The sequence below is a fragment of the Triticum aestivum genome, chromosome 2D, assembly GCF_018294505.1.
Source record: "Triticum aestivum cultivar Chinese Spring chromosome 2D, IWGSC CS RefSeq v2.1, whole genome shotgun sequence".
NCBI lineage: Eukaryota > Viridiplantae > Streptophyta > Magnoliopsida > Poales > Poaceae > Triticum > Triticum aestivum.
In genome coordinates this window covers 62,205,422-62,349,600 of record NC_057799.1, presented here as the reverse complement: position 1 = coordinate 62,349,600, position 144,179 = coordinate 62,205,422, and the positions used below count along the sequence as shown (strand labels likewise).

Genomic DNA, 144,179 nt, shown 5'->3' with positions numbered 1-144,179 from the left:
ACAGATATGCTGAAGTATGTAATCGATATGGGAGACAAGGAAATGCAACAGACGGAATGTTGTGTACTAGAAGAGTTTCCACCAAATCCCGAGCCAAAAGAACATATTATGCATGCGACAACCACAAAAGAGCATGAAGTTATTGATATATCCAGTAAACACAAAGAGGTTATGGATGTCAGCAGACACGTCGTCGCCCAAGAATCTTGCACAGACCACGAAGAAAAGGATCCACCAATAGAACCAGATCAACCACCACCAGACGACAAGATACCACACCATGCTGAAGAGCAAACGAACGAGCAAAATATCAACAGCAATACCCCGAGCACAGATCAACTTGAACAAACAGGCACTGATTTAAAAGAGGATGGCACAAGCAACGACGTACCAAATACACAAGAACAGGTTTCCGAGCAAAAGAAACAACATGTTCTTCTTCAAGAAGAAACAGGCTCGACAAGCAATCAGCAAGGCACCTCCAACACCATCTCTCTAGAGTTCCTAAAACCCAAAACAATGGAAAAGCACGATGAAGTTGATGAATTTCTTTCAAGCCTTAACCCGCTCCAACTAGAGGAATACAACGAGCATGTAAAGATGGGCGTTGAATTCGATGTAATCAAAACATGGCTGAATGACCATGAAAGCTATGAATTCAACAAAAATCCCACGCCGTATCTGACAATCTTGCAGCAAGAATCAGGAGAACATTCAATGCCTCAATCATCTGAGAACAGCTCAGACAAGAAAATCTCGGTCAAGAAGAGACCGGTAAAGCCTTCAAGAAGGCTACATGGAAAAATTCCTACTTTTGTCCCAGGAGATCTCAAATTTATGAACCAAGACAGAGCACTTCATGAATACCTATTCAGCAAGAAGGACATGACGAATGCGGAGAGTAAGTACTTTCTCTTGTCACAACAAAAAAACAAAGAAATGTTGCCCCTTTTTAAACCAACCTAACCAATGTATAAAAATTTTCTGCTTGCAGTCTAAACGTATATATTAGCTCGAAGCGACCCGATTGGATTACAGAAAAACAAATAATGGAACAGCTACGGAAAGGAGATCATGGACAAATGGAGGGATCCATCGCAAACGCATTGTTCGAAGAATGGACAGTGCAGCAACAATACAACACAATCGATAAAGCCATACTTCCCGCAGAATTTGCAAACGTATGAAGTCCTATTTGACAAAAACACTTGCATCATTTCAGTGATTACAAAGATTGTACTAAAAAGTAGAAAAAAATTTGGTCGCAGATCGTGCTCGGTGTTAAAATTGGAGGAAAAGGAGGACTAGCAGAATTCAATGAGGACGAAGCATTGAAACAGTTTGCACCCCTTGTAACAGGGGAGGAACTTTGAAAGAAAAAGCTGGTAAGTTAACAGAAATATAGAAACATAATTCATTTTTCCTACAGATTGCACATTTACATGTCATTTAATTCTCCTGACAAGAATGAACTTTAACTCACTCTGTCTCCAAACACCGCAGATTATGATACCTCACAACACAGCTAAACACTACACACTGTACGTACTCAACAAGTACACGAGCTCCATCGACATACTTGACTCACTGAATTACAGAGACGGAGACGGAAAGAATACATGGAAAACACACCATAAGGATCACCCAGAACTGGTACGTCAATTCAACCTTGTTTTCTAATTGGTTTTCCAATTCCTGCATTCCCTTGTTTAATGCCAAAACCCAACAATAACACCAAACCGTAATCACAGATTAAAAGGATGCACGCACTCATGAAGAAGCATTACGGCGAAGCGGAGCTACGAGCCAACGGCGAACCGAACTGGTCGAGGATAGCAGAAACACCTAACAGAGTTTGTGTGCCAAAACAGCAGGGTACCCAATGCGGACACTTCATGGTTCAATTTGCAAAATACTGGAATGGCATTGATCTCATAAAAGATGATGAGGATTTCGATGTAACTGAATAGTACGAGAGCAACAATTTTAATTTTTACAAGCAGCACTACTTGAATACTTCAATTATCTCATGAAAGAAAAATAAAAGAATATCCAATGACCTCCATGTAGCAAAGCGACTTAGATGCCGAGTGGAAACCAGAGTACCTTTTTAAAGCCATATTTGGTGAAACAAACCAAGTAAAGTGCGAGAAACTACCTGGAAGAATCAAAGAATTCAAACCAGAAACTTCTAAGTTATTTTCCATCAACAAAGGTAAGAAAATCATTTCTACTTATCTTTTTTTTTGTAATAACCTACCCATCCCACGGTTCACATAAGGTAGCTATTTATAGGATGCTCATGCCTCTTATAGTAATACAAGCACAATCACATAAGGTAGCATACCTCAGCCATCATGAACACATCCATTGCCTCGTTATACGTGTTCTTCTTGATAAGAACATTTGCTTTTTGATGAAGTATTAGAACCATCTTTTAAGCATTAGAGATAACACAAATAATGAGATAAATGTGATAAACTATATGAGAAAATCATTGGAGACAAGATTAAATATATTACATGATAACACTTGCAAATTTCAAAAAACATATATTTTTATGTCCACTTTCATCCTAGAGATCTAGGTTGGATATCTTCTACGTGGAAGGAACCATTTGAATGCTTTGAGATAATGCTTTTGCAGCATCACTACACAACCATAAATTTGATCATTGAGTTAAACATGTAAGTTCACAACCATAAATTTGATCATGCTTCAGTAGAAATATTCCCACACTCCTAATTTTCGTAATCAAACAATAACATCAGGACCCTAATTTTTGAATGCCAAGCGAACATCCTACTGATGGCATCTATTGTTTATCCACCGGGAGCAAGGAATGGAAGAAATTTCCAAATCCATACAACCCACAAGATTGAATCAAAAGGAGCGAAGCAATCCTTACTAAACCTTGATGATGAGCCTACTAACATAATCCTCCGTCGCGCAGCCACGACATCAGCCGAATCGTTTGCGGACGAAGATTGAGGCGGTGGGAATGGCCGACGAAAAAAAGAGACATGGGCGCCATGCCATCCATGCGATGGGCCAGGTCGTGGACTAATAGGAGCCCCCCTGCGATCTAAAGGAAACAACATCATTGACTAACAGTTGTTTGGATTATGTAAAAATAAACAGTTGTGTGGATGCAAGTCTGCGCTTGGGGAAGCATGTCATAGAGGGGTCACTCCTGGACTGCACTCGCGATAGCTCAGCTAAAGGACGGGATGCTCCTGTAGCCGGTATAATCCCATCTCGAGGCAGCACGAAGCACTTCACTCCTTGCATGAAGTTTGTTGATGAGCTAGTCAGGTCGTAACCGTTCCTACTGTTTTCACAATGGTACAGCTGTAAAAGAGCAATGAGTTTATACACAAGGTCAGTCGGGTGATTAAAGACAAGGCCTTCTTGTCAATGATAAGTTAACTTACTACTCAGCATTCCTCCCTTCAGTGGGAGATTGGGCACCTAAAACCCGGGACATCCCATAGACAACAGAAGATTCTTCACCGCATTCGGAGGAGGCATTTAATCAAATGACACATAGGGAATTAGGAAACACTCTGCATATATGGAACAAGGGCTTAAACATGTTGTAAACCGACATAGGACCGACTCCAATCCATGTATGCCCCATGCACCAACATGGAAACCTTCCATAAGTTGTGCTATATAAGGGGTACAGGGGAGCATAGTAGAGGGGTAACTTCTCGCACGCAATAGTTTAGCTGAGATTTCCTAGACCACCTAGAAGGATAACCGCGCTTAACACCCAAATATCCACCAATATATCTCATCAAGTCTCTCTGTCTTGTCGAGATCCTACCCTGGCACTGTAATCTCTTGTACTCTTCACATATATATAAGAAAAGGGGAAGGTGGAACTAGGGCTTTTACCCACATCGGGGGCATGAACCTTGGTAAATCGTGCGTACTTGTAATTTTTGTTCAAGAACATTTGGTCTCCTAACATGATGTCCCCTCGATTACAAATTCCACTTGCTCCCCCTTGTACCGATGTTGGGATCCATGAAAAGTCCCTCGGCACTACCATTAAGGCCTTATTTCAAGCATTCCATAAGGACCACCGAAGCCATTTTTCGCTCCTTTCCATAAGTCTCTTGGACAAGGTGATGGAAAATCGGTAAACCCTACAGGGTTCCAACTTCCAAGAGCAAACATGTGGTGTCTTTAATCACAATCCACACAAAACTTTGCCCCAATGCAACAGAACAATATGTGATTGCAATTCTCGTCGTGGACGCAACACACACGCGCGCGCGGGGCCCTGAGAACATGCCCTTTGAGGAATTGATACTTGCTCGGAATCCTATTCCTGGCTACCTGCCTGAGAAAGAATTTAATCTTTGTGAGGATCCTAGCTTTCCAAATACCTCTAATCTTGCACTGTTAATTGCCGACATGAAGATTTCTCTATAGAGGGAGCCCGTGGAGAGCTCACCTGAGGGCTCAAGTCTCCATGAAATAGTATCGTCCTCCTCAGACAGCCTCACACATGTGCCTCATCGGCAAGCTTCTAAAAGCCCTTCACGACCCTCGGCCCGATGACCACGGAAATCTAGGGGTCCAATCGTTCCCCACCAACATGTCCACCACTTTGGGCCTAGGGGTGACCAACAACCTCGAGAATCTATCATACAATGGTGCATCACCAAGCCACAAGTGCAGCTAGAAATTGGCCATACGCCCCTCAAATTTAAGCCCGCTCCGTTGTATGGAAGTGTTGAACCATACCACTTGCTTCTGCGAACTGGGATTTCTTAGAAAGCACCCCCCCCCCCCCCCCCCCCGCAGTTCACGTTGACCAGCGGCTCATCCTGATAAAGAAGATGTGGTTTCTTTGTTTTAAAACCCATGGAATGTGTTATGTTTGCAAAGAATTTGTACGCTCCCTTTCCTCCCGGCCGCTCGCGTGAGCGGCTCTGGAGAACGAAATCGTAGCCCAAAAAGAACTTCTCCTCGTAGTGCTCCCCTAAGAGCATCTCCACTAGTTCTGCCCCCCTGCGCATCCGGCGAATGTGTTTTCGCGTTTGCGCTTGCAGTTTTTTCGCCCTCGGGCGATCCAGTTGCCAGCTGCGCCCCCAGGTTTCGGCCCCCAGACGCCCATAAATTCAAAATTATCTTTTCCGTTGCCAAAAAATGCCACAAGTTCGGTGATCATCATGACACAGTTGGGCGATCACCATGCCATAGTTCGGCGACCAAACATACACGAAAATTCAGCGATCAAAAGGAAGGACGTGTAGACAAAGGAACGCATCAAACGGCGGGCTCCTCTGGCGTGGCATTGCCGGGGTCGGCGTGGACGCAGCCGTGCTCGGCATCGACGTGGCTTCTGTGCTCGGGCTGGTGGTCGGCGTCGGCACCGCTTCATCGCTCCGGCTGGGCGTCGGCGTTGTTGTCGGCGTGGGCGTTGGCCTGGGCATCTGGTTCAAGATAAGGCCGAGCTCCGCCAGGTACCATGCCTTGACCTGCTCGTCCATCATCGACATGTCTACCGCCATCAAGAACGCCAGGTCGGTGTTCCTATTCTTCGCGGCTACGTTGGTCCTGAGAAGGTCGAGCTTCACGTCGTGCTTCGTCATCAACACCGACCACCGAGCGTTGGATTTCTCCTTCCTCTTTGCGACACTGTTCTTGGCGTCGGCGATGCACTGCTCGATCGACGATTGCAGTCGTTCGGCAGCGGAGTTGTGTCCCTCGCTGTCTTTGCTCTTTTGTTGCCATCAGGGCGCCCATTCGCCGCCCCCGAGGCGGGCGCATCCGGCTTGTACGTCTCCTTGGCCTTGGCGAGGGTGAGTCAGACCTCCTTCCACTTCTCGCATGACTCGATCCAGGAGAACACGTGAAGGAACTTGAACTCTTGGTCGCTGCTATCCTGGCGATACATGTTGAACGTCTGAACCATATGCGCAGCCGAAGAACAAGTGTTGGCAATGTACACGGCGAAAGAAGTGAGCCGGCGGCTGGACATACCTGACCCTCGACGTTGGCGCCGCTTTCCGGGCGAGCCCCGATCACCTGGACGATCCCATGCCATGTGTTGCAAGCTGCCTGGATGATCACCCAATGGTTCGACATGGCCTTGTCGCCGTGCTCCATGTGGATGGTAGCGAAGTAGGGGTCGACCATCTTGCGATCATCGAACACCGACTTGATCCGTCTCCAGAGTAGGTGTCGACGTTCTGATTCGAGCCGGTGATCGGCTCGGTGCTGACGGTCTTCCATGCTTCGGCGAGGCACTCGTCTTCCTTGGACGTCGACTTGACGCGCGGCTCGCCCGGCCTGGCACTGGCCGACCGCCTCTTCTTTCTCCCTTCCTCGCCGGCGCCGGCTCCATCTTCTCCTCCGCCTCTTCTTCCTCCTCCCCCTCCTCGGCGTCGTCGAGCTCTTCATGCATGTCGACGGCGGTGTCCATTGTTTCGTCTTATGCGTGGAACCCGGGGTAGGAGGCGACGGCAACTGAGATGCTCCTGATGATCTCGCCCATGTCGGCGTCGGTCGCGTCAGGGTTGCCGAACTGTGGCGCCGAGGCGTGTGCGAAGAGTAGGGTGCCCCGGCGCAGAGGTGGCATCGGCGAGGTTGAGTACGTAGGCGGCGAGTAGTTGTACTGGGTGTGCAGGCCGGCGAACGTGGGGGAGGGAGTGCGCTGGTCGGGGTTCTAGCCGGAGGGAGAGGCACGCGGCGGCGCGCCATGCGGGAAGGTGATGTTGGGGTTGAAACCACCGTGCGCGTCACCGTCGGAGTAGCCAAGCGAGGGTGCTTACCCCAGGGCGGTGGCGGCGGCGAGAAATTGGCTGGCGACGCAATGCTCTGTTGGCTCCCCCACGTAGTTTGTGCGCAGTGGCCGGGCGGGTTGATCATCCCCGCGTGAGACGCGTCTGCCTACTTCGCCGCCGCCGTTGCCGCGTCCCTGACCTTCTTGGGGATGAACCTGTTCCGCCGGTCGGTGGTGTCAGCCTCCCGGCGCTGAACCTCCGCCCTCCACTCGGCGTTGGACACGCCCGGTGGTCTTGCCATCTGCGCCCTCGGCTTCCTCTACTTCGGCTGGGTGGAAACGACAGCGGCAGCGGGGCGAGGGGCCGGATACTTCTTCGGCAGCATGGCGGTCGGATGGCAGGGAGCGGGAGGAGAATGGCGGGAGCGGTGGGGCAGAAGGGGGAAGCAATGAGGAAATGGAGGAAAAGGAGGGACGGCGGGAATAGGCCTGTCTGTCGCCGACAAAGCGGGCCCACACGCCTTTTGGCGTTGGACGGCCCCAGGCACCCCCGGGGGCTGGGTTCGGGTCAGGTTCGCCGGCTGTTATTTCGGCCCATATATACTGGCAATAAACAAGGACCTGGGGGCACGACTGAGCCGAGTTTTCACCGCCGGCGAGGGGGCCTGTTGGAGGAGCGAGTGGAGATGCTCTAACCGCTTAGCTGGCGAGCATGGTCAGTGCGCCCGGACTGGCTTCCTCATGAACTTCCCTCACGCGGAGGTGAGACATCCGGTGGGTGCGGATGGGGTTCTTTTGATGTGGCGGCATATGACGGGGAACACAGAGGAGTGGCGGAGCTCGGCAGGGGGGTCGCGGCGGAGGTCTGTGGCGCACAGGTGTGGGCTCATGATGAGCCTACGAGGGATTCGGTGGCAGCGGCGCGGCTGGGCGATGGTGGTCATGGCGCTGTTAGCTCAACTAGGTGATGGCACTGCACAAGCAGCGGTCGGGTGTACGTGGTGCCTATAGTGTGGTGTTGTCCTTTGCTGGGACCGGCGCACGTGATCGAGGTGGTGGCGCGCGTCTGGATTTCTAGGCTGTCCGATGCGTGGCAGTCCACCTAGAGTTTGGTGGCTAGCGGCTGCATGCGGTGCCGGCGGACCATGGCCATGCTGGAAATGTTGGAAGGTCCAAAATTGCGTTTTTTTCTCGGTCGAGTGGGAGGTGGGAGTTGGGCTGCGTACCCTCAGCTATGCAGTGTTGGTGTGCTGCGATGTTAATGGTCACAAGGACGAGGTGAAGCTGCGGCAGCGAAGTTGCCCATCATGGACAGTGTGCATCAATCCACTGGGGAGAATTAGAGATGTGCGACATAGATGAAAATCATGTCCTTCTTCTGTCGGTACTGACGGCGACGACCCCTGTGGGTGTCACTTCCCTCCTTGGAGGCGTAGCTAAGGTATGTGGGCATCTCCCCCTTTTAGTTTGGGTTTCTGTCCCCGGCAAAAGCGTAGGTCTTTCGGACCGGCGTTGGTGGTGTCTTGGTGTCGTTCCTCTGTTGGGAGTATCGTATGGGGAGACATGACCTGGAGGTTCTATATTGAGATTCTTCGGTGCTCGCCTATGGTCCGAGTATATCTTGTTCGGTGCAATGCACGGTTATGTCCGCGATTCAAAATGATGGCTTTCTCGGGGACCGAGTCCTGCCACCCACTCGCCATCTCCTTTTAGGCATTTAAGGGTGGTTGGTGTGCGTAGGCAAGTGAAGTCTGGTTGAAGTTGTTGCTCTCCGAGGTGACCGGTGTTTGTCAGAGACGTGACTTTGATGTTCTTTGCATTGTGTTTGTAATGTGTGCGGATGGCGCCTTATCTTCGGATCAACTCGGGTGTGGAGTTGACTACACTTGATGTTCGCAATGAAAGGTAATCTCTTATAATTGTCTTCTTCCTCCTAAAAATATGGTACATCATTGTAGTACTCTTGAAAAAACATATTCCGCGACAACGTGCGGGGTATCATGAGAATTTACATACAATAACAAAACACCACAAATCTTTTTTTAGTTTCAGTTCTCGTATTATACTCTACATATTCATGTTTCATACAACCATTTCTCACTGAATACATTGCAAAATATTCCCGCAACAACGTGCGGGGTATCATCTTGTTAAAACAATGACCATGCCCACACTAACCATCTGATGACACCACAAGGACGACGAAGTTCTTCAGGAAGGGAGCGACACTTAAGCGTTGTCGTCACCTGATCCAACCACCAATGGCTAGATTCTAGGTTTTCACCCTGAAGAACCAATCCAAACATATCCAAGCAATGCTTTCAACAAGATAATAACGCAAAAACATCGTCATTGCCAGGTATAATCATTTTCGGTTAGACCTAGATTTAAAACATGAAGCTCGAGACCGGGTGCACGAATAGCACCACCATCGAAGTCAATCATATGTTGTCGCCGCCACTTGCTCATGATCCCAGCAACTACATGCAATGTGCAGCCATACGCTCTGCACGAAGCCGTTGCCCATAAGTTGCATCTCACGGCCGAAGGGAAACACCGGATCTGCAGCGAGGAACCCTAACAAAGACCTTTCGGTGGTCGCTGCAATCCATAGCGAGGCAGTTGCCATACGTAGGCTGAAGTAGGCATCGCATGGCTCAACAAAAATGTGAAGCACACTACCTCCGATTGCTCGCTCACCGGAGAGAGCTCTATAGAATCCCGTCGACCCTAGGGCCAATATGGCCAGATCCAGGAGCACAAAAGGAAGATCAGTCTGGCGGCCAAGAACCAATGCGCCACAACCGTCCTGGCTGCAATTCCCACAGCTCCAGGCCCACCATTTCGTCGACTCCAACAAGGGAAGCTGCAGCCTCCAGCCACAACTCCTGAGCGGAGCCACCTTGTATGATCTCATGTGGGCGCTCGCACACAAGCATGATAGGACAATGCTGAGAGGGGGGAGGGGTGTGGACCTCGCTACCTGTGCAGCCACGGCCAACTGCTTGAACTATCGCCGCCGCTCGCCGGTAGGGCCACCACCTAAGGTCAATGCCATGATTTTGGAGCCCCCCGTGAGAGGACGGGGCAACCAGATCCTCACTGGCCACACGGCAAGCCGGCGGCCACCTCTTGTATAAATGAGGGAGAGGGGAAGCGGGCTAGAGGGCCAGCATGGGCCAAGGTTGTCGTTGTCTGAGTCACTCCTGTGGGAGCGACGTGGGGGGCGATCCTATTGTTTGGCCGGAAGGTGTCCTCCCCGGCGGTTTCATTTGCCAAAAAGGCTTTTGCCCCTCTTTATATATAAAGCAAACCATCACAAGGACAACCAAGTCACATCAAGGTACCAACACACACACACACACACACACCAAAGTACAGAAACAGGGAGTACTACATAGGGGGTTCTACTAAGGGCACTGGTCCTAAAAAGAAAAGAAAACATGGTAACAGATGGAGCCAAGGAGCTAGTCAGGCTCCGACGGTGGCGGGGGGAGGGGCGGCACCACCGGAGAGCCAAGGTCCTAAACCCCGAAGTGAGAGCATCAATGGCGCTACGCTCTGGTCCACAGCTAAGCGGCTTCCACGTAGTCTGTAAATAGCATCAGCAGGGCACCGCATGGTAGTACACTCGATAACTGGCTTGTTGTGAATTGTCCACACGAGAACCCCAATCCCCAACCACCTACTGTGGCGGGATCCCATAATGCAAGGTTGCAATTCCTCAAAGAGGTCGGGGAAGTTCATGTGGCACCACCTACAAGTTCCGTGAAGCAAATCCAAAGGAATTGAGCCGTATCATAACAGAGAAACTGTTGTTAGAGTCCTTGTCCGTGTCGCACAGGGGAGCAAATACCATCCCCGGGGCCATTCCGTTTGAGTACCTTCACCCCTGAAGGGTCTCTTCCAAAAATCCATTGACATAAGAAGATTCTAATCTTCAAAGGAAGCCTAACCTTCCAAAGTCGGGAGAGGTGTTCTGGCCCAGGCAGGGCGGTAGTGGCCTGGTAGAGCGACTTAGTCCCCAACAGATTTAGTTAGTTAGTACTAAGATGCTCTAACTTTTTTCTGGATCGGATCTATATAGACGCATTTTAGTCTATTTGTTCATATTGAAATATCCTAAAACATCTTATACTAGTGCACGGAGGGAGTAGGTAGTATCCATATTAGAACAACCAATCATGTGGTAGTAAAAATGTTTTTTTTCTTTACTCGAGGCACACATCTCAAATTTTATGTATCCTCTATTCTGTTGTCTCAGATAGGTGCGGCCTTGTTCGTGTTTTACACATCATGGCCGAGGACATCGGCTGATAAAAAATTGTCAGCAGCAGCACTATTTCTCTTCTCCATTGGGGGCCTACGATATGTGCTAAAGGTCCAGTCTCTCAGGAGCGCCAGCTTTGGTACCATGTCCAACAGCTCTAATAAAGCAAAGAAGAGTCCAGATAAAGATAGGGAAGAAGATACCAGGGAATACATTAAACGTGCAAATGAAATTGTCATGAACAGTCGTGTCAAAACAGTAAGCCAGAAAGTTCGAGACAAGCACCAACTTAAACTTAGCGAAGTGGTCGACAAGCTATTTGTTGACGTCTATGTATATCCCTATTCTGAGCGCCTTGCTCGCCTCAAATGTTTTTGGGAACTTAAGGAGGAAGAGGCTTATAAGGTACTGAAACACGGGCTCTGTGATATTTTTGATATTCTCTACACAAGAAGTGCTGTTAGCCCCAGGAATACACTGTTCATGAAGCAAAAAAAAAAAAACCTTTTGCTTTTGTATTTAACATGGGCATTAGGTACAACACTGTTAATTTTGGCCTTCATTTGGTTCCGCAAAAGCCAGAGAGGAGGATACAACCATCTTGATGTCGTGCTTACATTTATGTTGTTGTCCATCATATTTGTGCAAGATTTTATTGCCTACCTGAGTTGTTATCAATTTGAGCTCTGGCCTGAAACAGTTGCACAACACAGCATCATAGGAGACTTGGCCATGAACAAAAAGGGTACCAGCACCATCAGGAGATGCATGGAGTATCTTTACAAGTACTGCTTCTTGGACTATTGCCGCTCGTCAAAGGATATTATAGGGTTGGTCCGGGAACACATCAAAGCTGGGTGAAATAGATACATAAGTGATGCTGAGAGTTACAGGGTATTCAATGATATGAGGGGCCAGTTCACACTACTTCAACTTCAGGGATGTCCTGATTACGAATACATTCGCCGGAGCTTAGAGAGGCCATTCGACGAGAGCATCGTTCTCTGGCACCTAGCCACGGATTTCTATGAAGCGCAACAGAGCGGTTGGCCCGGACGGCTTTCCTGCCGAGTTCTTTCAATTTTTCTGGAACCTCATTTGTAACGATCTCCTTAGGCTTTTTCATGACTTTTATGAGGGCAAGATTAACATTTCAAGGCTTAACTACGGTGTAGTCACTTTGCTTGCTAAGGGGCAGGGGGCTGATAGGATTCAAATGTACCGCCCCATTTGCATGCTGAATGTACCTTTTAAATTTTTTACAAAAGTTCTTAACAATAGAGCCATGAAAATTGCTGATAAAACAATTTCTAAAGCGCAATCTGCGTTTATAAAGGGTCGCTACATCCTGGACAATGTGCTTATGCTTCATGAAGCTATCCACTCTTTACATAGAAATAAATGTTCTGCTGTGCTTTTTAAGGTTGATTTCGAAAAAGCTTACGATAAAATTAACTGGAGTTTCATGCTTGATGTCCTAAAAATGAAAGGCTTCCCTGATCGTTTTGTCCGGTGGACAAAAGATGTCGTTAGTAATGGTAAGGTTGCCATCACTATTAATGATGTTATTGGCCCGTATTTTGTTACCGGGAAGGGTTTGAGGCAAGGGGATCCGTTTTCCCCCTTGCTTTTCAATTTGGCGGCTGATGTTCTTGCTACCCTGGTGCAAAGGGCGCAAGAACAAGGATTTATCAAGGGAGTGTTGCCTAGGTTGTATTCAGGAGGTCTAAATATTTTGCAATATGCGGACGATATTATTTTCTGTTTTGAAGATGACCTTGAGGGGGCTAGGAACCTCAAAATAATTCTATGTGTTTTTGAGCATTTGACCAGTCTGAAGATTAATTTTTTTAAAAGTGAAATTTTCTGTTTCGGTAAAGCTTTGGAGAAACAAGTTGGTTACGCTAGCATTTTTACTTGTGCTATTGGGGGCTTCCCTTTTAAGTATTTAGGTCTTCCCCTGCATTATAAAAAGCTTTGTAATGCTGACTGGAATCCAGCGGAAGAAAAAGTAGAGAAAGGAGCTGCACCGTGGGAAGATGCTTGGAACCACAACAAGCCTCTGTGTCAACTTTTTTCTCGCTTGTACAAACTTACTTTCCATCAAAACATTACGGTTGCTAAAGCATTTGAACAAGATTTTAACTGCATTAGATTTAGGAGATGTTTATATGGGGGTCTTACGGTTGGAGGTCTTACGGCGACCACAGAGTCGCGGGCGGCAACGGTGAGGATGTCGGCGCAGGAGACGGTCTACTTGCACATGGTCTCGAGCTTCGCCTGGATGCTCTCGATGACTTCGAAGCCTCGCAGCGACTGCACGTTGGGGAGAGCGTTTTGTTCCATGCCAGACAGCAGAACAGACGCGTCACAACCCTGCACATGTAGTTAAGCATCATGGTTAACTATGGACCCTGGTGTTTACCACACAACACTGCAATGAAAACAGGTGCGTGCCGGCGATCAGGCTATGTACTAGTATTTGAAGAGCTTACTTGGACGAAGCAGTCGTGGAAGTGCAGCCGAGCAGCGACGCGCCCATGCGGGGGTCGCTGCTCACGGCGGCCTTGATGGTGGCCAGAGCGTTCGGGCACGTCGTTTGGTAGAACGTCGGCGACAGCTGCGCCGACACGGCCACGGCCAGGCACAAGAGCAACACGGCTGATAGAGACCAAATACAGGCCATGGTTTCTTGCTAGCCAACGTCTAGTGAGGGACACTAGCTTAACCGTGATAGGAAGATACACTTGTACTCGATGATGCAATGCCCTGCATTCCATGCAGATATATATAGCCGCTTGCAGGCTTGGCAATTATCGCACATGGCGATTGTAGTGGCCGCTGTTAAACATTGTATCCACGGTGTGTGTATAAACCGTGTTAGTTAGGATGTGTGGCGTGTGTTGTATTTAGTTAGGTTAGGTTAGGCTGTTGTGATCTGATCCTAATAGTTAGCTTGGAGATCAATCCACACCTAAACCTAACCTAACCTCCTCTGTAATCTGCGCCTCCCCTGGCTATATTAACACGCAACGCGCCCCTGCTAACACATCCGCTTCCAGCCTCGTTTCACATGGTATACCGAGCCTAGAACTTCCAATACATCTAGGTTATGTCTTCCTCCTCCTCCTCCCTCGCCATGGCCACGCACTCTCTCGCCTCCCTCGGCCACACCATCACGGAGAAGCTCACCCGTGAAAACTTCCTGGTGTGGAAGGCGCGAGTCCTCCCACACGTGAGGGCTGCGGCGATGATGGGTTACCTCGACGGCTCGATCAAGGAACCTGCTACTGTCATCGTCACCGAGAAGGAGACCGCCGGGAAGAAGGAGACCACCTCCACGCCGAATCCAGAGCATGCGATCTAGGTCACCCAAGATCAACAGGTGCTCACTTTTTTGCTTGCCTCCTTGTCCCACGAGGCTCTGATAGCATGTGAAACGAGGCTGGAAGCACATGCGTTAGGAGGGGCGCGTTGCCCCCTGGTGGGCCGGCTGGGCGCACTACTGCGCTGTCTCCCGCGTGGGATGGCGCGCGGTCCCCTGGCGGCCGGCTGGGTGAGGCCCACGTGGCATCAGCGAGGCAAGGCGCGCGGACTCCGGTGCGGCGCGACCCCCCTCCCACCCTGTGGCCACATCGGAACTCCCAAGTGGCAGTTCGTCACCGGCCGCCGCACTGGATTCGTGAAAGATCGTGGATGTCGCCTAGAGGGGGGGTGAATAGGCGCTTTAAAATAATTACGGTTTAGGCTTGAACAAATGCGGAATAAACCTAGCGGTTAATTTGACAAGCACAAAACCTACAACAACTAGGCTCACCTATATGCACCAACAACTTATGCTAAGCAAGATAAACAACTAAGTGATAGCAAGATATACGACAAGAGACAATATGGCTATCACAAAGTAAAGTGCATAAGTAAACGGTTCGGGTAAGAGATAACCGAGACACGCGGAGACGACGATGTATCCCGAAGTTCACACCCTTGCGGATGCTAATCTCCGTTTGGAGCGGTGTGGAGGCACAATGCTCCCCAAGAAGCCACTAGGGCCACCGTAATCTCCTCACACCCTCGCACAATGCAAGATGCCGTGATTCCACTAAGGGACCCTTGAGGGCGGTCACCGAACCCGTACAAATGGCAACCCTTGGGGGCGGTCACCGAACCCGTACACTTTGGCAACCCTTGGGGGCGGTCACCGGAACCCGTCAAATTGCTCGGGGCGATCTCCACAACCTAATTGAAGACCCCGACGCTTGCCCGGAGCTTTACACCACAATGATTGAGCTCCGAACACCACCAACCGTCTAGGGCGCCCAAGCACCCAAGAGGAACAAGCTCAAGGGCACCAAGCACCCAAGAGTAATAAGCTTCTCAACTGTAACTTCCACGTATCACCGTGGAGAACTCAAACCGATGCACCAAATGCAATGGCAAGGGCACACGGAGTGCCCAAGTCCTTCTCTCTCAAATCCCACCGAAGCAACTAATGCTAGGGAGGAAAATGAGAGGAAGAACAAGAAGGAGAACACCAAGAACTCCAAGATCTAGATCCAATGGGTTCCCCTCACATAGAGGAGAAAGTGATTGGTGGAAATGTGGATCTAGATCTCCTCTCTCTTTTCCCTCAAAAACTAGCAAGAATCCATGGAGGGATTGAGAGTTAGCAAGCTCGAAGAAGGTCAACAATGGGGGAAGAACACGAGCTCAAAAGATAAGGTTCAATGGGGAAGAAGACCTCCTTATATAGTGGGGGGAACAATCCAACCGTTACCCCCACTTCAGCCCCGCAGAGAGCGGTACTACCGCTTGCCCCTATAAGCGGTACTACCGCTCCCCCTCGCGGTACTGCCGCTGAGCCCAGAGCGGTACTACCGCGGTGGCAGGGCGGTACTACCGCATACGAGCGGTACTACGGCCCCCACTGCCGCGGCTAGTACCGTAAAACCCGACACGAAAAAGACCCCTCGAATCGAGGTGGTACTAGTACGAGACCGTAGCGGTACTACGGCTGGGGCCACCAGCGGTACTACCGCTCTGGAGCGGTACTACCGCTTGTAGCACCCAAGCGGTACTACCGCTCCGGCCCGCGGTACTACCGCTAGGAAACCAAAACTGCCATAACTTCTGCATATGAGCTCCGAATTGAGCAAACTCAAGCTTGTTGGTTATAGTAAGAAGAGGCAGGGGAGGTATGCCAACAAATAGAGGAGTGAAACCTCCAACCGAGAAGAACCGGCATAACCTCCAACATCGAAAACATCATAGAAGATGCGAGTGAACTCCGTTTTCGATGAACTCGAGCTTGTCATCAAGATGACCATAAGCTCCAAAACTCACAAAGAGAAGAACCAAACAAAAACCAACAAAGATGATGCAAGGATGCAATGGTTTGAGCTCTCTATGAACGATACGATCAAGCTACTCATCGAGAGCCCCCCTTGATAGTACGGCAATCGATCCTATAACCCGGTCTCCCAACTACCATCATGAGACCGGTAAAATAGAAAACCTATCAAGAGCAAACCTTTGCCTTGCACATGGTCCACTTGAGCTAGATGATGACGATCTTGACTCCCTCAAGTTGGACCACCTTTCTTGGTTGTGTTGGCTCGATGAAGACTAGTTGATTGCTCCCCATACTCCACTATGGGTGAGCCACTCTTCCGCACATCTTCACAAGTCCATTGTCACCACAATGGACGGCAAGCTTCAAGCATTTGATCTCTTCATGATGCTTCACTTGAACTTGCACACCGCAACATCTTCACAAGTCCATTGTCGCCACAATGGACGGCAAGCTTCAAGCATTTGATCTCTTCATGATGCTTCACTTGAACTTGCACACCGCAACCTAACCCCACAAAGAACTCTCACGAAGATCATGGGTTAGTACACAAAGCGTAATCGACAATGCTTACCACACCATGGGATCGCTTGATCCCTCTCGGTACATCTTGTGCGCTTTGTGTGTTGATCAACTTGATTCACTCTTGACTTAGTCTTGATCAACCTTGACTCTTTCCAACTCTCTTCATTTGGATGATGTCTTGAAGGTAAACATGAATGATCACACAATCTTCTTCTTCAAGACATGCTTGCAATAAGCTCTACTCTCGCATGACCAATCTTTGGATAATTCCTTAATAACACCTTGGTCACCACATAAACTCCTTGAAACCAACACATGGACTTCAAGAAATGCCTAACTCTCTGCAACCATTAGTCCATAGAGATTGTCATCAATTACCAAAACCAAACATGGGGGCACCGCATGTTCTTTCAATCCGCCTAACTCTCTGCAGGAGGTGGATTCGAGATTTTCTGCGGTTGCATCCGCTGCATCCGACTCTGCTGTGTCTTCTACACAAAACCGCCTCCGACTACAGCAAGCTCGACCAGCTCCGCCCCCTCCTACCCGCTCACACACCCGGTCACAAAGTGGTATTGCCAAGCCTAAGGTTTATAAAGATGGTTGTGTTCGTTGGGGTTCTTTTTGTGCCACAGGTGAACCAAAGAACATGCAGGACGCTCTTGGTGATCCCAAGCGGAACAGACAATGGATAAAGAATTTTCAGCCCTCGTAGAGAACAAAACATGGGGCTTGGTTCCACCAGTCAGAGGGAGAAACATGATTGACTGCAAATGGGTGTACAAGGTAAAGCGGAAATCTGATGGCACGATTGACAGGTATAAGGCACGTCTTGTGGCCAAAGGTTTCAAGCAAAGGTACGAAATTGATTATGAGGATACCTTTAGTCATATGGTCAAAGCTGCTACTATCAGATTAATTCTTTCAGTTGCAATATCTAGAAATTGGTGGATGCGACAACTAGATGTAAAGAACGCGTTCTTACACGGTGTTCTGGAAGAAGAGGTTTTTATGAGGCAGCCTCCTGGGTATGAATGTTCAGCTTTACCACGACATGTCTGCAAGCTTGATAAAGCAATCTATGGTTTGAAACAAGCACCCAAATCTTGGTAGTATCGTTTGTACTCCAAGTTACAGTCTCTTGGTTTTGCTGCTTCCAAGGGAGACACCTCGTTATTCTTTTATCATCGACATGGAGTAGCCATTTTTATGCTTATTTATGTTGATGATATTATTGTCACCAGTTCCTCCTCTAGAGCAGTTGAAGCTCTTCTTAAGGATCTGCGCATGGATTTTGCGCTCAAGGATTTGGGCAGTCTTCACTTCTTTCTTGGAATTGAGGTAAAGAATGTGGCTAGTGGAATTATTTTGTCTCAAGAAAAATATGTGCAAGATATCCTTGAGCCGAGGACTCGACCAGGTACAGGAGTGTTGTAGGAGCTTTGCAGTATTTGACTTTAACCAGACCAGTTATCTTGTTTCCAGTCAACAAAGTTTGTCAGTTCCTTCATACACCTACTAGTACTCATTGGACAGCAGTAAAAAGAATTCTTCGGTATCTCTAGGCAACCAAGAGTCATGGCCTCAAACTTACTAAGTCAGACTGTACACTTGTCAATGCTTTTTCAGATGCAGATTGGGCAGGTTGTCCTGATGATCGGAGGTCCACTAGAGGCTTTGCGGTGTTATTTGGTGGTAATTTGATTTTTTGGAGTACACATAAGCAAGCTACTATGTCTAGATCAAGTACAGAAGCTGAGTAAAAGGCCTTAGCAAATGCTACTGCTGAGATTATTTGGGTCCAGAATTTATTAACAGAGTTGGGCATTCGTCACTCATCTGCAGCTTCACTTTGGTGTGACAATCTTGGTGCTACCTATCTTTCTGCCAATCCTATTTTTCATGCTAGGGCGAAGCACATTGAGATTGATTATCATTTTGTTCGTGAGAGAGTGGCTAACAAGCTTTTGAATATTCGGTTTGTTCCTACTGGTGATCAAGTGGCAGATGGCTTTACTAAACCACTATCACTTCGGCAGCTGGAGGTCTTTAGACGCAATCTCAACTTAGATAGTTGTGATTGAGGGGGAGTGTTAAACATTGTATCCACGGTGTGTGTATAAACCATGTTGGTTAGGATGTGTGGCGTGTGTTGTATTTACTTAGGTTAGGTTAGACTGTTGTGATCTGATCCTATTAGTTAGCTTGGAGATCAATCCACACCTAAACCTAACCTAACCTCCTCTGTAATCTGTGCTTCCCCTGGCTATATTAACACGTAACGCGCCCCTGCTAACGCATGCGCTTCCAGCCTCGTTTCACAGCCGCATGCCCACATCTGCCGTTGGCGTGCCAAATTTCCTCTTTTACGGGCCGTTATGGTGCAACTTGGTGCATGCATGGAATAATACTGCAAAGTCGCAATCATCAAAGGGATATTCAGGTGACTAACGACGCGTTTGGTTCGGCTCCATTAACGTATTGATATTATCATATCAGGAAGCTCCGTTTCCGATTAGTTTTATGGAAAGCGCGCTTCGTTTGGTTGATGCAGATGCGTTTTGTTTTCCCAATCAGCTCCGATATGGGTGTTTTCAGTTTTGTGAAGCTCTGTATCGGAAGCCACGGCTACGAAAGACAGCGCCAGCGTACCAAACACGATGGTATGGTTTCAGGAAGCATTGAAATCGAAAGCCGCTGTTTTTCTGCGAACCAAACGCGTCGTAAGTTCTTCTACTATGATAGAGCATGAGCTCGAGCTAGTATATAGCTTGACGTGTGGGAAGTTTATATTTTCTAGCAGATGACTGCCATTTTTTCTGCTATGCACATGGCCACACATGATATTCATTGATCGAATGGGGTATCCTTGAGTTGTGCAGCGCCAGACCTATTTGCTTGCTGCACTCGCAAAAATCTCACGGTGTCCCAAGCCCTATAAGATGGCCGTTGGATCAGACACCTGCATCGCCCTCTTACGCCAGCAGCTGTTATCCAATTCACAAAGCTCTAAGAGGCGGTTGCTGATGTGCACCTGCTGCTGGGAACTCCCGACTCAGTGATCTGGAGATGGACGCCGAACGACGCCTACTCTTCGGCCACTGCATATGCCGTGCAGTTCGAGGGGTGTACGTACTTGCCTCGCCGGTCAGCGTCACATATGGGCGGCTGATGCTCCGCTAAAATGCAGAATTTTCGCTTGGCTTGCGATCCTAGGGAAATGTCTTACAGCGGATAACCTGCAGAAAAGAGGATGGCCGCACGACCCAATTTGTTGTCTCTTCCGGGCGGCGGACGAGTGTGCTGATCACCTCCTAGCATGCTACTCCTACACCCAAGCTCCATGGAGTCTGTGCCCAACCGCTGCAACCTCCCCACCACTCTTGCGCCGACGGCGGCGACAACCAGCCTTGCTAACTGGTGGGAGTCCAACGTGGTGAACGCTAACCTGGCCAACTCAAAGGGCTGGGGCGGTCTGGCAATGGCAATCTGGTGGTTCACGTGGTGCGAGAGGAATGCCCGGATTTTCCAAAGCAAGGCGTCTACCGTCAGCGCGGTCTTCAACTTGATGATTGATGAATTTATGATATGAAACCAAGCTGGGCGTCATAGGATTCAGCTGTTTTTGGACAGACCTCGAGAGCCGGACTGAATTATGTGCTGATGTATGTTGCCGGGTTGCCGGCTGTTGGCATAGTTGATGTATAGCGGCCTGCTCCGACCAAGTACTTGTAACACCTTTCCTCTTATAAATGAAAAAAAAAAAGCTGCTCCGACAGCGTTTCGTCAAAAAATATATTCATTGATCGATGCTCTGAGCCACCGCGGTTCATGGCTAGATATGAGCCCCAAATTGAGCGCGAAACGAGATCATGGTTCTTCGTGCACCTACGTGGTGCACTGGTACTTTTTACTGGTAGTACTTTAATGCATGCGATATAGATCTCAGAAAATGTATGTGGTATTCCACTATCCGTCGATCATGGGTTGAGAGTTTTGCTGACGGTTGCAGCAAGTGGCTGGTCGTGCAAAAATCCCTCATCTATCTTTCCCTCAGACGATATCCATCGTCATTCAAAATGCAATAGGGTAAGAGGGTTGGGGTACTCTAAATCCAAGATATTTAAGTCAGCAAGTAAGCAATTTTATGCACGCGAGCAAGGGAAAACAAATAGTTTTCTCCACTAGACCCAGTATTGCATGCCAGCCATTCAGCAAGGGATTGGTCTTGGCTCGAAACTCCGTACATGGACTGGTAGCTGATTTCGTTAATCAAATGACCACCACATGCATCCACATACAAATGGAAACCGAACTGTGCCGGCTAGTACTAGTCCGCAGATATGGATGCTGCATATGTTTAATTAGTCGTGTTTTGTTGACTGGGTTCTCCAAAAGAGTTCGAGCTCAGCGCTTCTACTCGCGCGGCGGCGAGCCGGTGCGCCGCCGCGCTGCGGTCACACCCCCACCGGAGGAGACGCCCACCAGATCAATGGGTTTTCGGGTATTTATGTTTGGGACCCGGCTGTCAGCACGACGTGTGGGACGGGCCCGGATCGCCTTATATCCGCCCTTTATTTGGGCTGGATATAAGGGGTGTCGGTCAGCCCGGGCGTTCGAGGCCGATTTGAGGTGCCCAGGTGGGTCAAGCTTTTTTGAATGGTCAATGACCAGGCCGACCACGCGGGCGTTTGTGAGCGGTTTGAGGCACCCGGCTGTAAATGCTCTAATTCCTTAAGAGCATCTCCAACAGGCGCGTTTCGTATCGGCGCGGTATAATTCTTTTACAACGCCAAAATAGCCTTTTTGCGCGCGAGAGCGGCGAAGAGGTTTTTAGATGCACAAAAACACATCACCCAATCCGGCAGCCCCACCTGCAGCAGCCCAGATTTTGCAGCGCGCGCACCAAATACCCAGCGTGTAATGCAGTTTTTCTCAGTGCGTTGAATCTTGTTTACCACACGTGGGATTATAGTGCGGCTCCTGGAGCGCTACTTTCGGCCCCGCGCGCTATATAGCAATTTTATCCAGCGCGCGGCTTATTTAGCGCATCTATTGGAGATGCTCTAAAGAGTTGACCATTCAAGGTCTCTTTTTAGGATGGGTTAGAGTCCCTCTTAGGCGTTGAAATCATTTCCATATGATTTGCCGTATGGTGGTGTGCACCGATGATAACCCATGACTTTTCTCAAAGTGTAGAGTTCGTCAGAAACAAAAGTGATTATGTGCAACTGGTCATGATTAAGCAAAGGGAAAAAATACGTATGCAACTCATCCATTTGCACGACGGCCCCTTGAGATAGTCAGATACATCACGTGACACTCCATCTTCCCACACTTGATGATGATCCGAGAAATGGCACAAGGATCTTGTACATGATCAGTACAAGTACAATAACTCCACAGCCTTAATTATTATGTCCGCCTTTGATCGCCCCGGATTTTAGACAGGGTAGCTTAGTTCACCCGGGAGCAGCTGAGCCTGACCTGCCCCTGCGTCCCGGTGAGCGGACTGATGTTCCCCATCCTCACCATGGCCGCCGTGAAGTCCCTGTTGAACCGTGCCGACCCCGACGAGTACGTCCGGACCAGGCCCGCGGTGCGTCCGTCGTTGATCAGAACCAGGTCGGAGTGCAGGAGCCCCTTCTGTGACATCAAGTTGCGGTAGTATGCGTTGTCGAACGCGTTGGGCGTCGTCGTGTCCAGCGGTGCTAGGCTGCCGTCACCGGACCCGGTCGTCCGGGGGCAGTTGGCCTTGAGAGATGTCGAGCAAATTGGCTGCAGTGGCCTGGATCCAGGCCGCTACAGTACTACTTAGTTTCTTAATTTACTGTCAAGCAAATTGGCTGCAGTGGCCTGGATCGATCTTACGGCGACGACGGAGTCGCGGGCCGCAACAGTGAGAATGTCGGCGCAGGAGATAGTCTGCGTGCACACGGCCTCGACCTGCGCCTTGATGTTATCGATGACGTTCATGCCTTGAATGGAGCCGGCATTCGGAGCTGCCCCTGGTCGCCGGTGAAGGTGGCCGTGTCGCTCAGCAGTACGGACGCGTCGCAGCCCTGACGCATCGATCGTCACACACACATAAGAAATTACTTCCGTCAACATAGATTTAGTATTCCCGCAAAAAAAAACATAGATTCAGTGCATTCTAATTCCATTAGTTGATTTGAACTGAAAAGTCAGTGTCAAAGTGCCAAAGAAAAAAAATTGGAAAGTCACTGTCAAGTGAAGAGTCTGAAGCTAGTCATAGTGGGAGTAACTTAGCTAGTAACATAGCGCACTCTATTTTTTTTTGCTTATGTGACATGTTGTTAATGAGAAGTGATAGCATAATATGTTACTATAACATAATGTTTTCCAATACAAGATGGGTCTACAAGCTAATAAATGAAGTCCTCTATGACACTACTACTATATTACTTTGCACTATGAAGGTAGTAATTTAGACTAATCTCATATGCATGACACTAGTATAAGTTACTTCCCACTATGACTAGCCTGGAGAGGAGTAAAGCTACATCTATGCAGAACAACTTAAGTGATTTAGCTAGAGGGTAGGATTATCGGTCCAAAGAGTGTCAACTTATCAGTAGTTAGGTACCCATGTAGTGATCCAGTCCATTAACTTTTTGATAGTGTAATGACTTTGACTACAGTTTAAACTGAGACCTTCTAAATTAAGTACTCCCTTCGATCCACTAAATCAGCAACAATTAATATGGATTGAAGAGATTAGCAGCAGTGTATGCAGTAGAAACTACAATAAGTAAAGAGAGAAGGCGTGAGGAGCTTGCTTGGACAAAGCAGCCGTGGAAATGCAGTCGGAGCAGTGACGCTCCCATGCGGCGCTCACTCATCACGGCGGCCGCCACACCCGTCCTGATGATGGCAAGCGCCCTCGGGCATGACCTCGCGTAGAATCTAGGCGAAAGCTGTGCCGAGGACGATGCCGCCAGGCACAGGAGCAACAAGACCGACAGAGAAGAGGCCATTGCCATTGCCATCAGTGAACCTCCGTGTGCAAGTAGTCACTAATCCTGTTGAGATGAAAGCTCTAGGGCACGTTTTGTTGCCTAGGGTGAATAGTTTCTGCATTTGAGCCACGTCTCAACCCAGGCTGGTTTAGCAAAAACAGGCAACAAACCAACATCTGCATGTTGTTTGGTTGTCTACATTGTATCAGTGGCCACTTTAGGCCAGACTTTTTGGTTGCCCACATTTGTGCTTAAGGGATAAGCAGATGCAAACGACAGCTATTTGGCTGCATACACGTTTGTGTTCTGCTCACCCCAATCAAATGTGGTGGCCTTACCACCACATTAGGCACAACAGTAGGTAGAGAACTACAAACAACACAGAAACTAGTAGCTAAATAAGCTAACAGCAGATAAACAAGCAAATAAACAGTAGATAAGGGCAGATAAACAACACATCTGCTAAACAGACTTAAGTTTAACGCCACTAGGGGCATCACATGCCCCCTGCTTCACCATAGGGTGCTCAAACCTGGACAAAATATTAACAGTTCATGATCACCGATGCAGCAAACTAACTACGAGTCCATGGAAAGTACTTCAGAAGGCAACGTCAGGGTCATTGATGCAGCTGTGCCTGCTGCAACGAACCCTACACCCGATGAAGCTGTCGTGGTTTTTGATTTGGACCTTGAGGCCTAGGCCGGAGATGCGCAGCATGACGAGGTCGCTGGGAACAATCTTGTGACGATGGCAGAAGTAGTGCCAGTCCCGGCCAAGCACCATCTGCCCCTCGAAGGTCTGGACTTGCACCCAGAATTTGCACCACTTGTTTGAAGACAGCATGACGACGTGCTTGGTCTTGAGCACGAGCTACAGCCTCATCACCTCCTGGAACTTGGGAAGGATGATGAGCACGGCCAGATCCTCCTCATCAATGATTTGCATGTAGAAGTGAAGTGGCTCTCGGCCCCCCTCCTCGTGGCCGGTCCTAGGAGCTCGTCCCCTTGAACATGGCTGGCTCATGAAGGCGACCCTGCCAGGCAGGTACACCCTCCCGAGCCATTGGTTCGTGGGGATGAAGTCCACGGCGGCCTCGGCACCGGCGACGACATGGACTCCTCCACCGGCTCTGTCCCACTTTGTCTTCATCACCTTGTCAAGTAAGATGACATGGATTACTAACAGGGCATTGGCAGCATGCTACATTTCCTAAAGTAGCAAACACATTGCTCCTACCTACCATGAGAACCATGCATGTAAACCTAGCATGCACATCTGTACTAGAACCCTAAGTAGAAACACCAATATAGATAGCATGCATGCCCTTGAACCCTAAGCATGAACATGAATAGCACACCAATCTAGATAACATGCACATGAACAAGTAGGAGGAACATCAAAGACAACAATAATATGGCTAGCATCATGAACTAATTGTTGCACATGAGCAGTAATGGTGAACATCAAACACAATCTACCATGGCTATGAACAGATTGTACATCATTAGCACTAAGCACACACCAATCTTGCATGCCTATGAACACTAGTTGGCATGAACATCAATAAAAAACCTATCTACCATGCCCAAGAACACCTTCTACATCATCAGCACTAAGCACAATCCAATCTAGCTAGCATGCCTATGAACACTATAGTAGGCATGCACATGAAACACAGAACAAGCAAGAACACTACCCTGCCTATGAGCAGTACCGCACAAGAAGAAATTGATTCGATTCGATTCCAAACGAATCGAATCGTATCAAATCGATTCACATCTCACCGGAGCATGCTAATGACGAAATCACTAACCTAGAAATCTACGAGCAGAAGGAATGTTCTTACCGGAGCGGGTGGAGTTGGAGCGTACGCAGGCCGGGGAGAAAGCCCCGGCGAGAAGACGATGGCGGGCGAGGAGGAGGGGGAGCCGGCAACGCCGACGGCCGTCGGCACTAGCCCGGTGCTGCTGCCCACGCGCGCGGTCGAGGAGGAGGAGGTCGCCGTTGTCCATGGGCTGTGGCGATGCCCGAAGCAAACCCTTGGATGGGGGTAACCCCCCAAGCACAGGGGTTCCGTGCAGTGTCGCGTTGCCGACCCCCACCGGCGGCACCACCGAACCCAGGACCTCGAGGTCCGATAACCAAGGGCGGACCTACGTTTTTTTGCATGGTAATATGTGTCGCATTTATATAGAATAAAGATCAAGTTACAAGGCACGTAAGCACTGACCATACATAACTGAAAAGATAGGAAAATCCTATGCAGAATACCAGCGCATGTTCCTTTCCTTCGACACCACCGAAGCGGCCACCGAAGGATAAAAAGACAGATCACCTCTTCACCCAAGCTCGATGCGGCTCCATTGCTGATCAGCAGCTTTACGGACCTCCAAAGTAGTTTGCTAGAAGCAAAACCATAGCCGTTGAAAGAATCAGACCGGGGCAACATGTCCCCGGACACGCCATCAAACTTCAGAACCGACACCCCCGCATGACAACGACGTCGGAGGAGGAAACCAGAACTGTCAGCCTTCGACCACAGACCCAACACAAGATACACCATCTTCCAGTTGTCACTTGCGTAGACAACCATCTGCGCGTACTCCTGAACAACAAAACCTCCCTGCTCCACCATGACGTCGGAGACAACGCCACAACAATGGGGACAGAGCAGAAGGAGACACACACCTGATGGAGTCGCCGCCGCCGCCTCGCCAACACCATCCATGAACCTAACGCTACCGATCTGAGTGATCTCACAGAGACACGATGCCATCAACTCCGAGACGCTGCCATGAAAGACACCGCCACTGTGAGAGTGGAGTTAAGGCAGATTTATTTGTTCAGGCGTCGCTCCCACCACCCCAACGACGCATCACGACCTACAAATGCAAACCCTAACTACAGAGCGGAGGAACGGGCCCCCCTCCCTCCTGCCGCCGGAGCAGCGGCCCAAGGGAAAGGGGGCCAGCGCCCCGGCCGGTGGAGATCGGAGGAAATAGATTGCCTCACCCTAGACGCCTGGCGGTGGCGGCGGCTAGGGTAGGAAGGGGGCGGACCTACGTTCACAGGACACCGGGTAGAAATTGCGCTTACGTGTATACTAGTTCGTATTTGAGGCTTGGACACCCGTAAAAAATAAATCTGGACCCCCGTTGGACGATCGTTGGAGCGAGCTCAGGCGCGGCCCATCTAGTTGAAGGCCCATCTGGCTGTCGATCATCTCGATGGAGCAAAGAAAAGAAGATAGCTATCGATTGGATCCTACCGCTCACATACGTGTGTACCGCTAAAAAAAACATACGTGTGTATCCTGCGCTAGTTCGGTTGGTGCCTGCTCGCCTCCTTCCGTCGCGCCGCCGCCCCTCATTCCCTGAGCAATCGCCACTCATCAGCCGCCCTCCCCTGCGCTTGTCCGATGGCGGCTGCAGATCGCTAAATAATTGAAGGAAATAGTATGGCTCTCGGTAAGGTCACCAATTTCTCTGAAACATATCTACATATCTCAATTTTCTCTAATTCTTTACCTAGATTGTATGGCTACTGTTTTCAAATGCAAGGGTATTACAACTGAGATTTGGATTCTGGGATTTGATATATTTTTCTTAGTGATTCACATCTATTTGGAACTTTGGATTATTTGTCGACCGCGCGGCAACATTAAGACACAATGTCAAGTAAGTTTAACTTCTTTTGAAAAAAGAAAGTAAGTTTAACTTCACAACCATACCGTTCGATCAACAAGCTTTATTTGTTGTTTCTATCTACAAACACAAATAATATAACTCTTTGTCCACTTGCGATAACATAATAATCATCGAATTACCAGGGAATTCATGTTGATCATATTTGTTCCCATTGTTTGGAGATCTTATGTTTTATTGTATAATTTACACAACGAACAAGAATTTCAAGAGGAACACTTCGTTTTGATATTACTATTGGACATTTTGAGCTATTAAGTGGGTTAGTTTTATGTATATTATTGCTTAGTATAAGTCGTTAATGGCGTACACGTGGACATCGGAACTTTTTATTCTAGGTCCGCCCCTGCTGATAACGGCGGCGAAGGCGGAGCGGCCGGCACCGGATTGACCGGACAGGGCGGCCTGCTGCAGAGAGGAGAGGGCGCGTGCAGAGCCCACATCAAATCGACCCCGGAATTCACCAAGCCGGCAACCCACCGCTCGTAGATGCGGTTTGTTGCAGGAGCTGATGGGGGTCAGCGAACGGCGCGCCGGAGGGCGACCCATTGGAGCAGAGGAGAGGAGAGGAAGGGGCCGGCGGTGAGAGGAGAGTGAGGGGGAGTGGTGTGAATGGGAATGGGCAGTGACAGGAGAGGGAGGGGGAGTTATGAGACGTCCCGTCTCGTCTTCCGCGCTTCCTGAGGCGTGCGGCGAGGAGCCACGCGTGGCCGCGCTCAGCCTAGCTGTGGAGAAACTGCCAATTCGGCAGCAGCTCGCGGGCCTGGCCCGGGACTGCTTTAAGTTCCGTGCAGGCCGAGACGTGAGTGCAGCCCAGGCAATCAAACAACTGGTTTTCGTCCCGCGCGGACCTGGTTGGCTGATATACGAGCAACCAAACGCGTCACTATGCAATGGCCTGCATTACCATGACTACATACACCCGTTTATATAGCTGACACATTACAAGCGATTGTGCAGCCCGTGACAGTCCATTTGGTGTAACATGACAACCGGTACTGTTTATTTTTGGTTGGAGATGGATATAGTACGGTTGGTATGGTGTTCCTAGTGCAACGCAACTATGAACAATGGGAAATCTATTGGCTAGCTAGTAGGCTAGGGTTGTGGTAGCGGCACCACAAGCTCAGAATTATCGTAGCTCACCAAATGGTTCGGAATATTAGTTGGTTGGCCCTGGCAGTGTTCATCAATACATATGCCCCTTGCAGACCTGCGTTGAGGTTCCGAGCATTTGTCTTAATCATGAGCTAGCAATACTGTGTCCGAGAAAATGAAGTTTCAGTTCTTCCACCCAATACATGTGGTTGTTACTAGGTAGGATGCCAGCCATGCAAAATTCTGCAAGAAAGGTCAATACTTGATTTTAAGTGATTGAGGTGTGTAAATGGAGACAAAGAAAATACTATACTGCATGGTGTACTAATCTGCAGAGACGTACCATGCATGACTTTTTATTTTTTTAAAGATACAATGTACTATGTGTTTATCCTTCTTCTGTTGACTGCATGTACCCATCCGTCAGTTAATAGTCCAATTGTAATTTTATTTTTTTGACAAAGTGGTCAGTGAAGTCTGACTGCTACTATTGATCACTGAATACTGATGCACCACTGATACACCACTGATATACCACTTGTAGCAAACATATTTGCATCCATACATCCTGAGATGAGATGGATGTCACTGTGTTTCTAGTTTCTAGACCTTCGACGGTAGAGCAATTTTGTACTGTCAATGCACCACCTGAAATACAGGCAAGGTCAGCCCTATTACTCAAATGTTTAGACAGCTAGACACTTTTCTATGTACTCCCTCCGTTTTCAAATATAAGTCTTTTCAAAGATTTCAATAAAAGATTATATACGGAGCAAAATAAGATGAGATGGATGTCACCGTGTTTCTAGTTTCTAGATTGTTAGAGATATATTTGGGTTATTTGTATTTGGTAGTCTAGAATTTGTAATCTGTCTCCTGTCTTAACTCCAGAAGAGGCTTCTTGCCCTTCAAGTCTTGTACTCAATATATACTCGCCCTCGAGGCTTAATAATACATCCATCATATTTCACCAAATCCCCCTCTCCCTTCTAACATGGTATCAGCCTAACCGATCCAACCCTAGCCGTCGCCCGACGCTTCCGCCCGCGCGCCGCCCCCGGGGCGGTCGGCCTCCATGACCGCCGCCGGGGGCCGCGCCGCTCGTACCTAGGGTTCGTCCGCCGGTCGTGTTGACCGACTGCCCTAGAGAGTGTTTTTCCTGAGCCCTTGCTCCGGTTTTTTCTGTTTCTTTCTCGCCGGTCGTTTTGATCAGCGTTTTCTTTTTGGTTTTTCGATCTATGCTTGATTGGTTTGCGTCGCCCGCCGCCGCCGTCGACACCAACGCGCCTCTACTCCGACCCTGGCGCGACCGGACGGCCTCTCCTCCGACCCGGCGGCCACGCGCGCCGAGGCGGCTCGCCAGGGCCAACCGCCATCCACGCATCGGCTGTCGTCGCCCTGCAATGGCCGTCGCCGCCCTACTCCGACCGGACTCCTGCATCGCCCCAACTCGGCGGTCTCGCGGGATGCGGCGGCCCATCACAGCCGTTGTTCGCGCACCGGCCCGCCTGTCGATCCACGCTGTCCATCGCCACCCGCCTCCGCCGCGTCTGCACGGCGGCCCTACGGCGTGCCTCGCCAGCCTCGTCCCCGGTTGCGTCTGGCCGGCTTCTTCAGGCTCGTCGGCTGCCTCAGCTCGGGCGCCGCTGCTACGTTGGTTGCTCGGGCCTCGCTGCTCGGGCGTCGGCGCTACTTTGGCAACCCGGATACCGGTGCTTACGTGCTCGTCCGCACGACGTCCCACGCCGTCCGTTGTCGCCGACTTCATCTCGGACTCCGCCGCCACCTGCCTCCACCGAGCGGCGTACCCGACCTCGCGCGCGATCGGCTTGATCACCCGCTCGCTGCCGCGATCCGCCCCATCTACGCAGCCAGACCGACCTGGCCCGCCGGTTGCGCGCGCCTCCGCAGGTCCCGTGACAATCGTCCCGAGTACAGCGCGCCTCTCCACCGATCGAGCATCGGGGTGCCACTGCGTCGCCCCGTCGAGCTGCAGCGCCGCCGCCCCATGGTTCTCCTAGCGGCTGCATCGACTCGCGCGTCGCCACTGTGTCGCCCCCTTGGGCCGTAGTACCGCAATACGCGGTCCCCACCGCCGCCCTCCAACGGTAGAGCGAATTTTGTACTGTCAATGCACCACCTGAAATACAGGCAAGGTCAGACCTATTACTCAAATGTTTAGACAGCTAGGCACTTTGCTACGTACTCCCTCTGTTATAAATATAAGTATTCTTAGAGATTTCAATAAAAAACTACATATGAAGCAAAATGAGATGAGATAGATGTCACTGTGTTTCTAGTTTCTAGACCTCCGACGGTGGAGCGAATTTTGTACTGTCAATGCACCACCTGAAATACAGCCAAGGTCAGACCTATTACTCAAATGTTTAGACAGCTAGACACTTTGCTACGTACTCCCTCCGTTTCTAAATATAAATACTTTTAGAGATTTCAATAAGAAACAAAATGAGTGAATCTACGTTTTAAAATATATTTATATAAATTCGTATATAGTCCATAGTGGAATCTTAAAAAAAATTATAGTATTTCGGAACACAGGGAGCACCTAACAAGCCTGAATTTTGCCCCGTGTGCATGCAGTGTTGCTGTCACACGTCGACTACCAACTGCTAATGGTATTCATTGAGGGTTAGTGAACAGTCCCAGCATTTAAGATGTTTGTAAGTTAGGGATGGCCAATTAACTGCAGTAAGGGACCTGGACCTGGAACATATCCTGAATCATAAGAAAAAGAAAATTCCAGTTCTTCCACTCAACACATATGGTTGTTAGCAGGGCATGCCAGCCAGACAGCCATGCGAAATATTTGTCTGGGAGTTCAGATTTCTGCAAGAAGGGTCAAGAACCGATTTGAGTGATCGAGATATGCAGGTGGAGACAAAAGTAATATACTGTGTATCGGTACTAATCTACAGGGACGTATATCCTACTTTTATTGACTGTATCAGTCCATCTTTTGTTGACTGCTAGAAACTTGGAATCACAAGTTTATAACTGATCCATTGCAGGGTAGAGATGTATTTCCATTTTTAATAAATGATATATAAATATCAAGGGGATATCAATTACACCGGTCTCTGCATTTGGGGCTGGACCAAAAAACCCATAGCTCTTGAGTTAAAAATGAGGGCTTGATAGCGTGACTGGTTAAGCTCGTAGTTCGATTATAAATTAACAGAATCAATCATTGCTTTCAGCTCACTAAACTTAGCAGCCTTAACGAACAAGCTAACAAGTTTCAAGAGTAACTTGTTACTCTACGCAACAAAGATTTTTATCTTAAGTGCCAGTATACCATTATAATTAGTTAAACCCACCCATTCAATTTAATTGACAAAATTCAGCCCATAGGATGTAGCAACTGACACACATCCTTCATGGTCATTGTCTTGTAAACACCCCTTACTCTCATCCCACAGGATGCAACACTTCGTAGCTGAACCAAAATAGGGTAACGCTTGTTAGTGAGCGTTGCTAGTTTAACGAGTTTCAAACCCTAAATCCGTCGCCACAGCTGGCCGGCCGACTACATTTTCCAATAGTCAGTTGGCAAAACTGTTTCAAAAAACTATTTGTCAGTTTGCAAAGGCAAACAGTGCAAAACAATCCATCCGTTCAACAACGGCGACGCGGACGCGCCGATCGATCTCGTACCAAATATGCACGCACGTATCCATAATCCGATCGTTTTCAGCACGCGGCCCTGCTCGTCCGGCTCTTCAAATTTTCCACCGGAGCGGACAGAAGCGGCGGCGAGCGACGACGAAGGGCCCGGTTGGCATGGCGCGAAAAGGGCCAGATATTGTCAAAAATAGAACGACCCTCTAGTGGATACTGGATAGTGAGTGAGTGCGGCAGTGACGTCGCGCGCAGCAACAAAAAAGGGCTCCTCCATCGTGTACTACTTGGCACATATGGCCACTTGCACTTCGTACGTTAACTATTCTGAATGTATTTAGGTATCTGTCAAGTCTGCACTTATCAGTTCTTTCTTTCTAAATGCTAGTGCTAATATTTCTTCTGAAAATTGAGCCGTGCGGGAGCTTCTGGTTGAACAGCTGAAACACGTGCGTACGTGTTCAACTTTTCAGTCTCGAAAATCCATAAACCTCTTGCTGCATCCCCGTAGGCCTGTTTGTATTTGGTGTTCCTGATCTGTACGTATTTGGATTTTCTTATGATACCAGTGGCCTCATCCTCATCGGATGCCAATCAGCAGCTTCCTACTGAGTTTTCCGTGCGTGCGAGAGCTACGGCGTCGTCGGGGCGCTCTCTTTTTCAACGGAGCGCGGAAGGCGGCCAGCGACGTCCCGTGATCCTGTCTGAGCCGTATGGGTCCAAGGATCCTTCGCCATTCACGCCGGCAAACTGCAGCTATCTACGAATGGAAGGAGGGCTAGCTAGTGTGTGTGGCACTAACGGTGAGCGTGCATGCGTGGGTTGGGCACACGTCGGTTTCAGGGTGGCACCCGTGACGCCGGCCGCCGGCAAGTGGTCATCTTGTGGCCACTTTTGGAAGCAACCGAGGAATTCAAATCGGGTCGTTGGGCTCGATTGGCGCCTCTAATTGATCTTTCAGTCGTCGTAATGAGTGGACACCGGCGAGCTTGTGCTGGTGTGCCCGTACCATGACTATTCGCTTGAGGAAGAGAGGATTTGCACGAGCAATCTACACTTGTAAGTCATGCAGAGAGAGAGAGAGAGAGAGAGAGCCCTTCGAAGTAAAGTCATAGTGGCTCTTTTGACTCGCATCATTCTTGTTAGAAGAGAGAGAGAGGGATTTGGTGGGATATTTCGTTGTATTGCTAGAGCCTCGTGGGCATATATATAGGAATACAATGATCTACTTGGAATAGAAGACAAGGCAGAACAAATCCTAGTCTATCTCGTCTTTCCTAATAATCAATATACTCAACATCCCCCCGCAGTCACAACGGTAGCGACACAGACGGTGAGACTGGAGAAGAATCCGAAGGCAAGCCGACGGACACCCCCCACAGTCGTAACAGTCGATGCATCGCGGAGTCATGGCTGGAGTGGCAACCGACGAGGTTGCTCAAGCAAGGCGGTAGCCCGTTGTGCTGTTTGTCGAGGTAGCCGAGAGCGTGGGTGGTGGAGCCGTGGTCGAGGTAGCCGTGCGAAGAATGCCGTGGTCGATGTCGAGTCGGGGTAGCCGATGTGGAGGAAGTCGCCGTGGAGCCGCGGGCGCAAGGAGGTGCCCTGTTAGTCATGGGCGCAGTGGTGTCGAAGTAGTGGTGCGCCGGGGAGAAGACGTTGTTGACGACGCGTCGTGGTGGGTTTGCCAAGCCGGGGACACATCGTAGACGAAGGCACGCGTTGGTGCTGACGAGTTGTACGCCATGTTGGAGAAGTCGGAGAGGCCAGCAGAGCAGAACTCGATGACGGTTGTGGCGTCAATCAGCTTGGGGCCGATGTCGCCCGCGGTTGTCGGAGTAGACGAAGTGGTCGGGGTAGACGACGGCGATGCTGCCGATGGGCTGGTGCTGGACGAAGACGAAGGAGGTGGACGGGCGGCGGCGGCAGCGGCCGAAGAAGAGTGGCGGCGGCGGCAGCAGCGGCCGAAGAAGAGCGGCGGCGGCGCCCTGACGGCGACGGCTAGGTTAGGAGCGTGGCGATGATGCTCGAAGGAGGCGAAGAACCCGACAGCGTGACGAAGACCGGCGCAGATGGTGGCGTTCCCGCGCCAAGGAAGACGGTGCGGCGCATATCACAAGAAGTCGACGCACGAGGACGACGAAGTGGACCGCGGGCCGCGGCGCTCCGGCCCGAAGGGGCGACGCAGCGGCGGCAGGCGGGTCGGGGTGACGGCGGGAAGACCTGGGGCGGCGGGGGGGGTCCACAGGCTGCGACGCGACGGCCCGAAGGGGCGGCGCAGCAACGGAACCTGGGTCGGTGCAACCGTGGGAACGGCCTCGGGACAGCGGCGTGGACCGCGGGCCATGCTCGCTACGGCCCGACGGGGCGACGCAGTGGCGGCACGAGGGTCGGTGCTGGCACGGGGACGACCTGGAGCGGACGGCCTCGGGGTGGCGGTGGACCGCGGGCCGCGGCGCTACGGCCCGAAGGGGCGACGCAGCGGTGACCCGGGTCGGTGCAGCCGGGAGAAGAACCACGGGGCGGCGGCGCTGCGGCCTGACGGGGCGACGCAGCGGCACTCCATTGCTCGATCAATAGAGGGGCGCGCTGAACTCGGGACAGTCTTCAAGCGGCCTGCGAAGGCGCGAGCAACCGACGGGCCAGGTCAGTCGCACAGCTTAGATGAGGTGGGTCGCGGCGGCATGCGGGTGATCAATCCGATCGCGCGCGAGGTCGGCGACGCCGCTCGGTGGAGGTGGGGTGGCGGCGGAGTACGAGATGAAGCCGACGATGATGGATGGCATGGGACGACGTGCGGACGAGCGCGTCAGCACCGGCACCCGAGCGGCCAAAGCAGCGCCGGCGCTCGGGCAACGAGGCCCGAGCGACCAATGAAGCAGCGGCGCCCGAGCTCGAGGCAACCGACGGGCCTAACGCAGCCGGCCCGACGCAGCAGGGACGAAGCCGGCGTGGCAACCCGCAGGGCCGCCGTGCAGACGCGGCGGAGGCGGGTGGCGTGGATCGATTGGCGGGCCGGCGCTCAAGCGTTGGCTATGATTGGCCGCCGCATGGTGCTAGGCCGCCGGGTGGAGGCGATGCAGGTGTCCCAGTCGGAGAGGGCGGAGACGGTCGGCGTAGATGGACGGTCTGGGCCGGTGCGCGGTCGACGGCCGTGATGGGCCAGCGCATCGTGCGAGGCCACCCGGTCAGGGCAACTGACGGGTAGACGCGTGAAGACGGCCGTGAGGGGCCGCCTGTCGCGCAAGGCCGCCGGGTCGGTGAAGAGACCGGCCGGTCGCGCCGGTGTCGGAGTAGAGGCGCATGGAGGTCGACGACGGCGGTGGGTGACACAAACTGATCAAGTGGATCGGAAAACCAAAAAATAGATGCCGATCAAAGCGACCGGCGAGAGAGAAAAATCCGGATCAAAGGATCGGGAAAAAGACTCTCTAGGGCAGCCGGTCGACACGACCGGCAAACAAACCCTAGGTACGGGTGGCGCGTCCCCCGGCGGTGGTCGTGAAGGCCGACCGCCCCGGGGGCGGCGCACGAAGCGGAAGCGACGGGCGGCTGGGGTTTAGGATAGATTAGGCTGATACAATGTTAGAAGAGAGAGGGGGATTTGGTGGGATATTTCGTTGTATTGCTTGAACCCCATGGGCATTTATATAGGAATACAATGATCTATTTGGAGTACAAGACAAGTCAGAACAAATCCTAGTCTATCTCATATTTTCTAATAATCAATATACTTAACAATAATTCTCACAAAACACGAATGAAGAAAACACAGATTTTAGTGTAGTATGTCCTATTGAATAATCCTACGAAGTTGGAAAATTACATAGATGATACCCCATGCGGTGCTACAAGAATTGGTCACAACATATTAAGTTCACGAGATTCGGTTGTCTGACATAAACACTAGAATGAATACTAAAATGCATATTATTTATTGTATTTGCTTGTTATAAGTTTTGCATATATGTTGCAAGAAGTTAAATTCGTGGGATTGATAAAAAATTGGATGTGTGCATGCTGAGAAAAATAAAAGTAGTGGGGATGATAAGGTGGCATGTGTGTATCTTAAAATAGAATTTTATATTACAGCAAAAACAAAAACAAAAATGGAACAAGCAGATGTGGCCTTTTTCTCCCGAAAAGATTATAGCAATACATTTTGAGTGGATGCAAAATTTTATTTAAAAAAATAGTGCAAATGCAATTTTCAGGAAAATCCCAGGAATACGAATCAAGCGACATATATAAAATGAATTTCTAAGAGTTTAATCCTCCAGATATCCTATGAATTCTGTTTCAATAAGTGACCCCTAACAATTTCTAATGATCCTTGCAAATTGAAACCGAGAGTAAAACAAATAGAGGCACGCCTATGTTTGAATAGGAGAACAGAAAAATAAAGTACACACGAGGAAAGAAAGCATTTTGTTCTTAACCCTAAACCTAGACAGCTAGGGAAAACGACTCTTCCCTCCAGACTTCACCCGCGAGCCCGTGGATTCACCTCCCTCTGCTTGCCGCTTCGGCAGCCGGTGGCGAGGAGGGGAATCTTGGTGCCTCTGCTCTGGTTAGTAGTTTAGGTTAGGGTTTTTCAGTCCTCACATGTGTGATACCCCGGGGGATGGCGGCGCTTCTTCTTCGAGTATGTCTTTCAGGCTCCGGTCCTCCTTGAGTTCGTTTCTCTGGACATAGTCAACGAAGCTTCGGCGTAGATTCTTGTTGCCTCCTTGGGGCGGTGAGGTTAGGGTTTCTCGTCATGTGGCAGATTTGGTGTCAGGTGCTTCACATCTATGCCAGGTTTCAACAACGAGGACAGGGGCTCCAAGGCGCTGGTCCTTAGGGGCACAGTCACGAAAACTTCCTGACTGTCATCGACAAAGTCAAGCCGACCCTGGTAGGGGAGTGGTGATAGCGCATGTTCCGCTGGCAGTAGTGGTCACTCGATGGTCTTGGAATGTTGTTGTAATTTTTATTATGTTTGAGAAGTTATGTACTTCCGATGAACTTCTATAACAGATCTGATGATTTCTGCAAAAGGGCATTTGGCCCTTTCAGAGGGAGCATGGGGGCGCTTCACGCTGGTCACGCGGACAATAAGACGTCCTACAAAATCAATAATTAAGGGGTGCTCTTTGCAAAGGTCACTTCCACCGCCTTTGATGGTGACAAATGGTGTACCGCATTTGCGACACTTGTCACAACTTGAGTATTTTTGTAGTGGGGGGCGATCCGCGGTGGATGGGGCGAGGCCAGGGACGGCGACGGGGCGGCGGTGCCGGAGCTAGTGACAGAGGCGGGCGACGGCAGGCGAGCCACGGCAATCAGTGGCGAGGCGCGGGGAGCAAGGGCGACGGAGCATGCAGAGGAGGGCGAGGCCGTGGCGAGGCGGGCAGTCGCCGGTGGGGGACGTCGGGGCCCTAGCCGTGGAGGGCGCGCCAGCGGGGAATGCGGTCGCCGCGGGCGAGCGGCTTGGCGAAGGCCGGCGCTGGCCAAGGGGCAGCGCACGCGGGCCGTCGTCAAGCAGGGGTGCGCGGGCGCGGCCAGGGCGGCCGGCGCGCGTGCGGGCGTCGGTGAGCGAGGCCATGGCCGATGCGGTGAGCACGTTCGGGGCCCGGTCGGCGAGTGTGCACGGCGACGGAGGGGAAGAGGTGGAAGGGGGAGAGGCCCGGGGCCTCACCGGGGTTCGCAGGGTCATGGGCCGTGGTGCTCGAGGTGGGGGAACGGGGACGACGTGGACGGAGTGGAGGCAGACCGGTGGGGAGGAGGAGGCAGGCCGGCGAGGGAGATGACGGGGCGGACGACGGCGAGATCCGCGCGGCGGTGGCGTCAGGGCCGAGCCCGAGTTCCAGATCGGGGGCGAAGGGGATGGGGCGGTGCGGACGGGCGTCGGGGCCGGCTCGGGGCTGCCGAGGTGCAGAGGGGGAGACGAGGCGGCGTCGCCGGCGTCGGGGCCAACCGCCCCGATCCAGATCCGATCGGGGGTGGGGGGCAGAGAGGAGAGGTGGGGGTCGAGGGGATCGTGGGGGGGGGGGATGGGGTTCGTGCGGGAGCAGTGGGGGTGGACCGGGCTAGGGTTTCTGGTCAGTGTGGGGTTAAGGGGAGCGAGGAGGGGCCGACTGGGCCAAGAGGCCTAGTGGGGAAGGGGGGCCTTTTGTTTTTTTCTTTTAGTTTTGATTTTTCTTTATTTATTTTATTTCTTTTTTCTGTTTTAGCTTAGTTTCCTTTTATTTTTGTTTTAGAAAAATACCAAAATGGCACCTAATTTGATGTTACCAAATATGCCACACCCACACTAACTTGCTACCCAAACTAAAATAGTTTCATAATTATTTAAATTTAAAAGTATTTAGATAATAGTTTTCGCTACTGTTTTATTCATCTAATAGTATTCAAATATTTTATAAAGGTGTGGTTTCTCCACCATAATTACCTATGCATCATTTGGTTCACTCCGAACATTTTTTTAGTTTTAATTCTTGAAAACTTTTATTGTTTGTTTGATTTTGAATTTGAATTTGAATCGGTTTCGAACTAACGCGAGAGTAGCAACAGTAATCGAAGTGACGTGGCATCATTAGCAGAGAATTACTGTAGCTTAATTATCCGGGTGTCACAATTCTCCTCCACTACAAGAAATCTCGTCCCGAGATTTAAGAGGTAGAGTAAGGGGAAAAGATTTGGTTGCGAAATCCTAATGGATCTTCTCGTTCCTGGTTGCTCTTCTCGAAGAAGTTGATCCATTATGTTGATGTCTTCATTTTTCCTGCTTAAGGTCATCATGATGAAGCTGGCATCCTTTCTTCGGGAACTCCATCGTACTTACGAAGGACAAGGGGTAACTTCGGAATAACAGACCTCTGAACGGTTGACTATCTGGTTGATAACATGGGGGAAGGTGGCGGAAAGTAACTCTCGAATGGAAATTTAAGACAATATCGAGAGCAAAGTAAGGAGGTATCGTGGGGAAGTTTCGAGCGGGCAGGCAATCGTTCGATGCCTGAAGGGTTCAGAGCAACGGGAATAAGTATTGTGTCTGATACCAAAATTGATGATCTCACGAAAGGTGGCACGTGAATTACATACGAAGCCAAGCGTGAGGAATAACCTTGGGAACAGGGGGTGTACAAGAGAGGCAGGTTTCGATCCCGTGGAACTGTGGGTTATGGGCACACCATGTGGGTTTTTTTATTTTTTTATAGGAGCAGTGACATCTTGCACGGTCATGATAGCAAGGCATGTCAGAGAGTACCCTGTCAGTTATGTCGGCAACACGTTGGTACCAAGGGCGAGGGACGAAGAGAATCATTTTCCTGCTCGTTGAAACGAGGCGGACCAATAGGCAAAGTTCTCATCCATCGGTGGCTACCGAAATGTCATCAACAAAAGTAACATGGTCTACTGAGAGAGTAGTACAACGAGGTGTTCAACTAAGCAGGGATTTATCTCTGCTCAACTAAGTCAGATTACAAGAAAGGTTAAACAAAACAATGCAAAGGAAAATATGATTATCAGAGTAAACAGAACAATGGAAAGGAAAATGTGTTTAAACACATATTTCAAGGGTATGTCCTTTACAAGGACAAGCGAGGCATGATATCCGTGACATGATATAATGTAGAAAACCCTCTAGGTAGGGGGAGAGAAATTTTCATGACATTACCCATACAACGGTGTTTGGATAATTGAGCAAGAAACAATTAGCATTGGGATAAGTGTTCTTGTTGAAAATCAGAGTACCACAGACATGCTTCGAGATAGCATTGACATGGTCTTCAAGCAAAGGTCAGACTTGGATACAAAAAGGATTCATCAGGAACAACATATAGAATAAGTCTTTCAATTTCCTCATGGAAGAATGGTTAACCTTGCTAAAAAGGAAATTATAACAAAAGGTCCTCTGGCTAGGGGTGCTAAGCAAAGACACCACCTTACCGGGTTCTATAAAGACCAACGTTATAACTCTTGGGAATATGTTCCAACCATCATATCTGACCGAGATTCAGATCTGATCGGTGTTAGGATAACTCAGATTCTGGATGCCCGAGAAGAAAGGTGCAACACAAATTGTCGAAACGACATCGAAGATTCTCGGGAGATGAACTATGGAAGCGAGTTCCGAACAAGGGTTCATCATTAAGTCAAGGAGAGGTGAGGAGGTGACTGATTGACTCAGCGATAATCCATTGAGATTTCCAAAAGATGGATTTCCACAACTATGTGAACAAGGAGATAACATTAGCTAGATCGAATGACTTAATGATGTATGCTCGAGGAAAACATACACAATTAAACATTGGTTGAAAGGTGCACCCGAATATGAGCTTAGGTAGCATGATCAATGTTAGAATGGTGATTCGATAACCAATACACAAGGAATGAAACTATCGTTCATTAACTTACGAGCAATAGGGTTGCTGGAAGTTTTGAATTTTACACATCACAGTTCATTTGTGGGTACTTCAGTTAAAATCAACATGGGGACCAAGAACTGAATGTGGACGGCAAGATGTATTACTATATCAAGAATTCTTAAGAGGTGGTGAAATTCTCATGACATTCTTGATATAAAAGATGGTAATACTCCACGGTAGAACATAACATAAGTTGGATAGCAGGGAAATCAAGATAGAACACAAAATATGAACAAGTTTGTGTTGGGGGGAGGCAAGAATGTTGTCGATGATAACACAATTCATCGAGGGGCAAGGGTGGTATTTCTCATCCTGAATTTCAACACACAACTTGGAAGAAGTCAAATTGTTGACAATGATCTCGACAAATTTGTCGAGAGGTTTTCAAGAAGAAGTAATTGATCGACGATGACATCTAGTCGAAGGAATGATGAAAACGAAAGGTTATTGGAACCACGGTTAGGACACAAACTCGAAATCAAGTTTTCTGTTCAAGGAGAAGTGATATGACGAGGAAGATCGATTGTAAGATTACCTCACCGTCGCAATTTGTGCTCCGGGAAGAAGGACCCGGTAGCACAGTTAAAATTTAGCACGATAATGATATAGCCAATCAGGCTAGGAATGACGTGATCGAGTACAAACTCGCAAGTAAAGAAGATTACTAAGAGTTGTTTAATCGCGACGCGGACTTGATTCAGTTATCGATGACCTTGAGTGTTTAATAACTCGAAGCCCGTGAAAAACTGTAATCAGTGAGAAAGTAGTACTTGATGAAGAACTCATAAGAAGTTATGCAGTTCCGTGATAATCTCGAGATACCAGGGGGTAATACTCGACGACAAAGCAAAGTAGAGGTTGGACTGGGGTATTGCTCTGCAGAAGACCAGTGCTTAACTTGTACGAGAAATGGTATTTAAAGGAGAACATGGTCAGAACCACAATTGCAAAAGGCCAGATCCCAGATATAAGATGAACTTATACCAAGGGAATAATTAATTTAAGAGAAGCTTTTAATGATAAGATCTACATCGTGTCCATGGGCATGAACACAAAGTTCAAGGTCGACTCCCACTTCTCCAATGCATAACCTTTCATTCACTTCTCGCATTCGATGAAGTTGTATGGTAGAAAATTATCTGGTAAAATACCAGAACGGTATGGCTTGTGAAAACCTTCGGGTTCATACGGTTTATAGGGAAGATATAGGTTCAATCCATCGGGGCATCTTAGAAACATATACCTCAAACTTCAAGAGTAAAATCACCAGCTCAAAAGTAGAGTATGGTTATCAAGCAGAGGATACAAATTACCAAAGGTATTATATATCCATGGAAATGATCACAAGCTTATTGAATATGAAGGACACTATCGGATAATAACCCAACAAGGGGTCTTGTGGTCTACAACGGAGCTGATGCAAGTATCGGTACTCTATCAGAGGAAGAAGGAACGAAAGGGCATCGGACTATAAAAACAGCCGAGTAATTCAAAGCTCAAATGCAAAGGAATTATCATTTCCAAATCAAGGGATCAGAAGCCAATGGTCTGATTAAGAATGGATAAGTTGAACAGACTTAGGGGTACAATCGACGGCAATTTGATTGGTCGAGATCCAGCTCATCTTTAAAATGATGTCTGAGCCGGAAGGATGAATTCTAGGATTTGATTGAGGATTGCGAGCATTCGTGACATTTTGAATCAACGGACTCAAAATGATAATGACAAGGGATGCCAATAAGATTACGAGACTTATGGGATTAACTATAATGCAGGCAAGCAAGAATTTGAAGAGCAATAGGCTGCTGAGGATTTTCGAAAGATAGAATGGTATTTTTGAAGACTTTGTGAAACATACGGACAACTAGGGATGGGCGGATACTCAGGAAGTGCGAGGAATTATCCATAGGGGTATTCATGTGGCAAAGAACTGCAAAGCAGTAGGCACAAGATATTCTTGGAACAACGGAGAGCGGTTCGGGGCATCTTGTATTAACAAGATCAACTTGGAATAGAATTAAGAACAACGGTTGTAAGTATTTATCCATAGGGATAGATCAGTGGTAGGGAATTGCAAAAGCAACGAGCACAAAGTCTCGAAAGAGTATCGGGGAGTAACTTCGAAATCTTCTGGTGCAGTAGGCGATCATCTGTGATAAGGGGCTCTCTGGGAGAAGTAGTTACGAGAACCTAGAGTCAGATTTAGTAAAATCATTTAACCCGAATAGAAGAGAGATCAGAGTCCCAGAGTAAGGATCGAGGAGTAAAAGATCCTAATACCACCCAATGGCGACGTGGGCCCGTAAGCCACACAACCATGTTAGTAAAAGTTTTTCAATGACTAGACTCGACTTCGGCCAAGGAGTTGGAAAGGGTTATTCCTACAGGCAGTTGGCTCTGATACCAACTTGTGATGCCCCCGATTCAATCATACACTAATCATGCACGCAAATGTGTACGATCAAGATCAGGGACTCACGGGAAAATATCACAACACAACTCTACAACATAAATAAGTCATACAAGCATCATAATACAAGCCAGGGGCCTCGAGGGCTCGAATACAATTGCTCGATCATAGACGAGTCAGCGGAAGCAACAATATCTGAGTACAGACATAAGTTAAACAAGTTTGCCTTAAGAAGGCTAGCACAAAAGTAGCAACGATCGAAAAGGCAAGGCCTCCTGCCCGGGACCTCCTAACTACTCCTCGAAGCCGAACTCCATGTAGAATCATCCTCGGGATCTCTAGCTCCTGGACTCCAGCATCTGGTTGCGACAACCAGGTATAGAAAGGGGAAAAGAGGGAGAAAAGCAACCATGAGTACTCATCCAAAGTACTCGCAAGCAAGGAGCTACACTACATATGCATGGGTATATGTGTAAAGGGCCATATCGGTGGACTGAACTGCAGAATGCCAGAATAAGGGGGGGGGATAGCTAATCCTGTCGAAGACTACGCTTCTGGCCACCTCCATCTTGCAGCATGTAGAAGAGAGTAGATGGTAAGTTCACCAAGTAGCATCGCATAGCATAATCCTCCCCGGTGATCCCCTCCTCGTCGCCCTGTTAGAGAGCGATCACCGGGTTATATCTGGCACTTGGAAGGGTGTGTTTTATTAAGTATCCAGTTCTAGTTGTCATAAGGTCAAGGTACAACTCTGGGCCGTCCTTTTACCGAGGGACACGGCTATTCGAATAGATAAACTTCCCTGCAAGGGTGCACCACATAACCCAACACGCTCGATCCCATTTGGCCGGACACACTTTTCTGGGCCATGCCCGGCCGCGGAAGATCAACACGTCGCAGCCCCACCTAGGCACAACAGAGAGGTCAGCATGCCGGTCTAAATCCTATGGCGCAGGGGTCTGGGCCCATCGCCCATTGCACACCTGCACATTGCGAACGCGGCCGGAAGCAGACCTAGCCTAGCAGGCGTTCCAGTCCAATCCCGGCGCGCGCCACTCAGTTGCTGACGTCACGAAGGCTTCGGCTGATACCAGGACGTCGAGTGCCCATAACTGTTCCCACGTAGTTGGTTAGTGCGTATAGACCAAATGGCCAGACTCATATCAAATACCAAGATCTCGTTAAGCGTGTTAACTATCCGCGAACGCCGACCAGGGCCAGGCCCACCTCTCTCCTAGGTGGTCTCAACTTGCCCTGTCGCTCCGCCACAAAGTAACAGTCGGGGGCCGTCAGGAACCCAGGCCCACCTCTACTAGGATGGAGCCACCTGTCCTTTCAGCCCCCTCATCAGAATCACTTGCGGGTACTCAACGAGCCGACCCGACTTTAGTCACCACATGTGTCATGTATATAAAGTATATAGTATATACCCGTGATCACCTCCCGAAGTGATCACGGCCCAGTAGTATAGCATGGCAGATGGACAAGAGTGTAGGGCCACTGATGGAACACTAGCATCCTAGGATAGCAGGTAAGGGTAACAACTGTAGCAACAATGATAGGCTATGCATCAGTATAGGATTAACCGAAAGCAGTAACATGCTACACTACTCTAATGCAAGCAGTATAGATAAGGAATAGGCGATATATGGTGATCAAGGGGGGTGGGGGCTTGCCTCGAAGCTCAGCCGAGAAGGAGGGGTTGTCAACACCGTAGTCGTACTGGGTAGTAGCGGCGTCGGTCTCGGTGTCTAACGAGAGAAGAGGGGGAAGAAACAATAAATATAATGCAAACATAAGCATGACGGTGCATGACAAGACAAAGCGTGATGCTAGGTGTGCCCAAACACGGTAGTAGGTGATACCGGTGAAGGGGGGAAACATCCGGAAAAGTATTCCCGGTGTTTCACGTTTTCGGACAAATGAACCGGAGGAGGAAAGTTGCGAGTTCGATATGTTAGGGATGTGTGGCGGACGAACGGTCTGCGTATTCCGATTCGTCTCGTCGTTCTGAGCAACTTTCATGTACAAAGTATTTTCATCCGAGCTACGGTTTATTTTATATTAATTTTAAAAGATTTAAATCATTATTAGGATTAGCAGAATTAATTAAATCAAAAGGCATTTATGACGTCATCATCACATCAGCGTGATGCAAGCGGTCAAAGTTGACCGTTGACCAGTCAACTAAATGGGTGGGTCCCGCATGTCATAGGCTATTATCTAATTGACAGTAGTTAGATTTATTAGCAGGTTAATTAGTTTTAATTAACTAGATTAATTAAGTTAATTAATTAATATTTAGTTATTTTTATTATTATTATTTTAAATTCTTTTTTTAAACGTTCAGGGGCTGGGCTCCTCGTGTCATTGGCCCTAGGGGCCATAGTGGGTTCGGGCGCTGGGTGCGGGCGTGGTGCCCGTGCCCGAGACCGAACGGGGCTGGCCCCGGACGCAGCCCGCGGCGTGGGCACCGGCAGCCAAAACGCCGGCCAGTGGGGGCGCGATCCGCGGTGGATGGGGCGAGGCCAGGGACGGCGACGGGGCGGCGGTGCCGGAGCTAGTGACAGAGGCGGGCGACGGCGGGCGAGCCACGGCAATCAGTGGCGAGGCGCGGGGAGCAAGGGAGACGGAGCGTGCAGAGGAGGGCGAGGCCGTGGCGAGGCGGGCAGTCGCCGGTGGGGGACGCCGGGGCCCTAGCCGTGGAGGGCGCGCCGGCGGGGAATGCGGTCGCCGCGGGCGAGCGGCTTGGCGAAGGCTGGCGCTGGCCAGGGGTCAGCGCGCGCGGGCCGTCGTCAAGCAGGGGTGCGCGGGCGCGGCCAGGGCGGCCGGCGCGCGTGCGGGTGTCGATGAGCGAGGCCATGGCCGATGCGGTGAGCACGTTCTGGGCCCGGTCGGCGAGTGTGCACGGCGAAGGAGGGGAAGAGGTGGAGGGGGGAGATGCCCGGGGCCTCACCGGGGTTCGCAGGGTCAAGGGCCGCGGTGCTCGAGGTGGGGGGACGGGGACGACGTGGACGGAGTGGAGGCAGACCGGTGGGGAGGAGGAAGCCGGCCGGCAAGGGAGAGGACGGGGCGGACGACGGCGAGCTCCACGCGGCGGTGGCGTCAGGGCCGAGCCCGAGTTCCAGATCGGGGGCGAAGGGGATGGGGCGGTGCGGACGGGCGTCGGGGCCGGCTCGGGGCTGCCGAGGTGCAGAGGGGGGAGACGAGGCGGCGTTGCCGGTGTCGGGGCCAACCGCCCCGATCCAGATCCGATCGGGGGGGGCAGAGAGGAGAGGTGGGGGTCGAGGGGATCGTGGGGGGGGGGGGATGGGGTTCATGCAGGAGCAGTGGGGGTGGACCGGGCTAGGGTTTCTAGTCGGGGTGGGGTTAAGGGAAGCGAGGAGGGGCCGGCTGGGCCGGCCTGGTCGGCTGAGCCGACTGGGCCAAGAGGCCTAGCGGGGAAGGGGGGCCTTTTGTTTTTTTCTTTCAGTTTTGATTTTTCTTTATTTCTTTTTCCGTTTTAGCTTAGTTTCCTTTTATTTTTGTTTTAGAAAAATACCAAAATGGCACCTAATTTGATGTTACTAAATATGCCACACCCACACTAACTTGCTACCCAAATTAGAATAGTTTCGTAATTATTTAAATTTAAAAGTATTTAGATAATAGTTTTCGCTACTGTTTTATTCATCTAATAGTATTTAAATATTTTATAAAGGTGTGGTTTCTCCACCATAATTACCTATGCATCATTTGGTTTACTCCGAACATTTTTTTAGTTTTAATACTTGAAAACTTTTATTGTTTGTTTTATTTTGAATTTGAATTTGAATCGGTTTCGAAATAACGCGAGAGTAGCAACAGTAATCGAAGTGACGTGGCATCATTAGCAGAGAATTACTGTAGCTTAATTATCCGGGTGCCACACTGGTCATGGATGTGGTGGAGGTCGCGGCCAAGATCACGGAGCCATGTTGGCGTCGTCCACCGTCCAAACGCCGCCATGGCCGAGGCATTGCAAGGCTCCGTACTACTACGTCGTCAACACTACACGAAACAACTTGTTTGCCGTCAGCGGGCATCTTTGTTGTTAGCTTTTTGTTGGGGAAGATGGCAAATAGCACATTTGCCGTCAGCTACTAATGGCAAAGAATGACTGATGGCAAGTATGTCTTTGTCGTCTGCGTTTTCTATTATAAGCAGCAAAGAGCATACTTTGCCTTCTGTAATATAAAACGCAGACCTCAAAGTCATTAGCATCGGCATTTATATTATAGATAACAAAGTATGCTCTTTGTGGTTTGTAATACAAAACACAAACGTCACAGAAGAAACACATCTTGCGGATCGATGACATGGCACGATCGGCACCCCACGATGTCTCTCCTTGATCTCTCTCTCCCCATGCCTACCCACCACATCCTCTCTCTCTCTACCACATTCTCTCTCCCTTATCCCTGCTCTCTCTCTCTAACGTAACTCTCTCTCACTAACGTAACTCTCTCTCACGCGCATGTCGCTCGTGCTCCCGATCCAGAGCACCACGACGCCATTACGTCGACCTCGCTCCGGCCATCACGTCGGCGGTATGCCCCTACATCTTCCCGCATCGCCCCCGGCGCCGGCGGCCTCGGCCCTGGCCCCCGCCCTGTCGCCCCCGGAATTGCAAGCCCCTAGGCCCCGTCGGCCCTTCACCCATGGCGCTGCTGGCCTCTGCCTGACCCCGTCACCCCCGTAGGCCTCTACGTCCCGTCGTCCCTTATCCCACGGCGTCACAGGCCTCGGCTCCGACCCCGTCGCCCTTGCAGGCCTCCGTCGGCCTCGGCTCAGTCGCATTCCCCTGTCAGGCCTTCGCTGGCCCCTGCACCGTTCTACATTGGCCTCGGCCCCAGCCTCATCCCCGGTCAGCCCCGCGTACCACACCGTCCAATGCACATCGTGCCTCAACAGCCTCCGCGCAGCATGCTGCGTCGGCCATGCCAGCCGCATCGACAATGGCGTGGCTCCGCCGTGCCATGCTGGCCATCACGCGCCTGCCACCCTTTATAATTAGATTTTGTTTGAAACCCTCTTTAATCCCTGTGTAATCAATTTTTTATGTATATATAAGATGATTTTCAAACTACTATAACGTGGCACAAACAAACGAATATCAAACAAAAAATGCAAGTGGTGATTTTGTGTACACCTTTGACCATCTGGCTGTTGGGAAACGTTGCATGGAAAACAAAAAAAATCTACGCACACACAATGATCTATCCATAGAGATGCATAGCAATGAGGGGGAGAGTGTCTCTATGTACCCTCGTAGACCGTAAGTGGAAGTGTTTAACAACACGGTTGATGTAGTCAAACTTCTTCTAGCTCCGACCGATCAAGCACCGAACGTACGGCACCTCCGAGTTCTACACAGGTTCAGCTCGGTGACGTACTTTGCCTTCTTGATCCATCAAGTTGTCGAGCTAGTAGATGACTTCCGTCAGCACGACGGCGTGGTGACGGTGATGGTGAAGTGATCCTCGCAGGGCTTCGCCTAAGCACTACGAAGAAATGACCGTGGGAGTAAACGGTGGAGGAGGGCGCCGGACACGGCTAACAATTGTCTGGTGTGTGATAGGGCGCCCCTCCCCCACATATATATAGGTGGGAGGGAGAGGGAAGGCAGCCAGGAGGCGCCCCAAGTAGGGTGAATCCTACTTGAGGTCATCCCAAGGGGTGCGTCCCCCTTGCCTTATTTGTCGGAGGGGGAAGGAAAGAGGGGGAGGGGGAAAGGAAGGGGGAATCATATTCCATTTCTTTCCTTTCCTCCCCCTTTCCTTCTCCACCTTGGCCGGCCCACATGGGGGGCGCACCAGCCCCTTGTGGCTGGTGCGTTTCCCCTCTTGGCCCATAAGGCCCATATCTTTTGCCGGGGGGTGCCCGGAACCCCTTCCGGTAACCCGATAAGTACCTGGTACCCCCCAAAACACTTCCTGTGTCCGAATACTATCGTCCTATATATCAACCTTTATCTCTCAACCATTTCGAGACTCCTCGTCATCTGCGTGATCTCATCCAGGATTCCCAACAACATTCGGTCACCAAATCACATAACTCATATAATACTATATCGTCATCGAACGTTAAGCGTGCAGACCCTACGGGTTCGAGAACTATGTAGACATGACTGAGACACCTCTTCGGTCAATAACGAATAGCGGAACCTGGATGCCCATATTGGCTCCAACATATTCTACAAAGATCTTTATCGGTCATACCGTTATGACAACATACGTAATTCCCTTTTCTATCGGTATGTTACTTGCCCGAGATTCAATCATCGGTATGTTCATACATAGCTAGTTCAATCTCATTACCGGCAAGTCTCTTTAGTCGTTCGGTAATACATCACCTCGTGACTAAGTCCTTAGTCGTTTGTTTGCAAGCTTATGATGTGTATTACCGAGAGGGCCCAGAGATACCTCTCCGATACTCTAGTGACAAATCCTAATCTCGATCTATGCCAACTCAACAAACACCTTCGGAGATACCTGTAGAGCATCTTTATAATGACCCAGTTATGTTGAGACATTTGATAGCACACAAGGCATTCCACCGGTATCCGGGAATTGCATAATCTCATAGTCGAAGGAATATGTCTGACATGAAGAAAGCAATAGCAATAAAACTGAACGATCATAATGCTAAGCTAATGGATGGGTCTTTTCCATCACATCATTCTCCTAATGATGTGATCCCGTTATCAGCTGACAGCTCATGTCCATGGTTAGGAAACCTTAACCATCTTTGTTCAACGAACTAGTCTAGTAGAGGCTCACTAGGGACACGGTGTTTGTTTATGTATTCACACATGTATTAAGGTTTCCGATCAATACAATTCTAGCATGAATAATAAACCTTTATCATGAATATGGAAATATAAAACCTATGGCTGAGGCACAGGGAATGACTTTCATTCTCTCTCTATATTCTGTCGTGGTCGGGTTTTGAGTCTTTACTCAACTTCACACCTTACAATACATGCAAGAACTCCTTCTTTGACTGATCCATTTTGGACTCCTTATAAATCTTGTCAAGGTATGTACTCATTGAATGTCTTATCAAGCGTCTTGATCTATCTCTATAGATCTTGATGCCCAATATGTAAGCAGCTTCACCAAGTCTTTCATTGAAAAATTCTTATTCAAGTATCCTTTTATGCTATTCAGAAATTCTATATCATTTCCAATCAATAATATGTCATCCACATATAATATCAGAAATGCTACAGAGCTCCCAGTCACTTTCTTATAAATATAGGCTTCACCATAAGTCTGTATAAAACCATATGCTTTGATCACCTCATCAAAGCGTATATTCCAACTCCGAGATGCATGCACCAGTCCATAGATGGATCACAGGAGGTTGCACATTTTGTTAGCACCTTTAGGATCGACAAAAACTTCTGATTGCATCATATACAACTCTTCTTTAATATCCATTAAGGAATGCAACTTTTGACATCCATTTGCCAGATTTCATAATTATAAAATTCTGCAGTTGCTAACATGATTTAGACGGAGTTAAGCATCGCTACGGGTGAGAAGGTCTCATCATAGTCAACCCCTTGAACTTGTCGAAAACCTTTCGCGACAAGTCGAGCTTTGTAGATGGTGACATTACCATCAGCGTATGTCTTCTTCTTGAAGATCCATTTATTCTCAATGGCTTGCCGATCATCGGGCAAGTCCACCAAAGTCCACACTTTGTTCTCATACATGGATCCTATCTTAGATTTCATGGCCTCAAGCCATTTATGGAATCTTGGCTCATCATAGCTTCTTCATAATTCATAGGGTCGCCATGGTCTAGTAGCATGACTTCCAGGACAGGATTACCGGACCACTCTGATACGTCTCCAACGTATCTATAATTTTTTATTGTTCCATGCTGTTATATTATCAATCTTGGATGTTTTATAATCATTTTATAGTCATTTTATATCATTTTTTGGTACTAACCTATTGACATAGTGTCAAGTGCCAGTTGCTGTTTTCTGCATGTTTTTTACATCATAGGAAATCAATACCAAATGGAGTCCAAATGCAACGAAACTTCACGGAGAATTTTTATGGACCAGAAAACACCTAATGGGCCACGGCTGCATCTGGTGGGGTGCTCCGAGAGGAGCACAACCCACCAGGGCGCGCCAGGAGGCCCAGGCGCGCCCTGGTGGGTTGTGCCCATCTTGGGTGCCCCCGGATCGCCTCTTTGCTCTATAAATACCTCTTCCAGAAACCCTAGGGGAGTCGACGAAAATCAATTCCAGCCGTCGTAGAGTTCAGAACCACCAGATCCAATCTAGACACCATCACGGAGGGGTTCACCACTTTCATTGGTGCCTCTCCGATGATGCATGAGTTGTTCTTTGTACACCTTCAGGTCCGTAGTTAGTAGCTAGATGGCTTCCTCTCTCTCGCTGAATTCTCAATACAGTGGTCTCTTGGAGATCCATATGATGTAACTCTTTTTGCGATGTGTTTATTGGGATCGGATGAACTTTGAGTTTATGATCAGATCTATCTTTTTATATACATGAAAGTTATTTGAGTTTCTTTGATCTCTTATATGCATGATTTCTTATAGCCTCGTATTTCTTCTCCGATATTTGGGTTTTGTTTGAACAACTTGATCTATTTATCTTGCAATGGGAAGAGGTGCTTTGTAGTGGGTTCGATCTTACGGTGCTTGATCCCAGTGACAGAAGGGGAACCGACATGTGTGTATCGTTGCTACTAAGGATAAAACGATGGGGTCTATCTCTACATAGATAGATCTTGTCTACATCATGTCATCGTTCTTATTGCATTACTCCGTTTCTCCATGAACTTAATACACTAGATGCATGCTGGATAGTGGTCGATGTGTGGAGTAATAGTAGTAGATGCAGGCAGGAGTCGGTCTACTAATCTTGGACGTGATGCCTATGTAATGATCATTGCCTAGATATCGTCATGATTATTTGAAATTCTATGGATTGCCCAACAGTAATTTGTTTACCCACTGTTTGCTATTTTTCTCGAGAGAAGCCACTAGTGAAACCTACGGCCCCCGGGTCTCTTTCTCATATTATTTGCCTTCGCGATCTATTTTATTTGCCTTTTATTTTCAGATCTATTAAACCAAAAATACAAAAATACCTTGCTGCGTTTTATTTTCATTTATTTTATTTGGCGTTCGATCTATCAATCTACTACAATTATTTTACGTCCATTTGCCAATTTCTGGCGCCGTTACCCGAAAGGGATTGACAACCCCTTTAACACGTCGGGTTGCGAGGATTTGTTATCTGTGTGCAGGGGCTGTTTACTTGTGTTGCTAGGTTCTCCTACTGGTTCGATAACCTTTGTTTCATCACTCTGGGAAATACCTACCGCTGCTGTGCTACATCATCCCTTCCTCTTTGGGGAAATACCGACGTAGCTTCGAGCCACATCAAAATGAATTTTTGGCGCAGTTGCATTGGAGGATCTTCAACATATACCAGGTTCCTAATCACAAACCTCATCTCCTCGCAATTTACATTATTTGCCATATGCCTCTTGTTTTTCTCTCCCCCACTTCACAAAAATTTACCATTTTATTCGCCCCTCTTTTTCGTTCGCCGTTTTCTTGCCGGATCTATTTTTGAGTGCAATCTTGTTGCATAGTCATCATGACTCAAGAGAACAGCAAGTTATGTGATTTCTCAAATACCAACAACAATGATTTTATTGGCACTTCGATTTCTCCTCCCGCCACTAGTGCGGAGTGTTGTGATATTAATCCTGCTCTGCTGATTCTTGTTATCAAAGATCAATTTTCCGGTACTCCTAATGAGGATGTCGCGTCCCATCTTAATACCTTCATGGAATTATGTGATATGCAAAAGAAAAAAGATGTGGACAATGATGTGGTGAAGATGAAACTATTTCTGTTTTCTTTGCGTGATTCTGCAAAAATTTGGTTCTCTTCTTTGCCTCACAATAGTATCAATTCTTGGAATAAGTGCAAATATGCTTTTATCACTAAGTATTTTCCGCCCGCAAAAATTATTTCCCTTAGAACCCAGATCATGAATTTCAAGCAACTTCAACATGAGCATTTTGCACAATCTTGGGAAAGGTTGAAAATGATGCTAAGGAATTTCCCAACTCATGGGTTAAATCTTTGGATGATCATACAATTTTTTTATGCGGGATTGAATTTTGTTTCTCGTAATCTTTTAGATTGTGCCGCGGGTGGTACTTTTATGGAAACTACTTTGGGTGAAGCCACCAAATTTCTTGATAATATCATGGCAAATTATTCACAATGGCATACCGAAAGAGCTCCTACTAGTAAAAAGGTTAATTCGGTTGAAGAAATTTCTTCTTTGAGTGAAAAAGTTGATGCTCTCATGAAATTGGTTGCTAGTAAAAGTGCTCCTATTGATTTCAATGATATGCCTTTGTCTACTTTGATTTAGCAAAATAGTGCGGCCGTAGATGTGAATTTTATCTCTCGAAATAATTTAAACAAAAATGCTTATAGAGGTAATTTTAATCCTAGGCCTTTTCCTAGTAATTCATCTAATAATTATGGTAATTCCTACGGAAATCAATCTAATAATAATAATAGGAACACCTATTATCTTGAGAATAATATTAAAGAATTTATCAATACGCAAAAAGTTTTCAACACTATCATAGAACCAAAGTTGAATAAGATTGATGATTTGCCTATAAGTGTTGATATAATTTCTCATGATGTGGAAAATCACAAGATGAAATTTTTTGTGCCTAAGGTTGATGAATCAATTAAAGCTCTTTATGTTTCTATGGATGAAAGTAAGAAAAGAACCGCTATGCTTAGAGCTAAAAGAGAATTTTTAGAAAAAGCATTTTCTAGTGATTACTTTCGCAAAAGTGATGAAGATGTTAAAATGATTGGTGTTTCTTCTATTGATTCCTTTTTTAGTAAAGTTAAGATTGGTAAAAAGGGACTGGAGAAGAGTCAACTTTAGTTAGAAGAAGTCCCGATAATTCGGAGCGTGAAAATCTTGTTGAGAAAATTGATAAAAGTGGGTTTGAAGAGGTCAAAACTTTAACTAGTGATGTGCGCACTCTTTTGGATTACAAAGACTTTAATTATGATAGTTGCTCTTTGATTGGTTGTATTTATTTGTTGCAATCCATGATAAATTCACCCCATGCTTATGAACAAAATAAAGCTTTTACTAAACATATTGTTGATGCTATGATGAAAGCTTTTGAAGAAAAATTGGAATTAGAAGTTTCTATCCCTAGAAAATTGCATGATGAATGGGACCCTAGTACCAAAGTCAAGATTAAAAATTATGAGTGTTTTGCTTTGTGTGACTTGGGTGCTAGTGTTTCTACAATTCCGAAATCTTTATGTGATGTGCTTGGTCTTACCGATCTTGAAGAATGCTCTTTAAATTTGCACTTGGCGGATCCTACTATTAAAAAGCCTATGGGAAGAATTAATGATGTATTTATTCTTGCAAATAGGAATTATGTGCCCATATATTTTATTGTTCTTGATATTGATTGCAATCCGTCTTGTCTTATTATTCCTGGTAGACCGTTTTTACACTCTATCGGTGCCGTGATTGATATGAAAGAAGGCAATATGAAGTTCCAATTTCCTTTGAGAAAGGGTATGGAACACTTCCCTAGAACAAGAATTAGGCCACAATATGAATTTATCATGAGGGCATCTTATTGATCTCGAAACAAAGATGACAAAACTTAGATCCTTGCTTTATGCCTAGCTAAGGGCGTAAAGCTATAGCGCTTGTTGGGAGGCAACCCAATGCATACAATTTATTTTTTCTTTTTTATTTCTGTTCTGAGTGTTTGCACAATAATGCTACTGTTATGATTGTGTTTTTTGTGGTTTAATTAGTGTTTGTACCAAGTAGAACCTATAGGATCTTCTTGGGTGATGGTTGTTTGATCTTGCTGAACAAACAGAAAATTTTGGGCTCACGAAAAAAATTCTTATATTTACCAGAGCCTGATAAAATGATAATTCTTTTTGCAGAATATTAACATACAAATTGCTCAGGTCGTCCTATTTTTTCAGAATTTTTGGAGTTTTGGAAGTACTCAAACAAATCAGATTGCTACAGACTGTTCTGTTTTTGACAGATTCTGTTTTCTTTGTGTTGTGTGCTTGTTTTGATGGCTGTATGGTTTTCTTCGATGATTTTTTGCCATAGAAATGTTGGAATACAGTAGATATAATGGAAGAATAAAATATTAATAGGTTGCAACAATACTTATAGTAGTGATTTATTTTCATATACTAAAGGATCCCACGAAGGTTTTGTTGAGTTATGTGTGATTGAAGTTTTCATGTTTTGGGTTATCTTACGATGGAAGAAGGAATAAGGAGTAAGAAGAGCCTTGGGGATGCCCCGAGTGGCATCCCCTCTTTCTTCTAACGACCATCGGTATTTTACTCGAAGCTATATTTTTATTCGTCACATACTATGTGTTTTGCTTGGTGCGTCTTGTATTATATGAGTCTTTGCTTGTTCTAATTTGTGTTTTAAGTCTTCATTCCTTGCTGGACACACCTATTTGAGAGAGCCAAAATTATGTCATTATTTGTTAGAATTGCTCTCTATGCTTCACTTAAATTTTTTATGAGCTATGGACTTGCTCTAGTGCTTCACTTATATCTTTTTGAGCACGGTGTGCTTGGTTATTTTTGAAGAAATGCTCTCTTGCTTCACTTAGATTTATTTGAGAGTTAGCAAAAATTTCAAGAAATTCTCTCCTGCTTCACTTAAATTAATTTGTGAGAAAGAAATTTTATGCTCATGATCTTCACTTATATTTGTTTGAGCTTATCAAAAGAAACACATGAAAATTAGTTCCAAAGTGATAGATATCCAAGAAGGATATAATAAAAACTTTCATGAAGATCATTGGACAAAATAAACTTGATTCTTAGTAATAGTTTTGAGATATCATGATGTGATATGTGAGTGATGTTGATGAGTAATTATGCTTTAGTAAGAATATTGGTGTTAACGTTTGTGATTCCCTATGCAAGCACAAAAGTCAATAATTATGCAATGAAATTATATACTACTTGTGGTGCATTATTCGGTGTTAATTATGCTTAATGCTCGCTTATGAGATTATTCGTTTCTTGGTTGGTCACTTCTCAATCTTTTGCTAGTCTTAATATTGCACTAAGTATGATCTCTACTTGTGCATCCAAAATCCTTTAAACCAGTTTTGCCACATGAGTCCACTATACCTACCTATATGCGGTATTCGTTTGCCGTTCTAAGCAAATTTGTATGTGCCATCTCTAAATTTCAAAATAAACTTCTCTTTTGTGTAGTTGTACCGCTCGCGGAGCGGTGAGGGGTGGCTAATATTTTCCATGCTAGATGTGTTATTCTCACGATGAGTGTTTATTCACTTGTCATTGCACGAGAGTAAGGCAAAGGTATTAGGGATGCCCAGTCCCAAATGAAAAATGAATTTACTTTATATTGTCAAATAATAAATTCCTTGGAAAGTGTTTGTATCACTAGTACAGCGAGGTGCTATACAAACGGTTTTTAACCCCTTTCCGCGACGGCATTTGGAACCGTCGCCTAGTGAGTGACGGCGATAGGGCGGTCCTTCCCACACAACCCAGAAACCGTCGGGGATATGCCCTCCTAGCGCACACGCTCGGCAAAATGAGGTCGTGTGCGACCGGCGAGCACTCAAATACGGAAATAAGTACAGTAGAAGTAAAAAATACAATTATACAGACGAAAATGTTTCCGGTCGCAAGTAGTCCTCGCTAAACGTTTCGGTTCGTATGTACATCCCACACAGTCGCTCCAAGGAAAACGTTTCCGTTCACAGGCACATCACACACAATTTTTCCTGTTAAATCATTTGTGATAGCGTTGCCATTGCACATGAAATTAACAATTTTTTCATTTGCGTTATTGAATGTGTCACACATGGTGCATAGAAGAAACTGTGTGGCAAAGGCTGTCCATCACTGTTGGTGGAAACGACACCTATGGGATCACGGGGAATCCCTCCTACGGTCGGCGGGCGCGGGGCTGTGCCAAGAGCGGGTTTAGGAGACCAACACAGGGAATTTATCCAGGTTCGGGATGCAAGTGATGCGTAATACCCTACTCCTGCTGGTTTGTGTTCATCTGGTGTTCTTGGACTAGCTACAAAGCGTGCAGGGTCCAAAAAGTCCGAATCCTCTCCCAGTACGCTGCGGGCCTCCTTTTATTGTCGAAGGGGCTACCACACAGTGGCACACAGGAGGTGTAAAGTTGTACAGTAGTCGAGCTTATCGCCTGACATCACAGGACAAAACACATTAAATGCGCTACTTAGGTGTCCTCTTGCTTTATCGGGGATGGCAGTGAAGCCCGTCTCGTCCGTCCCCACTTCGCCTTGCTCGGACACGCGTCCAGGCCAATGAGGCATGCAGCGCCATGTAGGCTGGCAGGCTGCTGAGCTTGTGCGGTGGCAGGGTCTTCACGAAGATCTGCATCCACTACGCAGGTGCTTGACTAGTTGGATTAGGAGCCACGTATTGCCACGTAGGTGCTTGCTTAGTTGGTGGGTCGGTTGCTGAGCTGGGGCGGCAAGGCCTTGCCGCGGTCCTGCTGATATTCCCGGCAAGGGTCTTGCCGGGGCCTTGCGGGTGCCCTCAGCAAGAGTCTTGCCGGGGCCGCGCGGGTGCCCTCGGCAACGAGTCTTGCCGGGGCCTCGTGGGCGCCCTCGGCAAGGAGGCTTGCCGGGGCCTCATGGGCGTCCTCGGCAAGGAGCCTTGCCGGGGCCTCGTGGGCATCCTCGGCAAGGAGTCTCACTGTTGTCTTCTCTTCTGGTTCTCATCTAGGCCTTTTAGGCCCTTTGTCGTCACAAAGATCTGCATGCCACCATGGAGGCGCCTCCCGGGCCTTGGTTCCAATGTGGTTGATTGCGTCGGAACTCTCAGGCTAAAGGGTGGTGGTCTTGTTTGGTGTTGGGCAAGTTGCCCTGGCAAGCCTCTTGCTAGGGCCGTGAAGGCAGCCCGGCAAGGGCCATGCTAGGGGAGTTCACCTTGCCCTTCTGCTCTTCATGTTTCTGGTTTTGAGCGCAGCTCTGGTAGTCTTGCGACTTTGCTTTCTTCCTGTGCCCCGCTAAGTGTGGTCGTAGGTGCGGTTCTAACTGCCCGTGCACAAGTAAAGGGGTACAAAATAGAATCCCTACTTTTTTACACCGACAGGAGCCCCCAGGCCTGGGCCACACATAAGTGCGACGCGTTGTTGGGCTAGGCCCAAAACGGTGCACGGGCATGCGGGGCCGAGTTTTACTGCAGTAACTCCCCTTGCCAGTTGCGCTTCCCCACGACCCGCGTTGAATGCGTGACGTGGGGGTCGTACGTGGGGCGGTCGCTGCACGCGTGCGTCACATCGTGGTAATGGTAAAGAGGCGGCCCGCGCCTTCCCCATAAAAAGGAAAAACCGCAGGCGCGCTCCTCATTTGCCCTCTGCGCCTCTTCTAATCTCGGAACCGCTGTTCCCCTCTTCTTCCTCGGGCGAAAGATTCAAAGCTCTCGCCTTTGCTCGCCGCCGCCGCGCCCCCATTGCTCTTGATTCTTCACCCTCTCCCAGTCGCCATGGCACCCAAAACCAGCAAGGGCATGGGAGTGGTCGAGGGCGCCGGGGAGAAGGAGGCGTTGGAGAGCAAGCTGGTTGCGCTTCGGACACAGCACGCCTACTTCCCTTCGACGGTCGATGCGATCCACCTCAGGGACTACCTCCAGCCCCTGTGGGGGAGGAAGACGACAGGGCACCCCGCCGCGCACATCATTCCTGCCGATTTCGCCAAGGCCGGCCCAAATCGGTACCATTTTTTCGTCGACTACTTTTCTTGCGGGCTCTGCCCCCCTTTCTCTGATTTCTTCAATGACATCATGCACACCTACGGCTTTCACCTCCTCGACTTTACGCCGAATGCCGTGGCGTGGATGGCCTTCTTTGCCCATCTCTACGAGGGCTTTGCCGGAGTGCTCCCTAGCATGACGCTCTTCCGCCACTACTTCTACCCCTGCATCTAGTCAGCGGATGCCATTTCTGGGTGCATCGCCTGGATCCCGAGGTCCTAGGAGAAAGGCACGTACCCGGAGGGTGCCCAGAAGGAGAGGTGGGATGAGTGGCGGGGCCGGTGGCTTTGGATCAAGGAGGAGGATCCGCAGGAGTTCTGCCGAGTTCGTTAGAGCCCGCCAGCCCGCAGCAGAGACTGGAGCGACCTCGACGGCGACGACAAGAAGCTCTCGGTCGCCACCACCAGGATCCATCGCCTCACCATGGCCGGGCTGACCCTTGTGATGATTGGGGCTGATTTCATCTGCCGCCGGATTGCCCCACTGCATAACAAGGGGAGGCCGGCCTGGGACTACATGAACGCGGCTGACGTCATGAGGCTTCGCCCCGGCCTGAAGCACAATTTCACGGTGATGGGGCATGCCCATTTCTGCCAGAGGCTTTTTCAGCTTAATGTGGGCAACCACTGCCGGGCTGAGAGGACCACCGGTGCCACGAAGACCCGCAAGGCCGTCAAGGGGCCCCTGTTTGGGTTGCCGGCGGGAGTGGTCCTGCTGAGCAACAACTTGCGCCAGACCACCATCATCGCAATGATGCCGGACTTCAACGCGCACGGCCTCGACTCGCTCTGGGTTGAGCCGGAAGCGGAGGAGGTGCAAGCGTTCTTCGATAACTTGTCGGAGGGCTATGTCCGCGACGAGCCGGTGCTCATCCGTGACACCACCAAGGAGGAGCTGGACTACATTGCTGCCAGGGCGTCTGATAACCCACAAGTATAGCGGATCAATTGTAGCCTCTTTCGATAAGTAAGAGTGTCGAACCCAACGAGGAGCTAAAGGTAGAACAAATATTCCCTCAAGTTCTATCGACCACCGATACAACTCTACGCACGCTTAACGTTTGCTTTACCTAGAACAAGTATGAAACTAGAAGTACTTTGCAGGTGTTGTTGGATAGGTTTGCAAGATAATAAAGAGCGCGTAAATAAAAAGTACGGGCTGATTAGATGAAGACAGAACTAAGTTAGTTTTAGTAGAGAGCTTGTTGTCACACAAGAAAGTTATTTTTCCCTAGGCAATCGATAACTAGACCGGTAATCACTATTGCAATTTTATTTGAGGATCATATGCACTTATGATTGGAACTCTAGAAAGTATCCGCAACTACTAAAGATCATTAAGGTAAAACCCAACCATAGCATTGAAGTATCAAGTCCTCTTTATTCCCATACGCCATGACCCACTTATCCGTGTTTGTGTTTCAGTCACTCACGCAACACAGACAATAAGCAAACCATGAACATATTGCAAACCCTAAAGCGGGGATCCCTCATCCTTGCGCGACATGGAGAGCACCATAGAACAGCACCAATAATAAAACATGCAACTCAAACCAATCGAGATCATCAATTAACCCATAGGACAAAACAGATCTACTCAAACATCATAGGATAGCCATACATCATTGGGAAATAATATATAACGTTGAGCACCATGTTTAAGTAGAGATTACAGCGGGTAAAAGAGGGGTTACACCGCTGCATAGAGGGGGGAAGAGTTGGTGATGAGGGCGGTGAAGTTGTTGGTGTAGATTGCGGTGATGCTGATGGCCCCGGCGGCGTTCCGGCGCCACCAGGAGAGAGGGGGAGAGAGCCCCCCTTCTTCTTCTTCTTCCTTGACCTTCTCCCTAGATGGGAGAAGGGTTTCCCCTCTGGTCCTTGGTCTCCATGGCACGGGAGGGGCGAGAGCCCCTCCGAGATTGGATCTGTCTCTCTGTCTCTCTCTGTTTCTACATTCTGGATTCTGCCCTTTCACCGTTTCTTTTATAACCGGAGATCCGTAACTCCGATTGGATTGAAATTTGAACACGATTTTTATCCGTATATTAGCTTTCTTGCGGCAAAAGAAGGGCAACAACCGCCTTACGGGGTGTCCACGAGGGTCAGGGACGCGCCTGCCCCCCTGGGGCGCGCCCCCTACCTCGTGGCCCCCTCGGGCATCGTCTCGCGTTGATTCCAATTCCCAAAATTCACATTTATTCCAAAAAAATCTCCATCAGTTTTTATCCCGTTTGGACTCCGTTTGATATGGATTTTCTGCGAAACAAAACACATGCAACAAACAAGAACTGGCACTGGGCACTGGATCAATATGTTAGTCCCAAAAATAGTATAAAAAGTTGCCAAAAGTATGTAAAAGTTGTAGAATATTGGCATGGAACAATAAAAAAATATAGATACGACGGGGACGTATCAGCATCCCCAAGCTTAATTCCTGCTCGTCCTCGAGTAGGTAAATGATAAAAAAGATAATTTTTGATCTGGAATGCTACCTAGCATAATCTTGATCAAGTAATCTAATCATGGCATGAATATTAAGACACGAGTGATTCAAAGCAGTAGTTTATCATTTGACATTAAGACAATAATACTTCAAGCATACTAATAAAGCAATGATGTCTTTTCAAAATAACATGGCCAAAGAAAGTTATCCCTACAAAATCATATAGTCTGGCTATGCTCCATCTTCACCACACAAAATATTCAAATCATGCACAACCCCGATGACAAGCCAAGCAATTGTTTCATACTTTTGACGTTCTCAAACCTTTTCAACTTTCACGCAATACATGAGCGTGAGCCATGGATATAGCACTATAGGTGAGATAGAATATGATGATGGAGGTTGTGTGGAGAAGACAAAAAGGAAGAAAGTCTCACATTGACGAGGCTAATCAATGGGCTATGGAGATGCCCATCAATTGATGTCAATGCGAGGAGTAGGGATTGCCATGCAACGGATGCACCAAGAGCTATAAGTGTATGAAAGCTCAAACTAAAAACTAAGTGGGTGTGCATCCAACTTACTTGCTCATGAAGACCTTGGGCATTTGAGGAGCGCATCATCGGAATATACAAGCCAAGTTCTATAATGAAAATTCCCACTAGTATATGAAAGTGATAACTCAAGAGACTCTCTATATGAAGAACATGGTGCTACTCTGAAGCACAAGTGTGGTAAAAGCATACTAACATTGTCCCTTCTCTCTTTTCTCTCATTTTTTTTCTCTTTTTTTTCTCTTTTTTTGGTGGGCTTCTTTGGCCTCTTTTATTTTGATAACCTCACCTAGGACAATGTTCTAATAATGATGATCATCACACTTTTATTTACTTACAACTCAATACTAGAACAAAGATATGACTCTATATGAATGCCTCCGGCGGTGTACCGGGATGTTCAATGATCTAGCGTAGCAAAGATATCAAAAAATGGACAAGCCATGAAAATATCATGCTAGCTATCTTACGATCATGTAAAGCAATATGACAATGAATGCTCAAGTCATGTATATGATGATGATGGAAGTTGCATGGCAATATATCTCGGAATGGCTATGGAAATGCCATGATAGGTAGGTATGGTGACTGTTTTGAGGAAGATATAAGGAGGCTTATGTGTGACAGAGCGTTTCATATCACGGGGTTTGGATGCACCGGCGAAGTTTGCACCAACTCTCGAGGTGAGAAAGGGCAATGCACGGTACCGAAGAGGCTAGCAATGATGGAAGGGTGAGAGTGCGTATAATCCATGGACTCAACATTAGTCATAAAGAACTCATATACTTATTGCAAAAGTCTATTAGCTATCGAAAGAAAGTACTATGCGCATGCTCCTAGGGGGATAGATTGGTAGGAAAAGACCATCGCTCGTCCCCGACCGCCACTCATAAGGAAGACAATCAATAAATAAATCATGCTCCGACTTCATCACATAACGGTTCACCATACGTGCATGCTACGGGAATCACAAACTTCAACACAAGTATTTCTACAATACACAACTACCCACTAGCATGACTCTAATATCACCATCTTTATATCGCAAAACTATTGCAAGGAATCAAACATATCATATTCAGTGATCTACAAGTTTTATGTAGGATTTTATGACTAACCATGTGAATGACCAATTCCTGTCAACTCTGTAAATAGATATAAGTGAAGCAAGAGAGTTTAATTCTTTCTACAAAAGATATGCCCACGCTCTAACAAATATAAGTGAAGCAAAAGAGCATTCTACAAATGGCGGTTCTCTATGTGAAGAGAAACAGGCAATCCAAACTTCAAATGATATAAGTGAAGCACATGAAGCATTCTATAAAGCCATACTCAAAAGATATAAGTGAAGTGCAATGAGCATTCTATAAATCAACCAAGGACTATCTCATACCAGCATGGTTCATAAAATAAAAGTGAAAACTAAATGCAAAAGACGCTCCAAGATTTGCACATATCGCATGAACGAAATGAATCCGAAAGCATACCGATACTTGTTGAAGAAAGATGGGATGCCTTCCGGGGCATCCCCAAGCTTAGACGCTTGAGTCTCCTTGAATATTTACTTGGGGTGCCTTTGGCATCCCCAAGCTTGAGCTCTTGCGTCTCCTCCTTCTACTCACATCGAGACCTCCTCGATCTTCGAACACTTCATCCACACAAAACTCAACAGAAAACTCGGTAAGATCCGTTACTATAATAAAGCAAATCACTACTCTAAATACTGTTGCAAACCCAATCATGTTTTTTTGCATTGTAGCTACTGTAATATAACTTTTCCATGGCTTAATCCACTGATAGAAATCGATAGTTTCATCAAAACGAGCAAACTATGCATCAAAAAATAGAATCTGTCTTAAACAGGACAGTCTGTAGTAATATGAACATTCACCATACTTCTGTTACTCCAAACATTCTGCCAAAATTAGTAAAAATAAACAATTTTTATATAAAGACAGTGCAAAAAGTTTCAGAACCGTTTGACATTCCAGTAAAAAATGTAAAATCGCGCACTACAGCCAAAGTTTCTGTTCTGCACCGCACAAACCAACAAGCAATGTAAACATCCTAAAGGCAAACCTTGGCACATTATTTTTATAATACAAAGGAATTGTACAAGGGGATAATTGTTTTTGTTGAAAAGTTTCTGTAATCAAGATTCACAAAGTTTCCGTAAGCATGAACAATGTTCAAGGAGCTCCCCTACTTCAACAATGCTTGTCTCTCTCACTGTCACTTTCCTTTTTGAAAAAGTTTTGGGTTCCCCTCTTTATTTTTTTTGTTTTTAAACTATATAAAAGCACTCAACAGAAATAAATGACTCTCTTAAACTTCTGAGTTGTCTCCCTGGCAGCGCTTTCTTTAAAGCCATTAAGCTAGGCATATAGTGCTCAAATAATGAATCCACCCGGATCCCAAGGTATATCAAAGCCAATTTTAATTAACAATGATTTATAATTTAGTAGTGAGAACAAAGTAACATATATCATGCAACAACGAAGTCTAACTCTTTTCCTATGCATCGGCATGTCATAAAAGAACAATTCATGCACACATAGTAAAGGCCAATGCATAGTATAAACAGTTTCTTGCAATTTTATCATATTGGAAACATAGAGAGGTGGAGATATAGTTCCTCTCTCATAATAATTGCAAGTAGGAGCAGGAAGCACATGCATATTATATCTATCAAAATCATCATGTGTAGTAGTAAAACGCAACCCATCAATATAATCCTTAATAGGGGCAAACTTCTCCGATATAGTGTAGTCGGGAGAATTCAAAAAGATAATAGGACTATCATGCGTGGGTGCAATAGCAACAATTTCATGTTTAACATAAGGAACTATAGCAAGTTCATCTCCATAAGCATAATTCATATTGGCATCTTGGCCACAAGCATATCAAGCATCATCAAAAAGGATATTTCAAAAGAATCAACGGGATCATAATAATGATCATAGCATTCATCCTTTGGTAAGCACGAAGGAAAATTAAACAATGTATGAGTTGAAGAGTTACTCTCATTCGAAGGTGGGCACGGGTGATCAATCCGCTCTTCCTCCTTTTGTTCTTCGCTCTCCTCCACATCTTTTTCATCCAATGAGCTCACAATGTCATTAATTTCTTCTTCCATAGACTCCTGCAAAATATTAGTCTCTTCTTGGACAGCGGAGACTCTCTCAATAAAATCATCAATATCGGAATTGAATTCATAATTCTCATAGCAATATTTAAGTATAGCAAAATTTTCAGGTCTATAAACTGAATCATCAAAATCTTCAAACTCTTTAAACAAAGATTCAATTTCATAAGCACCCATAAAAGCAACGAACTCTTCTATTTGTTCCACATCATAGTAATCATATATACCATTAGCATAAGAAGCTAAGGTTTCATTATCATTAAGTTCACATGAAAAGGGAAGGTGTAGAGCCTTCATCCTAGAGCAACAAGTATAATCATATCTCAAGCATAATTGTCGAGCATACCAATCCAACATATAAATTTGATCCCATAATAGTTTCCATTTTTGAGTCAAGTGATACTCCCTAAAGTATTCACGTTGATCCAATGTGTCTCCCATAACATAATTGAATGGGGTTTTCTCAGGATTATCAAAGTAGTACATAATATCTTTCACATAATGAGCATAGAGGGTTTTAGGAGGTTCCCCATCTCCATGAGTAGCAAGTAAACCTAATTTTTTTGGTATTTCGTTTTCCATATCCATAACTAAAGATAGATAATAACTTAGAACAGCAAATAAAAATTACTTAGTGATAAAGCAAACAAGCACACACGAGAATATTCACCCCATGCTATTGCTCCCCGGCAACGGTGCCAGAAAAAGGTCTTGATAACCCACAAGTATAGGGGATCAATTGTAGCATCTTTCGATAAGTAAGAGTGTCGAACCCAACGAGGAGCTAAAGGTAGAACAAATATTCCCTCAAGTTCTATCGACCATCGATACAACTCTACGCACACTTAACGTTTGCTTTACCTAGAACAAGTATGAAACTAGAAGTACTTTGTAGGTGTTGTTGGATAGGTTTGCAAGATAATAAAGAGCACGTAAATAAAAAGTAGGGGCTATTTAGATGAAGACACAGCTAAGTTAGTTTTAGTACAGAGCTTGTTGTCACACAAGAAAGTTATTTCTCCCTAGGCAATCGATAACTGGACCGGTAATCACTATTGCAATTTTATTTGAGGGAGAGGCATAAGCTAACATACTTTCTCTTCTTGGATCATATGCACTTATGATTGGAACAATAGCAAGAATCCGCAACTACTAAAGATCATTAAGGTAAAACCCAACCATAGCATTAAAGTATCAAGTCCTCTATATTCCCATACGCCATGACCCACTTATCCGTGTTTGTGTTTTAGTCACTCATGCAACGCAGACAAATAAGCAAACCATGAACATATTGCAAACCCTACAGTGGCGATCCCTCACGCTTGCGCGACACGGAGAGCACCATAGGACAGCACCAATAATAAAACATGCAACTCAAACCAATCACGATCATCAATTAACCCATAGGACAAAACGGATCTACTCAAACATCATAGGATAGCCATACATCATTGGGAAATAATATATAGCGTTGAGCACCATGTTTAAGTAGAGATTACAGCGGGTAAAAGAGGGCTTACACCGCTGCATAGAGCGGGGAAGAGTTGGTGATGAGGGCGGTGAAGTTGTTGGTGTAGATTGCGGTGATACTGATGGCCCCGGCGGCGTTCCGCACCACCGGGAGAGAGGGGGAGAGGGCCCCCTTATTCTTCTTCTTCCTTGACCTTCTCCCTAGATGGGAGAAGGGTTTCCCCTCTGGTCCTTGGTCTCCATGGCACGGGAGGGGCGAGATCCCCTCCAAGATTGGATCTGTCTCTCTGTCTCTCTCTATTTCCGCATTCTGGATTCTGCCCTTCCACCGTTTCTTTTATAACCGGAGATCCGTAACTCCGATTGGATTGAAATTTGAACACGATTTTTATCCGGATATTAGCTTTCTTGCGGCGAAAGAAGGGCAACAACTGCGTTACGGGGTGTCCACGAGGGTCAGGGGCACGCCTGCCCCCCCTGGGGCGCGCCCCGCTGCCTCGTGGCCCCCTCAGGCATCGTCTCGCGTTGATTCCACTTCCCAAAATTCACATTTATTCCAAAAAAATCTCCGTCAGTTTTTATCTTGTTTGGACTCCGTTTGATATGGATTTTCTGCGAAACAAAAAACATGCAGCAAACAGGAACTGGCACTGGGCACTGGATCAATATGTTAGTCCCAAAAATAGTATAAAAAGTTGCCAAAAGTATGTAAAAGTTGTAGAATATTGGCATGGAACAATCAAAAATTATGGATATGATGAAGACGTATCAGCGGCGGAGGCGGCGGTCGCCAAGGAGGCTGGCAGCGTCGGCGCTGTGGAGGATAAGGCGGACGCGGCCGCGGAGGAGAAGGAGCTCGCCCAGTGGTCGGAGTCTGCCGGGGAGGCCAGCGGCTCCGGCGCCGGGGCCCCCCTTGTTGAAGACGTGGGCGACGAGTCGTCCGAAGAGGAGGTCGAGGCTGATGACCCCCCGGCCACAGGGAAGAGGTGCGTCCTGCGACGGGCCGGCTCCGGGAAGCCGGTCCGGCCCGGCAAGACCGCGCAGCGGCAACAGGTTCCCGAGCAGTCCGTGCGCCAGACGAGAGCCACGGCGACGAAGGACGCGACATCGAAGAAGGTGGTGAAAACGGTGGTGGCGAAGAAGAAAGCGGCCGCCTCCTCTTCGCCCAAGCGACGCCGGACCCCATCCCCTTCTCCCCCTCCTTTGGACAGCACCTTGGAGGCTGATTTCGACCTCGGGTCTTTGGACAGCACCGAAGAGGAAAAGGAAGCCAGTGGAGGAGGAGGCGGAGAACGAGTAAGTTTTTCACCCCCATCACCTCCTGTACTCACGCCGGTGTTATCCTCCTTTGACTTGACGTTATCTTCACAGGGACACGGAGACGCTGGCCCAGAGGGCGGCGAAGAGGGCCAAGGCCTCAACGGGCGACAAGCCCCCGGTGGGTTGTTCGCGCACGCCGGTGGTGGTGGAGATCAGCCCGTACAACAGCCCCCGGTGCAGCCCCCGCTTCAGCCCCCAGCGTAAGTTGACTGCTCACTCCTTCACTGATGAGCATTGGGGTGTGAATTCTTGATGCTGACCTTGCCGGGTTTGCAGGAGGAGAGCGGCAGCAGGAGGAGCCGTCAAGGGCCACCCCCAACACGCCGCCCCCATCGACCACGCCGCCCAGAGGGGCGTCCCCGGCAAGGGCATCTACCACCGAGCCCACGCACATGGAGGAGGAGGGGCGAGCTCAAGTGTCGGTGGTTCCGTCCCGGCAACAAATGTTGGCGGGGAGGGCGCCACTTCTTCCCAGCCCGGCGCGTGTAAGTTGCTTGCTTCCCGTCCCTGTTTTTTTTGTTCTGAGTTTTGGTCTTTGATGTTGGCTTCGTCTCATTCTTCTTCTTGGTATCCAGACCCTTTCTCGGCGGACCCAGAGGATATTGACACCGTCATCAAGGACGTCGCCAAGGATGCCGAGGCCGAGGCCGACAAGATCCCTGCCGAGGAGGCCGCCAAGGCTGCCGCTGAGGAGGCCGCCAAGGGGCCTGCCGTGGAGGCCGGCAAGGCTGCTGCCGAAGGGGCCGGCGAGGCCACTGCTGGAGCGGCTGACAGGGCTGCCGTCGAGGAGGAAGTGGCCAACGACCATTCTCCCTCCCCTCCGGCTCCCTCCCGGGCAGGTACTTGAAGGTGGGGGACGGCCTGTTCGTTCACCTTCTAGGGACGGCGGGCACCAGGGCGCCGGCCGAGGGGGAGGTGTTTGACGACGAGGTGCTCGCCACCGCCGGGCTCCAGGTTGTTGACGAACCGAGCCCTGGCAATGGCGGTTCCCAAGAGGAGCAACTTCTTCGGGCCATGAGCGCCAACTTCCAGAAGCTCCAGGCGCTCCACCGTGCCCGCCAGGAGTTTTAATCGGACACAGAGAAAGACAGGGGCTTATAGTTTCGCCTCCCAACCTTTTACCTCAAGGGTAATGTCAACAATAATAGTTCATGCTAACTTATATCCAATTGGGTATATATATCAGGATCTTTCCAACACAATGTGCTTGACAAAGGATAAAATGTAAAAAGGAAAGGTGAAGATCACCATGACTCTTGCATAAGGGTAAGAGGTAGAAGTAAAAGATAGGACTTCGCAGAGGGAAGCAGAGGTTGTCATGCCACTACTAGGAAAAGGCCTACTAGTGGCGCACCAGTTTTGCCTACTAATGGCGCACTACAGGTGCACCACTAGTACCACGCCACTAGTATTAAATACTAATGGCGCACCACTGGTGCGCCATTAGTATCTGGTATACTAATGGCGCATCACGCCGTGCGCCATTAGTATAGACCAACATGCGCCATTAGTGTGCCTCCCAGGGGGCGATATTTACACATGTGCTTTGCCATACTAATGGCGCACTGTGGGGTGATGCGCCATTAGTATCCTTTGGCATACTAATGGCGCACGCTGGGGTGATGCGCCATTAGTATGAATATTAGGGATTTTTTCTTTTCTGATATTTGCACAGGTTACAAAATATATTATTGGACAGAATATAGACAGCACCACACAGCAACAGCAGATTCATCGAATACAATAGAAGATTAGTCTCCGAATACAATTCATCATATTAGTCTCCGAATTCAAAAGACCGAACAAAGATAGAACATTACAAGATATTACAAAGATAGAACATTACAAGATATTACAAAGATAGAACATTACAAAGATAGAACATTACAAGAAAGACCAGCAACAACAGATTCATCGAATACATCAAAGTACAGAGGTTTAGCCCTGGTCCTTAGATTCAGTTTCCTAATCTTTTTGTTTTCTACAAAGATATTCCCAACCTTCATGATGCTGGTAAGAAAAGAGCTACTCTCTGAATGTTTTATCTATTTATACCTGTAAATTAGCACTCTGATGCTGGCCTTGACAAATGATCCCACTATGTTGTTTGCTGGAATCTGCAAAATGATCCCACTATGTTGACAAATGATCCCACTATGTTGTTATACTTGAGAACACTGTAACAAAATCAAAACCACAATAAACAGTGGTCAAATACAGAAGAAGGAACAATTTATTTGTGACATAGTTACAAATGATGACAGAATAAAGCAACACCCTGCACTAGCCTAAAAACAAGTGAAGTTTCACCCATATAAGAACAAGTGAATTCTAGTCACATTGACACTCCTGGTTTTCTACAAACACCAAGTACTAGGGCACACAAAAAGTTCTGAAATTTGTGTGCCTAACTGAATTAACTGAATTTTTACTAACCAAATAAACTGAATTTTCAAAACTGCAAGAAGCCATTTAAAAAAAATCCTCTCATCTCATATGAGGAGTGCTAATCCTAAGACTAATAGTTTGTTGTGCAGTACATCTACAGTGATGCCCTGTCCATTTGTCCCTCCCCAACTAGATACTAGAGTAGCACTGTTGATGCCCTGTTCTTGCTGAACTTTATGACAGTATATACAACAACTTATCCTCTTAAGCCAAAACAACTTTGTAAAAGCCAGATGCAACTTGTTGAGCTAATTTTTTTAGATGACCCATAAGACAAACTGAAAAATAGTTGTTGTTGCTGAACTAATCTGACCACTATAACCTGTTCATCATTCAGCCATAGTTGTTGTTGCTGCTACAATTTCAGCAAGCAACATGCCTAAATCCAGTGCTTGTTTGACTTTACTGAATTACCAACGCATGGCACACAACACATTTATATTTTGTCAGGTCACACAACACATGCCTGAGGAGGAAGATTGAATTTTCTACAGAAGCATCATCAGGTACACTTCAACATGTGCTAGCAGCAACAAATGGTCAATATTCATTCTTATTTATGGTCAATAATTATAACATATCAACAAATGGCAAGAATATTGAGTAATCTACTGCAGTTTGATCTACTGCAAATAATCTGTTGCAATTTGATCTACTCCAGAAAACTTTCAGTAACAAGTGAGAAGCATCTGCATTTTCTTAGTGAACTTTTGAGTGCATTTATCAGTTGTTGGAGTATGCTACAGCTTCTGCAAATCACAAACTCCTTTAGTTTACATCTCAGTTTTAGCTAACACTACAATTTCAGTGAAGGAGTCAAAACTGAATAACAGGCACTATAAATGAATTTGATGGCATCAAACTAAAATTTCACTATAATATGTTCATCATTTAGCAGTAGTGTACAACCTTTGTCCTGGATTATTTCTCTACCTTCGTATCCACTGACTGAATTTCCTCTACAGCTTGACAACCAGTGTAAACTACTGTACTGAGAACAGCAAATTCAAACTCACAGGAACAAATTGAACAGTGAGTAAGCCTGAAGATTCTTCTCTTGCAAACCCCCAACCCTAGCTACTTAATTTTCCAACCCCCTTTCCTTGTCCAAAATTCTCCAACCCCCAACCCTAGAACACATCAGAAGGAAATCAAGAGGGGGAAGAGGGGGAAGCGGCTCGGGTGCTCACTGGGGAGGTCGAGGGCGACTCGGGGTAGCCGGAGCTAGTCGAGGCGGCGCGAATTCGGCGTCGAGCGGTGGCGATGGTGGCCGAGGCGGAGGAAATCGGCGGGCGTCGAAGGGATGGCTCGAGGGCGTCCGAGCTCGTCCGGGTCCTCGTAGTCGAAGAGGAAGACGATGGCGGTCCTCCTAGGCAGGCCGCATGGTGTTGGACAGCGAGCACGAGGTTGACGCAGGCGGGGCCGCGGGGGAGGGGGTGCTTGGGCAGGAGGACGTCGAGGGCGCGGGCGCGGGCGGAGGGGGGACGGCGAGGGAGGCGGCGCTCGGCTCGGGGAGGCGGCGTTGGGGGCGGTGGTGGTCGGGTGCGGCGGGGGCAGCGAGCACGGCCGGGGACGGCGAGCACGGGTGCGATGGTGGTCGGTGGTGGTCGGGCGTGGGTGAGATGAGGCAGGGGAGGGATTAGAGAGAAATGTGAGAGATTGGGGATTTTAGTGTGGGGGGAGGCTTAGCAATGGCGCACCAGGGCACAGTGCGCCATTACTAGTTTAAACTAATAATGGCGCACTATACCCTGGTGCGCCATTAGTAGTTTTGCAAAAATAAAAATAAAAAATATAGTAGTGGCGCACTATGTGGCTGGTGCGCTATTACTAGCTAGAACTAGTAATGGCGTACTGTGCCCTGGTGCGCCATTAGTATGTTTGGAAAAATAAAAAAAATTGTTACTAGTGGCGCACCATGTGTCTGGTGCGCCATTAGTGTCTTTCACACTAATGGTGCACTAGCACATGGTGCGCCACTGCTATATAGTAGTGGCGCACCACATATCTGGTGCGCCATTAGTGGCCATTTCATCTATAGCCCTTTTCCTAGTAGTGTGCGCTTTCATGGTTGGATGCACGAAATCTTAATGCAAAAGAACGCCACTTTATATTGCCACTTGTGATATGGACCTTTATTATGCAGTCTGTCGCTTTTATTTGTTCCATATCACAAGATCGTATAAAGCTTATTTTCTTCCACACTAATAAGTCATACATATTTAGGGAGCAATTTTTATTGCTTGCATCGATGACAACTTACTTGAAGGATCTTACTCAATCCATAGGTAGATATGGTGGACTCTCATGGCAAAACTGGGTTTAAGGGTATTTGGAAGCACAAGTAGTATCTCTACTTGGTGCAAATAATTTGGCTAGCATGAGGGAGAAAGGCAAGCTCAACATGTTGGATGTGACAATATACTTTATTTCAGATGTAAGAAAACATAACCCATTACGCTGTCTTCCTTGTCCAACATCAACTCTTTAGCATGTCATACTTTAATGAGTGCTCACAATCATAAAAGATGTCCAAGATAGTATATTTATATGTGAAACCTCTCTTTCTTTATTACTTCCTATTAATTGCAATGATTACCAAAACTATGTTTGTCAACTCTCAACAACTTTTAATCATCATACTCTCTATGTGAAGTCATTACTCTCCACAAGATCAATATGATCTCTTTATTTCTTTTTATTCTTTCCCTTTCCTTTTATTCCCTCAAGATCATGGCAAAATAACCAAGCCCTTGACTCAACACTAATCTTTATTATATATAGCTCACGGACTCGAGACATAGAGGGATCATAAAGCAAAAACTCAAAGCTAAATCATGCTAAAAACTTTATTCTACTAGATCAAGATACTACTAAATGGATCGAACTAAGAAAAAAGGTAAAGATAAGAGTGTGATGGTGATACGATACCGGGGCACCTCCCCCAAGCTTGGCAGTTGCCAAGGGGAGTGCCCATACCCATGTGATTATATCTTCTTTGCTGGTGAAGAAGATGGTGGAGTTGTTGATGATGTGGGCTTGTCGTCCATCTTCCAAGGCATAGGCTCACCATCATAGAAGGATGATCGAGTCTCCGGGATCCTCAAATCTGCAGCCAAACTCATCCTCTTGAATCTATATTCATACTCAAAGTTTTGGTTTTGCAGGTCATAGATTTGGGCTTGGAGGTGCTCGATCTTCTCGTGAAGCTTGAAGATGGTCTCCCCAATGTTCTTGGCATCCAGCTTGTGGTTGTTGGTGAACTCCGCGATCATCATGTGGTTGGCGTTGAGTCCACGTTCAACCATCCCCTGGCACTTGAAAACTTGTTGCTCCATCGCTTCGAGCCTCGTCTCCACGCTTCCGGTCCTCCTTGGTCCCTCAACATCACGGATGTGCAGCAATCCATCACGCATCTCAATGGTTTGAGGGTGTTGCAGCACCTCCGTGAGGTAAGGGTTGATGACCGTCTCGAAGAACTTGTCCTTGGGGGCGCTTGGCGACATCATGATGATCTTGATCTGTCAGAAAAACAGCTCGAAACGAAAACAGAGGATAATTGCGTGGTACGGTGGTCAAAACCTTCGGGAGATTATATAATGAATCTTTACCGACCGAAATAAGTATCGTGCAAGAAAACGGAGTCCGGAGAGCACACAAGGTTCCCACGAAGTAGGGGCGCGCCCTCCACCCTCGTGGAGGCCTCGTGTCCTTCCCGGACTGCTTCTTATTTTCAATTTTTCTAAATATTCCAAAACGGAGAAAAATTGCCATTAGAACTGTTTTGGAGTCGGTTTACTTACCGTACCACATACCTATTCCTTTTCGGAGTCTAAAACGTTCTGGAAAGTGTCCCTTATGTATTCCTCCGGGGTTACGGTTTCAATAACATTGGTTTCAACATTTATGGGATTACCTGAGATATAATGTTTGATTCTTTGACCGTTCACCACCTTCGGATTTGTGCCTTCGAAGTTGTTGATTTTTATGGCACCGGAAAGATAGACCTCCTCGATAACGTAAGGACCTTCCCATTTAGAGAGAAGTTTTCCTGCAAAAAATCTTAAACGAGAGTTGTATAGAAATACATAATCACCTACATTAAACTCACGCTTTTGTATCCTTTTGTCATGCCATCTTTTAACTTTTTCCTTCAAAAACTTGGCATTCTCATAGGCTTGGGTTCTCCATTCATCAAGTGAGCTTATGTCAAATAACCTCTTCTCACCGGCAAGTTTGAAATCATAATTGAGCTCCTTAATGGCCCAATATGCCTTATGTTCTAGTTTGAGAGGTAAGTGACATGCTTTTCCATAAACCATTTTATATGAGGACATACCCATAGGATTTTTATATGCAGTTCTATAGGCCCATAATGCATCATCAAGTTTCTTGGACCAATGCTTTCTAGGTCTATTAACAGTCTTTTGCAAAATTAATTTGAGCTCTCTATTGCTCAATTCTACTTGACCACTAGACTGTGGATCATACGGAGATGCAATTCTATGATTAACATCATACTTAGCAAGCATTTTATGAAAAGCACCATGAATAAAGTGTGAACCACCATCAGTCATTAAATATCTAGGTACTCCAAACCTCGGAAAAATAACTTCTTTAAGCATCTTAATAGAAGTTTTATGATCAGCACTACTAGTTGGAATAGCTTCTACCCACTTAGTTACGTAATCAAAAGCAACTAAAATATGTGTATATCCATTAGAGGCAGGAAACGGTCCCATATAATCAAAGCCCCAAACATCAAATGGTTCAATAACAAGTGAATAATTCATAGGCATTTCTTGACGTCTACTAATATTACCAATTCTTTGACATTCATCACAAGATAAGACAAACTTACGAGCATCCTTGAAGAGAGTAGGCCAATAAAAACCGGATTGCAATACCTTATGTGCAGTTCTATCTCCAGCGTGGTGCCCTCCATAAGCCTCGGAGTGACACTTGCGTAGGATCTATTCATGTTCATGCTCAGGTACACAACGTCTAATAACACCATCCACTCCTTCTTTATAAAGATGTGGGTCATCCTAGAAGTAATGTCTTAAATCATAGAAAAACTTTTTCTTTTGTTGGTATGTGAAACTAGGTGGTATAAATTTAGCAACAATGTAATTAGCATAATCGGCATACCATGGAGCAGTACGAGAAGCATTTATGACATTCAGTTGTTCATCAGGAAAGCTATCATCAATAGGTAGTGGGTCATCAAGAACATTTTCTAACCTAGACAAGTTTTCTGCAACGGGGTTCTCAGCTCCCTTTCTATCAATAATATGCAAATCAAATTCTTGTAGCAAGAGAACCCATCTAATAAGTCGAGGTTTAGCATCTTTCTTTTCCATAAGATATTTAATAGCAGCATGATCAGTGTGAATAGTTACTTTAGAATCAACAATATAAGGTCTGAACTTATCACAAGCAAATACAACTGCTAAGAATTCTTTTTCAGTAGTGGCATAATTTCTCTGGGCACTATCTAGAGTTTTACTAGCATATTGAATAACATTTAATTTCTTATCAACTCTTTTCCCTAGAACAGCACCTACAGCATAATCCATCACACATAATTTCAAAGGGTAAATTCCAATCAGGTGGCTAAACAATAGGTGCAGAGATTAATGCTTTCTTAAGTATTTCAAATGCTTCTACACAATCATCATCAAAGACAAAAGGAATATCTTTTTGTAATAGATTAGTCAGAGGCCGAGAAATTTTTGAGAAGTCCTTAATGAACCTCCTATAAAAACCGGCATGACCAAGGAAACTTCTTATACCTTTGATGTCCTTGGGACATGGCATCTTTTCAATAGCATCAACTTTAGCTTTATCAACTTCAATACCTCTTTCAGAAATTTTATGCCCCAAGACAATACCTTCATTAAACATAAAGTGGCACTTCTCCCAATTCAAGACAAGGTTAGTGTCTTCACATCTCTGCAAAACTCGATCAAGGTTGCTCAAGCAATCATCAAAAGAGAATCCATAGACGGAGAAATCATCCATGAAAACCTCAGAAATCTTTTCACAAAAATCAGATAATATAGCCATCATGCATCTTTGAAAGGTAGCAGGTGCATTACATAAACCAAAATGCATACGTCTATAAGCAAAAGTACCGAAAGGGCAAGTAAAAGTGGTCTTAGCTTGATCATCAGCTGACACAGGTATTTGAGAGAAACCAGAGTAACCGTCTAGAAAGCAAAAATGTGTACGTTTGGATAATCTTTCTAGCATTTGATCAATGAATGGCAAGGGGTAATGATCATTTTTAGTAGCTTTATTTAATTTGCGGAAATCAATTACCATCCTATAACCTGTAATAATTCTTTGTGGAATCAATTCATCTTTATCATTAGGAACGACAGTAATACCTCCCTTCTTAGGGACACAATGGACATGACTTACCCACTGACTATCAGCAACGGGATAGATTATACCTGCCTCGAGGAGCTTTCATATTTCCTTTCTTACCACTTCTTTCATCTTAGGATTTAACTGTCGTTGGTGATCAATAACTGGTTTGGCGTCTTTCTCCAAAAAAATTTGTCTTGACATAGAGTGGGACTAATGCCCTTAAGATCATCAAGAGTATATCCAATAGCAGCACGGTGCTTCTTCAGAGTTTTTAATAATTTTTCTTCCTCCTTCTCTGAAAGGTTAGCACTAATAATAACAGGATATATCTTCTTTTCATCAAGATAAGCATATTTAAGAGTATCAGGCAATGGTTTAAGCTCAAACACGGGATCAACCTTGGGTTGAGGAGGATCCCCTAGGATTTCAACAGGCAAGTTGTGTTTCAGAATAGGTCCCGGTTTAAAGAATACTTCATCTATTACCCTTCATTCATTCATAAACATATCATTTTCATGGTCTAGCAAATATTGTTCTAAAGGATCACTAGGAGGCACGGCAATAGAAGTAAGACCAATAATTTCATCTTTACTAGGCAATTCCTCTTCACGTTGTTGTCAAAGAAATTTAGAAAAGTTAAACTCATGAGACATATCACCCAAACCAATAGTAACAACATCCTTCTTGCAATCTATCTTAGCATTAACAGTATTCAAGAAGGGTCTAGCAAATATAATGGGACAAAAGCTATCTTATGGGGAACCAAGAACAACAAAATCAGTAGGATATTTAGCTTTCCCACACAAGACATCAACATTTCTTACAATCCCAATTGGTGATATAGTATCTCTATTGGCAAGCTTAATGGTAACATCAATTTCTTCTAACTCAGCGGGTGCAATATCATGCATAATTTATTTGTATAAGTCAATAGGTATTGCACTAGCACTAGCACCCATATCACACAAGCCATGATAACAATGATCTCCTATTTTAACAGAAATAACAGGCATGCCTACCACAGGTCTATGTTTATCTTTAGCACTAGGTTTAGCAATTCTAGCAGTCTCATCACAGAAATAAATAACATGCCCATCAATATTATCAGCCAAGAGATCTTTAACAATAGCAATATTGGGTTCAACTTTAACTTGCTCAGGAGGTGTATAGGTTCTAATATTGCTTTTACGAACCGCAGTTGAAGCTTTAGCATGATCTTTTATCCTAACAGGAAAAGGTGGTTTCTCAACATAAGTAGTAGGAACAATAGGATCATTATAAGTGATAGTCTTTTCTTCAATTTTAATAGGTTCAACTACTTCTACTTCTATGGGAGGATGATATTTAAACCACTTCTCCTTAGGAAGATCAACATGAGTAGCAAAAGATTCACAGAAAGAAGCTGCTATCTCAGAGTCAAGTCCATATTTAGTGCTGAATTTACGGAAAACCTCGGTCTCCATAATAGATTTAACACAATCAAATTTAGGTGTTATACCTGACTCCTTACCTTCGCCGAGGTCCCAATCTTCAGAGTTGCGTTTAATTCTTTCCAATAAATCCCATTTGAATTCAATAGTCTTCATCATAAAAGAACCAGTACAAGAAGTATCGAGAATGGTGCGATTATTGTCAGACAGCCGAGCATAAAAATTCTGAATAATCATTTCTCTTGAGAGCTCATGATTGGGGCATGAATATAACATTGACTTAAGCCTCCCCCAAGCTTGAGCGATGCTTTCTCCTTCGCGAGGCCAAAAATTATATATATATAATTACGATCACGATGAACAAGATGCATAGGATAAAACTTTTGATTAAATCCCAATTTCAATCGTCTTTAGTTCCATGATCCCATATCATCACATAGCATGTACCATGTCAATGCATCTCCCTTCAAAGATAAAGGGAAGACCTTCTTCTTGATAACATCATCGGGCATACCTGCAAGCTTAAATAATCCACAAACTTCATCCACATAGATTAGGTGCTCATCAGGATGTAATGTTCCGTCTCCTGCAAAAGGATTAGCTAGCAGTTTTTCTATCATACCCGAAGGAATTTCAGAGTAAACATTTTCATTTTCAGTAGGTTCTGTAGGTTAAGGAGCAACTCTTTGCTCTACTGGTCGAGGTGAAGATACCCCGAACAAGCCCCTCAAAGGATTACTTTCCATAGTAACAAGTGACAGTAAATTTTAGCACACTATATAAATTTTCCCTTACCAAATTCCACCTACCAAAGGCGCTTCACTCCCCGGCAACGGCGCCAGAAAAGAGTCCTGATGACCCACAAGTATAGGGGATCTATCATAGTCCTTTCGATAAGTAAGAGTGTCAAACCCAACAAGGAGCAGAAGGAAATGATAAGCGGTTTTCAGCAAGATATTCTCTGCAAGCACTGAAATTGTCGGTAACATATAGCTTTGTGATAAGGTAATTTGTAACGGGTAGCAAGTAACAAAAGTAAATAAAGTGAAGCAAGGTGGCCCAATCCTTTTTGTAGCAAAGGACAAGCCTGGACAAATTCTTATATAGAGAAAAGCGCTCCCGAGGACACAGGGGAATTATCGTCAAGCTAGTTTTCATCACGTTCATATGATTCGCGTTCGGTACTTTGATAATTTGATATGTGGGTGGACCAGTGCTTGGGTGCTGTCCTTACTTGGACAAGCATCCCACTTATGATTAACTCCTATTGCAAGCATCCGCAACTACAAAAGAAGTATTAAGGTAAACCTAACCATAGCATGAAACATATGGATCCAAATCAGCCCCTTACAAAGCAATGCATAAACTAGGGTTTACGCTTTTGTCACTCTAGCAACCCATCATCTACTTATTACTTCCCAATGCCTTCCTCTAGGCCCAAATAATGGTTAAGTGTCATGTAGTCGACGTTCACATAACACCACTAGAGGAGAGACAAAATACATCTCGTCAAAATATCGAACGAATACCAAATTCACATGACTACTAATAGCAAGACTTCTCCCATGTCCTCAGGAAAAAACGTAACTACTCACAAAGCATATTCATGTTCATAATCAGAGGGGTATTAATATGCATATAGGATCTGAAGATATGATCTTCCACCAGATAAACCAACTAGCATCAACTACAAGGAGTAATCAACACTACTAGCAACCTACAGGTACCAATCTCAGACTTAGAGACAAGAATTGGATACAAGAGATGAACTAGGGTTCGAGAGGAGATGGTGCTGGTGAAGATGTTGATGGAGATTGACCCCCTCCCGATGAGAGGATCATTGGTGATGACGATGGCGATGATTTCCCCCTCCCGGAGGGAAGTGTCCCCGGCAAAACAGCTCTGCCGGAGCCCTAGATTGGTTCCGCCAAGGTTCCGCCTCGTGGCGGTGGAGTCTCGTCCCGAAAGCTTGCTTATGATTTTTTTCTCGGACGAAAGACTTCATATAGTAGAAGATGGGCACTGGAGGGCCACCAGGGGGCCCACGTGGCAGGGGGCGCGCCAGGGGGGTAGGGTGCGCCCCCCACCCTCGTGGTCAGGGTGTGGGCCCCCTCTGGTATTTTCTTCACTCAGTATTTTTTATTATTTCCAAAAATAACTTCCGTGGAGTTTCGGTACTTTTGGAGTTGTGCAGAATAGGTCTCTAATATTTGCTCCTTTTCCAGCCCAGAATTCCAGCTGTCGGCATTCTCCCTCTTTATGTAAACCTTGTAAAATAAGAGAGAATAGGCATAAGTATTGTGACATAATGTGTAATAACAGCCCATAATGCAATAAATATCGATATAAAAGCATGATGCAAAATGGACGTATCAGGGAATTACTCAAAGTTTTGCGCGACTTAGCTTTTTGCGGCCACACAGATGGTCGTTGCCGCCGCGGACGGCAGCAGCATGCGACTGATTGATGCCGCCTCCTCTTCTCGGGTCACCGTCACGAGGGAGTCGATAGGTTGGCTCCGAAACCGGATTCCACAGCCTACGCCCCCTACCTGGAGCGCCAAAGATGTCGGTGGAAATGACACCTATGGGATCACGGGGAATCCCTCCTACGGTCGGCGGGCAAGGGGTTGTGCCAAGAGCGGGTTTAGGAGACCAACACGGGGAATTTATCCAGGTTTGGGATGCAAGTGATGCATAATACCCTACTCCTGCTGGTTTGTGTTCATCTGGTGTTCTTGGACTGGCTACAAAGCGTGCAGGGTCCTGATACGTCTCCAACGTATCTATAATTTTTTATTGTTCCATGCTATATTATATTCTGTTTTGGACATTAATGGGCTTTATTATACACTTTTATATTATTTTTGGGACTAACCTATTAACCGGAGGCCCAGCCCAGAATTGCTGTTTTTTTGCCTATTTCAGAGTTTCGTAGAAAAAGAATATCAAACGGAGTCCAAACGGAATGAAACCTTCGGGAACATGATTTTCGGAACGAACGTGATCCAGAGGACTTGGACCCCACGTCAAAACATCAACCAGGAAGGCACGAGGTAGGGGGCGCGCCTACCCCCTGGGCGCGCCCTCCACCCTCGTGGGCCCCACGTTGCTCCACCGACGTACTTCATCCTCCTATATATGCCTACGTACCCCCAAACTACCAGATATGGACCCAAAAACCTAATTCCACCGCCGCAACCTTCTGTACACGTGAGATCCCATCTTGGGGCCTTTCCGGAGCTCCGCCGGAAGGGGCATCGACACCATAGCCTCTTCGATGATGTGTGAGTAGTTTACCTCAGACCTTCGGGTCCATAGTTATTAGCTAGATGGCTTCTTCTCTCTTTTTGGATCTCAATACAATGTTCTCCCCCTCTCTTGTGGAGATCTATTCGATGTAATCTTCTTTTGCGGTGTGTTTGTTGAGACCGATGAGTTGTGGGTTTATGATCAAGTTTATCTATGAACAATATTTGAATCTTCTCCGAATTCTTTTATGTATGATTGGTTATCTTTGCAAGTCTCTTCGAATTATCAGTTTGGTTTGGCCTACTAGATTGATCTTTCTTGCAATGGGAGAAGTGCTTAGCTTTGGGTTTAATCTTGTGGTGTCCTTTCCTAGTGACAGTAGGGGCAGCAAGGCACGTATTGTATTATTGCCATCGAGGATAACAAGATGGGGTTTATATCATATTGCATGAGTTTATCCCTCTACATCATGTCATCTTACTTAAAGCATTACTCTGTTCTTATGAACTTAATACTCTAGATGCATGCTGGATAGCGGTCGATGTGTGGAGTAATAGTAGTAGATGCAGGCAGGAGTCGGTCTACTTGTCGCGGACGTGATGCCTATATACATGATAATACCTAGATAATCTCATAACTATGCTCAATTCTATCAATTGCTCAATAGTAATTTGTTTACCCACCGTAATACTTATGCTCTCAAGAGAAGCCACTAGTGAAACCTATGGCCCCCGGGTCTATTTTCCATCATATTTAATCTCCCGTCAACAAACTATTTCTGGCGCCGTTTTTATTTTGCTTTCTTTACTTTGCATCTTTATCATAAAAATACCAAAAATATTATCTTATCATATCTATCAGATCTCACTCTCGTAAGTGACCGTGAAGGGATTGACAACCCCTTTATTGTGTTGGTTGCGAGGATTTATTTGTTTGTTTAGGTGCGACGGACTCGTGCGTGGCCTCCTACTGGATTGATACCTTGGTTCTCAAAAACTGAGGGAAATACTTACGCTACTTTGCTGCATCACCCTTTCCTTTTCAAGGGAAAACCAACGTAGTTCTCAAGAGGTAGCAAGAAGGATTTCTGGCGCCGTTGCCGGGGAGGCCTACACCAAGTCAAGTCAACATTTGATTTCCCGTCAACGAGCCATTTCTGGCGCCGTTGCCGGGGAGTCTACGCAAAAGTCAACATACCAAGTGCCCATCACAAACTCTTATCTCCCGCATTACATTATTTGCCATTTGCCTCTCGTTTTCCTCTCCCCCACTTCACCCTTGCCGTTTTATTCGCCCTCCTTCCGTTCGTCTTTTCGTTTGCCTTGATGGCTTACTTGGCTCGTTCGCTCGTTTGGTTGAAATAGTTGAGTATTTATTCCTAAACAGAGAAGCTAATATCTATGGATCCTTATCCGCTTTCCAATCTTTTTAAGAGATCCAATTATGATGAACCAATTCCTAGTGATTTGGATGCACTAGATTATCTTTATAAGGTTTTGCTTGAAATCCGTGAATCTGAAAATTGTGATGAAGTGCTTTATGAAGTGATTCATGATAGATCTTTGAATAAAAATAATGATTGCAATGATTTTATTATAAATTCTATTGATGTAAATTATGCTAATAATATGCAAAACCCTAAGCTTGGGGATGCTAGTTTTGCTATGTTCACTACCTGTTGCAATAATCATGATTGGGGAGATTCTTCTTATGATCTTGAAAATTTATTTAAGCCCCATGATGAATATAAGATTGATAATAGTGTTTGCAATAATATTGAAAGTGGGTTTGGAAGAGTGTCAACTTTAGATCCCACATATTTGGATAATATTCAGTCTTATGAAATTTTTGATAAAAGTGGGCTCGGAGAAATCATGACTTTAGTTAATGATAATCCACCTATTTTGGAAGAGTGTCAACTACGCATGCATGTGGATCGTGTTGAGAATATGTTATGTGATAGCTATATTGTTGAATTTTCTTATGATCCTACATGTAATTATTATGAGAGAGGAAAATATAGTTATAGAAATTTTCATGTTACTAAATTAACTCTCGTTATGTTGAGATTGCTATTGTTTCTTTCCGCTTCCTTGCATATGCTAGTTTTTGCTTGCCTTGATTTGTTTTCCTATAAGATGCCTATGCATAGGAAGTATGTTAGACTTAGATGTGTTTGTCACATGTTTTATGATACTCTCTTTGTGCTTCAATTCTTGTCTTTTATGTGAGCATCATTGAAACCTCAATGCCTAGCTAAAAAGGCTTTAAAGAAAAGCGCTTGTTGGGAGACAACCCAATATTTATCCTTGCTATTTAGTAATAAATATTTGATCTAGCCTCTGGTTAGATGTGTTTTTATGTTTTAATTAGTGTGTGTGCCAAGTTTAAACTATAGGATCTTCTTGGATGATAGTTATTTGATCTTTCTGAAAATTACAGAAACTTTCTGTTCACAAAAATAATTGTTAAAAATCACCATCACGTGATAAAATATTGATTCCAATTGCTGCTGATAAATAAACAAATTGTCTAGGTCTTCCTATTTTGGCTGAAGTTTTTGAGTTCCAGAAGTTTGCGTTAGTTAGAGATTACACAGACTGTTCTGTTTTTGACAGATTCTGTTTTTCGTGTGTTGTTTGCTTATTTTGATGAATCTATGGCTAGTAAAATAGTTTATAAACCATAGAGAAGCTGTAATACAGTAGGTTTAACACCAATATAAATGAAGAATGAGTTCATTACAGCACCTTGAAGTGGTGTTTTGTTTTCTTTCTCTAACGGAGCTCACGAGATTTTCTGTTAAGTTTTGTGTTGTGAAGTTTTCAAGTTTTGGGTAAAAGATTTGATGGATTATGGAACATGGAGTGGAAAGAGCCTAAGCTTGGGGATGCCCATGGCACCCCAAGATAATCTAAGGACACCTAAAAGCCAAAGCTTGGGAATGCCCGGAAGGCATCCCCTCTTTCGTCTACTTCCATCGGTAACTTTACTTGGAGCTATATTTTTATTCACCACATGATATGTGTTTTGCTTGGAGCGTCTTGTATTATTTGAGTCTTTGTTTGTTAGTTTTCCACAATCATCCTTGCTGTACACACCTTTTGAGAGAGACACACATGATTCGGAATTTATTAGAATACCCTATGTGCTTCACTTATATCTTTTGAGTTATATAGTTTTTTCTCTAGTGCTTCACTTATATCTTTTAGAGCACGGTGGTCGTTTTGTCTTATAGAAATTATTGTTCTCTCATGCTTCACTTAGATTATTTTGAGAGTCCTACAAAACAGCATGGTAATTTGCTTTAATTATGATAGGCATTCAAGATTAGTAAAAAAATTCTTATGAGTGTGTTGAATACTATGAGAAGTTTGATACTTGATAATTGTTTTGAGATATGAAGATGGTGATATTAGAGTCATGCTAGTTGAGTAGTTTTGAATTTGAGAAATACTTGTGTTAAAGTTTGTGATTCCCGTAGCATGCACATATGGTGAACCGTTATGTGATGAAGTCGGAGCATGATTTATTTATTGATTGTCTTCCTTATGAGTGGTGGTCGGGGACGAGCGACGGTCTTTTCCTACCAATCTATCCCCCTAGGAGCATGCGCGTAATACTTTGCTTTGATAACTTGTAGATTTTTGCAATAAGTATATGAGTTCTTTATGACTAATGTTGAGTCCATGGATTATACACACTTCTCTTCCTTCCACCATTGTTAGCCTCTCTAATACCGCACACTTTTCGCCGGTATCATACACCCACCATATACCTTCCTCAAAACAGCCACCATACCTACCTACCATGGCATTCCATAGCCATTCCGAGATATATTGACATGCAACTTACCACCGTTCCGTTTACTATGACAGGCTCCATCATTGTCATATTGCTTTGCATGATCATGTAGTTGACATTGTATTTGTGGCAAAGCCACCGTTCATAATTATTTCATACATGTCACTCTTGATTCATTGGATATCCCGGCATACTGTCGGAGGCATTCACATAGAGTCATATTTTGTTCTAAGTATCGAGTTGTAATTGTTGAGTTGTAAGTAAATAAAAGTGTGATGATCATCATTTTTTAGAGCATTATCCCAAGTGAGGAAAGGATGATGGAGACTATGATTCCCCCACAAGTCGGGATGAGACTCCAGACTAAATAAAAAAAGAGAGAAAGGCCATAAAAAAGAGAAGGCCCAAAAAAATAGAGAAAAAGAGAGAAGGGACAATGTTACTATCCTTTTACCACACTTGTGCTTCAAAGTAGCACCATGATCTTCATCATAGAGAGTCTCCTATGATATCACTTTCATATACTAGTGGAAAATTTTCATTATAGAACTTGGCTTGTATATTCCAATGATGGGCTTCCTCAAAATGCCCTAGGTCTTCGTGAGCAAGCGAGTTGGATGCACACCCACTTAGTTCCTTTTGTTGAGCTTTCATATACTTATAGCTCTAGTGCATCCGTTGCATGGAAATCCCTACTCACTCACATTGATATCTATTAATGGGCATCTCCATAGCCCGTTGATATGCCTAGTTGATGTGAGACTATCTTCTCCTTTTTTGTCTTCTCCACAACCACCATTCTATTCCACATATAGTGCTATCTCCATGGCTCATGCTCATGTATTGCGTGAAGATTGAAAAAGTTTGAGAACATCAAAAGTATGAAACAATTGCTTGGCTTGTCATCGGGGTTGTGCATGATTTAAATACTTTGTGTGGTGAAGATAGAGCATAGCCAGACTATATGATTTTGTAGGGATAATTTCTTTGGCCATGTTATTTTGAGAAGACATAATTGCTTAGTTAGTATGATTGAAGTATTATTATTTTTATGTCAATATTAAACTTTTGTCTTGAATCTTTCGGATCTGAATATTCATACCACAATTAAGAGAATTACATTGAAATTATGCCAAGTAGCATTCCACAACAAAAATTCTGTTTTTATCATTTACCTACTCGGGGACGAGCAGGAATTAAGCTTGGGGATGCTTGATACGTCTCCAACGTATCAATAATTTTTTATTGTTCCATGCTATATTATATTCTGTTTTGGACATTAATGGGCTTTATTATACACTTTTATTTTTTTGGGGGACTAACCTATTAACCGGAGGCCCAGCCCAGAATTGCTGTTTTTTGCCTATTTCAGAGTTTTGCAGAAAAACAATATCAAACGGAGTCCAAACGGAATGAAACCTTCGGGAACATGATTTTCGGAACGAACGTGATCCAAAGGACTTGGACCCTATGTCAAGAGATCAACCAGGAAGGCACGAGGTAGGGGGGCGCGCCCTCCACCCTCGTGGGCCCCATGTTGCTCCACCGACGTACTTCTTCCTCCTATATATACCTACGTAATCCCAAACTACCAGATACGCAACCAAAAACCTAATTCCACCACCACAACCTTCTGTACCCGTGAGATCCCATCTTGGGCCTTTTCCGGAGCTCCGCCGGAGGGGGCATCGATCACGGAGGGCTTCTACATCAACACCATAGCCGCTCCGATGATGCGTGAGTAGTTTACCTTAGACCTTCGGGTCCATAGTTATTAGCTAGATGGCTTCTTCTCTCTTTTTGGATCTCAATACAATGTTCTCCCCCTCTCTTGTGGAGATCATTCGATGTAATCTTCTTTTGCGGTGTGTTTGTTGAGACCGATGAATTGTGGGTTTATGATCAAGTTTATCTATGAACAATATTTGAATCTTCTCTGAATTCTTTTATGTATGATTGATTATCTTTGCAAGTCTCTTCGAATTATCAGTTTGGTTTGGCCTACTAGATTGATCTTTCTTGCAATGGGAGAAGTGCTTAGCTTTGGGTTCAATCTTGCGGTGTCCTTTCCCAGTGACAGTAGGAGCAGCAAGGCACGTATTGTATTGTTGCCATCGAGGATAACAAGATGGGGTTTATATCATATTGCATGAGTTTATCCCTCTACATCATGTCATCTTACTTAAAGCGTTACTCTGTTCTTATGAACTTAATACTCTAGATGCATGCTGGATAGCGGTCGATGTGTGGAGTAATAGTAGTAGATGCAGGCAAGAGTCGGTCTACTTGTCGTGGACGTGATGCCTATATACATGATCATACCTAGATATTCTCATAACTATGCTCAATTCTATCAATTGCTCAACAGTAATTTGTTTACCCACCGTAATACTTATTTTGTCGAGAGAAGCCACTAGTGAAACCTATGGCCCTCGGGTCTATTTTCCATCATATTTAATCTCCCATCAACAAGCTATTTCTGGCGCCGTTTTTATTTTTCTTTCTTTACATTGCATCTTTATCATAAAAATACCAAAAATATTATCTTATCATATCTATCAGATCTCACTCTCGTAAGTGACCGTGAAGGGATTGACAACCCCTTTATTGTGTTGGTTGCGAGGATTTATTTGTTTGTGTAGGTGCAAGGGACTCGTGCGGGGCCTCCTACCGGATTGATACCTTGGTTCTCAAAAACTGAGGGAAATACTTACGCTACTTTGCTGCATCACCCTTTCCTCTTCAAGGGAAAACCAACGCAGTGCTCAAGAGGTAGCAGGTCCAAAAAGTCTGAATCCTCTCCCAGTACGCCGCGGGCCTCCTTTTATAGTCGAAGGGGCTGCCACAGTGGCACACAGAAGGTGTAAAGTTGTAACGTAGTCGAGCTTATCGCCTGACATCACAGGACAAAACGCATTAAATGCGCTACTTAGGTGTCCTCTTGCTTTATCGGGGATGGCAGTGAAGCCCGTCCCTTCCGTCACCGCTTTGCCTTGCTCTGACACGCGTCTAGGCCAGCGAGGCATGCAGCGCCATGTAGGCTGGTAGGCTGCTGAGCTGGTGCGGTGGCAGGGTCTTCACAAAGATCTGCATCCACCACGCAGGTGCTTGACTAGTTGGATTAGGAGCGATGTATTTCCACGTAGGTACTTGCTTAGTTGGTGGGTCGGTTGCTGAGCTGGGGCGGCGACGGGGCGGCAAGGCCTTGCCGAGGTCCTGCTGATATTCTCGGCAAGGGTCTTGCCGGGGCCTTGCGGGTGCCCTCAGCAAGAGTCTTGCCGGGGCCGCGCGGGCGCCCTCGGCAAGGAGTCTTGCCAGGGCCTCGTGGGCGCCCTCGGCAAGGAGTCTTGTCGGGGCCTCGTGGGCGTCCTCGTCAAGGAGCCTTGCCGGGGCCTCGTGAGCATCCTTGGCAAGGAGTCTCACCGTTGTCTTGTCTTCTGGTTCTCATCTTGGCCTTGTAGGCCCTTTGTCTTCACAAAGATCTGCATGCCACCATGGAGGCGCCTCCCAAGCCTTGGTTCCAATGTGGTTGATGGCGTCGGAACTCTCAGGCTCAAGGGTGGTGGTCTTGTTTGGTGTTGGGCAAGTTGCCCCGGCAAGCCTCTTGCCGGGGCCATGAAGGCAGCCCCGGCAAGGGCCTTGCCGGGGGAGTTCACCTCGCCCTTCTGCTCTTCATGTTTCTGGTTTTGAGCGCAGCTCTGGTAGTCTTGCGACTTTGCTTCCTTCCTCTGCCCCGCTAAATGTGGCCGTAGGCACGGCTCTAACTGCCCGTGCACAAGTAAAGGGGTACAAAATAGGACCCCTACTTTTGTACACCGACAATCACACACAGTTTTCATGTGGTAAACGTTTGCGCGAGGTGGCCTAACGCAAACAATTTTCAAGAGGATGTCGTGTGTGATTGTTCATTAATCTAAAACAGTTTATTCCTAGAAACTGTGTGCGTTATTGAATGCATCACACATGGTGTTTTTTAAATAACCATTTTGCAATAGAAAAACCCAATTAGCAGGCTAATTATTCGATTATTAATAATCCATTTATTAATCTAATTGAAATTTCATAGTAAGCACACAATATATTTCATTTTCATAATTGAAATACATCAGAGTACAACATCATATAGCTTCAGCACTCAGCTACCCCATTACACAACTGCACCAGCACCAAGTTTCACATGCAACATCCATAACCTTTCGAAATTAGCATCATAGACAGTACATAGACAGATGTATCTCATCTGGAAAAATGTTGAAGAAGAAGGCGAATATTGAGCCTTCATTGATGTGTAAAGTCTTTGTAACTTTACGCCAGTGCCTGTGGATGATTGACTGTCCATCCTTCGTCCTCCTCAGGAACACTTCAATACTGAACCGTGGGTGTTGTATGAATACCTTCCTCGCTGCCTGATCATACAGGTGGTTTGAGAGGTAATCATCAGTGAATTGCTTTGGAAATGCCTGAAAACAAGGATGTGCATAAATATATTCTCTATATTGGAAATGGGGCAAAGGAACAAAAAAGGCAAGGTATAATAGTTAGTACCATCCTGTAGTGAACTGATGTCTTCTTCATTGTGCAGACAAAGATCTTGTTGTTTTTTGTCGCTAATTTCTTTATCCTAACAATCTTTCTGATTTTCTTGACTTGACTAATATTCATGGACATCTCATTTCCCCATATGCAAAAAGGGTCGAACAGTGGGTCAAAACCTCTGACAGCAGGACCTACATGTGCAAGATCAAATTGTTAAAAACCTAAATATTAGAATGGTTCCTGCAATTGCACAATAATGTGCTATTAGACAACGGACCATGCACGTGCTAACCTCGATTGTAAACCTTGCTTCCCATTGTTTCCCTGCAACACATATAAGGTAGTTAGTCATCAGGTTAAGTAAGGGTTCGCATGCTATCAGTGAAATATGTTGATGAAAAATAAGCACATTGCAGATTCATCAGATTAATTCAAGCCACATGGAAAACCCATTTATCCAAACCAAGCATGATTAAGAACTAGGAAATATAGCACTTGTATATGTTTCTCATGTATTAACTGCAGCCAAATTCGATGTATTCCTCACATGCACAACAATACAAAATTCTACCCACCACAATTGGACATCGCATTGCAAAACTGAACCAAGCAGTTAACTAAACACCACAACAAATGAAACCAAACATTAACTAAGCACCACATTGCACAATATAACACACTCCTAATAGAAGATCAGACAGTTAACCAAACCAAGCATGCTTAACAACTTGGAAATATAGCAATTGTATTTGTTTCTCATGTATTTAGTAAAGCCAAATTTGATTTATTTCTCACATGGTATACAATAACAGAATGCATGCACAACAATTGAACATCGCATTGCAGAATTGAACCAAACAGCCAACCGCGTTGCGTCGTTGGCGTGCGAGGCGTCGACGGTGGCCTCGACGGCGAGGTGCTTCTCCAAGATCTGGGGGTTGACACGAATGGCAGCCATCGTGACCTCATCCGCGCGTGCGGCCGCAATTTGCTTCTCCGCTTCCAAATGCTCCTAGAGATCTTGGCTATACTGCTTGCACCATGGCTTAGGGCGGCGCTTATTTGGTGGAGGGGTCGGTGATTTGGGTGGAAGGTGCCGCGCTCACGCCGGCGCTCGAGGCATGTGGGATGTGGAAGGAGGAGGAGGATGGGCGTCGGGTGTGGATTACCTGCCAGGATAGGCGAGGCCGAGCAGCGTGAAGGAGGGTCGCCGACGAGGAGGCAGCGCTGCAAGCAAGGAGTGAAGGTTTTAACTTGGAAAGGAAGGCGGAAACAGGGGAAATGTGGCTTTTGGTAAAGGGGAAGGGGTGGGGAGGTAGATATTTTCGCGGAAGCCAAAAATTTGGAATCGCTTCAGCGAAAAAACTGGCGCGCAAAGTGTCATCAGACACGGTCCCTTATTCAGAACTGTGTACGATATGTGAACATCACAAGCGATTCAGATAGCTTAACCCGTGTGTGATGAGTTTGAACGTCAAAAATTTTGGTTCGAATTTCCCTGGTTACAGTGGTCATCCACGTCATTGCATAATTTGGCTACACAAAGGAGACTACAACACACCCACACTTCTTAATCGAGCAAGTTCAGCAATTAAATAGAGCTAGCTGACCTAAACATTACTCTAACAAATTAAAGACCGGCGCTCTTAATTAAACAAAACAAAGAGTACTAATATGGCTGGTGCTCGTCGATCTTAGCCGCCGCCTCTATGTCTAGCTCGCGCCCGACGGTATCCTAGGGAAGGGGCTCCATGGCATCAATTGCACCATACTCGGCAAGCATCTCGCCATCCGCGTCTGGCATATCTTTGGAATAGGCCACCACAAGCTGGGAGTGGGCGGCCGTGATCTGGTCTTTGGCAGGCTCCGTCGTGGCAAGGTATGCCGTGCAGGAACGAACGGCTTCTCGAACTCTCTCGGCGATTGCCAACTCTTTGGCCGTGGGTTGCCGGCCGTTGTCGGAGAAGCTTCGTTCGATTTGGCCGCTGACCGCCATGAGCTGGGAGAGGACGGCCTCGAGATGGTAGTGGGCGGCCTCCATCAGGGCTAAGGCCGCCGCTGCAGAACTGACAGCTAATGTGCCGCTCTCGCCAGTTGCTATCCTCGAGGCAGATGCTGCTGCCGCCGCCTGATAAGCAACAGCGGCCGTTTGGGCTGCCTTGGCCGCCCGGACGCAGATTGCATTCGCCCTCACAAAGCTTGTTAGCACGCGCCTGGCGGCTGCGACCGCGCTCTCGTCGGAGTGGGCCGCCGAAGTTGCCCTCACGACACGGGTCCATGTCCCCATCTTTCACCGGCGATGAATGAACAATGAAATGATATTTGGGGAGTGAGCTAGTGTGCTTGACACGCCGGGTGTGGACTGTAGCCGACGCACCTTCTCGCGTAAGCCATAGGCATACTATACACCAACGGTGCTCCAAGATATTTTGTGCTGCATCTCTCACGGTTGGTGATAATAAATTGTGTGCAATCTACTTGATTTAACATCTTGATTTGAATTACGTAATGGGGTCACAGCTGCAAAGGATGGTGTTTGAATTGCTAGAACTTTTATCCGCAGAGAACATGCATGCAACTATAGGTGTGTCGTCTAAAAAATTGGAATTATTCAGGATTCGTTTGGACATTTTTATACATTAACTTGGTTTTGTAGGCATTTCAGGTGCATAATTCAAATTTGAACTACATGCACATGCTCCAGTGCATATAAACGGGTTGAAAAATAAAATCTGTGTCCTTGGTTGCATGCTTAGGTCCCATGCAAGAAATGGGAATGAATGTCAAACACCCTGCCACCATCACTCGGCCGCAAACATTGAGATACCTGGTTTTTAAATATTAGTAAATCCAAAACTCGTCTGAAATTCATGAAACTTGGCATGCTATCATGGAGCGGCCTCAACATGCCGTGGTAAAAATGTTGTCCCATTTGGGGCAGGTTTAGGTATAAGCTTCTCACAAACCAGAGCTTCTCACAACAAGCGTGATGGTTTCGGTAGGGAACGTGCCACCTTTGGGACGAAACGATATCTATTGCCTCTTATTGCTTTCAAAAAAATTCTAGTGTCAACATAGAACAACAGGAGTGTTGTGTTTAATTTTGGAATTTTTCGGGCTTCGTTTGGACATTTTTATACATTAACCGGGTTTTCCAGGCATTTTATGTGCATAATTCAAATTTGAACTACATGCACATGCTCCAGTGCATATAAACTAGTTGAAAAATCAAATCTGTGTCCTTTGTTGCATGCTTAGGTCCCATGCAAGAAATGGGAATGAATTTCAAACACCCTGCCACCGTCACTCGGCCGCAAACATTGAGATACCTGGTTTTTATATTCTAGTAAATCCAAAACTAGTCTGAAATTCATGAAACTTGGAATGCTATCATGAAACGGCATCAACATGTCGTGGTAAAAATTGTGTCCTATTTGGGGCAAGTTTGGGTATAAGCTTCTCACAAACCAGAGCTTCTCACAACAAGCGTGATGGTTTCGGTAGGAACGTGCCACCTTTGGGGACGAAACGATATCCGTTGCCTCTTATTGCTTTCAAAAAATTTCCAGTCTCAACATAGAACAATAGGAGTGTTGTGTTTAATTTTGGAATTTTTCGGGCTTCGTTTGGACATTTTTACACATTAACTGGGTTTTCCAGGCATTTTATGTGCATAATTCAAATTTGAACCACATGCACATGCTCTAGTGCATATAAATTGGTTGAAAAATCAAATTTGTGTCCTTCGGTGCATGCTTAGGTCCCATGCAAGAAATGGGAATGAATTTCAAACACCCTGCCACCATCACTCGGCCGCAAATATTGAGATACTTGGTTTTAAAAAATTCTAGTAAATCCAAAACTCGTCTGAAATTCATGAAACTTGGCATGCTATCATGGAGCGGCACCAACATGCCGTGGTAAAATTTTTGTCCCATTTGGGGAAGGTTTGGTATAAGCTTCTCACAAACCAGAGCTTCTCACAACAAGCATGATGGTTTCGGTAGGGAACGTGCCACCTTTGGGGACGAAACGATATCCGTCGCCTCTTATTGCTTTCAAAAAAATTCTAGTGTCAACATAGAACAAAAAGAGTGTTGTGTTTAATTTTGGAATTTTTTGGGGTTCGTTTGGACATTTTTATACATTAACTTGGTTTTGTAGGCATTTCAGGTGCATAATTCAATTTTGAACTACATGCACATGCTCCAATGCATATAAACTAGTTGAAAAATCAAATCTGTGTCCTTTGTTGCATGCTTAGGTCCCATGCAAGAAATGGGAATGAATTTCAAACACCCTGCCACCGTCACTCGGCCGCAAACATTGAGATACGTGGTTTTTAAATTCTAGTAAATCCAAAACTAGTCTGAAATTCATGAAACTTGGAATGCTATCATGAAACGGCATCAACATGCCGTGGTAAAAATTTTGTCCCATTTGGGGCAGGTTTGGGTATAAGCTTCTCACAAACCAGAGCTTCTCACAACAAGCGTGATGGTTTCGGTAGGAACGTGCCACCTTTGGGGACGAAACGATATCCGTTGCCTCTTATTGCTTTCAAAAAATTTCCAGTGTCAACATAGAACAACAGGAGTGTTCTGTTTAATTTTGGAATTTTTCGGGCTTCGTTTGGATATTTTTACACATTAACTGGGTTTTCCAGGCATTTTATGTGCATAATTCAAATTTGAACCACATGCACATGCTCTAGTGCATATAAATTGGTTGAAAAATCAAATTTGTGTCCTTCGGTGCATTCTTAGGTCCCATGCAAGAAATGGGAATGAATTTCAAATACCCTGCCACGGTCACTCGGCCGGAAACATTGAGATATTTGGTTTTAAAAAATTCTAGTAAATCCAAAACTCGTCTGAAATTCATGAAACTTGGCATGCTATCATGGAGCGGCACCAACATGCCGTGGTAAAATTTTTGTCCCATTTGGGGCAGGTTTGGGTATAAGCTTCTCACAAACCAGAGCTTCTCACAACAAGCATGATGGTTTCGGTAGGGAACGTGCCACCTTTGGGGACGAAACGATATCCATCGCCTCTTATTGCTTTCAAAAAATGCCTAGTGTCAACATAGAACAAAAAGAGTGTTGTGTTTAATTTTGGAATTTTTTGGGGTTTGTTTGGACATTTTTATACATTAACTTGGTTTTGTAGGCATTTCAGGTGCATAATTCAATTTTGAACTACATGCACATGCTCCAGTGCATATAAACTAGTTGAAAAATTAAATATGTTTCCTTGGTTGCATGCTTAGGTCCCATGCAAGAAATGGGAATGAATGTCAAACACCCTGCCACCATCACTCGGCCGCAAACATTGAGATACCTGGTTTTTAAATATTAGTAAATCCAAAACTCGTCTGAAATTCATGAAACTTGGCATGCTATCATGGAGCGGCCTCAACATGCCGTGGTAAAAATGTTGTCCCATTTGGGGCAGGTTTGGGTATAAGCTTCTCACAAACCAAAGCTTCTCACAACAAGCGTGATGGTTTCGGTAGGGAACGTGCCACCTTTGGGACGAAACGATATTTGTTGCCTCTTATTGCTTTCAAAAAGTTTCTAGTGTCAACATAGAACAACAGGAGTGTTGCGTTTAATTTTGGAATTTTTCGGGGTTCGTTTGGACATTTTTATACATTAACCGGGTTTTCCAGGCATTTTATGTGCATAATTCAAATTTGAAGTACATGCACATGCTCTAGTGCATATAAACTAGTTGAAAAATCAAATCTGTGTCCTTTGTTGCATGCCTAGGTCCCATGCAAGAAATGTGAATGATTACAAACACCCTGCCACCGTCATTCGGCCGCAAACATTGAGATACCTGGTTTTTAAATTCTAGTAAATCCAAAACTAGTCTGAAATTCATGAAACTTGGAATGGTATCATGAAACGGGATCAACATGCCGTGGTAAAAAATTTGTCCCATTTGGGGCAGGTTTGGGTATAAGCTTCTCACAAACCAGAGCTTCTCACAACAAGCGTGATGGTTTCGGTAGGAACGTGCCACCTTTGGGTACGAAACGATATCCGTTGCCTCTTATTGCTTTCAAATAATTTCCAGCGTCAACATAGAACAATAGGAGTGTTGTGTTTAGTTTTGGAATTTTTCGGGCTTCGTTTGGACATTTTTACACATTAACTGGGTTTTCCAGGCATTTTATGTGCATAATTCAAATTTGAACCACATGCACATGCTCTAGTGCATATAAATTGGTTGAAAAATCAAATTTGTGTCCTTCGGTGCATGCTTAGGTCCCATGCAAGAAATGGGAATGAATTTCAAACACCCTGCCACCGTCACTCGGCCGCAAACATTGAGATACTTGGTTTTATAAAATTCTAGTAAATCCAAAACTCGTCTGAAATTCATGAAACTTGGCATGCTATCATGGAGCGGCACCAACATGCCGTGGTAAAATTTTTGTCCCATTTGGGGTAGGTTTGGGTCTAAGCTTCTCACAAACCAAAGCTTCTCACAACAAGCATGATGGTTTCGGTAGGGAACGTGCCACCTTTGGGGACGAAATGATATCCATCGCCTCTTATTGCTTTCAAAAAATTTCTAGTGTCAACATAGAACAAAAAGAGTGTTGTGTTTAATTTTGGAATTTTTTGGTTTCGTTTGGATATTTTTATACATTAACTTGGTTTTGTAGGCATTTCAGGTGCATAATTCAATTTTGAACTACATGCACATGCTCCAGTGCATATAAACTAGTTGAAAAATCAAATATGTGTCCTTGGTTGCATGCTTAGGTCCCATGCAAGAAATGGGAATGAATCTAAAACACCCTGCCACCGTCACTCGGCTGCAAACATTGAGATACCTTGTTTTTAAATTCTAGTAAATCCAAAACTGATCTGAAATTCATGAAACTTAGCATGCTATCATGGAGCGGCATCAACATGCCGTGGTAAAAAAATTCCCATTTGGGGCAGGTTTGGGTATAAGCCTCTCACAAACCAGAGCTTCTCAAAACAAGCGTGATGGTTTCGGTAGGGAACGTGCCACCTTTGCCTCGTATTGCTTTCAAAATTTTCCTAGTGTCAACATAGATCAACAGGAGTGTTGTGTGTAATTTTGGAATTTTCCGGGGTTTGTTTGGACATTTTTAGACATTAACTGGGTTTGACATTTTATGTGCATAATTCAAATTTGAACTACATGCACATGCTCCAGTGCATATAAATTGGTTGAGAAATCAAATATGTGCCCTTCGGTGCATGCTTAGGTCCCATGCAAGAAATGAGAAAGAAATTCAAACACCAGGGCACTGTTGATTGCCGACAAAATGTTGAGATACTTTGTTTTTAAATTCTAGTAAATCCAAAACTCGTCTGAAATTCATGAAACTTGGCATGCTATAATGGAATGGCACCCGGCATGCTGTGGTATTTTTCCTGTCCATTCTGAGAGAAGGCGCACTCGAATAACAGCCAACAAAAGGCATTTTGAAACAAATAGCTGCCACTGTAACATCTCAAACCTTTTGTATAATTTAAATTGTGTGCGTTCTGTTAACCATTCACGTGACGCCACACCTCACTCTTTTAATGGCTAGGAGGTGCCGTGCGGACAGGTGCTTGAGTGCTTGACTAAACGGGAGGCGTGCGAGCTGTACTGCAATGCGGAGGCTCACTGAGAAGTGTGCGAGCTATACGCCGCGCAGGCTCACCGGGAAGCGAGCCCTTTGACTTCCATGGCCGCCCGCCTTGCTTGCATCCTCTACATTAATGGCGCCCAAGCCACAGTTTAATACTGTTTTTAAATATAAAACATTCATCACAAACGTTTTAGTTAGGACACCCGTATGCAAAACTGACAACTTCCCCAGGAAGCCAAGGGAAAATGTGCCTAGCAGGATTTGTGCAGCTCTTGATCGCAAACGTTTTAGTTAGAACACCCTATGCAAACCGACAGCCTCCCCAGGAAGCCAATAGAAAATGTGCCGAGCAGGATTTCTGCAGCTCTTGATCGCAAACGTTTTAGATAGAACACCCGTATGCAAAGTGAGAGCTATGGTCTTGCCCCTTAAGTCGAGGGAAAATTCGCAGCGCAGGATTTGTGCATCCCTTCAACGCAAACGGTTGTTTTGGATGACCCGTGTGCAACCATGTACAAACAATTTGGTAAGATTTGCATCTGTCATATTGGGTATATTGCCATTTGTCAAACTGGAAAGATTGACATTTGTTGATCTAGTAACATTGCCATTTTTCAATCCTTGTAACATTGCGATTTGTCAAAATATGCAGCTAGAAATCACTAGCACTATCTAATTTTTGCAACTAAAATTCAGTAATTCAGCATAGATTTCATTCATAGATTAAGCAGTCGGTCTTAATTTATACAAACAGTTCAACTCGATAGCTGAACCGACCAAAATTTTCCACAATTGTTGCCAACCACGTACTGAAATAGCTAGTTCAACTATATATACGAGCTAATTTTAAGTAAATTGTACAGTTCCACCACATCTATGGTCAAATGAGCTAAACAAAATAACCCCTAAATACTACTACTACGGAGGGGATTTGTGCTACTTCCGGTAGCCTCTCCTCTACCGAGCGTGCTCAGTAAGAGGCAGAGGAGGAGGAGCCTACCGACGAGCTGGGAAACTGCAATACGGTGCCTGCCGCTGCTGCACATTCAACGACACTCGCCAGCTCGAACGCCCACTCCCGCTCTAGACGATCCCTCTCGAAGAAGACGGACTGCTTGTAGATCTCCTGATTCCTCGCATCTGTGTCGGTGTGTGCTGCGGCCACGGCTGCGGTAAGGCTCTTTGCATGCTCGACGAGGCGCTCCTCCTCCTCCCGCAGAAACTCGATGTAGCACGCAAGGTATCTGACGCACGTCCAGGCCTCCACCTCCGCCTCCCTCCTTCGGGCGGCGGTGGCAGAGCGGGTGATGATCCCGGCGGTTGACGGTGGGCTGGCGGCCACGACTGTTGACAGTGGCCTGGCGGCCACGGCGGCCAACAATGGGGTGGCGGCCACGACGGCCATCTCCCGCCTTCGGACCGCGGTGGCGAAGCGGGTGATGGCCGGCAGTGGGGTGGCGGCCACGACGGCCACCTCCCGCCTACGGGCCGCGGCGGCAGAGCGGGCGATGGCCCTGGCTTTCAACGGTGGCCGGCAACAGCTCCCGACGGGCAGCGGCGGCGGAGCATGTGGTGGGTGTTCCGCGCACACCCAACAGGGACGCCACGCGCACTACACTACGCCGGGGGTTGAGACGCCGCCGCGGTGTAGCCTCCCAGCTGGAGCTGTCCTCTGATGAAGGCGGGGTAGCTGAGCGATGATGACGAACCGGTGCCATTGGTGATTTTGGGAGAAGCAGACGAGGTAAGCTACAGGGAGGGAGGGGCAAATGCGATGACAGGACTCGCCGGCCGTGAGGGTTTATATAGCACGCAGGTAAGCATTGGGATTTTGGGGGATTTCACTGAGTCGGGTGATACATCTCCGTCGTATCTACTTTTCCAAACACTTTTGCCCTTGTTTCAGACTCTAACTTGCATGATTTGAATGGAACTAAGCCGGACTGACGCTGTTTTCAGAAGACTTTCCATGGTGTTATTTATGTGCAGAAAGAAAAGTTCTCGGAATGACCTGAAACTCCACGCAACATCTTTTTGGAAAATATTAAAAATACTGGAAGAAAAAACCACGTCAGGGGGCCCACACCCTGTCCACAAGGGTGGGGGGCGCGCCTGCCCCCCTGCCTCATGGGCCCCCTGACGCTCCACCGACCTCAACTCCAACTCCATATATTCACTTTCAGGGAGAAAAAAATCAGAGAGAAGGATTCATCGCGTTTTACGATACGGAGCCGCCGCCAAGCCCTAAAACCTCTCGGGAGGGCTGATCTGGAGTCCGTTCAGGGCTCCGGAGAGGGGAATTCGTCGCCGTCGTCATCATCAACCACCCTCCATCACCAATTTCATGATGCTCACCGCCGTGCGTGAGTAATTCCATCGTAGGCTTGCTGGACGGTGATGGGTTAGATGAGATCTATCATGTAATCGAGTTAGTTTTGTTAGGGTTTGATCCCTAGTATCCACTATGTTCAGAGATTGATGTTGCTATGACTTTGCTATGCTTAATTCTTGTCACTAGGGCCCGAGTGCCATGGTTTCAGATCTGAACCTATTATGTTTTCTTGAATATATGTGAGTTCTTGATCCTATCTTGCAAGTCTATAGTCACCTACTATGTGTTATGATCCGGCAACCCCGAAGTGACAATAATCGGGACCACTCCCGATGATGACCCTAGTTTGAGGAGGTCATGTATTCACTATGTGTTAATGCTTTAGTCCGGTACTCTATTAAAAGGAGACCTTAATATCCCTTAGTTTCCATTAGGACCCCGCTGCCACGGGAGGGTAGGACAAAAGATGTCATGCAAGTTCTTTTCCATAAGCACGTATGGCTATATTCGGAATACATGCCTACATTACATTGATGAATTGGAGCTAGTTCTGTGTCACCCTATGTTATGACTGTTACATGATGAACCGCATCCGGCATAATTCTCCATCACCGATCCAATGCCTACGAGCTTTTCACATATTGTTCTTCGCTTATGTACTTCTCCGTTGCTACTGTTTCAATCACTACAAAACCCAAAAATATTACTTTTGCTATCGTTACTGTTACTTCCATACTACTTTGCTACTAAATACTCTGCTGCAGATATTAAGTTATCCAGGTGTGGTTGAATTGACAACTCAACTGCTAATACTTGAGAATATTCTTTGGCTCCCCTTGTGTCGAATCAATAAATTTGGGTTGAATACTCTACCCTTGAAAACTGTTGCGATCCCCTATACTTGTGGGTTATCAAGACTATTTTCTGGCATCGTTGCCGGGGAGCATAGCTCTATTCTTTGAGTCACTTGGGATTTATATCTGCTGGTCACTATGAAGAACTTGAAAGACGCTAAGACAACAGTTTATCCCTCAACTACGAGGGGAGGTAAGGAACTGCCATCTAGCTCTGCACTTGATTCACCTTCTGTTTTGAGTAAGCTTGCGACACCTAAGCCTGCTTCTGCTATTCATTCTGATATGTCGCATGTCATTGATGATGCCACTTCTGCTATGCATGATACTTATGATGAAACTACTACTATGCTTGATACTATTGTGCCACTTGGTGAATTTCTTGATGAATAACTTGCTAGGGTTAGAGAGAAAGAAATTATTGAAAATGATAACATTGATGAAAGTGATGATGAAGACTCTCCCCCTAATAAATATGAATCGCCTGTTATTCCTGAGGGTTATGTTTTTGAAAAAGAAGCTGCTTTAGCTATTTTAGCCTGCAAAGATAGATACGAGCTCAAGAGGTTATTAGCTAAATGGAAGCAGCAATCTCTTAATCCTAGAATGAAACCTGACCCTGCTTTTGCTACTTCACCTATCTGTGTTACTGATAAGGATTATGAATTCTCTGTTGATCCTGATGTAATTACTTTGGTTGAATTTGATCCTTTTCATGGCTATGAATCTGAAGCTGTTGTGGCACATCTTACTAAATTAAATGATATAGCCACCCTATTCACTAATGATGAGAGAACTCGCTACCTTTATATCCTTAAAATATTTCCGTTCTCATTAAAGGGTGATGCTAAGATATGGTTTAATTCTCTTGATCTTGGTTGTGTGCGTAGTCCCCAGGATATGATTTATTACTTCTCTGCTAAATATTTCCCTGCTCATAAGAAACAAGCTGCTTTGAGGGAAATATATAATTTTGTGCAAATTGAAGAAGAGAGTCTCCCACAAGCTTGGGGGAGGCTTCTCCGATTACTTAATGCTTTGCCTGATCATCCTCTTAATAAAAATGAAATACTTGATTTGTTTTATAATGGACTAATCGATGCTTCCAGAGATTACCTGGATATAGTTGTGATGGTTCTGTTTTCAGGGAAAGAACACCGGATGAAGCTAAAATTCTATTGAATAATATGTTGACAAATGAAAATAATTGGACACTTCCTGAGCCAATTCCTGAGCCTATTCCTAAACCAACTCCGAAGAAAAGAGGTGTTCTATTTCTCAGCCCTGAAGATATGCAAGAGGCAAAGAAATCTATGAAAGAAAAGGGTATAAAAGCTGAAGATGTTAAGAATTTACCTCCTATTGAAGAAATACATGGTCTTAATTTACCGCCTGTTGAAGAAACATATGATCTTAATCCATCACCTATTGAAGAAACTCATGGTCTTGATAACCCGACACGGGTAGTAAAGGTAAATTCTCTCTATAGATTTGATGAAGGTGATATTCCTCACTATAAGTCTGCTAGACAATGCTTAGAAGAGTTTGATAATTTCATTGTCAAACAAGAAAACTTCAATGCTTATTTTGGCAGACAATTGGAATACAATTCTGATACGCTTGAACACTTGGGTGATTATATGTCTAGAGTTAAAGGTGAATTTAAACTCATTACTAAACATGCTTCTATGGTTACCACTCAAGTAGAACAAGTACTTAAAGCTCAAAATGATTTGCTCAATGAATTGAATAGTAAGAAAAATGATTTTGCTGTTAGAGTGGCTACTAGAGCTGGTAAGATGACTCAAGAACCTTTGTATCCTGAAGGCCACCCTAAGAGAATTGAGCAAGATTTTCAGAGAAATAATATAGATGCACCTAGTCCTTCTAAAAAGAAGAAAAAGAAAAATGATAGGACTTTGCATGCTTCTAGTGAACCTATTGCTGGACCACCTGAGAATCCAAATGATATTTCTATTTCTGATGCTGAAACACAATCTGGTAATGAACATGAACCTAATGAAAATGTTAATGATGATGTTCATGATGATGCTCAACCTAGTAATGATAATGATGTAGAAATTGAACCTGCTGTTGATCTTGATTACCCACAATCAAAGAATCAACACTATGATAAGAGAGACTTTGTTGCTAGGAAGCACGGTAAAGAAAGGGAACCATGGGTTCAGAAACCCATGCCTTTTCCTCCTAAACCATCCAAGAAAAAGGATGATGAGGATTTTGAGCGCTTTGCTGAAATGATTAGACCTATCTTTTTGCGTATGCGATTAACTGATATGCTCAAAATGAATCCTTATGCTAAGTATATGAAAGATATTGTTACAAATAAAAGAAAGATACCGGAAGCTGAAATTTCCACCATGCTTGCTAATTATACTTTTAAGGGTGGAAAACCAAAGAAACTAGGAGATCCAGGAGTGCCAACTATACCATGCTCCATTAAAAGAAACTATGTTAAAACTTCCTTATGTGATCTTGGAGCCGGTGTTAGTGTTATGCCTCTCTCTTTATATCGTAGACTTGATTTGAATAAGTTGACACCTACTGAAATATCTTTGCAAATGGTCGATAAATCAACTGCTATACCTGTTGGTATTTGTGAGGATGTGCCTGTTGTGGTTGCAAACGTTACTATTCTAACGGACTTTATTATTCTTGGTATTCCCGAGGACGATAGTATGTCTATTATTCTTGGAAGACCTTTTCTGAATACTACAGGGGCTGTTATTGATTGCAACAAAGGTAATGTCACTTTTCATGTTAATGGTAATGAGCATACGGTACACTTTCCGAGGAAACAACCTCAAGTCCATAGTATCAATTCTATTGGAAAATTTCCATCGATTATTTTTGGAGGTTTTGAATTTCCCCTTCCTACTATCAAGAAGAAATATGATATTCTTATTATTGGGATGTGCATATCCCCGTTGAGGTAACATAGTGTTATTCGAAATTTCTCTGGTTCCATGTTATTCGGAATGAGTTTGTTAACAAGACTTGATCAACCTTGTTAGTGGATTCCTTTTGATGAGCATGAGATGGATGAAACTAGAAGGCACAACCTTCTGTATCCTCTTTCTATTTTCTGTCATTTAGTTGAAATAAAGTAAAAATAGTATTTTTCTGTCTGTTTTCTGATTTATCCGTGCAATATAAAAATACCCCGAAAATAAAAGTTCTCCAAATGCCCTGAAAATGAAATATGATTTTTTCTGGAATATTTGAGAATATCTGGCACTGAGAACACAGCAGGGGGAGCAAGCACCTGGCCACGAGGGTCCAGGGTACGCCCACCCCTACAGGGTGTGCCCCTTGCCTCGTGGGTCCATGGTGGCTCCCCTCCACTTATTCCTGCACCCACACACTTCTTCTTCCTCCCAAAAAAATCACTATCTAGCTCAAGCACGAGTTCTAGCTCACTTTCCTGCGATTTTCGATCTCCTTGCTCAAAGCACCTCTCACAAAACTGATTGGGGAGATTGTTCCTTCGTATGTGACTCCTCCATTGGTCCAATTAGTTTTTGTTCTAGTGCTTTATTCATTGCAAATTTGTCCTGCCTAGGTGACCATGTTCTTGAGCTTGCATGTCAAATTTATATGGTTCCAAGTAGTTCTAATGCATCATATAGGCTCTAGGCGTTTGTAGGAGTAGTTGCTATCAATTTTGTTGAGCTTGGTTCACTTTTATTTGAAGTTACTAAGAATTTCAGAAATTTTCAGAAAATAATGAAGAGATTTTTGAGGGGCTCATCGAGCCGAAGCTCGGAAGAAAAGCAAAGTGAAGAAGCACAGAGGCCCAAATATAATTTGCCTTGCACCGTGGAGATCCGGCTGTGTGAATGGCCTTCCAATGATTTCTTGAGAGAAGCCGGGATTTATGATGATTTTTATGAATTGGCTGAGAATGCAGGCCTCACCGACTTCCTCCGCGACCAACGCAATCAGTATCTCTTACTCACCAATACTTTTGTGCAAAACTTCTACTATTATCCTAAGGAATCACCTCCTTTAGTAGAGTTCCATTTATATGATGTGGTTAAGAAGATGCCACTAGATGAATTTTGCAAGATTTGCAAAATACCTTTTGAGGGTAGTTTAGATGAACCACATCGTAAAGATGTGGATGGGTTTATTGATACTATCACTGTGGGGGAAACCAGGAAAGTTTCCGATGCAAGAATCACTAGCATACATTTTCCTGTTTTACGCTACTTTGCCATATTTGCTAGCCGTTGCTCAATTGGTCGCGGAAACTGTGGAAACCTTAGTGTTCCTGATATTATTATTTTGTTCCATGGTTTATTCTGCGATAACACTGTTAGTATGGGCGGTATTATTGCCAAACGGTTAAGTCTGAACCGTACAAAAGGTCCCATCTTTGGAGGGATTTATGCTTCATGCCTTGCTGCACACTATAACATACCTATTAGGCACTATGAAAAAGAAGAAAAAATGATGCCCACTGCTTATTTAGATTATAAGAGTATGGTAGCGCATGACTTTATTGTTAAGAATAGGGAAGGGGCGCTTAAATACAAATTGTTCTTTGATAAACATCACCCTGAGACTATTACCTTGCCTGCTCCCTCCTTGTTTAATTTATCTGAAGGTCTGTATCTCGTTCCGTTGGCGGCCATTCACGCGTACCGAAACCCTACACCAGCCATGGAGCCGGAACCACAATTTGAACCTCCACGACAGTCTAATTACCAGTGGGATCCGGAGATGATTTCCAACCAGTGGCAACCAGAGTCTTCTTCATCTCAGTACGACCCCGGCTACAACTATGGATATCCGCCGGGCCATCCGTGGCAATAAACCAACTTACGCCAAAAGCCTAAGCTTGGGGGAGTACGTATTTCTCACCGACAATACATTCATGTTCACACACTCATTGCTAGATGTCGGTGCTAATACTTTTTCACTGTAATATCCATGCTAGTTTATTTTCTTTTTCTTGCTTTCTTCTTGTGTGTTTGTTAAACCTTAAGAAAAACAAAAAAATTAGTGTAGCTTTTAGTTAGTTTACCTTTCTTGCTGTAGTAGTAATAATTAAAAAGAAAACCGAAAAAGATTTCTTGTTCTTCTTTTGCTTGTTGGGAGCTTTCCCGTGTAAATAGTTTTATTTCTTTTCTTTGGGGGTCGATAGGAGAAGACCATGATTAAATTGTTGAAGTGGCTCTTATATGCATTATTGTTGATTTAACCAAGAGCCCATATTGCCTTGTCTTCTCCTGTTTATTGAATGCTTGCACATTCCAGCTTAGTCCAATGCACGTGCACTCTTATTATTTTCACATCATTCGGTCGTGCAAGTGAAAGGAAATTATGACGATATATGATGGACTGACTGAGATGAGAGAAGCTGGTAACTCGACCTCTCTTGTTTTTGTAAATATGATGAGTTCATCGTTCCTGATTCAGCCTATTATGAATGAACATGTTTGCAATGACAATTAGAGATCATAGTTGCTTATGCCATGCTTGATTAGCTATGAGTTATAATGGTTTACCTTGCGTGCCAACATGCTATTAAAATGGTTGTGATGTGGTATAATGGGGTGGTATCCTCCTTTGAATGATTTAAGTGACTCGACTTGGCACATGTTTACACATGTAGTTGAAACAAATCAACATAGCCTTCACGATATTTATGTTCATGGTGGATTATATCCTACTCATGCTTGCACTCAATGTTTATTAATTTCAATGCATGTTCATGAATTTTATCGCTCTCTAGTTGGTCGCTTCCCAGTCTTTTGCTAGCCTTCACTTGTACTAAGCGGGAATACTGCTTGTGCATCCAATCCCTTAAACCCCAAAGTTATTCCATATGAGTCCATTATACCTTCCTATATGCGGTATCTACCTGCCGTTCCAAGTAAATTTGTATGTGCCAAACTCCAAACCTTCAAATGAAATTCTGTTTTGTATGCTCGAATAGCTCATGTATCAACTAGGGTTGTCTGTATCTTCCATGCTAGGCGGGTTATTCTCAAGAGGAGTGGACTCCGCTCCTCACTCACGAGAAAATGGCTGGTCACCGGGATGCCCAGTCCCATGCTTTATGCAAACTAAATCAAAATAATTGCAAACAAAAATCCCCCGGGGCTGTTGCTAGTTGGAGGCACTCATTGTTTCGAGCAAGCCATGGATTGATGCTTGTTGGTGGAGAGGGAGTATAAACTTTACCATTCTATTTGGGAACCACCTATAATGTGTGTAGCATGGAAGATATCGCCGTCTCTTGGTTGTTATGTTGACAATGAAAGTATGCCGCTCAAAATATTATTTATGTCTATTTCAAAATCAAGCTCTGGCACCTCTACAAGTCCCTGCTTCCCTCTGCGAAGGGCCTATCTATTTACTTTCATGTTGAGTCATCACCCTCTTATTTAAAAGCACTAGCTGGAGAGCACTGCTGTCATTTGCATCCATTACTATTAATTTATATTGGGTATGACTATGACTGGATCTCTTTTACCATGAATTACAATGTCTAGTCAGTCCTTGATCTTTAAAGGTGCTCTGCATTTATGTTTTGCGGTCTCAGAAAGGGCTAGCGAGATACCATCTTATTATATCATATCATGATTGTTTTGAGAAAGTGTTATCATCCGAGATTTATTATTATGGCTCGCTAGTTGATTATGTCATTGATATGAGTAAACATGAGACCTAAGAGTTATTGTGAATGTGGTTAGTCATAATCTTTGCTAAAAACTTGAATGCTGGCTTTACATATTTACAACAACAAGAGCAAACAGAGTTTGTAAAAGTTTTTCTTTATCACTTTCAGTTTATCAACTGAATTGCTTGAGGACAAGCAAAGGTTTAAGCTTGGGGGAGTTGATACGTCTCCGTCGTATCTACTTTTCCAAACACTTTTGCCCTTGTTTTGGACTCTAACTTGCATGATTTGAATGGAACTAACCCGGACTGACGCTGTTTTCAGCAGACTTTCCATGGTGTTATTTATGTGCAGAAACAAAAGTTCCCGGAATGACCTGAAACTCCATGGAACATCTTTTTGGAAAATATTAAAAATACTGGAATAAAAATCCATGTCAGGGGGCCCACACCCTGTCCACGAGGGTGGGGGCGCGCCTGCCCCCCTGGGCGCGCCCGCTGCCTCGTGAGCCCCCTGACGCTCCACCGACCTCAACTCCAACTCCATATATTCACTTTCGGGGAGAAAAAAATCAGAGAGAAGGATTCATCGCGTTTTACGATACGGAGCCGCCGCCAAGCCCTAAAACCTCTCGAGAGGGCTGATCTGGAGTCCGTTCGGGGCTCCGGAGAGGGGAATTCGTCGCCGTCGTCATGATCAACCATCATCCATCACCAATTTCATGATGCTCACCGCCGTGCGTGAGTAATTCCATCGTAGGCTTGCTGGACGGTGATGGGTTGGATGAGATCTATCATGTAATCGAGTTAGTTTTGTTAGGGTTTGATCCCTAGTATCCACTATGTTCAGAGATTGATGTTGCTATGACTTTGCTATGCTTAATGCTTGTCACTAGGGCCCGAGTGCCATGGTTTCAGATCTGAACCTATTATGTTTTCATGAATATATGTGAGTTCTTGATCCTATCTTGCAAGTCTATAGTGTTGGAAATATGCCCTAGAGGCAATAATAAAATGGTTATTATTATATTTCCTTGTTCATGATAATTGTCTATTGTTCATGCTATAATTGTGTTATCCGGAAATCGTAATACATGTGTGAATACATAGACCACAACATGTCCCTAGTGAGCCTCTAGTTGACTAGCTCGTTGATCAACAGGTAGTCATGGTTTCCTGACTATGGACATTGGATGTCATTGATAACATGATCACATCATTAGGAGAATGATGTGATGGACAAGACCCAATCCTAAGCATAGCACAAAGATCGTGTAGTTCGTTTGCTAGAGCTTTTCCAAATGTCAAGTATCATTTCCTTAGACCATGAGATTGTGCAACTCCCGGATACCATAGGAGTGCTTTGGGTGTGCCAAACGTCACAATGTAACTTGGTGGCTATAAAGGTGCACTACGGGTATCTCTGAAAGTGTCTGTTGGGTTGGCACGAATCGAGACTGGGATTTGTCACTCCGTATGACGGAGAGGTATCTCTGGGCCCACTCGGTAATGCATCATCATAATGAGCTCAATGTGACCAAGTGTTTGGTCACGGGATCATGCATTACGGTACGAGTAAAGTGACTTGCCGGTAACGAGATTGAACAAGGTATTGGGATACCGACGATCGAATCTCGGGCAAGTAACGTACCGATTGACAAAGGGAATTGTATACGGGATTGATTGAATCCTCGACATCGTGGTTCATCCGATGAGATCATCGTGGAACATGTGGGAGCCAACATGGGTATCCAGATCCCGCTGTTGGTTATTGACCGGAGAGTCGTCTCGGTCATGTCTGCATGTCTCCCGAACCCGTAGGGTCTACACACTTAAGGTTCGGTGATGCTAGGGTTGTAGAGATACTAGTATGCGGTAACCCGAAAGTTGTTCGGAGTCCCGGATGAGATCCCGGACGTCACGAGGAGTTCCGGAATGGTCCGGAGGTGAAGAATTATATATAGGAAGTCCAGTTTCAGCCACCGAGAAAGTTCCGGGGGTCACCGGTATTGTACCGGAACCACCGGAAGGGTCCCGGGGGTCCACCGGGTGGGGCCACCTATCCCGGAGGGCCCCATGGGCTGAAGTGGGGAAGGGAACCAGCCCCTGGTGGGCTGGTGCGCCCCCCTTGGGCCTCCACTGCGCCTAGGGTTGGAAACCCTAGGGGTGGGGGGCGCCCCACTTGACTTGGGGGGCAAGTCCCCCCCCCCACCTTGAGATGGGATCTCTGGGGGGCGGCGCCCCCTTGGACCCCTATATAAAGAGGGGGGAGGGAGGGCAGCCGCACCCAAGCCCCTGGCGCCTCCCTCTCCCTCCCGTGACACCTCTCCCTCTCGCTGAGCTTGGCGAAGCCCTGCCGAGATCCCCGCTGCTTCCACCACCACGCCGTCGTGCTGCTGGATCTCCATTAACCTCTCCCTCCCCCTTGCTGGATCAAGAAGGAGGAGACGTCTTCCCCAACCATACGTGTGTTGAACGCGGAGGTGCCGTCCGTTCGGCGCTCGGTCATCGGTGATTTGGATCATGACGAGTACGACTCCATCAACCCCGTTCACTTGAACGCTTCCGCTCGTGATCTACAAGGGTATGTAGATGCACTCTTCTCCCTCTCGTTGCTAGAAGACTCCATAGATTGTTCTTGGTGATGCGTAGAAAAATTTTAATTTCTGCAACGATCCCCAACATATAGTCACCTACTATGTGTTATGATCCGGCATCCCCGAAGTGACAATAATCGGGACCACTCCCGGTGATGACCCTAGTTTGAGGAGTTCATGTATTCACTATGTGTTAATGCTTTGGTCCGGTACTCTATTAAAAGGAGGCCTTAATATCCCTTAGTTTCCATTAGGACCCCGCTGCCACGGGAGGGTAGGACAAAAGGTGTCATGCAAGTTCTTTTCCATAAGCACGCATGACTATATTCGGAATACATGCCTACATTACATTGATGAATTGGAGCTAGTTCTGTGTCACCCTATGTTATGACTGTTACATGATGAACCGCATCCGGCATAATTCTCCATCACCGATCCAATGCCTACGAGCTTTTCACATATTGTTCTTCGCTTATTTACTTTTCCGTTGCTACTGTTTCAATCACTACAAAACCCAAAAATATTACTTTTGCTATCGTTACTGTTACTTCCATATTACTTTGCTACTAAATACATTGCTGCAGATATTAAGTTATCCAGGTGTGGTTGAATTGACAACTCAACTGCTAATACTTGAGAATATTCTTTGGCTCCCCTTGTGTCGAATCAATAAATTTGGGTTGAATACTCTACCCTCGAAAACTGTTGCGATCCCCTATACTTGTGGGTTATCATCGGGCGGGAAGCTTGCACGGGAACCTGCGAGGTTACGTGGGAACGGGCTCCCCGACGATTCATTGGTGCCACTTCGAGCCACCATTTGGCCAAAAGAACGCCCCCGCGCGCTGCGCAAGCTTGCACTGTAAGCCGTCTGCGGCCGCGGGGTGACAAGACATGCAGGAGGAGGACGAAAGGACACTTACACATACGGTTAATACAAAAAAATGTTTGCGATTTAAGTACCTACTATACCTCCGTCCCGGTTTATAAGTAGGATTTAACTAATAAAATGCGAATGCATATCGCCAAAGATTATATCGTTGGATTCGTATTTGAAGATAGTTTCCAGTTATACAATTTTTGTAACATGCATTAACACTTTTTTGGTTATATTTAAGGATATATACCAGCAAGCGTTTGCCCGCAACACACATGGCTTATTCCATCACAAACAGCTCGGATGGATCAACTGTATGCCACGTATCGCACACGCAACTCTAATCTGATTCGTGCTTGATGTCTCCGACATCACTCGCACAGTTCGTCTTATTTTCCACATATCACTGTGCTGGCCTCTGATCGCGTCCCTCGGCAAGCTCTGCTCGCCGTTAGGCGCCGTGGTGTGCTCTTCTCACGTCCGTTGGCACGCTCTGCTCGCGTCCGTCAGCGCGCTCGGCTTGTGGACAGCTTTTCCTTGCGTGTTCAACTGCTATATGCATACATATGGTTGCTCGCCCTTGAGGCGACCGCGGAGCACTCTACTCGCGTCCCTCCGCGTGCGCTCTGCCAGCGGTTGGGCATGCACACGATCACGTCGGGGGCCCCATATGCATGTGGTTGCACCGCGCGCGTTGCCACACGATGCAATTATGTGCGGCACGATGGAGTTACACGCTGCAAATTAGAACTGCCATCAGGGCCTGCCGATATTCCTGGCCGTCCGGCTTCCCCTTTAATTCCAGCGGCCATTATAACCTTAGTCTCTTCAACCTTTCAATCGTGCCCCACAACACAACAAACACACCCACGACAACACATAGAGAGGGGATGTCTAGCGGCGCTCTAATGGAGTTCGGCGAGCATAGAGTGGAGACCCACGCGAGGGAGACGGATCTCTCGATGGTATACACCATCAACCCGGTCGTGGTGGACGACTACATCAACAGCGTTGAGCAGTTGCTTGCTCAAGACAAGTACAAGGTGGTCGGCATCGACCTCCAGTACACCGTCGGTCGTCCCAACATAGATCAGAAGGTTGTCGTCGCCTAGTTGTGCGTGCTCCATCATGTCCTCATCTACCACTATTGCATGGCCACAGAGCCTTGCGACCGTTTCAACAGGTTTGCCAACAACACCGACTACAAGTTCGCCACGGTGGAAACCACCGACGATGTAAAAGCGCTCTGTGTTACGGGCTTGTCCTGTAAGAACCTTGTCGAAATCTGTGACCACTACAGGGTCTGGGGCAGCACGAAGAAGGACTCCCTGGTTGAACTCGCCTCGGCCATCATCGAACCCTACTACGAAAAGATGAAGCAGGATGCCCAGAGAACAAGTCCCGTATCCTGCCACATGGCCTGGATGCGGCAACTGGATGAACCTCACCTCAGGTTCGTTGCCAAGAGCATGTACACATGCTACGAGATGCACAGGCGGATCGTTGACATGAGGAACTGCCTCGTTACCCAAATCGACGAGCTCGGATCGAGCCACAAGCAGAGCAAGCGTCACAAGAAGTAGATGATGATCAGATGATCGTTTATGCTAGTTAATTATGCATGTAATATATAGTTTACTTTATTGGTGTGTGGAAATGTCATGTGTGTAGTAGCCATCTATGTAATTATGCATGTAATAGTTTACTTTGGTGTGTGCAAATGCCATGGTTGTAGAAACCACCTATGTAAGTGGATGTTTAATTTGGTTATGCAACCATGTCCTTATAAGTGTGTGTGTGTGTGTATATATTTTTATATATATGTTGTTGTTCTGTTTACAATCCCATCGCACAACACACACGTCTTATTAGCAGCAACCGTCTGTGTTATTATCGGTCTTCGCACACATTTCTGATTACAGACCTGTTTGCCGCGTATCACACACATCTTGTTATATTGAACCGTTTCTGTTCTCTTGTCTCAACACAAACTGTTCATCCGAGTGAACCGCATGCCGTATATCGCACACACCTTGATCTAGCTGACTGTTTCTTTTGTGTGGCCTAATCACAAACAGTTCGTCCGAGTGAACCGTATGCTGTATATCGCACACACCTCCATCTGGCTCCCCGTTTCTTTTGTTCCTCCTCATGGCAAACGGTTAATTGAACTGAACTGTATGCCTTGCATCGCACACGCAACTAAAATCTGAACCATGTTTGATGCATCCTCCATCGCAAACGTTTTGCACCTTTTTTACGGTCTTTTTACACCACCATTTACAATTATTGCATCGCACACAGTTTCGTCGAAGGGTCTTTGATCGTAGTGTTGCATTAGCAGCATCCTACACTAGTGTATGGAAGGCAACCGTGGATACGGCTAGCCATGCAAAGTGAAAGTATGGTTGAAAAGGAATAAACTTTATTTTCTGTTTGGGAACCGCCTATGATATATCTAGCATGGAAAGTGTAGGGAACTCTAAGTCATTTTCGTTGGTGGGAGGGATACACCTCCCAAAATGTTTTTATCTCTAAGTGTTTTGCTTTGAGCTCTGGCACCTCTACAAATCCCTACTTCCCTCTGTGAAGGGACTTTATTTTACTTTATGCAATTTTTGTTTTGAATTTGAGTCTCCATCTTCTCTTATAAAAGCACCAACTAGGAGGCAATATGATCGTACTTGAGTGTGTTTCATGAATGGATCAACGATTGAGCGTGATGGGCTAGGGATAACTTATTTTAGCATTGATATTTTGAAAGACATGGTTGCTTGTTGATATGCTTGAGTATTTAAGTTATCATGTCAAAACTAGACTATTGCGTTGAATCACATAAAAGTCCAAATGTCCATGCTATAAAGAAAAGAATATGATATGACATGTCAGGCAGCATTCCACATCAAAAATTCTGTTTTTATCACTTACCTACTCGAGGATGAGTAGGAGTTAAGCTTGGGGATGCTGATACGTCTCCAACATATCTATAATTTTTTATTGTTCCATGTTGTTATATTATCAATCTTGGATGTTTTATAATCATTTTATATTATTTTTTGGTACTAACCTATTGACATAGTGCCATGTGCCAGTTGTTGTTTTCTGCATGTTTTTTACATCGCAAGAAATCAATACCAAACGGAGTCCAAATGCAACGAAACTTCACGGAGAATTTTTATGGACCAGAAGACACCTAATGGGCCAAGGCTGCGCCTGGTGGGTGCTCCGAGGGGAGCACAACCCACCAGGGCGTGCCTGGGCCTCCTGGCGCGCCCTGGTGGGTTGCGCCCACCTCGGGTGCCCCCCGGACCGCCTCTTTGCTCTATAAATACCCCAATATTCCAGAAACCCTAGGGGAGTCGACGAAAATCAATTCCAGCCGCCGCAGAGTCCACAACCACCAGATCCAATCTAGACACCATCACAGAGGGGTTCACCACTTCCATTGGTGCCTCTCCAATGATGCGTGAGTAGTTCTTTGTAGACCTTCAGGTCCATAGTTAGTAGCTAGATGGCTTCCTCTCTCTAGCTGAATTCTCAATAAAATGGTCTCTTGGAGATCCATATATGATGTAACTCTTTGTACGGTGTGTTTGTTGGGATCGGATGAACTTTGAGCTTATGATCAGATCTATCTTTTTATATCCATGAAAGTTATTTGAGTTTCTTTGATCTCTTATATCCATGATTTCTTATAGCCTCTTATTTCTTCTCCGATATTTGGGTTTTGATTGGCCAACTTGATCTATTTATCTTGCAATGGGAAGAGGTGCTTTGTAGTGGGTTCGATCTTACGGTGCTTGATCCCGGTGATAGAAGGGGAACTGACACATATGTATCGTTGCTACTAAGGATAAAACGATGGGGTCTATCTCTACATAGATAAATCTTGTCTACATCATGTCATCGTTCTTATTGCATTACTCCGTTTCTCCATGAACTTACTACACTAGATGCATGCTGGATAGTGGTCGATGTGTGGAGTAATAGTAGTAGATGCAGGCAGGAGTCGGTCTACTAATCTTGGACGTGATGCCTATGTAATGATCATTGCCTGGATATCGCCATGATTATTTGAAGTTCTATCAATTGCCCAATAGTAATTTGTTTACCCACCGTTTGCTATTTTTCTCGAGAGAAGCCACTAGTGAAACCTACGCCCCTGGGTCTCTTTCTCATATTATTGCCATCGCGATCTATTTTATTTGCCTTTTATTTTCAGATCTATTAAACCAAAAATACAAAAATACCTTGTTGCACTTTATTCTCATTTATTTTATTTGGCGTTCGATCTATCAATCTACTACAATTATCTTACGTCTGGTTGCCAATTTCTGGCGCCGTTACCCGAAAGGGATTGATAACCCCTTTAACACGTCGGGTTGCGAGGATTTCTTATCTGTGTGTAGGGGTTGTTTACGTTGTGTTGCTAGATTCTCCTACTAGTTCGATAACCTTGGATTCATCACTGAGGGAAATACCTACCGCTGTTGTGCTTCATCATCCCTTCCTCTTTGGGAAAATACCGATTTACCTTAGAGCCACAACACACTCTGGTGCGGAACGTGCTCTGTTCGACCTATGAGGTCTAGTAGCAACTTGATCTGAAGTTTCATGATCATCATCATTAGCTTCCTCTCTAGTTGGTGTAGGCATCATGGGAACGAATTTCTCTGATGTGCTACTTTCCAATTTGAGAGAAGGTACAATTACCTCATCAAGTTCTACTTTCCTCCCACTCACTTCTTTCGAGAGAAACTCCTTCTCTAGAAAGGATCCGTTTTTTGGCAACAAAGATATTGCCTTTCGGATCTGTGGTAGAAGGTGTACCCATTTGTTTCCATAGGGTATCCTATGAAGAAGCACTTCTCCCATTTGGGTTCGAGCTTATCAGGCTGAAGCCTTTTGACATAAGTGTCACAACCCTAAATTTTAAGAAACAACAGCTTAGGTTTGTTGCTAAACCACAGTTCATACGGTGTCGTCTCAACGGATTTAGACGGTGCCCTATTAATTGCGAATGAGGCTATCTCTAATGCATAACCTCAAAACGATAGTGGTAAATCGGTAAGAGACATCATAGATCGCACCATATCTAATAAAGTACGGTTACGACGTTCAGACACACCATTACGATGTGGTGTTCCAGGTGGCGTGAGTAGTGAAACAATTCCACATTGTTTTAAATGAAGGCCAAACTCGTAACTCAAATATTTGCCTCCGCGATCAAATCGTAGAAACTTTATTTTCTTATTACGATGATTCTTCACTTCACTCTGAAGTTCTTTGAACTTTTCAAATGTTTCAGACTTGTGTTTCATTAAGTAGACATACCCATATCTACTCAAATCATTTGTGAAGGTCAGAAAATAACGATACCCGTCACGTGCTTCAATACTCATCGGACCGCACAAATCGGTATGTATTATTTCCAACAAGTCATTAGCTCGATCCATTGTTTCGGAGAACGGAGTTTTAGTCATCTTGCCCATGAGGCATGGTTCGCAAGTATCAAATGATTTATAATCAAGTGACTCCAAAAGTCCATCTGCGTGGAGTTTCTTCATGCGCTTTACACCAATATGACCTAAACGGTAGTGCCGCAAGTATGTTGCACTATCATTATCAACTTTGCATCTTTTGGAATCAATATTATGAATATGTGTATCACTACGATCGAGATTCAATAAACAATTCATGTTGGGTGTATGACCATAGAAGGTTTTATTCATGTAAACAAAACAACAATTATTCTCTGACTTAAATGAATAACCGTATTGAAATAAACATGATCTAATCGTATTCATGCTTAACGCAAACACCAAATAACATTTATTTTAGGTCCAACACTAATCCCGAAGGTAGAGGGAGTGTGCGATGGTGGTCGTATCAACCTCGGAATCACTTCCAACACACATCGTCACTTCGCTCTTAACTAGTCTCTATTCATTCTGCAACTCCTATTTCGAGTTACTAATCTCAGCAACTGAACCGGTATCAAATAATCAGGGGTTGCTATGAACACTAGTAAATTACACATCAATAACATGTATATCATATATTCCTTAGTTCACTTTGCCATCCTTCTTATCCGCCAAGTATTTGGGGCAGTTCCTGTTGGGGAACGGTAGCATGCAATTTCAAAAACAATAACTTAGCATGGGATGATCATCAAGCTCAACATGCAAACCAACAGATAGCAAACTAGCGTCGACTATTCTAAACCCTAGAAACTATCCTATATCAAAGTGTTATATATGACCAGAGGCTTATATCAACTAAAAACTATCAACTATGTCTAAATTTTTACTAATCAGTTAATCATATCAACTAAAAACTATCAACTATCATATCTCTGTGTGTGTGTGTGTGTGTGTCTCTCTCTCTCTAAATGTTGCATATCAACTAGCCTACTAAATCAACTAAATCAAAATGTTCTAAATCAACTAAATCAACTAGCCTACTAAATTAACTAAATCAACTAGCCTACTAAATTTAATTGGGATTAACTTAGCACTTGCAAACAAATACTTGTATCAAAACCAATATCTAGCAGATCACGGTACCACCTACCAAAGCATTTCAACTAAATTGGCACCTACATTTTGCCACAAAAAATAACTTATTACAGAAAAACAAAAGCATCTAGTTATCCATATGAAATTCGTAAGCCCTCACTGCATCTAGCTAGGGCAGCCCTAGGGGGGTGCTGACGAGGAGGGGGGATGGCATGGTGACCTCGGTCGTGGGTGCTGACTAGGGGAAGGTCGGTGACTTTCCTACGAGAGGGGGCAACGACAGCGGCCGGCGAGGCGATCGATGGCGATCAGCTAAAGGCGCCCGGCTAGAGCTCGCGGGCAGCGACAGAGTGGGTGACGAGAGGGTGGAGGGGCAGCGGAGGGGGGCGAGAGGGGGAGGAGCATTACCTGCGGCGGCAGTGGCGGTGGCGCGCGGTGGCGGAGGAGAAACCCTAACCGCAGCTACCGGCGTCGGGCAGAGGGCGACGATTGAGAGATGAGCGCGTGCGGGGGGCTAGCCCGCGTGTTTTCTTTTGCTGTAGCAGTAGCGCAGGAACAGGGAGCACACTACTGCTAAGCCAAATATCAATAGCGCTTTGTCCTGAAAAAACACTACTGCTAAGCCAAATATCAGTAGCGCTTTGTCCTGAAAAAACGCTACTGCTAAGCCAAATATCATGTAAAAAACATCAAATATATACATTGGTCATCATTGATCTTTTTGTGTAGAATCTAAATAGTCAACATGAATCCTCACCGTACCTGTATAGGTACAGGTGAAGATTCATATTGCAGCCACAAATCCTACACATACAGTTCAATGAAGACCAAGTGCTCGTGATAGTTTGAGAAGTAACATATTTAAGGTGGTAAACACCATGTTCGCTTAGCAGTATGGGACTAAACTTAATTAGTTGCGAGAGGGGGTGATACTTAGCAGCAGCGAGTGTTGGAGAAATGCGATGCTACTAGCAGTAGCGCGGCCGTGATAAGGGCGCTACTACTATACCGAGCCTAGAGGCAACGCCCTGTTAATTATAGTAGTAGCCCTCTTTTCAACTAGCGCGCTACTACTACTTGGCTATTAGTAGCGCGGTCGGCTGAAGCCCGCTACTGATAATTAGCAGCAGCGTCTGTTTTTAAACAACGCTGCTGCTAAAGTTCTGTGTATAAGGTTTTCCCTAGTAGTGGTCCCATGTAATCAAATCCCCAAACATCAAATGTTTCAATAGCAACTGAATAATTCATAGGCATTTCCTGACGCTTACCGATATTACCTATTCTTTGACATTCATCACAAGATAAGACGAACTTACGAGCATCCTTGAAGAGAGTAGGCCAATAAACCCAGATTGCAATACCTTGTGAGCAGTTATGTCTCCCGCATGATGTCCTCCATAAGCTTTGGAGTGACATTTCCGTAGGTTTTGCCCCTGTTCATGCTCAGGTACACAACGTCTAATAATAACATCTACTCCTTCTTTATAAAGATGTTGGTCATCCCAAGAGTAATGTCTTAAATCATACAAGAATTTTTTTTATTTTGTTGGTATGTAAAGCTAGGTGGTAAATATTTAGCAACAATATAGTTAGCATAGTCAGCATACCAAGGAGTGTTATGAGAAACATTTATTGCAGCTAACTACTCATCAGGAAAACTATCATCAATAGGTAGTGGGTCATCAAGGACATTCTCCAACCTAGACAAGTTATCAGCTACGGGGTTCTCCGCTCCTTTTCTATCAGTGATATGCAAATCAAATTCTTGTAGCAAAAGAACCCACCTAATGAGCCTAGGTTTAGCACATTTCTTTTCCATAAGATATTTAATAGCAGCATGATTGGTGTGAACAATAACTTTAGAATCAACAATGTAAGATCTGAATTTATCACAAGCAAACAGCACTGCTAGAAATTCTTTTTCGGTAGTAGCATAATTTCGTTGAGCACTGTCTAGAGTTTTACTAGCATAATGAATAACATTCAGTTTCTTATCAACTCTTTGTCCTAGAACAGCACCAACAGCATAATCACTAGCATCACACATAATTTCAAAGGGCAAGTTCCAATCAGGTGGTTGAACAATAGGTGCAGAAATTAAGGCTTTCTTGAGTGTTTGAAGGCTTCTAAACAATCATCATCAAAAACAAAAGGGACATCCTTCTGCAAAAGATTTGTAAGGGGCCTAGAAATTTTAGAAAAGTCTTTGATAAATCTCCTATAGAAACCAGCATGACCTAGGAAACTACGAATACCTTTGATATCTTTAGGACATGGCATTTTCTCAATTGCATCAACCTTAGCTTTGTCCACCTCAATACCTTTTTCGGAAATTTTATGGCCCAAAACAATACCTTCATTAACCATAAAGTGGCACTTCTCCCAATTCAAGACAAGATTTGTTTGCTTGCATCCCTGCAAAACTCGATCAAGATTGCTTAAACAATCATCAAAAGACTTTCCATAAACAGAAAAGTCATCCATGAAAACCTCAACAATCTTTTCACAAAAGTCAGAGAATATAGCAGTCATACATCTTTGAAAGGTAGAAGGTGCATTGCATAAACCAAAAGGCATACGTCTATAAGCATAAGTTCCAAAAGGACAAGTAAAAGTGGTCTTTTCTTGATCAGGTTGAGAAATAGGTATTTGTGAAAAACCAGAATATCCATCAAGGAAGTAAAAATGTGTGCGCTTAGATAATTTTTCTAGCATTTGATCAATAAAAGGGAGAGGGTAATAATCTTTTCTAGTTGCTTTGTTTGATTTTCTAAAATCAATTACCATTCTATAGCCTGTAACAATTCTTTGTGGAATAAGTTCATTTTTATCATTAGGAACAACAGTAATACCTCCTTTCTTAGGGACACAATGAACAGGACTTACCCATCTACTATCAGCTATAGGATAGATTATACCTGCTTCCAGAAGTTTTAATATTTCCGTTCTTACCTCTTCTTTCATCTTCGGATATAACCGACGTTGTGATCAACAACGAGTTTAGCATCAGGTTCCCTATTAATCTTGTGCTGACATAGAGTGGGACTAATGCCATTAAGATCATCAAGAGTATATCCAACAGCAGCTCGGTGCTTCCTTAGAACTTTCAATAATCTTTCTTCTTCATGTTCTGAAAGGTTAGCACTAATAATAACAGGATATATCTTCTTCTCATCAAGATAAGCATATTTTAAAGTGTCTAGCAATTGTTTTAATTCAAACACATGATCGCCCTTAGGGGGAGGAGGACCTCCTAGAGTTTCAATAGGAAAATTGTGTTTCAGAAGAGGACATTGTTCAAAGAAAGTCTTATCTATTTCATTTCTTTCATGCATATGTAAATAATTTTCATGGTCTAGCAAATATTGTTCTAAAGGATCAGTAGGAGGCATAGCAATAGAAGCAAGACCAATTATTTTATCCTTACTAGGCAATTCTTTCTCATGGGGTTTTCTACTAAACTTGCAAAAATTAAACTCATGAGACTCATCACCAAAGCTAACACCGACAGTTTGTTTCTCACAATCTATTTTAGCATTAACGGTGTTCAATAAAGGTCTACCAAAGATAATGGGACAAAAGTCATCTTGTCGGGAACCAAGAACAAGAAAATCAGTAGGGTATTTTATTTTCCCACACAAGACTTCAACATCTCTAATAATCCCAAGAGGTGCGATGGTGTCTCTATTAGCAAGTTTAATAGTAACATCTATGTCTTCTATCTCAGCGGGTGCTATGTCATTCATAATTTCTTGATATAAGGTAAAGGGAATAGCACTCACGCTAGCACCTATGTCGTATAAACCATGATAACAGTGATCTCCTATTTTAACTAAGACAACAGGCATGCCAACAACGGGTCTATGTTTATCCTTTTTATCGGGTTTGGCAATCTAGCAGCTTCATCATAGAAGTAAATAACATGCCCATTTATATTTTCTTCCAGGAAATCCTTAACCGTAGCAACACTAGGTTCTGCTTTAATTTGTTCAGCTGGTTTAGGTGTTCTCATATAAATTTTGTTGACCATAGTTGAAACTTTAGCATGTTCCTTCATCCTAACAGGGAAAGGTGGTTTTTCAATATAAGCAGTAGGAACAACTGGATCAACATTATAAATAATAGTTTCATCTTTAGCTAGTGTCGTTCTTTAATTTCTTATTTAATAGGTGGGTGATATTTAAACCACTTCTCCTTAGGGAGATCAACATGAGTAGCAAAAGATTCACAAAAGGAGGCTACTATCTCAAAGTCAAGTCCATATTTAGTGCTAAACTTTTGAAAAGCATCGGTTTTCATAAAAGATTTAACACAATCAAACTTAAGCTTAATACCTGACTCTTTACCTTCGTCGAGTTCCCAATCTTCAGAGTTGCGTTTAATTCTTTCTAAGAGATCCCACCAGAATTCAATAGTCTTCTTCATAAAAGAACCAGCATAAGAAGTATCAAGCATGGTTTGATCATTATGAGAAAGCCGAGCATAGAAGTTCTGAATAATAACTTCTCTTGAGATCCCATGATTGCGGCATGAATATAACATTGGCTTAAGCCTCCCCCAAGCTAGAGCGATACTTTCTCCTTCACGAGGCCAAAAATTATATATGTAATTCCGATCACGATGAACTAGATGCATAGGATAATTTTTTTGGTGAAACTCCAATTTCAATCAATTCCAATTCCAAGATCCAATATCATCGCATAGCCTATACAATGCCAATGCTTTTCGCTTCAAAGATAAAGGGAAAACCTTCTTCTTAGTTTCATCTCCGGATACACCTGCAAGCTTAAACAATCCACAAATTTCATCCACATAGATCAAGTGCATATCAGGATGTTAGGTTCCATCTCCTGCATAAGGATTAGCTATCAGTTGTTCTATCATACTCGAAGTTATTTCACATTCAATATTTTCAGTAGGTGCAGTAGGTTGAGGGATAACTAATTGTGGTTCCGGTCGAGGTGAAGATACCCCGAACAAACCCCTCAAAGGGTTGTTTTCCATAGTAACAAGTGACAATAAATTTCAGCACGTAGTAATAATCTTTCCTTAGCATTTTCCACTTACCAAGAGTGCTTCACTCACCGACAACGGCGCCAGAAGAGAGCCTTGATGACCCACAACTATATGGGATCAACTGTAGCCTTTTCAATAAGTAAGAGTGTCGAACCCAACGAGGAGCAGAAGGAAATGTCAAGTGCTTTTCAGCAAGGTACTATCTGCAAGTGCTGAAATTGTAAGTAACAGAGTAGTTTGATAGCAAGATAATTTGTAACGAGCAAGTAACGATAATAGTAACAAAAGTGCATCAAGGTAGAACAATCCTTTTGAGGCAAAGGACATGCCAAAACGGTCTCTTATAATAAGCAAAGCGTTCTTGAGGGTACACGGGAATTTCATCTAGTCACTTTCACCATGTTGGTTTGATTTGTGTTCACTACTTTGATAATTTGATATGTGGGTGGATCAGTGCTCAGGTTTTGTTCTTACTTGAACAAACCTCCTACTTATGATTAACCCCCTCGCAAGCATCCGCAACTACCAGAAAAGTATTAAGAATAAATTCTAACCATAGCATTAAACTTTTGGATCCAATCGGTCCCTTGCGGAATAGCGCATAAACTAGGGTTTAAGCTTCTGTCACTCTCGCAACCCATCATCTAATAAATACTCGACAATGCATTCCCTTAGGCCTAAATATGGTGAAGTGTCATGTAGTCAACGTTCACATGACACCACTAAGGGAATCACAACATACATACTATCAAAATATCGAACACATATCAAGTTCACATGATTACTTGCAACAAGATTTCTCCCGTGACCTCAAGAACAAGAGTAACTACTCACAAATTGTAATCATGCTCAAGATCGGAGGGGTATTAAATATCATACTGGATCTGAACATATAACCTTCCACCAAATAAACCATATATAGTAATCGAAACAACTAGTCACCCACAAGCACCAATCTATAGTTCTGGTACACAGATTGGACACAAGACATGAACTAGGGTTTGAGAGGAGATGGTGCTGTTGAAGATGTTGATGGAGATTGCCCTCCCCAAGATGGGAGAGTTGTTGGTGATGATGATGATGATGATTTTTCCCCTCCGGGAGGGAAGTTCCCCTGGCAGAATCGCTCCGCCGGAGGGCAAAAGTGCTCCTGCCCAAGTTCCCCCTCGAGACGGTGGCGCTCCGTGCCGAAAGTCCTCCCCTTATTTTTTTTCTAGGTCAAAATGACTTATATACCAGAAGATGGGCACCGGAGGTGGGCTGGGCTGAGCACAACCCACCAGGGCGCGCCTGGGGGGCTAGGCGCGCCCTGGTGTCTTGTGCTCACCAGGTGGCCCCCCTCCGGTGATTATTTGCTCCAGTATTTCTTATTTATTCCATAAAAATCCTCGTGAAGTTTTAGCTTATTTGGAGTTGTGCAGAATAGGTAACCTGACGTAGCTTTTTCAGGTCCAGATTTCCAGATGCCGGAATTTTCCCTCTTTGTGTGTACCTTGCATATTATGAGAGAAAAGGCATTAGAATTACTCCAAAAAGCATTATTATGCATAATAACATTATAAATAACAGTAGGTAAACATGATGCAAAATGGACGTATCACTGCTCTTCTTGGAGTCTTCTTGACCACAGCTCGTTCGGGCGAGGACCACATGGGTGACCGCACGATGTTCACTGCTATGCCGGGGGAGAAGGTGTACGATGATGCGAACAGGGAGATGCTCAGCATCATCCACGACGGAGGTAGATGAGGACGTGATTATGAGGACGGGCAGGTGGAGGACTCGGATCCCACCTAGTCCAGCAACTATACCCACATGCAGGAGGGCTAAACCCGGACCGGCACGCAACAGACCTGCACCCGGACCGGCATGGGCACACAGCAGCAGGATTGGGTCGCTAGACAAGCAGAGGAGGAGGTGGAGGAGGATGAGGATGGCAAAGACGATTATCCGAGTGATATTGTCGATGATCCGAAGAAGAAGGATAGATGAGTAAGCTTCAACATCCGGGAGGACGAGCTCTTCTGCGATGTATCGTTGACCACTAGCCTCGATCAGATCCATGGCACGGAGCAAAAGGGCACAAAATCTTGGGCCAACATTCACACATGGTTTCATGAACACAATCATTTTGTGCCCTACCCCGACATGCTCATCCGCAAGTGTGAACCAAAGTCCCTCAACCATCGATGGTAATCCAAGAGGTTGTGTCGAAGCATTGCGGCCACATGGCGCATCTCATCGCACGGTGCCCTAATGGTGCCCAAATCACTGAGCAAGTATGTTCATGTCGCCGGATATGCTTAGTTTTATAGCCGAATATGCATAGTTTTGTAGATCATTGGCATGATATACATAAGTCTGTTGATCAATGGCCGGATATGCCTAGTTTTCTTGATCAGTAGCCAGATATGCTTACTTTTGTAGCCGGATATGCATAGGTTTGTTGATCACTAGCCGGATATGAATACTTTTGTTGATCACTAGCCGTATATGCATACTTTTGAAGCCGTATATACATAGGTTTGTCGATCATTGACTCGATATGCATACTATTCGTACGTCGTAAGGCCAAACGGTTGGTGTCCACGCACACATGGCTCCAGGCATCCGTGAGCATGGAACTGATGAAAAAAGAGATCCTTCAATGTCTTGCATATACTAGTAAAAAGGCCCGTGCGTTGCACCGGAAGAAAATAAAATACCATACGCTCTTAATTTACAAATAATGGTCTATAATTAGAGAATTTGTAGTTATGGCCCAAACAAAGATGGTCTTAACTTATAAAAGTGTAGTTTAAAATTCTACATGTGTTCTATTTCAACAAGGCTTGCATGTAGATTTAATCCGTACAAAGAAACGGGCAAGTACTCATGCATTTATTCATGTCATGTTTGAAATGGGGTGTTATTACGGGTGAGTAAAGAAAAAATAACAAAAATAAACGATCTTGTGGTGCGCATTGCCCAACAAGCTGACCCCAGTTCAGGTGGTGGAGAACGATACAGCACTGCGGCTCGTCTTGATCTGGCCAGAACTCGCCGCCTACGGGGAGGGGCGGCTCAACAAAGGTTGTGTGCACGTCGTCCAACATGCCGATGGTGGCGCGCCGGTAGGCTACTGGGTCGTTTGCTGATGTTGGCATTGCACCACCGAGAAAAGGTAGGGGGAAGGAAAGAGGATCGTACCGCCGCTAGGGATGGTAAACGACGCGACAGGCTAATGGCCAGAGGCTAGGAAGCCTTGGTGTGGTAAATAACAATGCAGCCTATATAGTATATTTTAAAATCTTTTTAGGTAAAATAACATCATTTTCAGATTCTACATATTTTTCTAATCAAAATCCATATATAACATGTTAAATTTGAAGTTACGGTTTAGAAGATATGAGTATTTTAAAAAACAAGAATGCTATTTTCCTGCCGACTGTCGGTTAGCGACAGCACATAATAGTGCCACCGCTAGGATTCGAACACACAACTTGTTGGATGCGGCCACGACGCATTACCAACTAAGCTGACCACCTATTTTGTTTCATTTGCAGGTTAATTTATATTTCTACCTTAGTAAATGAGAGCGAGAAAAAAGACCACAACGCCTTTGATGAGGAGACAAAACCATTTGCTCCAAGTTTTTTAAAGGGCCGATGCAACGTGTTTTGTACTCCACTTGTCTCTTTTTTGTAGTGATGAATGTTTTCTAGAGAAATAAATGTTTCACTCCTATAGAATTCGAACAATGGTCTTTTTCTCGTTTGTCATATCTCGGTAAATTCTTTTGTAATGAGATCGATAATTATATGTACCACAAACCTGATAGCTTATGTACAAATATCGTCGTAGCTTTAAAAAAACTAATGTAAACATACACTCGATAATTTTTTTGTATGAATAGTATGGTAACTCACACATCGCATATCTGATAACTTATGCACCAGGGTCCTGGTACCTTCAGCGACTGGGGGGGGGGGGGGGGGGGGTTGATCAAATATACCCTGGTAATAGTAGTTGATAACTCACACATTGCAGACCTGATGACTTATGTACCCCTGTCCTAGTAATTTTGGCGACCGGGGGGGGGGGGGGGGGGGTTGACGAACTTTTGTGTGAATAGCATGGTAACTCACACAACACAGACCTAATAACTTTTCCACCCATCCTGATAACTTTGGCAATGAATGTGTGGGGGGGGAGTTGATGAAATATCCCCTCGGTAGATTTTTGTGTCGATATCATGGTAAGTCACACATCGTATACCTGATAACTTATGGACCCTGGTCCCGATAACTTTGGTACGGGGGTGGGGGTGGGGGGGGAGTTGACGAAACATCCCCTCTGTAACTTTTTGTGTGAATAGTATGGTAACTCACACATCGCACACCTGATGACTTATGTACCCCAGTCCTGATAGCTTTGGCATGAGGAGGGTGGGTGGGGGGGGGGGTAACATTTGTGTGAATAGCATGGTAACCCACACGTTTGCAGACATGATAACTTATTTACCCCGGTCCTGGTAACTTTGGCGAGGGGGTTGATTAAATATACCCACGGTAACTTTCATCTTAATAATACGGTAACTCACGCCTCACAGACCTGATAACTTGTATACCCTGGTCCTGATAACTTTGGGGACCGGGGTGGGGGAGGGAGGGATATCATGAAATATACCCCGGATAACTTTCATTGATGAAGTGGAATTTTTTCCAGAAAAATAGCTTTCTTTTTTCTTATGGCAGTAGTAAGAAAGAGTTAAAAACAATTTCATTTTCAACTAATGAACAACAAATTAGGTTGGCGTGATGGTTGTTGGGCTTTGTACTTGGACTTGTCCTTTCCACCTGATGCAGGTTCGAATCCCATGTAGGTAATTTTTTTTTTGCGTTTTTAATTATGGTGCAATAAATCGATCCGGAGGAGCACGGGAATAACTGGTGGAGCGTTGTTTCCCCCGTCGAGGGGATCGTGCGGAAGTCGACTGGTCGTTAGCACAGTCCTTTAAAAAATATTTGATATATACTACGGGTTTAATGTCAAAAACATTAGGGATTTTCTATAAAATAGCAAAATGGACTAAGAATGCCTATTTCTTTTATTAGTAGGTAATAGATCTGCGCGATAAACTTCAAGAGAGATCGCTCAAGTTGGCCAGGTTGGTGTTTGGCGGTAGCGACTCAAGCTGGAAGCTGCCGCAGCCTAATGCCTTGGATGCATGCGCGACCCTTCCTTCCAAATAAGCTTGTCGATCGATGCCAATATGCCATCTACCTAGCAGATCGCGGGGTACCCCGAACGAACTGCTAGCTATGCATGCATGTCCACGTCCTTCGAGCTACCTAGAGATTAATGTTAGACTATGGGACGTAAATGTTGGAATCTCTATCCCTAGTGGGAGACCGTGGGCGATCTGCATATGCACCTGAGCTGAATCTTTGGCTATAAGGGTGTGTTTGGTTTGTGCCCAAGATTGTCTCACGATTTGGCCAACCTTGGGCACATGATTTGGCCAACATTGGCAAGAAAAATTTTGGTTTTCTATCGGTTTTGCTTGCTGAATGCTGAACACTATACGTATGCAGAACACTATACTTACGTAATGCTGTGTGATGTGCAGGGCTGCGACGTATCTGTTCTGCTGTCTGGCATGGAACAAAACGCTATCCCACGCGGGGTCGCTGAGGGGCTTCGGCGTCATCGACAGCATCAAGACGCAGATCGAGGCCATCTGTAATCAGACCGTCTCTTGCGCTGACATCCTCACCGTGGCCACCCGCGACTCCGTTGTCGCCGTAAGAATATCATCTTACGATCATGTACATCATCGACCGGATGCTCGGCATCTTTTACACCATCGTTACCGTTTGTTTGCCTTTTGTTTGAATTCTTCGCGTGCAGCTCGGGGGGCCGTCATGGACAGTCCCTTTGAGAAGAGATTCCATAGATGCAAACGAGGCGGAGGCAAACAGCGACCTTCCAGGCTTTAATTCTAGCCGCTCAGAGCTCGAGGCGGCATTCCTCAGGAAGGGCGGCCTCAATACGGTCGACATGGTGGCCCTCTCGGGCGCGCACACCATCGGCCAGGCGCAGTGCTCAACCTTCCGAGCTCGGATCTACGGCGGTGATACCAACATCAACGCGGCCTACGCGGCGTCGCTTAGGGCCAACTGCCCCAGACAGTCGGCTCCGGTGACGGCAGCCTGGCGAACCTGGACACGACGACACCCAACGCGTTCGACAACGCCTACTACACCAACCTCATATCACAGAGGGGGCTCCTGCACTCGGACCAGGTGCTGTTCAACAACTACACCACTGACAACACTGTCCGGAACTTTGCTTCGAACCCGGCAGCGTTCAGCAGCGCCTTCACGACGGCCATGATCAAGATGGGCAACATCGCGCCGAAGACAGGGACGCAGGGCCAGATCAGGCTCAGCTGCTCCAGAGTGAACTCATAATTGACAGACGAGTTACTGTCTACTAGTCAGCACCACACGTGAATGAATAAGACCACAGAACCAGTGGCCAATATGAATACCAGCTCTTTGAAAACTTGTATTTTATGTACGAGCAGCAGCAAATCATGCATGCATCTACATATATATGTAACGATCGCATTCCCACTTTCTCATGCAAAGGCATGGAGAATTGCTATCGATCCTACTTATACTACTTCCTCTGTCCAGGTGCATAGGGCATCTAATGATTTTCATATGAAAGGAATTATGCAAAGAAATTATCCAATTCCGATGCATGCTCTCGTGAAGGTTATCTCTGAGGTTTAGGTTTCTAGTTGAAAACAGTCTCAGGTGAATGACGAGTTTCATACTTCTATTTGGATAGTGGGTTCAGGTATGTTTTCACCGATCGCCTCGCTCGAAAAAAAAAGATCACCATTGAATTAAGTTGTATCATGTCGATAGATCGTTTACCGACACGGTTCTAGGTTGACAAATTGTGATCGGGGATACATCCCTCGAAGTGGCTACGTCACACTCAACATGCAGTCATCACCGAACACGGTCAAAACAATAACGTTGTGTGACTCTCACAAGTATACGTCAAACCCGTTACATCGCTGCCATATACGCCCATTGTTAAAAATGCTGATTGTGAAGCTTGCTAGCATTATGGCACCTCAGACAGATCAACGCAAATATCCACCCCCAGTTTACGTTGTTTTTCACCAGAACTACACCGAGGCATCCTGGAGCGCCTGTTATGAAAGACGACCCTACCTCATCACATCTCCTCACCCTCCTCAATGCCCTCTCTCCTGCCACTTGTAGCCTTTCCTTAGTGTCCTGTGGAGGCCAATGCACCATGAGAGGTCATGGGCAGTTATCAAAAGTTGAGGGTAACATAGACCAAAATATATGTTGGAAATATGTCGAGGCACTAATAAAATTGTTATTATTATATTTCAATTTTCGTGATTAAATTTATACTTCTGTAATATGATTGCATTAGTTCTTAAAATATTTCCATAGCCTCGGTATTAAGTCATGTGTGATTGAATGTCGTATTCCAACGGACCCTGATGGGGAAAATGGACAGCATGACTCCGCTTGGTTGATGGGGGACAAATTATTGCAGGACCCAAACGGCTTTCCCTGGAAACTCCATTTGCCCAGGGCATTTTCTGTAAAATTTGTACATGTATCATAGTTATTTTAAATTTCATAAAAGAATATTGCAAGAAATCTTCGCAACAACGCGCAGGGTATCATCTAGTATATCATGAATGAAGGCCCGAATTGTACAGTCTCGTTAAAATCAAGATATCCATGTGGTATAGACAAAGAGTAGTAGTCTTAACGAAAGACAACTTCGAACCGTGGATGGACAAGTTGCAGTAGATATTGCCTTTTGTGATCAAAATGAATTAATTCGACACTTGCTCCTCTCTTACACACTTGAAATGCTCCTCCAGTGAGCCATCCATATTGCTTTCAATCTATCACAGCCGACATCAATAACGAATATGTTTGGTAATTTGTTGAAAGAAATTCATCCTCGGCTCAAAGTGCACATCCGTGTTGGAGTGTGCATTTTTCTTTGGGCAATATGGAGATGTAAATGATCATGCTTTTAACTAGGCAAAAGTTTCAATAAAATTTACAAGTCATCTTCCGAGCCACCAGTTTTTGGGTCAGTACAAGATGCTCTCTCCAGGTTGTGGATGCGTGGGAGTCCACAGCTTTGGGTGAACCTGTTGGGAGATTATCGTCAGGGCTTTATTCGTCCATTTTGGATGACGGTCTGGTGATAGGATAGCTGGAGATTAGGGAACAAGTGGACGATGTAATACTTTCTGTTTTCGTTGTTCTAGTTCGGCCCATGTATTTGAACTTTTCTCCTGTTTCGGACTTTGTTCTAAAATACTATGGGTGTTGGTCAGGGGGATTTTTCCTCCTTTTCAGGGAAAAAAAGGATGAAGCAGCAATAATTCATATAGTATAGAAGTCAACAAGTAACTGACGCAAGGGAAACCTTCATGCCTTTGCACGAGGCCCTTGACATACATGTATGACACATCTCCTGTTTTCATAAGCTTATGGTCCAAGAAAGGGCGCCCAAGTACACTTTGGATGTTGTATAATGGCCATTGCTAGCCTTATTAATCTCACATATATGACCATTTTTTAGCAATTAATTCACCTTTGAGCAGCTGAGCCTGACCTGCCCCTGAGAGCCAGTCAATGGGCTGAGGTTCCCCATCTTCACCATGGCTGAGGCGAAGGCGCTGCTGAACGCCGCTGGGTTGCTTGCGAAGTTGTTGACCGTGTTGTCGGTGCCGCCGCCGGTGCCGGTGAAGAGCACCTGGTCGGAGTGCAGGAGACCCTTCTGGGACTTGAGGTTGCTGTAGTAGGCGTTGTCGAAGGAGTACGGGGTCGACACGTCCAGATTGGCCAGGTTGCGGTCGCCGGAGCCAGTCGGCTGGGGGCAGTTGGCCTTGAGCGACGTCGCGAAGCCGGAGTTGATGTTGGTCTCGTTGTAGAGTCTGTCCCTGAAGTTCTGGCACTGAGCCTGCCCGATGGTGTGGGCGCCCGAGAGGGCGACCATGTCGGTCACGGTGAAGCCTTTGTCGCCGAAGGATTGGGTGAGGTTAACGAGGTCGAAGAATGGGGGAGGTAGGTCGGAGTTTGCCGCGGCTTCGTTTGCATTGGTGGAGTCCCTCCTTCCAAGAGGAACCGTCCACGAAGGCCCTCCTAACTGTACCAGAGGACGAAACAAATATCCAGGGTGAGCAAATTAGCCGGTCTACTTGGTGGTGATCATGACGTGACACAGGTTGGAGGTCTTACGGCGACGACAGAGTCGCGGGCAGCGACGGTGAGGATGTCGGCGCAGGAGACGGTCTGCTTGCACATGGTCTCGAGCTTTGCCTTGATGTTGTCGATGACTTCGAAGCCTCGCAGCGACATCACGTTCGGGAAAGCGTTTTGTTCCATGCCAGACAGCAGAACAGACGCGTCACAACCCTGCACATGTAGTTAAGCAGCATAGTCAGGAAGCATGCATGGATAACTATGGACCCTAGTGTTTAACAAACAAAACCGGAATGAAAACAGGGAACGTGCCGACTATCAGGCTATGTATTTGAAGAGCTTACTTGGACGAAGCAGTCGTGGAAGTGCAGCCGGAGCAGCGACGCGCCCATGCGGTTCTCCTTGTTGACGGCAGCCGTCACGGCGGCCTTGATAGTGGACAGAGCGTTCGGGCACGACGTTTGGTAGAACGTCGGCGACAACTGCGCCGACGCCGCCATGGCCAGGCACAAGAGCAACACGGTTGATAGAGACGAATGGGCCATGGCTTCTTGCTAGCCAACGTCTAGTGAGAGACACTAGCTTAATTGTGATAGGAAGAGACGCTTGTACTGGATGCAATGCAATGCCCTGCATTCCATGCAGATATATATAGCCGCTCGCAGGCTTGGCAATTCTGGCACATGACGATTGTAGTGGCCACATGCCCACTTCTGCCGTTGGGTTGCAAAATTTTCCTGTTTTACGGAGCCGTTATGGTGCAACTTGGTGCATGCATGGAATGATACTGCAAAGTCACAATCATCACTCATCAGAGGGATTTTCGGGTGACTAAGTTCTTCTACCATGATAGAGCATGAGCTAGAGCTAGTATATAGCTTGACGTACGTGTGTGCAGCTTATTTTATAACAGATGACTGCTATTTTTTCTGCTATGCACATGGCCACACATGATATTCATTAATCGATGCTCTAGGTCGCCGCGGTTCATGGCTAGATATGAGCCCAAATTGAGCGCGAAACGAGATCATGGTTCTTCGTGCACATACGTGGTGCACTGGTACATTTTACTGGTAGTACTTTGATACATGCGATATAGATCTCAGAAAATGTATGTGGTATTCCAATATCGGTCGATCATGGGTTGAGATTTTTGCTGACGGTTGCAGCAAGTGGCTGGTCGTGCAAAAATCCCTCATCTATCTTTCCCTCTCAGACGATATCCATCGTCCTTCAAAATTCTATAGGATAAGATGGTTGGGCCGGGTACTCTGAATCCAAGATATTTAAGTCAGCAAGTAAGCAATTTTATGCACGCGAGCAAGAGAAAACAAATAGTTTTGTCCACTAGACACCCTGTATTGCATGCCAGCCATTCAGCAAAGGATTGGTCTTGGCTCGAAACTCTGTACATGGACTGGTAGCTGATTTCTTTAATCAAATGACCACGACATGCATGCACATACAAATGGAAGGCGAGCTGTGCCGGCTACTAGTCCGCGGATATGGATGCTGCATGTGTTTAGTCGTGTTTTGTTGACTGGGTTCTTCAAGAGTTCGTGCTCAGCGCTTCTCCTCGGCGGCCAGTCGGAGCGGCGCCACGCCTCACACCCCGTCGGAGGAGACGCCCACCACACTGATGGGTTTCGGAGTATTTACATGCGGGACCCGGCTGTCAGCACGGCGTGTCGGACAAGTCTGGACCACCTCATATCCGTCCTTTATTTAAGCTGGATATGAGGGGTGCTGGTCAGCCCGGACGTTTGAGGCCGGTTTGAGGCCCCAGGTGAGGTCAAGCTTGGGTGTGGTTAAGATTTTTTGACCGGTCAATGACCAGGCCGACTGCGTGGGCGTTTAAGAGCGGTTTGAGGCACCTTGCTGTAAATGCTCTAATCCCCTAAAGAGTTGACCATTCAAGGTCTTTTTTAGAGTTCGTTAGAAACAAAATTGATTATGTGCAACTGAGCATGATTAAGCAAAGGAAAAATACGTATGCAACTCATCCATTTGCACGACGGCCCCTTGAGATACTCAGATACATCACATGACACTCCATCTTCCCAGACTTGATGATGATCCGAGAAATGGCACAACGTTCTTGTACATGATCAGTACAGGTACAATAACTCCACAGCCTTATTATGTCCGCCTTTGATCGCCCCGGAATTTAGACCGGTAGCTTAGTTCACCCTGGAGCAGCTGAGCCTGACCTGCCCCTGCGTCCCGGTGAGCGGGCTGATGTTCCCCATGCTCACCATGGCCGCCCTGAAGTCCCTGTTGAACTGCGCCGACGCCGACGAGTATGTCCGGACAAGTCCCGCGGTGCGTCCGTCGTTGATCAGAACCTGGTCGGAGTGCAGGAGCCCCTTCTGTGACATCAGGTTGCGGTAGTATGCGTTGTCGAACGCGTTGGGCGTCGTCGTGTCCAGCGGTGCCAGGCTGCTGTCGCCGGACCCGGTCGGCCGTGGGCAGTTGGCCCTGAGAGATGTTGCGAAGGCCGTATCGATGTTGGTCTCGTTGTAGAGCCTGTCCCGGAAGTTCTGGCACTGCGCCTGCCCGATGGTGTGCGCGCCAGAGAGGGCGACCATGTCCGTCACGCTGAGCCCCTTGGCGGCAAAGTTGGCAGTGAGGTTGGCCACGTCGAAGGACGGCGGCGGCAGGTCGCTGTTGGCCAGCGACAAGCTCGCCGTCGTCGAGTCCCTCCTCCCCAGAGGAACGGTCCACGAAGGCCCTCCCAGCTGCAAGCAAATAATAAAGAACTACTACTAAGTTTCTTAATTTACTGTCGAGCAAATTAACTACAATGGCCTGGATCGATCTTACGGCGACGACTGAGTCTCGGGCCGCGACGGCGAGGATGTCGGCGCAGGAGACAGTCTGCGTGCACACGGCCTCGACCTGCGCCTTGATGTTGTCGATGACGTTCATGCCTCGAATGGAGCCGGCGTTCGGACCTGCCCCCTGCTCGCCGGTGAAGGTGGCCGTGTCGCTCAGCAGTATGGACGCGTCGCAGCCCTGATGCATCGATCGTCACACACATAAGAAATTACTTCCGTCAACATAGATTCGGTACATTCTAGTTCCGTTAGTTGATTTCAACTGAAAAGTCACTGTCAAAGTGCCAAGTAAAAAATAAGTTGGAAAGTCACTGTCAAGTGAAGAGTCTAAAGAGGAGTATTGCTACATCTACATAAAACAACTTACGTGATTTACGTAGCGGGGCAACATGGATGACTTTGACTACAGTTTAAACTGAGACCTTCTAAATTAAGATGTCGTTGATTATCGATCTAAAGAGTGTCAACTTATCAGTAGTTAGGTACACATGTAGATCCACTCCATTAACTTTTTGACAATGTAATGACTTTGACTACAGTTTAAACTGAGACCTTCTAAATTAAGTACTCCCTCCAGTCTACTAAATCAACGACAATTAATTGGAATTAGAGAGATTAGCAGCAGTGTATGCAGTAGAAACTACATTAAGTAAAGAGAGAAGGCGTGAGGGACTTGCTTGGACAAAGCAGTCGTGGAAATGCAGCCGGAGCAGCGACGCTCCCATGCGGCGCTCACTCCTCACGGCGGCCGCCACACCCCTCCTGATGATGGCCTGCGCCCTCGGGCACGACCTAGCGTAGAACCTAGGCGAAAGCTGCGCCGAGGACGGTGCCGCCAGGCACAGGAGCAACAGCACCGACAGAGAAGAGGCCATTGCCATTGCCATCAGTGTACTTCCGTATGCAAGCAGGCACTAATCCTGTTGAGATGAAAGCTCTATGCAATGGCCTGCATTACTATGACTACATATACCCGTTTATATAGCTGACAAATTTCAAGCGATTGTGCAGCCCGTGACAGTCCATTTGGTGTAACATGACAACGGGTACTGTTTATTTTGGTCGGAGATGGATATAGTACGGTTGGTATGGTGTTCCTAGTGCAACGCAACAATGAACAATGGGAAATCTATTGGCTAGCTAGTAGGCTAGGGTTGTGGTAGCGGCACCACAAGCTCAGAATTATCGTAGCTCACCAAATGGTTCGGAATATTAGTTGGTTGGCCTGGCAGTGTTCATCAATACATATGCCCCTTGCAGAACCTGCCAAGTACTCCCTCCGTTCCAAATTACTAGTCGTGGTTTTAGTTCAAATTTGAACTAAAACCACGACGAGTAATTTGGAACGGAGGGAGTAGCTGTTAGAGGCACCAATGCTGCACCACCCAATACATGTTCTGCACAAACACAATCACACAAGATATTCTGCACCTCTGTTGCATGTTTGAAATATGAAGTATGTCTAGTAGGGAAATGGGCAGCATTTGAGAAAGTCCTTATCTTGTGGCGAGCTCAAATGAGCTCGTTATGAACAGTAAAATCCGGGTAAAAATTGATTTTTTTTTAAACTGATTTTGTTTTGACAAATATATTCAGAGCTCGCAAAACTTCTTCCTGGAATGGTATTCATGAAAGTGGTGGCAAAACATAAAATAAAATCAGCACTCCAAAATGCTTTCGAAAATAGCTTTTTTGGATCATCGATTTTATTTTTTTGCCACGACTACCACGAATGTTACTCCACAATGAAATTTTGCAAGCACTGAAAACATTTTGTCAATCTTTGCCATAAAAATATTTCAGAATTTTTAAATTTGTTTTCAATTATTTTTTGGATTTCACTGTTCACCCAAGCACATTTGAGCTCGAGCTGAAATACTCTGCGTCTGAGGTTCCGAGCATTTGTCTTAATCATGAGCTAGCATTATTGTGTCCGAGCAAAAGAAGTTTAAGTTCTTCCACCCAATTCATGTGGTTGTTAACAGGTAGGATGCCAGCCATGCAAAATTCTGCAAGAAAGGTCAATAATTGATTTTGAGTGATTGAGATGTGTAAATGGAGACAAAGAAAATACTATACTGCATGGTGTACTAATCTGCAGAGACGTACCATGCATGCATGATTTCTAAAGATAAAATGTACTATGTGTTTATCCTTCTGTTGACTGCATGTACCCCGTCAGTTAATAGTCCAATAACACATAAACAAGGCAGCCCGGTGCACATAGCTCCCGCTTGTGTAGGGTCTAAAGAAGGGTCCGACCACTTTGGTTCTATTATACGCAGCCTTGCCCTACATTTTGTAAGAGACTGTTTCCCGAACTTGAACCCACCTCATGGTCACAAGGCAGCAGTTTTATCACTGCGCCAAGGCTCCCCTTCTTAATAGTCCAATAACCAATTGTAATTTTTTTTTTTGACAAAGTGGTCAGTTAGGTCTGACTGCTATTGATCGCTGAATACTGATACACCACATGTAGCAAACATATTCTCATCCATACATCCTGAGATGAGATGGATGTCACTGTGTTTCTAGTTTTTAGACCTCCGACGGTAGTGCGAATTTTGTACTGTTAATGCACCACCTGAAACACAGCCAAGGTCAGGCCTATATTACTGAAGTATTTAGACAGCTAGACACTTTGCTACATAACAAACCTGAATTTTGTCCCGTGTGCATGCAGTGTTGCTGTCACGCGTCGACTACCAACTGCTAATGGTATTCATACGAGGGTTAGTGAACAGTCCCAGCATTTAAGATGTTTGTAACTTAGGGATGGCCAATTAGCTGCCGTGAGGGACCTGGACTTGGAACATATCCTGAATCATAAGCGAAAGAAAATTCCAGTTCTTCCACTCAACACATGTGGTTGTTAGCAGGGTCAAGAACCATGCGAAATATTTGTCTGGGAGTTCGGATTTCTTCGAGAAGGGTCAAGAACCAATTTGAGTGATCGAGATATGCAGGTGGAGGCAAAAGTAATATACTGTATGTCGGTACTAATCTAAAGGGACGTATCGTGCATGTGTTTATCCTACTTTTGTTGACTGTGTGTATCATTCCATCTTTTGTTGACTGCTAGAAACTTGGGATCACAAGTTTTTAACTGATCCATTGCAGGGTAGAGATGTATTTCCATTTTTTAATAGAGAATATATAGATATCAAGAGAATATCAATTACATCAGCCTCTGCATTTAGGGCTGGACCAAAACACCGTTAGCTCGTGAGTTCAAAATGATCGCTCAATAGCTCGACCGGTCAAGCTCGTAGTTCGATTGTTAATGAACAAAGTTTCCTTCAGCTCACTAAACTTAACGGCCTAAACGAACGGAGCTAACAAGTTTCAAGAGTAACTTGTTAAGCTTGTTAATACTCTATGCAACAAAGATTTTTATCGTAAGTGCTAGTATATCATTATAGCTAAACCCATCCATTCAATTTAATTGACCAAATTCAGCCCATGGGATGTAGCAACTGACACGCATCCTTCATGGTCATTGTCTCCCTTCATAAAATCACCCCTCCTGCAAACGCTGCCCGCATACATCCGGCTTCCCTCTTTTTTTATAGTCCGCACGTTCGAATTAGCCGCATACATAGAGTTCAGACGTTCAAATAGCCGCATGCAGCACTAGTTCAAATTTAAAAAAGTGCAAATTTTACATTCCTCCACGTCTTCAAGGACCACCTGCATCATCATCGTCTCATCTGTGTAGTCCTCCGCGCCAGACGAGTCATCGGACGACTCATCATAGTGCTCGTATATATACTCCAAATCGGAATTCATTGGTAGAAAGAAGAAGGGAAAAAATTCAGCTCTGGCAATTCATTGGACAGTTGCCGGGCATGGTGATTATAGCACTAGCAGATGGTACCTGGCGCGGTGGTCGGAAGAGAGGGGTTGAACAGCGGCGGAGGAGAAGCGGGGTGGAGCCCAACTAGAACGCTGGAGGTGACGGCGATATAGAGTTCCGACAAGGGTGTGGCGTGGCGGCCGGGGTGGTGGAGCGGCGGTGAAGACAAGAGAGAAAGAAGGAAGGAGAGAAAATGGGGAGGATGGAGGCGCGGGGTACGGGAAGAGTTTTGGGTGGGCCGAGGGTGTCACTACGTGTCTGCTGTCCGGACTCCTACAACCCCCTCCCCCTTCCCCCCGGTTTGTTTCAGGTTTGCCGGTAAAAATACGTCCGGACCATTCGGCAGACCGATACAGACTCAAATTGGATGGCAATTTGAGGGTTCACCTTGAAGATGCCCTTACTCTCGTCTCACAGGATGCAACACTTGGTAGCAGAACCAAAATAGGGTGACGCTTGTTAATGAGGGTCGCTAGTTTAACGAGTTTCAAACAACCCGTCGCCGCAGCTGGCCGGCCGACTGCATTTTCCAATAGTCAGTTTGCAAAACTGTTTCAAAATATTTTTTGTCAGTTTGCAAATGCAAACACTGCAAAACAACCCATCCATTCAACAACGCCCACGGAGGACGATCTCGCACCAAACATGCATGCATGGATCCATAATCCGATCGCTTTCAGCACGCGGCCCTGCTCGTTGGGTTCTTGAAATTTTCCACGGGAGCGGACAGAAGCGGCGACGACCGACGACGACGGGCCCGGTTGGCATGGCTCGGAAAGGGCCAGATATTGTCAAAAATAGAATGATCTTCTTGTGATAGTGAGTGAGTGCGGCGGTGACGTCGCGCGCAGCAACAAAAAAGGGCTCCTCCATCGTCTACTACTTGGCACATATGGCAACAACAAAGACTATTCTGAATGTATTTAGGTATCTGTCAAGTCTGCACTTATCAGTTCTTTCTTTCTAAATGCTAGTGCTAATATTTCTTCTGAAAATTGAGCCGTGCGGGAGCTTCTGGTTGAACAGCTGAAACACGTGCGTACGTGTTCAACTTTTCAGTCTCGAAAATCCATAAACCTCTTGCTGCATCCCCGTAGGCCTGTTTGTATTTGGTGTTCCTGATCTGTACGTATTTGGATTTTCTTATGATACCAGTGGCCTCATCCTCTCATCGGATGCCAATCAGCAGCTTCCTGCTGAGTTTTCCGTGCGTGCGAGAGCTACGGCGTCGTCGGGGCGCGCCCTTTTTCAACGGAGCACGGAAGGCGGCGAGCGACGTCCCGTGATCCTGTCTGCGCCGTATGGGATCCTTCGCCATTCACGCCGGCAAACTGCAGCTATCTACGAATGGAAGGAGAAGTAGCTAGTGTGTGTGGCACTACCGGTGAGCGTGCATGCGTGGGTTGGGCACACGTCGGTTTCAGGGGCAGCATGGCATCGGTGTGGCCGGCCGCCGGCAAGTGGTCATCTTGTGGCCGCTTTTGGAAGCAACTGAGGAATTCAAACCGAGTCGTTTGGCTCGATTGGCGCCTCTGATTGATCTTTCAGTCGTCGCAATGAGTGGCCACTGGCGAGCTTGTGCCGGCCGTCTGTCATTTAGTCAGTGAGAGCCCCATGATTGTCTGGTAATGTAAGATACCATGCATGACTATTCGCCTGAGGAAGAGAGGATTTGCACGAGCAATCTACACTTGTAGGCAGTCCTTTGAAACCATGCAAAAAAAAGAGGCAGTCCTTTGAAGTAAAGTCATAGTGGAAATTTTCATCTAGCTAAAACATACTGCAAATGCAATTTTCAGGAAAAAAATCCCAAGAATACGAATCAAAGGACATATATAAAATGAAATTCTAAGACTTTAAATCCTCCAGATATCCTATGAATTCTCTTTCTATCAAATGACCCTAACAATTTCTATTGATCCTTACAAATTGAAACCAAGAATAAAACAAATAGAAGCTAGTTTGAATAGGAGAAGAGAAAATAAAAGTAGAAACGAGGAAGAAGGCATTTGGTCCTTAACCCCAACCCTAGACAGCTAGGGCAAATGACTCTTCCCTCCAGACTTCATCTGTGAGCCTGTGGATTCGCCTCCCTCTGCTTTCCACTCCGGCGGCCGATGGAGAGAAGGGGAATCTTGGTGCCTCCGCTCTGCTTAGTAGTTTATGTTGACATTTGTTAGTCCTCGCAGGTGTGGTACTCAGGCAGACGACGTCGCTTCTTCTTTGAGTATGTCTTCCGGGCTCCGGTTCTCCTCGAGTTCGTCCCTCTAGATGTTGTCGATGAAGCTCTGGCATAGAATCATGTTGTCTCCTTGGGGCGGTGGGGTTAGGGCTTCTCGTCATGTGGCTAGATTTGGTGCCAGGTGCTTCAGATCTATGCAAGGGTTCAATAGCGACGACTGTCGCTCCAGGGCACTGGTCCTTAGGTGCACATGCACGAAGACTTCCCGACTGTCAGCGACAAGGTCAAGCCGGCTCTGGTAGGGAAGCGGTAACAGTGGCGCGTCTGCGGCTCGTTCTACTGGCAGTAGTGTTCGTTCGGTGGTCTTGGAATCTTGATGTAATTTTTATTATGTTTGAAATGTTTTGTACTTCCAGTTAACTTTTATAATACATCTGGTGATTACCGCAAAAAGGCATTTGGCACTTTGGTCACACAGACAAGGAGACCTCCTACGAAATCCCTAATTAAGGGGTGCTCTTTGCGAAGGTCACTTCATCTTCTTTGATGGTGATAAATGGTACACTACATTTGCGCCACTGTCACAAGCAGGATGTTTTGTGCTTTTATTCGTAGATTCATTTTTTTCAAAATATTTTTTCTCTTGAATCGTGTGTCTGAATCACAGACCATTCTCACCGTTGCGTTTATTACGTCGATATTTTCAAAATTGGATCACAAGTTGATAAGTTTGAACGAACTGTTTTCCTTGTATTAAACCGACAACCAAAAAAACTGAAAATTGAACAAAACTCGAAACTAGAAAAAAATCAGAAACAAAAAAAATCGAAAGCATATTTTGTCTCTTTCTTTTATCGGGAAGTGCAGTTGTGCTTCATGTTGAAGCAACGTGTGCTTCACAGTTGTGCTTCACAATGAAGCACAATTATACTTTTCACTTTCCAAGGAGCATAAATATGCTTCACACGAGGGAAAAAACCAAGCAAAATCCAAAAAAACAAAAACACATGCAGAAAAAGGAAAACATAGTGCTTTCATGGGTGCGCCAGCACACAACACGTGGTGGCGGCTAAGGCACCACTGTGCACCCTCGGGTGCCCGCTTGCATCCCAAACCAGAGGGTACCCTCTATATGTTGCTCCCGATATCCTATGGCAAATCCTATTAGGTGCTTATATTATGCCAGTTACAAGTGTCGAAATCACTGATTGAGGAGTATTCATCGCAAAGATCACCCCACTTTCCCAGGTTGTGACAAGTGGCGCTGCATGCCCGCCACTTGTCGCACCCAGGGAGTTTTCCCTTTTTTCGTAGATTTGTTTATTCAAAACGTTTTATCTCTTCAACCGTGCGTCCAAATCTTGAACCGTTTTCACCATTGGATTCCTCGCATCGAGATCTTCAAAACTAGATATCATGTTGATAGGTTTTAACAAACTTTTTTCAGACAAAAACTGGACGAAAAAACCGAACCGGGAGCACGGTTATTTTCCTTTCCGAAAGAGGCAAGGCCGTGCATCTCGCGAAATCACAACCGTGCCTCCCGCGGAAGCAAAACCGTGCCTTTCACGGAAAGCAAAAAATAGAAAACACATTTTTTTCCCTTTCCGAAAGAGGCACGGCCGTGCCTCTCGCGAAATCACAACGGTGCCTCTCGCGGAAGCAAAACCGTGCCTCTCGCGGAAGGCAAAAAGAACAGAAAACGCATTTTTTTCGTTTCCGAGAGGCACGGCCGTGCCTCTCGCGGAAGAAAAAAAACAGAAAACACATTTTTTTCGTTTTCGAGAGGCACGGTCGTGTCTCGCGCGAAAGCAACACCGTGCCTCTCGCGGCAGAAAAAAAAAATAGAAAACGTGTTTTTTTTCATTTCCGAGAGGCCCGGCCGTGCCTCTCGCGAAAGCATAACTGTGCCTCTCACGGAAGCAAAACTGTGCTTCTCGAGGAAAAAAATGTGGCCCAAAAGCTAACAGTACTGCAGAACCGGGCTTTAGCGCCGGTTCGTAAGGGCCTTTAGTGCCGGTTCTGCAACCGACACTAAAGAGTGGAGACTAAAGCCCCCCCCCCCCCTTACTACCGGTTTGGCACGAACCAGCGCTAAAGTGCCACCACGTGGCACGAGCCAGGCCCGGGTGCTGGTAGACCATTTGTACCGGTTGGTAGCACCAACCGGTACTAAATGTTTGGGGGGGGTTTGGTTTTAATTTTTATTTTTCCATTAATTTTGTGTTTTCCATTTAATTCTTTTTTGTTTGCTGGTATTTTACGATACTACATATTATACACGTTATGCATATATATAAATAGATTTTCTCGTAGAACCGATCATATATATATATATATATATATATATATATATATATATATATATATATATATATATATATATATATATAACCGAATGTCTCACAACCATCATTAATTATTCACACATACACATGTATATATATATATATACAATTTCTCCTACATGTTGCCTTGGTGCCTTCGGAGCACGATGACAAGTGGTTCATGGGGGCGGTAGCGGGTAATAGTATTCTCCTTTGGGATCTATGACCTGGTCGAGCAAAAATCCCGCTATTTGCTCTTGAAGTGCTCGTATGCGCTCTGTTGGTAGGAGCTGGTCCCGCACCTCTTTGAACTGTTAAGAAGGAGATCAATATGCATGTGTATTAGTTGTGTGACTAGATATCGACAATCATGTAAGATTTGTGAATAGTGTTCTGGCAAACGTACCCAGTCCTGTTTATCAGATCTGCTCCTTTCGGACGCCATCATGCGAATGTTCTCACAAACGTAGTATGCATACACTTCAGTCCCCGGCGCTTGCTTCAGGGCCTTTACAAGAATAGAATTTAATCAGATAATAATTAATTAAGCATGTTAATTAATTAATGGTATTGAAACAAGAATTAAAGAGATGGTAGCTAGCTAGCTAGTACTACTTAATTACTTACCTTGAGGCATGTGCATAACACTAATCAACTATAACCCTAAACCCTATATACTTATTAACATCTAGCTAGTAAGCAAAAACAGAATTTGTAGTACAAGACAGTGTGACTCACTCGAAGTTGTAAGGAAGTAGTATATCTTCATTGCTATTGAGGCGCTTCAAGAACTCTACCATATTTTTCTCTACATCTTGTCTACACCATTCCAATTTCCATGTGTATTCATTAACGGTATTTGGGTCAATGAACCCAATGCCATAGCGTCCAGCTTTTTTCATTTCATACATCTTCATCCTGCATAATACCGCAGAAAAGAATATATAGTGAGGATATATAATTACAGGTAATTAATGATCAATCAATGAGCACTAGAGCTAGCTTGAGACTTAAATTACAGAAAGAAATCACTTACAGACAATAGCAACTGACGATAGATTTGTCGAGTGCATCTTGATTGAATAACTGAAATAGTTCTAAATACTCAACGGACAGAGCTTTCTTATTGAAGTAATGATCTTCCTCGACTTGCACCATGAGGGACTCTCGATTGGAAATCTTCGTAATTTTCATGTACCAATCATGCAATTCATACATTCTCGTTGGGAGGTTCTTGACCTCCTCGAGCTCAACCAAAGGTTGGCCCCGGACATATTTCCGTTTTATTTCCTCCTCTCTAAGCGGAGACATGGGCTCGATATCGAGGAGTTGTCCAACAGTGATCTTGAGCATTTCAGCCTGCATTATATGCTCCTCGGTTATTACCACATCGCCCAGCTCAGGAACGTAAACGGTTT

The 144,179-nt window shown here is 45.5% G+C and overlaps 2 protein-coding genes and 2 pseudogenes across 2 annotated transcripts; 1 reads left to right on the top strand and 3 right to left on the bottom strand.

Moving 5' to 3' along the window:
- Window positions 1-1,304: 1,304 nt before the first annotated feature.
- On the bottom strand, window positions 1,305-13,698 carry LOC123055648 (uncharacterized; annotated as a pseudogene).
- An 8,303-nt stretch (window positions 13,699-22,001) lies between these two features.
- LOC123048712 (peroxidase 1-like) lies at window positions 22,002-23,882 on the bottom strand. The gene is made up of 4 exons (XM_044471754.1): window positions 23,744-23,882; window positions 22,756-22,946; window positions 22,372-22,662; window positions 22,002-22,115 (listed from the first exon to the last, which is right to left on the bottom strand). The coding sequence occupies exons 1-4, from the start codon at window positions 23,880-23,882 to the stop codon at window positions 22,002-22,004; spliced, it is 735 nt and encodes a 244-aa protein (XP_044327689.1).
- A 35,915-nt stretch (window positions 23,883-59,797) lies between these two features.
- Window positions 59,798-128,745, top strand: LOC123055647 (peroxidase 1-like; annotated as a pseudogene).
- A 1,977-nt stretch (window positions 128,746-130,722) lies between these two features.
- On the bottom strand, window positions 130,723-135,341 carry LOC123055645 (peroxidase 70). Its single transcript, XM_044479570.1, has 6 exons — window positions 135,074-135,341; window positions 134,383-134,574; window positions 133,743-134,297; window positions 131,904-132,113; window positions 131,596-131,772; window positions 130,723-131,503 (listed from the first exon to the last, which is right to left on the bottom strand). Exons 1-6 carry the CDS (start codon window positions 135,281-135,283, stop codon window positions 130,940-130,942), a joined length of 1,908 nt encoding a protein of 635 aa, XP_044335505.1. The 5' UTR covers window positions 135,284-135,341; the 3' UTR covers window positions 130,723-130,939.
- Between the last annotated feature and the right edge of the window lie 8,838 nt (window positions 135,342-144,179).

Coding starts and splice junctions, on each gene's coding strand:
- LOC123048712 (XM_044471754.1), bottom strand. CDS start 23,882: ATGGCCTCTTCTCTGTCGGTCTTGTTGCTCCTGTGCCTGGCGGCATCG. Junction 22,663..22,755: donor CCCGCGACTCCGTCGTCGCC/GTAAGATCGATC, acceptor AGGCCACTGCAG/CCAATTTGCTCGACATCTCT. Junction 22,116..22,371: donor TCACCGGGACGCAGGGGCAG/GTCAGGCTCAGC, acceptor AATCATGACCAG/TTGCACATAATCACTTTTGT.
- LOC123055645 (XM_044479570.1), bottom strand. CDS start 135,283: ATGGCAATGGCAATGGCCTCTTCTCTGTCGGTGCTGTTGCTCCTGTGC. Junction 132,114..133,742: donor TCAGCTGCTCCAGGGTGAAC/TAAGCTACCGGT, acceptor GACGTTGGCTAG/CAAGAAGCCATGGCCCATTC. Junction 131,504..131,595: donor CCCGCGACTCTGTCGTCGCC/GTAAGACCTCCA, acceptor CCTCTGGTACAG/TTAGGAGGGCCTTCGTGGAC.